This window comes from Macrotis lagotis, chromosome 3, assembly GCF_037893015.1.
Source record: "Macrotis lagotis isolate mMagLag1 chromosome 3, bilby.v1.9.chrom.fasta, whole genome shotgun sequence".
NCBI lineage: Eukaryota > Metazoa > Chordata > Mammalia > Peramelemorphia > Peramelidae > Macrotis > Macrotis lagotis.
The window spans coordinates 55,756,521-55,900,699 of record NC_133660.1 but is presented as its reverse complement, the minus strand read 5'-3'; the positions used below and the strand labels follow the sequence as shown (position 1 = coordinate 55,900,699).

General features: G+C 36.5%; 1 protein-coding gene across 4 annotated transcripts; it reads left to right on the top strand.

Moving 5' to 3' along the window:
- The first annotated feature begins 48,215 nt into the window (after positions 1 to 48,215).
- SEC24B (SEC24 homolog B, COPII coat complex component) lies at positions 48,216 to 136,461 on the top strand. 4 transcript variants are annotated; one of them, XM_074228730.1, is made up of 24 exons: positions 48,216 to 48,339; positions 66,244 to 67,005; positions 79,698 to 79,865; positions 85,318 to 85,422; positions 97,899 to 97,991; positions 102,256 to 102,437; positions 105,435 to 105,619; positions 108,872 to 108,974; positions 111,862 to 111,988; positions 112,683 to 112,792; positions 114,391 to 114,503; positions 115,880 to 115,998; positions 116,346 to 116,401; positions 116,703 to 116,909; positions 117,909 to 118,032; positions 125,195 to 125,353; positions 125,974 to 126,147; positions 126,711 to 126,821; positions 129,771 to 129,946; positions 130,191 to 130,328; positions 130,832 to 130,936; positions 133,174 to 133,266; positions 134,669 to 134,772; positions 135,569 to 136,461. In XM_074228730.1, the coding sequence occupies exons 1-24, from the start codon at positions 48,231 to 48,233 to the stop codon at positions 135,681 to 135,683; spliced, it is 3,738 nt and encodes a 1,245-aa protein (XP_074084831.1). In that variant the 5' UTR covers positions 48,216 to 48,230; the 3' UTR covers positions 135,684 to 136,461. The 4 variants fall into 4 exon arrangements, with proteins under 4 accessions (XP_074084831.1, XP_074084830.1, XP_074084833.1 ...); XM_074228729.1 differs by having other exon boundaries at positions 105,432 to 105,619; XM_074228732.1 differs by lacking the exon at positions 85,318 to 85,422.
- Positions 136,462 to 144,179: the final 7,718 nt, after the last annotated feature.

Below are 144,179 nucleotides of genomic sequence, written 5' to 3'. Positions count from 1 at the left end.
TAAGTAAATTCATATGGAGAGATAAAAAGTCAAGAATTTCCAAGAGCTTAATTTAAAAAAAAGTGCAAAAGAAGGTGGCTTAGCCCTACCTGATCTAAAATTATATTATAAGGCATCAATCATCAAAACTGTTTGGTATTGGCTAAGAAATAGAGTGGTGGACCAGTGGAATAGACTAGGTGTAAAAGCAGGAGATGATTATAGTAATCTGCTGTTTGATAAACCCAAAGAGTCCAGCCATTGGGATAAAAACTCCCTCTTTGATAAAAACTGCTGGAATAATTGGAAGTTAGTATGGAAGAAACTTAGATTAGACCAGCACCTAACACCCTTTACCAAGATAAGATCCAAATGGTTACAGGACTTAGACATAAAAAAACAATACTATAAGCAAATTAGAAGATCAAGGACTAGTTTACCTGTCAGGTCTATGGAAAGGGGAGCAGTTTATGACTAAGGAAGAGTTGGAGAACATCACCAAAAACCAATTAGATGATTTTGATTACATTAAATTAAAAAGCTTTTGCACAGATAAAACCACTGTAACCAAGATCAAAAGAAATGTCATAAATTGGGAAACAATCTTTACAACTAATGATTCTGACAAAGGACTCATTTCTAAAATATACAGAGAACTGAGTCATATTTTTAAAACAAAAAGCCATTCCCCAATTGACAAATGGTCAAAGGATATGCAAAGGCAATTTACAGATGAGGAAATCAAAGCAATCTGTAGCCATATGAAAAAATGCTCTAAATCATTAATTATTAGAGAAATGCAAATTAAAGCTTCTCTGAGGTACCACCTCTCAGATTGGCCAATATGACCAGGAAGGATAATGATCATTGTTGGAAGGGTTGTGGGAAATCTGGGACACTATTACACTGTTGGTGGAGCTGTGAACTCATCCAACCTTTCTGGAGAGCCATTTGGAACTATGCCCAAAGGGCAACAAAAATGTGCATACCCTTTGACCCAGCAATACCACTACTGGGTATATATCCTGAAGAGATGATGAAAAAAGGTAAAAACATTACTTGTGCAAAAATATTTATAGCAGCCCTGTTTGTGGTGGCAAAGAATTGGAAATCAAGTAAATGTCCTTCAATTGGGGAATGGCTTGGCAAACTGTGGTATATGTATGTCATGGAACACTATTGTTCTATTAGAAACCAGGAGGGATGGGATTTCAGGAAAGCCTGGAGGGATTTGCATGGACTGATGCTGAGTGAGATGAGCAGAACCAGAAAAACACTGTATACTCTATCAGCAACAAGGGAGTGATCAACCTTGAAGGACTCGCTCATTCCATCAGTGCAACAATTGGGAACAATTTTGGGCTGTCTGCAAAGGAGAGTGCCATCTGTATCCAGATAACGAGCTGTGGAGTTTGAACAAAGTTCATGGACTATTCCCTTTAATTTAGAAAAAACAGATATCTTATTGTCTGATTTTGTTACCTCTTAGACTTCTTGTCTCTTCTTTTAGGGTATTATTTCTCTCTCATCACACCCAATTTGGATCAAGGTACAACATGGAAACAAAGTAAAGACTGACAGATTGCTTTCCGTGGGGGTGGGGAGGGAAGTAAGATGGGGGGATTGTAAAACTCAAATAATATCTTTAATAAAAATAAATTTTAAAAAAAAGAAAAAAATTTTTGCAAGGCAATGGGGTTAAGTGACTTGCCCAACATCATATAGCTAGGTAATTAGTAAGTGTCTGAGTTCAAATTTGAACTCAGGATCTCCTGACTCTGTGGCCAGTGCTCTATTCACTGTGCCACCTAGCTGCCCCTGGACTTTACTTTTGATGAAATTAAATGCTGCCTTCTTAGAAATGGATGAACTACCCTGCTGGTAAACCCTGTAAAGTTCTTGGGTTTTTTTTTTTCATTTAGTAGTTTCTGTATTTCCGCATCATTTTCATCAAACCAGTCTTGAATTTTGTGAGTATTCTAGTCCAGATGAGCAAATGCAGTGCTGTACACCAGATATCTAAAAACTGCCCACTTCTTTTCTGCTCCACTGATACCAACTGTGTGTTGATTCAATTTTCCCTCCAAGTTAGCAACAAACCAATCCTGCTCAGAAAGACTGTCTCTTGATGTTAATTCTTCTAGTTTTCATTTTGCCTTGGGGCCACTGTTTTTGTTGAATATGAATATTTAGCTTAGAGAGGATGAGTCTGTGATCAGTCCAGCACTCTGCACCACACATTGCCTTTGTCACTCTCACATCCTCTGTCTCTTCTCCTTACAATTACATAGTCTAATAGATGCCAAAGTTTCCTATGAAACATTGGAAGTATTACATTTAGGTAAACAGAAGACAGTGTTTGTGATGAGGAGTTCATGAAATGCAAAAGTCTTCAGTAAAAGGTGACCACTGCTGTTGCTGTTTCCAACTCCATTCCTCCCAAGGACTCCCTGCCATGTCTAGTAGTCTGAGCCTACTCTAGCACTAAAGTCACCCAAAATTATGAGCTTATTCTCTTTTGGTACATTGATGTTAAGGGTCCCCAGGTCTTCATAAAATGTTTCTTTACCTTCATCAGTGTTCATCATGGTGGGAGCATAGGCACTGATGATGGTGTCTATCATTTTCCTGAAAGTGGCAATCTCAATGTCATGTGCCTGTTGTTCACTCCTTTTGGTAGACATTCAAGAATGTTGACTAGATTAGTTTTTATTGCAAACCTACCTCAGCTTCACTGCTACCACTCCAGAAAAATATGTATTGTTGATGATGAGTGAAATCTTCTTTAAAGAAGTTTTGTGGACTATTTTGTGACTTGACCACACTGAGATTCCCACCTGCCACAATAATCAGGCCAGGGTTAGGTAAGCAGATAATTTTAGGGCACCTTTTCTAGCCCCTTCCTCACATCAGGAAACAAGTAGTGTGATCCTTCAAAGGGCTGCTCAACCACCTATGCTGATTCCTACTGCTACTTTCAGTGGAGAAATGACCCAATGTCCTGGACAGCCTGAGTGCTGGATTGTGACTACAACTTCTACTGTATCTGCACTTCCTGCTTCACCACTTGCCTGTTACCACAGGACTTTGAGGAATGATAAAATATGAAGGATATCTTCTGGTGTGTGTGTAAATTGGATTTAAGTGAGGGAGAGCTGTATGTAGTCATCTGCCTCACTCTCTCTTCCAAAGTCATCATGATCCAGCTTGGCAATACACATGTCTTAATAATCTTCCCTACCCTTAAGAGGGTTGATTTCTGCTTCCAAGAGTTCCATGAAGCTGCTCCTTATTTGACAAATACATCATTTTCTCTATATTCTCATCTTCCCTGACTTCACTGTAATTTTTGTCATTGTTGATAACCCTCTTCCTTTGAAACTCTCTCTTCCCTTAGTTTCTGTTCATGTAAGTCACATCGTCTGCTGCTTCTTGAACCATTCCTTCTCTATTTTCTTTGGTTAATTCTTTGTCCTTCCCTATGTCCTTAATGTTGGTGCTCCTAGAAACATTGTTTTCCTCTCTTGTTATCTTTCTGGATGTTTCTCTGTCTCCCTCTTTGACATCATTCATTCTTTAATCATCATTTCTATTCAACTTGAATTTACCTTCAGTTATAATTTCAGATCTGCTACTTACTACCTGCTTAACCTCATGTAGGTGTCTTCACCTCTGTGAGCCACAGCTTACTCATGTGTAAAATGAAGAAATTGAACCAAAGACTTCCAGGGACTCTTTTAACTTTAAGTCTAATGAAAAATCTATATCTTTAACACCTCCCATTCTTAGATTGAACTTAAAGTCTTTTATCATCTGCTTCCACCTACTTTTCAATTCTTAGTCTATAATTCCTACTCCTTATGCTCTCTCCATTCTATTCAAATTGGACAGCTATTAGGCCTCCAGACATATCCTATTTCTCTGCCTTTGTGCATGTGGCACTCCCCTTCACCTTCAGTTCTTACAGTCTTTAACTTGCTTCAAAGCTCAACTGAGGTAGTACAGTTAGGTGAAGTGCTAAAGTACTATTAGAACAAAAAGCTAGACTCTGAATCAGAAAATGCCGAATTATTTCCATCCTGTCCCACTCTTCATGATCCCATTTGAGATTTTTTTGGCAAAGATGCTGGAAGCAGTTTGCCATTTCTTCTCCAGGTCTTTTTACATTTGAGGAAACTGAGGTTAACTGAGATTAAAGGTCACACAGCTAGTATCTAAGGTCAGATTTGAATTTAGGAAAATGAATCTTCCTGACTCCAGGACTAGTTCTCTAACCACTGCATCACCTAGAAGGAAGACCCATTTTCAAATCCAGTATCAGCTGTGTATAACCTTGGGCTAGTCACTAAACCTCAGTTTCCTCATCTGTAAATTGGAAATAACATTGTCTAATTCCCAGGGTCATTGTAAGGATCAAAATCAGATCACATTTATATTCAGTGTATAGTAGGTATTCAATTACTTTGTAACATTATTCAATTACTTTGTAACTTTTTATGTAAAACACATGGCCCAGTGCCCTCTCTAATACTCTGAGCCTGGGACATTATCCAAAGATGATCTTCTCTCTTTAGCTCAGTCACTAACTTGCTCTACTGAGTACCAACTGGATATCAGTACACCTAAACCTCACATGTTTAAGGCTTTACCATTGTCTTTCCCACCCACATCTTTCCATCCCCAACCAGTATCTACTACTGATTTCCCTTTAGCAGCTAATTCTATCCCTCCCTTCACTCAGATTTGAAAGCAGGTTGTTATCTCTGACTTCTCCTTCTCCTTCATTGCTCAACCACATGAAAAGTCCTTTTGATCATATCTTGGGAATATTTTTGGAATCAGACCCATCTATTCCCTCTCACTGACATCATACTAGTTCAGGCACTTATAAGCTCTCATCTGATCTATCATGGCAGTCTAGATACTGGTATCTCTAATTCTGTGAGCCTCTTCCTCTACTCAGCAGTAAGAATAAGTACTTCCCTGGCCCTAACTCCTAGTTGTACCCTAGGACTATGAAAAAAATCAAGGTTAGTTTTTTTTTTAATGTAATCATTGCAACAGTATTTTTATTTAATTTTTTTTATTTTATTATATTTAATTCCATAAATTAAAAATAACATTTTAAAAAAGAAAATAAAAAATTAAGCATTGCAATAATACTTAGAGCACATAATTCATAGGGCTGATATAAGGAACAAGTGATTTAGTATATATGAAAACACTTCACGGGGGCAGAGCCAAGATGGCAACAGGAGAAGAGCCTCTCTAGGTGTTCTTTCCATAATATTACAAAAATCATAAAATTATGACTCTAACTAAATTTTTGAGAGACAGAACCCACAGAGGGATCTAGTGAGGCAATTCTCCAGACCAAGGTAACCTGGAAAATAGTGGAAAGGCTCCTCTCCATGGGGTTAGAGGGGAAGCCCACCAGAGTGAAGGAATTGCAGCCTCCTGAAGGCAGTCCCAGGACACCTGGGAGCCACTGCCCATGGCAGCGGGAGGAGAGGGGGGCCTCTGCCAGAGCAAGCAGGTGAAGCGCAGCCCTCAGGGAACTCAGTGAGCAGCATGGCCACCACAGCCCAGATCCAGGAAATGGAAGCAGGTGGAGCCTGTAAGCAGGAGCTCCCAGTCAACTGAGCCTTGAGTGTTCAGTCTACCAAAGGTAGGGGAGTGAAGAGAGACTTCAGAGGTCTGTCCTCTGTACCTGGAATGGGACTCTGGGGCTCTGACCACATTGAGATCCTGATCACAGTCTAGGCCCCCAATAAAACAGCAGGACCCCCCCCCACCTCAGCCCCATGGCAGAGGGGTGCACTTCTGGTCATTCAGAGATGAGGAGGGAAGACAGAACTTCACATACTGAGATCCTTGTTGGGGAGGGGGTGTCCCAATAATACTCAAAAGCTCAGGAAGCACCCCCAAAACCAGGCACAGACTAGAGAAATTAGTAAACAGAGAAAAAAGAGGAACACCATTGAGAAATATATTGTCTATGATCCTGCGGGGGTCCAGCCTCCGCAGGGTCCTTGGAACCTGACAGGAGGGATAGAGTCGGAAAAATGAGTTGAGTCAACAAGTGGGTATAGGCAGGAGCAGGTTGACTGACTGTCAGCTGTTTAGATTTATTTTTATAGTCTTAGAATCATATGAAACAAACAAACTAAAATCATTTCCTTGGTTACAAAAGTATACAATTTTCATCATTAATCATATAGTTCATATGGTTACAAGTTTGATTATGTAGTGGTTACAAGTGTGATTATCAATCATGTAGTTAATTTTCTTGTCCCTGCTCAGACTATGATGACCTCAACCTGCCTGTTGCCTAGTTTGCTGCTGCATAGTAAAGTTACTGATTAAACATAACTTTCCTTATAATAATCTTTGATATAATTTGTTTAATGGAATGCTTCTATGTTTTTGTACCACATATATAATGTTTTTCGATATGCTCCCTTGACAACCTATAGTGAGGATAGTTAAGTTTGTCCACCTGTCCATTGACTCCTTCAAAAACTAATTTTCCTTTCAGCCCTTGTTGGTAGACGCTACGGTTTCTATGACTTTTTATTCTTTCCCAATAAACTAAGGCTGTTAGAGTTCACATATTGGTTACCTATACTAACTATTCTCTCACCATCTTTATCATATATTCCTGTGTATGGTTAAGGGGGGCAAAACTGTCAATTTCCCTGGAATTCTATCTGACCCATCTTGTATCTGGTTTCCCCGTATATATTCTGACATCTCCCTGGAACTCCCAGTGCTGTATCTTCCAAAGATTTCATAATGTTGAAGCCTTTTGTATGGCTCAGGGAGAGGCAGTCCTGTTAAATTTGGACAGAGTTCACACTCTGTTTTATTCAAGGAATTTCTCTGAAATCCTCCCTTTATAGTCATTCCACTATTAGTATGAGTAAGTTTTGCAATCAATTATAGACCTATAAATATGGGTATACATGGAATCCCTCTATATATTGAAGAAGGAAATGTTATTCCATCAGGCAGTGTGACTGCCTTGAGTCTTTTTTGCCACGACTGTGTCAAACAGCTTAGAGACCCTGGCTCCCAACATGATCCCAAAAAGGATCAAATACTCAATCTGAAAATGTGGAAGTACAAGCTTCTGCATCTAAAGACTCCAAGAAAAATGGAAATTGGGCTCAGCCTATGACAGAGCTCAAAAAAGATTTTGGAAATCAAGTAAGGGAGACAGAAGAAAAATTGGGAAAAGAAATGAGAGAGATGCAGGAAAAATATGAAAAAGAAGTCAGCAGCTTAGTCAAAGAGATCCAAAAAAATGCTGAAGAAAATAATATGTTAAAAACAGGCATAAGGGGTGGCTAGGTGGCGCAGTGGATGAAGTACCGGCCCTGGAGTCAGGAGTTCAAATCCGGTCTCAGACACTTAATAATTACCTAGCTGTGTGGCCTTGGGAAAGCCACTTAACCCCATTTGCCTTGCAAAAACCTAAAAAAAAAAAAAAACCAGCATAAGTCAAATGGATAAAACAGTTCAAAAAGTTATTGAGGAGAAGAATGCTTTAAAAAGCAGAATTAGTGGGGCAGCTAGGTGGCATAGTGGATAAAGCACTGGCCCTGGAGTCAGGAGTACCTGAGTTCAAATCCAGCCTCAGACACTTAATAATTACCTAGCTGTGTGGCCTTGGGCAAGCTACTTAACCTCATTTACCATAAAAAAAAAAAAAGAGCAGAATTGGCCAGATGGAAAAAGAGATAAGAAAGTTCTCTGAGGAAAACAAATGCTCCAGATGCAGAATGGAGCTAAAAGAAGCTGTTGAAGTCAAGACAATATTTCAACACCAAAAGAATGAAAAATTAGAAGAAAACGTGAAACATCTCATTGAAAAAACAACTGATCTGGAAAACAGATTCAGGAAAGATTTGGGAAAGATAATTTCAAAATTATTAGGATACCTGAAAGTCATAATCAGAATTCCTACAGGAAAATTGCACCAATATCCTAGAAGCAGAGGGCAAAATAGAAATTGAGAGAATCCACCAATCTCCCCCAGAAAGAGATCCAAAAAAAAAAAAAACCAACCCCCAGGAATATTATAGCCAAGTTCCAGAACTCCCAAGTCAAAGAGAAAATATTACAAGCAGCCAGAAGGACACAATTCAAATATTATGGAGCTGCAGTCAGGATCACACAGGACTTGGCAGCAACTACATAAAGGACTCATGGGGCTTGGAATATAATATTCCAGAAGGCAAAAGAGCTCAGAATACAACTAAGAATCAACTACCCAGCAAAACTGAACATCTTCCAGGGGAAAAGATGGATTTTCAATGAACCAGGGGAATTTCAATTGTTCCTGTTGAAACAACCAGAGCTGAACAGAAAGTTTGATCTTCAAATACAGAACTCAGGTGAAGCATAGAGCTTGGAGGAGAAGGGTAAAATATGAAGGACTTAATGATGATGAACTGCATGTATTCCTGCACAGAAAAATGATACTGATAATACTCATATGAAACTTCTCATTTAATAGAGCAGGTGGAAGGAGCTTTTATAGATGAAGCACAGGAGAGAGCTGAATTTGAAGATATAATATATTTTTGTTTTGTTTTGTTTAGTTTTTGCAAGGCAATGGGGTTAAGTGGCTTGCCCAAGGCCACACAGCTAGGTAATTATTATGTGTATGAGGCCGGATTTGAACTCATGTACTCCTGACTCCAGGGCCGGTGCTCTATCCACTGCGCCACCTAGCCGCCCCGATATAATATATTTTAAAAATGGAGTCAATGGCTAAAAGGGAAATGTAATGGGAGTAAGAGAAAGGAGAGGTGGAATAAGCTAAAATATTTCATATAATAATATTTTTTATTGCAATGATATGGAATGGGGAAAGTGAGGGAGAATGAGGGAAATTTCACTCTCATCAAAAGTGGCTTGGAGAAGAAACATCATATAAACTCAATGGGGTGTAGACATCTAGAATAAAAAAGAGAGAAGGGGGACAGGGGGAAGGGGGGGATATAAGTGATGGAGGAGAGGGTGGACCATGGGGGAGAGTGGTCAGATATAACACATTTTCTTTTTTACTTCCTGCAAGGGGCTGGGATTGGATGGCCTGTCCAGGAACACAGGGCCAGGTGATTGCTGGGCCTTAGGGGTGGTATGTAGGCTTGGGGCTTCTTGGCCCCAGGGCCAGGGATCTGTCTGCTGCGCCACTCAGCTACCCTATAGCAGAGACAGAGTGAAAGAAGGCAGAAAATATAGTACATGGTAGTGGAAAAGTATGAATGGAGGGAGTTGAGATCAGCAGTGGCAACAGTGGAAAAATATGGAAGTAGTTTTTGTGATGGACTTATCATAAAGAATGTGATCCACCTGCGACAGAGCTGGTGGTGTTAGAACACAGACTGAAGCACAATTTTTTTTATTTTTTTTCTTTCCTTTACTTTATTGCTCATGAGGGTCTATATGTTTACTCTTAAAAATATCATAATAATGTATTAAAAAAAGATTATTTGAGGGAGGCTGGGTGGTGCAGTGGATAGAGCACTGGCCCTGTAGTCAAGAGTACCTGAGTTCAAATAGAGCCTCAGACACTTAATAATTACCTAGCTGTGTGGCCTTGGGCAAGCCACTTAACCCCATTTTGCCTTGTGAAATCCTAAAAAAAAAAAAAAATAGAAAGTAAAGGAAAAAAATTTAAAAAATCATTTGTACAGAAATAAAAAAATAACTACAACAAAAAAGAAAACTTCACAACCACAAAACAATTTATAAAATATGCTGTTAATATTTTTACTACTAATAAACATAATTTTCTCTATCACTTTGAAAATATTAACTGGAAGTATTTTGGTATAATGGATAATATACTGAGTTTGGAGTAGGAAAGTCCTGCATTCAAATCTTGAATCTGTTAGTTACTAAATTTGAAGCACCCTGAAAATATCTCAGGCAACATGTTAAGTCTTATCTCTGCACAGGTAATTAATTAGTATTGTGGATGTAGAGCTGAAAGGAATCTCAGGAGCCACCTAGATCAACCCCTTCATTTTATAGATGAGTAAACTGAAGCCCAGGAAGGAGAAATAACTTGTATTAAGCATGAGAGAATCCATGTTTTCCATCTCCAGAGTCAAGTGCTCTTGTGATCTGTCTTGTCAGAAGAAGTTTCACACACACTCTGATTAAAGATCATTTGTATAAAGATGCACTACTTTTATCAGTGTGGCTTACATCTTTCTGTATTTTTCCTTTCAGGTTAGCTTTAGGGAGATAACACTCATTAAGATTTTCTAGGACCAGCCAAAGTAAAACTTCCAAAAAACCAATGTATAACTATCAAGAGGCCAGCAGATGGTGCTGAAATTCCATCCATGTTTTATTCCATCCCCATTTGGGGGAAGGAAAAAAACTGTTAAAACAGTTAAAGGCAGATTATAATCTATTGTTGAACCATGTTGTTGCATTGCAGGACCTAGGAAAAGTTTTCCTAGGTATAAAAAAGTAATATATCATTTTAACAATATTTACCTGAGCTGGATACCTTCCCTTCTCCCCGCCTCCTTCTCAACTTATTTTTGTGAATTGTATTCTCTCTTCATATTATTTTCTTGAGCGTAGGGATACTTTCTTCCTCATATTTGAATTGGTAGGTAGGCACTTAATTAAGGTGCATTGACTAATGATGCATCTTTCTTCCTATTCTAAGGGATACAAAGATATACTGCACAAAACTAGATGATTTTTTGCTCTGTCTCTTAGTGAAAAGTTCCAATTATCCAGGATTTTGAATGGGTGATGGATCCCCCAAGTCCCCCAATATATGCCTGAACATAGAAAATAAGAATACCTAATTGAAGTCAGCACTTTGGAGTTCTAGCTGGGGATATAGATTACCCTGGGAAAGGTCCCTTTCACCCACTCATATGCTCTAATTAGTGGGATAATTGAAAAATCTATGCCTCACCTTGAGGATGGATCTAAGACTTACATCTACTATATTATAGACACCAGGCTAACATGAATATTAAGGAAAGCAAAAAGAATTCCAGATCCTAAGGTGTTTACATTCTAATAGGAGGACAACATGCAAATGTCTTTGTACAAATAAGATATCTACAGAATAAACTAGAACTAATCAACAGAAGGCATTAAAATTAAACATGATCCCAAAAACATGATCTTTTTCCCTGTAGAAGGTGGGATTTTAGCTGGAAGAAAGCAAGGAAGTCAGGAGTCAGAGATGAGAAGGATTAACAGTTCAATGAAATTTGGAAGATGAAGTGTCAGTTGTGTGGAAGGAACAGCAACGAGGCCAGTGTCTCTGGATCAAAGAATCTATGGAGAGGTGTAAGAAGATTGGAAAGGTCTTTGAGGATAGGGTAGAGGAGGGAGATTAGGAAGGAAATAAAAGAATCTATATCTGATCATGGAAGTGATAATGAAATTTGTTGGTGGGAAGGGGGTGAGGCAGTCAGACCTATGATTTAAGATCATTTTTTTCTCAGAGGAACAAAATGATATCACTAATGTTGAAAGTCAAAGGTTAGTGGGTCTGACTGGTTTGGCTAATCAACCCGAAATGAGCTAGGAAGGCTCTACCACAAGTCAGGTACAAATAATTCATATGAACATTTGCAGTGGAGATGTCTCTAAATTTGCACATCTCACATTTCTTTTCAACTGCCGCAATTTTTCTTTGCTCACAAAACACAGCACCTTCTTTGTTGCAGGCAAGCAGGGCAATATTGTGACAGTGTATCATAATCACTTCCAAAGTTCTTCAAAGACACTTAAAGAGTGTTCTCGTATGAGGCGGCTGGGTGGCTAGAGCACCGGCCCTGAAGTACTTAATAATTACCTAGCTGTGTGACCTTAGGCAAGCCACTTAACCCCATTTGCCTTGCAAAAAAAAAAAAAAACTAAAAAAATTAAAAAGAATGTTGTTGTATCACTTCTAAACTCCATGTGGGGGTTTTGTTTTGTGTGAGTAAAATCGTCTATTAGTCAAAGGCACATTTGGCACTGAACAACATGGCCAGCCCATCACAATGGTAATATGAATTGAATATAGCAATTAGAGAAAGTGAAGAGGCCAAGATGGCTAGGTTGTGAGCCTGGGTGACTGGGAAGTTGGCCGAGCCCTCAAAAGGTTAATTAGAAAAAGGGGACAATTTGGGGGGGAAAATAATGAATTCTATTTTGAAAGTGTTGAGTTTAAGAAGTCTCCAGGACATCCATTTCAAATGTAAAACAAGCATTTGGAGAAAAGTCTTTTTGATTTATGTCTTAAATATAATGATTACTCTACTATTAAACATATTACATTTACTTTGTTGTAGGTTATCATTTGATTACAATACTATATACAAAAACAATAAAAACAATAAACACTGTAGGATCAATACAATTCCTTTATTATTTGTATGGCAAATGGTATATGTAGCATGGTCGCAGCTCAAAAGAATTTTTTATTGATATTTTATTTTTCCAAAAAATATAATGAAAGTTTTATAACATTCATCCATTTGCATATGTATATTTTTAAGTTACAAAATTTCCTTCCATCCTCCCTTCCCACCCTGCTTAATATTGTACATACACATTTGTGTTAAACATGTTTACACATTAGTTATCTTCAATTTGAAGAATTAGGATTAAGGGAAAGAAATACATAAGAGATACTTCTATTAAAAGTGAATAGAGTGTTCATCAGATTCTGAAGGGTTTTGTTTGGTTTTTCTTCCTCTGGAAGGGGATAATATTGTCCATAGTCAGTCTAATACAGTTGTCCTAGCTCTCTGAAATGCTGAGAGGAGCTGCTTCCATCAAGGTTGATTTTCTCACAGTATTGTGGTTAATGTGTACCTTGTTCTGCCCCCTTCACTCACCACCTCAAATTTTTTAAAAATTTATTTATTTTTGAATTTTACAATTTTTCCCCTAATCTCGCTTCCCTCCTCCCAACCCCAACAAAAGGCAGTCTGTTAGTCTTTACATTGTTTCCATGCTATACCTTGATCTAAATTGAATGTTGAGAGAAAAATCATATCCTTAAGGAAAATTTATATATAAGAGATAGCAAAAAATACAAAATAAAATAACAGGGTTTTTCCTAAATTAAAGGTAATAGTCTTTGGTCTTTGTTCAAACTCCACAATTCTTTCTCTGGATACAGATGCTATTCTCCATCGCAGATACCACAAAATTGTCCCTGATTATTGCACTGATGGAATGAGCAAGTCCATTAAGATTGATCATCAACCACATGTTGCTGTTAGGGTGTACAATGTTCTTCTGGTTCTGCTCATCTCACTCAGCATCAACTCGTGCAAATCCTTCCAAGCTTCTCTGAATTTCCATCCCTCCTAGTTTCTAATAGAACAAGAGTGTTCCATAACAAACATTCCCCAGTTGATGGACATTCACTCAATTTCCACCACAAACAGAACTGCTATGAATATTTTTGTACAAGTGATGTTTCTACCCTTTTGCATGATCTTTTCAGGGTATAAACCCAGTAGTGGTATTGCTGGATCAAAGGGTATGCACATTTTTATTGCCCTTTGGGCATAATTCCAGATTGCTCTTCAGAAAGGTTGGATGAGTTCACAGCTTCACCAACCATGTATTAGTGTCCGAGATTTACTACAACCTTACAACATTAATCATTGTCCTTTATGGTCATATTGGCCAGTTTGAGAGGTGTGAGGTGATACCTCAGAGATGCTTTAATTTGCATTTCTCTAATCAGTGTTGATTTAGAACAATTTTTCATATGACTATGGATCACTTTGATTTCCTCATCTGTAAATTGCCTCCACATATCCTTTTACCATTTGTCAATTGGAGAATGGCTTTTTTTTTTATAAATTTAACTCAGTTCTCTATATATTTTAGAAATGAGTCCTTTGTCAGAAATACTAGTTGTAAAAATTGTTTCCAAATTTATTACATTTCTTTTGATCTTGGTTATAATTTTGTTTGTGCAAAAGCTTTTTAATTAATGTAATCAAATTTATCTACTTTGTTTTTAATAATTTTTCCATCTCTTCCTTGGTCATAAACTGCTTCCCTTTCCATAGACTGACAGGTAAACTATCCCTTGATCTCCTAGCTTGCTTATAATATTGTCTTTTTTGTCTAAATCTTGTATCCATTTTTATCTTATATTGGTATAGGATGTGAGGTGTTGGTCTAATCTGAGCTTCTAACATACTAACTTCCAATTTTCCAAACAGTTTTTATTGAAGAGAGAGTTTTTATATCAATAGCTGGACTCTTTGGGTTTATCTAACAGTATTACTATAATCATTTCCTGCTATTGCACTGAGTCTATTCCACTGATCCACTACTCTATTTCTTAGCCAATACCAGACAGTTTTGATGACTGACGCTTTATAATATAATTTTAGATCAGGTAGGGCTAAGCCACCTTCTTTTGCACTTTTTTTCCATTAAATCCCTGGAAATTCTTGACTTTTTATTTCTCCATATGAATTTATTTACAATTTTTTCTAACTCATTAAAGTAATTTTTTGGAATTTGGGGCACTAAGCAGGTAGTTTAATTTAGGTAGAATTTAGGTAGAATTTGTCATTTTATTATATTAGCTTGGTCTATCTGTTTGCCCAGTTTTTTAAAATCTAATTTTATTTGTGAGAGAAGTGTTTTGTAGCTATTTTCATAGAGTTTCTGAATCTGCCTTGGCAGGTAGACTCCCAAGTATTTTATATTGTCTGAAGTTATTTTGATTTCTTTTTCTAGCTTTTGCTGCTCTTTGGCAAAGCAGGTGAGGACAGAACTCTGCCTAACTCTTTCTATGACACCAATATGGTGCTGATACCTAAAACAGAGTCAAAACAGAGAAAGAAAATTATAGACCTATCTCCCTAATGAATATAGATGCAAAAATCTTAAATAACATCTTAGCAAAGCGATTACAGCAAGTTATCACTTGATGTACACTATGACCAAGTATAATTCACTATGAACAAACAGGATTTATCCCAGGAATGCAGGGTTAGTTCAATCGTAGGAAAACTGTTAGTTTAATTAACTATATCAATAACAACCTATCAGAAATCAAATGATTGTATCAATAGATGCTGAAAAAGCCTTTGACAAAATACAACACCTATTCCTACTAAAAACACTAGAGAGCATAGGAATAAATGGATTGTTCTTTAGAAAAATAAGCATCAATGAAACCATCAACAAGCATTATATGCAATGGGGATAAGCTAGAGGCATTCCTAATAAGATCAGGGGTGAAACAAGGATGCCCATTATCACCACTACTATTCAATATCATATTAGAAATGTTAGCTTCAGCAATAAGAGAAGAAAAAGAAATTGAAGGAATTAGAATGGGGAAGGAAGAGACAAAACTCTCACTCTTTGCAGATGACATGATGGTATACCTAAAGAATCCAAAAAATCATTGCAAAAACTACTAGAAACAATTAGGAACTTTAGCAAAGTTGCAGGATATAAAATAAACCCTCCATGAGAAAAGTAGGGTGTTGGTCTTACCAGGGTGTGGAGGGGAGCCCTTAGGGAATCCATTACAAAAGGGGAATGGCCCAGCCAATCACAAGACTGGAAGAGTTTTCCTAATCCCATTCCAGGGATTCCAAACCCCAAAGTGGTTCTCTACAGGTCAAGAGTGACCTAAAATCTTGACCTAATGCTACTGAGTTTGCTCAATTAGATAATTGAATATTAACCCACACACCCCCGGTGAGGATGGGGGTTCTTTGGCATATCATGAATCCTATGATGTGGGGGGGGATCAAATTAGGGGCATGTCATGGAATGAGTGGAACTCTTAGATTGTAACTGAAACTGAGAGCCTATGAACATCCAAGAGGGAGGGGAAAGAGTTTCTGAAGACCATAAATTACCTAACTTTGAAGACTAAGGGCTGGGCTTCACGTGCTCTGCTCTGGCAGAGGTCCCCTGCTGTTCCCCCAATTTGTGCCTGGTGCTTCCCAGGGGCGTAGCTCAGGAGACTCCCCACACTGCTGTGAGCCATGGCTCCCAGAGCCCTGGGGCTGCCTCCAGGAGGCTGAAGTTCTTTCACTCTGGCGGGCCACCCTTCTGACCCCAGGGACCTTGTTGAGATTGATGAATTTACAAGAAATCAGGACTCAATACTTCAAAACCAAAAAAAAATGAAAAATCAGAAGAAAATGTGAAACATCTCATTGAAAAAACAACTGATATGGAAAATAGATTTAGGAAAAATAATTTAAAAATTATTGGAATGCCTAAAAGTCATGATCAGGAAAAGAGCCTTGACATCATTTTCAAAGAATTACTACAGGAAAATTGCCCTGATATCCTAGAAGCAGAGGGCAAAATAGAAATGGAAAGAATCCACCTATCCCCTGAGAAAGAGATCCCAAAAAACCAACCCCTAGGAACATTATAGCCAAGTTCCAGAACTCCCAAGTCAAAGAGAAAATATTACAGGCAGCCAGAAGGACACAATTCAAATATCGTGGAGCTGCAGTCAGTATCACACAGGACTTAGCAGCAACTACATTAAAAGCTCATAGGGCTTGGAATATAATATTCTGGAAGGCAAAAAAGCTTGGAATGCAACTGAGAATCGACTACCCAGCAAGACTGAATGTCCTCTTCCAGGGAAAAAGATGGACTTTCAATGAACCAGGGGAATTTCAAATGTTCCTGTTGGAATGGCCAGAGCCGAACAGAAGGTTTGATCTTCAGATACAGGACTCAGGTGAAGCACAGAGATTGGAGGAGAAGGGGAAAATATGAGGGACTTGATGATGATGAACTGCATGTATTCCTGTATAGAAAAATGACACTGATAATACTCATATGAACCTTCTCAATTAACAGAGCCGGTAGAAGGAGCTTTTATAGTTGAAGCACAGGAGAAAGCTGAATTTGAAGATAAAATATGGTGTAAAAATGGAGTCAACAGGAAAAAGGGAAATGTAATGGGAGAAAGAAAAAGGAGAGGGGGAGTAGGCCAAGATATTTCATATAATAAGATTTTTCTTTATTACAATGAGCTATTGCAATGATATGGAAGGGGGGAAGACAAGGGGGAATGAGGGAATCTTCGCTCTCATCAGAGGTGGCTAGGAGAGGAAAAAGCATATATACTCAATGGGGTATAGGCATCTGGAGTAAGAAGGAGAGGGGGGGACAGGAGGAAGGAATGGATGTGAATGAAGGAGGAGAGGATGGACCATGGGGGGAGAGTGGTCAGCTATAATGCATTTTTTACTTCTTGCAAGGGGCTGGGATTGGATGGCCTGTCCGGGACCATAGGGCCAGGTGGATGCTGGGCCTAAGGGGTGGTAGTGGGGCTTGGCCCCAGAGCCGGAGATCTGTCTGCTGCACCACTCAGCTACCCCACAGCAGAGTCAGTGTGAAAGGAGAGAAAATATAGTACATGGTAGTAGAGAAATATGAAAGTAGGGAGTTGCGATCAGCAATGGCAATGGTGGAAAAATATGGAAGTAACTTTTGTGATGGATTTATCATAAAGAATGTGATCCACCCACGACAGAGTTGTTGGTGTTGGAACAAAGACTCAAGCACATTTTTTATTATTATTTTTGGGGGGGGGGGGCTCCAGGGCAAATGGGGCTGGGTGGACTGCCTGGGGCCACACATAGCAGGGTGATTGTTGGGTGTCTGAGGCTGGATTTGGACCCGGGTGCTCCTGGCTCAAGGGCAAATGCTCTGTCTGCCACCCAGCCACCCCTACTATTATTACTATTTTATTTTATTTTTGGTCTTTTTTTCTTTTTTTGGTTTTTGCTGGGCAGTGGGGTTGGGGTGGCTTGCATGTCATATGGCTGGGTGATTGTTGGGTATATGAGACCGGATATGGGCTCGGGTGCTCCTGGCTCCAGGGCTAGTGCTCCATCCATTGCACCACCTGGCCATACCTACAATTATTACTATTATTTTTTTAATTTTAATTTTTTTCTCTCCCCTTTATTTTATCGCTCAAGCGAGTTTATATTTTTTGGGGGGAGGGGGTGTTTTGTTTAATCTTAAACAAGAATATTTTATTAATGTATAAAAAACATTATTTGTAGAAAATGAGAATAAATGAATATTAAATATAAAAAAGTTAGCTATAGAAGAAAAAAGAAAAAAGAATAGAGCTTCTTGCTCTTTTTGTAATGGCAAAGAATTGGAATTTGAGGGAATCCATCAATTGGGGAATGACTGAACAAGTTGAGGTACATGAAAGTGATGGAATACTATTGTTCTATAAGAAAAGCAAGGTTTACATAAACTTACATAAACTGATATTGAGTGAAGTGAGCAGAACCAAGAGAACACTGGATAGTTTAACAGAAACCTTGCACAATGATTAGACTTAGCTCTTCTCAGCAATATAGTGATCAAAAACAATTTTAAAAGAACTACAATAGAAAATGCTATCTATGAGGAATATGGGAGTGTTTGGATTCCACAAGAATGTGAAGGGAGAATTATTAGTCTACATTATAAAGCCTGTGTCTGCCTATATTGTTGCCTAGGAGCAGGTACTGAGTTAAAGTCAGAAGTCAATCTGAGCAAAAACTGAGATTAGGCATGTGTGTGCCCCACCTAGTTCTAAATCTATGGAGGGTCTTCAACCTTCTCCTTTGTGCCTGTTCCAGGAAGTAGCTGTTCTTACTCAGTAGTATAATGAGCAGGTCAGGAAAACGTATGGGGACCAATGTATCAATTAGATGACCCCAGTCAACAATTGGCATGAAGGGACAGGAACAAACCCTTTCAAAGTGTATAAAAGACCTTCCATTTCTGGGATTCCTCACCCCACTCCCACCTTGAGAGAGGTGTGCCATTTATTAGAATGTCTTAATAAAAAACCATTTTAATCACTCTGGACTGGTAATTATGAGCCATTTATAACACTATCCACATTCAGAGAAAGAACTATGGGATCTGAATGCATATCAAAGTATACTGTTTTCATTTATTTTAATTTGTCTTTTTCCTTCTTGTAGTTCCCTTTTGTTCTGATTCTTCTTTCATAGCATAACTAATAAGAAAATATATGCAATATGATTGTATGTGTATTGTCTATATCAGATTACTTACTATCCTAGGGTGAGAAAGGGAAGGATACGATGTTGAATATTGAAAATTATCTTTACATATAACTGGAAAATTAAATAATTAAAAATTATTTTAAAAACAAAACTGCTTGACCCTCCTGAATAGAGGAGACTAAATAATGTTCTATTTCCAGAAAGACATTGGGACTAGCCCACTGAATAAGGGTGGGAGAATTACATGGAGAATGGTGAATACCTGGTGTTTCTAGACAAGACCTCTAGAGAAAAGAGGAAAATTTCCAGATAGTGCTGGCCTATTACAAAGAAGAGCTGACCCCAGAGATGAAGAAGTAGGAAGAGAATAAGTTACAGTATAGAGAACTTCATTCTCATATACTACTAGTAGTTATTGGGATGGTGAAGGTATAATAACAAGAGGCTACAAGCACCAGGTTAGAAGCATTGCTCTTTTAAGAACTTTTTTGTCCAAGGCTGAGACCATCTCCATTGGGATTTGAGAAGACATGGTCACGGTGCTTTGACTTGGTCTGCTTCCTATCTCTCCCCCTGAGGGATCTTGGTGCTTCACTTAGGCTGACTTGCCTGCCCTGGGGTAGTTGGTGAGGATTGCTGGCCCCTTCCCCATAAGATCTGCTTTTGCAGATGACAAATGGGCTGGAAGGATGCACCTTCCTCCCATTAGGAGTATGCTCTCTGAGGGCAAGGACTGTTTTTTGACTTTTCCATTTTCACTGCCTGAGACATAATAAGAACGTAATAAATGTTTGTTGGTTGTTTGACTAGATGATTGGAACTCAAGGAAAAGAGAAATGCAATTGTGTAGAAAATGTATGGGTTTATCCATTTTTTATGTGGATTATTATGAGTCTTTCAAAACTGCTCTGCATTTTCTGTGAAGTGAAATTAAACTGTGCTAACTATAGAACTATAATTTCCTACAATAACATAACTGGATGAAACAGTCAGAAATACTATGATTTTAAAATATAAAGAAATTCAAGTTACCAAGGAAAACAGAGACAGAAATAGGAAAATAAAACCTGTTTAACAAATCAAGAAAGAGGGGGCAGCTAGGTGGTGCAGTGATTAGAGCACTGACCCGGGAGGCAGGAGGCTCTGAGTTCAAATACAGCCTCAGGCATTTTCTAATTCCCTAGCTGTGTGACCTTGGGCAAGTCACTTAACCCCATTGTGTTAAAAAAGAAAAAAGAAATCAAGAAAAGGACAGTAAGGTAACAGTTGGGGATATCAAGAGAAGGACAGCAAGGTAACAGAATGGGGATAAAGTGCTAGGCATGAGTCAGGATGATCTGAGTTCAAATCCAGCCTCAGACACTTACTAGTTGACAAATTACTTAACTTCTATTTGCCTCAATTTTTTCCACTGTAAAAAATAGATAATAGCACCTAAAAATAACAATAGTACCTACCTTCCAGGGTTGTTGAGAAAAATCAATGAGATATTACTAATAGAGTGTTTAGCACACAGTAGTAGCATATAGTATATCTGTTGTTTAGTCATTTCAGAGGTATTTAACTCCCTATGACCTCATCTGGGGTTTTCTTGGCAGTATACCATTTCCTCCTCCAGCTCATTTTAAAGACAAAGAAATTGAGACACATAGGGTGGAATGACTTGTCCAGGGTCACACAGCTAGTAAGTGTCTGAGGCTGACTTTGAACTTAGGTCTTCCTGACTATATGTCTCTCTATATGTCATTGTTCCCCCATGAAATTGTAAGCTTTGTGAAGACAGGAATTGTATCTTTTTTTTCATCTTCTGTCCTAGTATAATGTCTTGATGGTTAAAAATAAGTGTCTCTTGGACTGAACTGAATCCCAGAAGCCTTGCTTCTGTCTCAGTTGTAAGAAAGAATAAGATTCTGTTCCAATGAGAATTAGAGTCGCCAATTAAAGATAGAAATCGAGGGTTACTGAAAAAGAGAAGGAATTCACATACTCCCTGGGATTTTAAAACTGCTCAGGATTTATTACAAATTATTACAAATTAAAACTCCTAGAAAAGCAGTAAACTTTGAGGACAGGCTAGGTGAAGTCTGAGTGAGAGTGGGGGGAGGGGGAGAAAGGACAGACATCCATAAGGACTGGCTTAGTGTGGCCACATGACATGGGGCGGTGGGGTTCGGGCACATGGTTCTCCAGAGGCCTAAGTTTGGGAGCATGTGGCTTAAGAAAGACCATGAGAGGAAAGCCATGCTGCAGAGTGGAAGGGAGTGTCAAGAAGAAGCAAGAAAGGCTGTGCTTCCCTTAAATACTCTTCTATAGTAGGTTGGACAAAGGATGGTGCTTGAGCACCCGGGTCACGTATCTTCCAATGGCAAGCTGGTCCTTCCTGTCTCAAGGTGCATGACTTAGAAGTTCAAAACATCATTTCTTATCATGCCAGCGTCAATGAGAACCGGAAGCTGGGTGAAGGAGGAATGAGAAGGGGTACAAATTTTATACTAAACAATGAAACAATAGAAGTCAATTTATATCTCAGGAACAGAGAGCATTAACAAAATTTAACAACATCCTATATTCATAATTCTCAGCATCACTTTGACATCTTGGTAAGACTTAATCTGTAACTTAAGGCCAACTCACACACTAGAAGCTGCTTAAAACCCAGCCTAGGAATCTTTGCCTTCAAATGATGGTGACTAAGGTCAACATCTTTTCTCAATTGCTTTAGAAATAACTTTGGAAAATGTTGAAACCATTAGCTGTTCAAGAGAGCAATTCTCCGTTTAGATTTGGCATCAGTTTATTTTATAAAGAGAAACTGGGAGGGCTGTTCCCCCTTGGGTTCTGAGAAGAGGTTTCTCACCCCGAATTTGAAGGAACAAATCTAGCTAACATTGTTTGTGAAGGATATGGACATAGGTGAATAAAGTAACATTATTTGTAAGCAATAACCTAAAACCTTTTATAACTGTTGTATAACTTCCCTGGGGAATTCAGACTTCTCATCTTTCCAGAAATTTCTCATTTCCAGATGTTCTCCTGAACATAATATATAGATATACACATAAATGGGCAATTATCTTCCCAACAGAGAATTGTGGTTGAAGTGTCTGGATATTAGGACAGCCAATGAACCCTGTGGTTTTTTCTCATTTATGACATGATTATAACATAAGCCAGCACTCCTCAGTTTACCTGTGGAGACATAAAAGGATTATAGGATTGAGGGGGAGAGGGAAGGGGCAGCTAGGTGGTATAGTGAGTAGAGCACCAGTCCTGGAATCAGGAGGTCCTGAGTTCAAATCCTGCCTCAGACACTTACTAATTACTTAGTTTTGTGACCTTGGGCAAGTCACTTAACCCCATTGCCTTGCAAAAACCTTTTTAAAAAAAGAAGGGGAGGGGTGCAGGGGAAAGGAGGGCAGAGGGAGCAAGGGGAAGGGGATGGTAAAGTGTCTTGCCCAAGGTCACAGACATAGTCCAGTAGTAGAGTCACAACTTGAACTTGAACCCAAGCCCCCTAACTCTTTTTTCAATATATTTTCTACTGCAATCTTTGAAGTACAGAATAATCACTAATCATACTGAAAGTGAAAGGCTGAGTTTGAAATCACTCCATTTTGGTTCTGATTCCTTGGGGAGATAAGAACACATTTAAAAAAATTTGGGGGCAGGGGCAGCTAGGTGGCTCAGTGGATAAAGCACCGGCCCTGGAGTCAAGAGTACCTGGGTTCAAATCTGGTCTCAGACACTTAATAATTACCTAGCTGTGTGGCCTTGGGCAAGCCACTTAACTCCATTTGCCTTGCAAAAACCTAAAAAAAAATTTATTTATTTAAGGCAATGGGGTTAAGTGACTTGCCCAAGGTCACACAGCTAGGCAATTATTAAGCATCTGAGGCTAGATGTGAACCCAGGTCTTCTTGTCTCCAGGGCCAGTGCTCTATCCACTGCACCACCTAGCTACCCCAAGAACACATTTTGAATGAATCAATTTATAAGAAATGAAAAGTTATCACAGAATTAAAGTGAGTCCAGTCTCTAGAATCCAGATCCTCAAAATTTCTTCAGTTCTGTGAGAGAGCTTATTCATTTGAACCTCACTCTATTCTAATCAGTATCAGTCAATCTGATATGATTCCATAACAGTTGTAATTATAAACTCAGGTACATTAGGTCCCAAAGCTGAGAGCTGCAGATTCTAAGATCATGTGTATAATCATAGGAAGCTAGCCAGAGGTCCTCCCCCCCTTGTTTTTTCTTGTCTTGGAGACAAAGCCCAGTTTAGCAATGATAACTCAAGAGTATGAGTATGTAAAGTCCTCCAATTTATTTTTGTACCCCTCTTGTCCAACATAAGCAGGTGACCAACTTATGACCAGATGCATGTATAGCCTGTACCATCTCCTCCTGCCTAACTTAAGGAAAAGCCCATATATCTTGTGACTACCTAGTCAACAAAGAGAATCATTGGCTTACCCAACTCGTGACCCTGCTGACATTTGTTTTTGCCTGTTTTAGCCTATGCATCTTAAGTCAACTAATGGAATTATTCTGCATTTGAATAGCCTTTTTCAAAAAACAGATAACAACCCCTATAAAAGTAAGGCCCTGGAAGGAGAAGGAGTCTGAAATCCTGAGGAAGATCTGAAGTCCACTTCATTAGAGGAGACTATTGGCTCAGAGCTCTGCTTCAGTCTTTCATTGTAGGTAGGACAATTTTAATCCCTACATCTGAAATCTTTTTTCCATTTTTTCCCCTAAATTGTTTACTTTTATTACCCATTCTCTCAATAGCTCTGGTTCAAAGAGCTTAACCGTCCTTTGAATATGGTCCTCTTCAAATTCAATTCTGATTCTTGATTCAATCTAAACATGTTTTTACCTAGTTATCAGGGCTAAAATGCAGGTTGTTTCAACTCACTTTATGCTATTGGGTAACTAGGTAGTCCAGTGGCTTAGAATCAGGAAGAGTCATCTTCAGGAGTTCAAATCAGGTCTCAGACACCTATTAGCTATGTGGCCCTGGCCAAGTCACTTTCTCCAGCTTGCCTTGGTTTCCTCATGAACTGGAGAAGGAAAAGGTAAATCACTCCAGTACCTTTGCCAAGAAAATCCCAAATGGGGTATTGAAGAGTCAGACATGATTGAAAAACAACTGAACACTATTTAACTTTCCTAGGATTTCTTAACTGTAAAATGGAGGATCCACTGGATGACTTCCAACTTTGTCTCCAGATCTAAATCTATGATCCCACCAATCCAATTCTATGCGTACAGAAACTCTTCTCAGAGTAAAGTGACATTTCCATGAAGAGACAAGAAAGTTGTCATTTGAATTCAGGTAGTGTACAACTCTAAAACCAGTATATTTTCCACATCTCTTCTTAGAGATGAATAAAAACTGTCTGAAATTTTAGCTTCTTTCTTGAATGAACTAAACCACTTGGACCATTCAAATATTCAGGATTACCCTAGTCAAATTCAGGAAGCAGGTAAAGCTGTCTTCCAGATCTAGAATCTAAGAGCTGGAAAAGATCTCAGAAATAATCAATCAAATCCACATCTGAATAGAAAATTCCTTTATAGCATCTTTGACATGTGCTCATCCCATCTCAGGCTGACAACCTCCAATGATACTCCAAAGTATCCAATTCCATTTTGGTATAGTTCTAATCATTAAGAAATGTTTGTGGGAGGATCCAAGATGGCAGCCTGAAGGCAGGAATTCCTGGAAACCTGCTCCCCAAAAAACTCCAAAAGCCATCAAATTATGCCCCTAGTCAAAATTTAGAGAAGCAGAACCCACACAATTTCCCAATCCAAGACAATTTACAAGTTCTGCAGGAAAGGTCTGTTCCCACTAGGCTGGGAGGCGGGGGGAGGTAAGAGGGTTGGAAAAAAAACACACCACAGCCACAGCTGCAGTAAAGCACAGCTGGGCCCAGCACCTGGGTCCATGGCACAGGGGATGATTTCCAGGTTTTGATCGGGACAGCCAGAAGGGGTGGTGAGTGAGTGCAGAGCAGAGTGCTGACCTCAGAATAGCCCTGTGATGAGAACCTGCAGAGCCACCCAGCACGTCCAGAGCTCCCAGACCACAGACAGTAAGGGGGTCAGGGGAGACTGCTCTCCATGGGGCAGGACTTAGCTGTTTGCCCACACTCAAATCCAGGTTGCAGTTGGGGCCCCCATACTATCATAGCAGAGCAGGGACTCTCCTCACAACTCCAAGGCAGAAGGGAGGGCCTGTGATCATCCAGGCCAGAGCATAGGCAAGAAAGCAACCAGAGACTCTCATAAGACCTTAGAGGAATTAAGGTCCCTGTGGGTTGTCCCCCCAAAAAAAACCCAAAGCCTTGGAAGTGCAGTAAATCAGTAAATCAGTCATAGGCTGAGGAAATGAGCAAACAAAATAAAAAGAAGAATCTGTCCCTAGAAAATTACTTTTGTCGCATGGAGGACCATAAAATACATACTCGGATGATGACCAAATCAAAACTTCTGCACCTTAAACCTCCAAGAGAAATAGAAAATGGGCTCAGGATATGAATGAGCTCAAAAAAGACTTTGAAAAGCAATTAAGGGACAGCTAGGTGGCACAGTGGATAGAGCACTGGTCCTGGAGTCAGGAGTACCTGACTTCAAATCTGACCTCAGACACTTAATAATTACCTAGCTGTGTGGCCTTGGGCAAACCACTTAACCCCAATGTCTTGCAAAAAAAGAAAAAAAAAGCAATTAAGGGAGGTAGAGGAAAAATTGGGAGGAAAAACGAGAGTGATACAGAAAAATTATGAAAACCAAGTCAGCATCTTGGTGAAAGAAATACAAAAAAAAAATACTGAAGAAAATAACATATTAAAAACCAGTTTAGGGGGCGGGTAGGTGGCGAAGTGGATAAAGCACCGGCCCTGGAGTCAGGAGTACCTGGGTTCAAATCCAGTCTCAGACACTTAATAATTACCTAGCTGTGTGGCCTTGGGCAAGCTACTTAACCCCATTTGCCTTGCAAAAACCTAAAAAAAAAAACAGTTTAGGCAAAATGGAAAAAGCAACACAAAAGGCAAATGAGAAGAATGCCTTAAAAAGCAGAACTGGACAGCTGGAAAAGGAGATAAAAAAATCCCTCTGAAGAAAATAACTCCTTTAAATGAAGACTGGAGCTAAAAGAAGCTGATGACTTTGTAAAAACTCAGGAAGAAATAAAACTGTACCCAAAAAATAAAAATTAGAAAAAAAATGTGAAATATCTCATTGGAAAAACAACTGACCTTGAAAACAGATCCAGAAGAGATAATTTAAAAATTATTGATCTACCTGAAAGTCATGATGAGGAAAAGAGCCTAGAGTTTATTTTTCTAGAAATTATACAGCAAAATTGCCCTGAGATCCTAGAAGTAGAGGGTAAAATAAAAAATTGAGGGAATTCACCAGTCATCTCCTTTAAGAGATTCCCCCCAAAAAATTCCCAGGAATATTATAGTCAAATTCCAGAACTCCCAAGTCAAAGAGAAAATATTACAAGCAGCCAGAAAGAAACAATTCAACTACTATGGTTCCACAGTCATGATCACACAGGATTTAGCATCTACATTAAGGGCTTTCAGGGCTTGGAATATGATATTCTGGAAGGTAAAAGATCTTGGCTTACAGCTGAGAATCAATTACCCAGCAAAACTGAGCATCCTTTTTCAGGGGAAAAGATGAATTTTCAATGAAATAGGGGATTTTCAAACTTTCCTATTGAAACAACCAGAGCTGAACAGAAAGTTTGATCTCCAAGTACTGGACTCAGAGGAACCATATAGAGGGGGTGGATGAGAAGGACTAATTACGAGGAACTTAATGATATTCAACTGTGTATATTCCTGCATGGGAAGAAGATACTGATAACTCGTTGAGCCCCTTTCCTGGACTCTTATGTTGAATTCCAATACTGGACTCCTTCAATCTTCCTCAGGTGAGTATTGAAGAGCCAGGAGACAAGGATGACAAGGGAGACAAGGACTCCATCAAGATCTTCAGGTGCTCCATTTATTTACCAAAACACCAGTGCTTAAATACCTTTCCAGTCTCTAATCCTCCACTCTCACTCCCATGGCACTTAGTAAGATAAGACTTCCAGGGACTTCACTTAGGAAAACTATGGAACAAATCGGTGAAGGCATAGAGAAGAGATGACTGGAAAGCAGTGGATGGGTGGTGAATTCTCTGGCTATTACAATCCATAAACCTAGTGCAAAATGGTCCTCTGTCCCATTCTTCTTGTATCTAAAGCTCTGGTAGAATAGTGAAGGGAAAAAAACAGGAAAAGAGGATCCTAAAAATCTCAGAGTTTTTAGGACATCTTTATATATTTTTTAAAAATAATCCAACAACAAACATTTAAGCGCTTACAAGGTGCCGGGTATTACTTAGTGTAGGAGACATAAATAAAGACAAAAAGGATCCTTATCCTTATCAGCTTATATCTGAATGGAAAAGACAACATGTAAATAAAAAAGTATTAGGGCATCTACAAACATTAACCTAGATCCCTTTGTTCAGTGATGAAATACTGAAACAAAGGAATCAAATGAATCGTGACATTCCTGTTATAAATAAAACCAGAGAACAAAGGAAGCTGCAGCCAAATGGAAGGATGGTTCATAAAGATATTGGCCAGGATGAAAGCAATTCTTCAGCACCTCCTTGTGCCTATCACCCCACCCCCAGTCCTCAGGAATGATTGAAAGCTTTAATGGGATACTTTAATGGGCTTCTCTGAGGAGCTAGGTATCCCCTGATCCAAAGCCCTTCTGTTGTTTTGCAAGGCCTTAGAGCTAGACCATTTGGTTCTCATAAACTCAGACCCCATGAAATAGTAACAGGATGGCCAATGACAATTTACATGTGGGTGGAAAGCATAGTAGCTAAAGGTTCCCTCCTGCAGTACTGAATTGGGTTGGCACAGAAAATAGCAGACTTGCCAGCTTGACTCACAGTCTTGTTCTTTAGAAATCCCAGTTGAGATTCAGTCCCTGATCCTTCCTAGTGTTGGATCTGTAAAGGAGAACTCCAAGAATATTCATTGGATGGGGGCAGCTAGGTGGCTCAGTGGATAGAGCACTGACCCTGAGTTCAAATCTGGCCTCAGACATTTAATGATTACCTAGCTGTGTGGCCTTGGACAAGCCACTTAACTCCATTGCCTTGCAAAAACTAAAAAAAGGAAAAAAAATATTCATTGGAGCCAGTATGGAAATGCCTGCTGACAATCTCTGGGAAGCAGAGTCCTGGATGCACATAACACACCTTACAAAGGGCAGGATCACCCATCTGAATTGTGGAACCAACAATCAAATGAGGTCCAGAGCAGCTGTGACCCCCATAATGAGACGTCAACATCTGATATATTCCACAGACCCATGAAACTGGACATGGGCTAAGGTTTGCAATTACTCCATCTATGAACTAAGACTTTTATTCTTGTTATTGTTCCACTAGTTTCAGAGATCCATGGAAGAAGCAGTTTTCTTTCCCTAACTGTCTAAATATAATCAAGTTTTACATTGTAGTTAATGGTAAGTTTTTGCTACTTAAAGATAAAAATTCTGGGATTCTAATTTGTTTTGAGTTTTTGATTATTGGGATGTTGTCTGAATTGTTATAAAGCCAATAATAAAGAATGGCATGTGAAGCAGTCTGAGAACTCCCTGTTATGCTATTTTCTTCCTGGAAAAGGAAAAATCCCCACTGGTGAATCTTGAACCTTGCCTTAACACTTTATGAAAACATAATTGGCTATCAGATAAGAAGTGTGCCAGGAATCAAACAGAACTACAGGAGTTTTTTCACCTGTCATAATAGTCATATCCCTCTTTTTCTTTTTATAGAGAATTTCTATAATCAAGAAGTTTTATAAATCTATACCAACTCTATTAGGTAACTGATAAATCAAAATAAAAATCATCAGTCCGTAAGGGGCTCTGCCCTTATTGACCAAAAAATGAGGAAATGTCAAGAGTTATGATTTTTATATTTATTAATATATTAATAAATTTAACAATAATAATTTAGTTTCATTTTATGAAAAAATGAAATAAACCTTTTGTTAATTTGATTTAAAAAGAGGAAGAAAACCAAATTACCAGTATTAAAAATAAAAAGGATGAATTCACCACCAATGAAGAAGAAATTAAAATAGTAATAGTGGAGCTATCTTGCCTAACTGTATGCCAACAAATCTGACAATATAAGTGAAATGGATGAATATTTACAAAATATATAAATTGTCTAGATTAATAGAAGAAGAAATAAAATATTTTAAAAACCTATTTCAAAATTAAAAAAACCCATCAGCAGCATTACATGTAATGGGGATAAGTTGGAAGAATTCCCAATAAGATCACAGGTAAAACAAGAATGCCCATTATCACCACTATTATTAGAAATATTAGCTTTAGCAATAAGAAAAGAAAAGGAAATTGAAGGAATTATAATAGGCAATAAGGAAACAAAACTCTCAATCTTTATAGATATGATGGTATACTTAAAGAATCCCAGAAAATCAACTAAAAAAATATTTACAAAAATGAACAACTTCAGCAAAGTTCAGCAGTATATAAAATAAACCCACATTAATCACTAGCATTTCTATATATTACGAAGTCTAGCAGCAAGAGATAAAAAATTGAATTCTATTTAAAGTAATGGTAGACAACAAAAAATACTTGAGAGCCTACTTGCCAAAACTAAGCCAGAAACTATATAAACATAATTGTAAAACACTTTTCAAACAAATAAACTCAGATCTAAACAGATCTAAATGGGAAGATGTCAATTGCTCATGGGTAGGCTGAGCCAATATAATAAAAATGACAATTTTACCTAAATTTCTTATTCATTGCCATACCCATCAAACTACTAAAAAATTATTTTACAGAGTTGGGAAAAAGCTCAAGGAGGCAGCTAGGTGGCGCAGTGGATAAAGCACCAGCCCTGGAGTCAGGGTTCAAATCTGGTCTCAGACACTTAATAATTACCTAGCTATGTGGCCTTGGGCAAGCCACTTAACCCCATTTGCCTTGCAAAAAACAAACAAACAAAAAATAAATAAATAAATAAATGTTTTTGCACAGATAAAAGAAATGCAACCAAGATTAGAAGGAAATAGAAGGAAATTAGAAGGAAAGCTGGGAAATAATTTTCATAGCTAGTTTTTTGATAAAAAAAAAGAGAGAGAGAGAACTGAATCAAATTTATAAGAATATAAGTCATCATCAATTGATAAATGGTCAAAGGACATAAACAGGCAGTTTTCAGAAGAAATAAAATCTATCTATAGTCATATGAAAAAATGCTCCTTATTGATTAGAGAAATACAAATTAAAACAACTCTGAGGTACCACCTCAAACCTATCAGATTGGCTAAAATAATAAAAAAGGAAAATGGTGAATGTTGGAGAGGATATTAGAAAACTGGGACACTAATGGATTGTTGCTGAAGTTGTGAACTGATCCAAACATTCTGGAGAGCAATTTGAAGTTATGCCCAAAGGGCAATAAAACTATGCATAACCTTTATTCCAGCAAAACTACTACCAGGTCTGTATCCCAAAGAAATCACAAAAAAGGGGGAAAGACCCATATGTACAAAAAATATTCATAGCAGCTCTTTTTGTAGTGACAAAGAATTGGGAATTGAAGGGATGGATGCCCATCAATTGGGGAATGGCTAACAAGTTATGGAATATGAATGTGATGTTCTGTAAAACATCATGAGGGAATGAACTTCAGAAAAGCCTGGAAAGACTTATATGAACTGATAGGGAGTGACATGAACAGAACCAGGAGAACATTGTACAAATTAAGAACAACACTGTGAGATGATCAACTATGATGGACTCAGTTACTCTTTTTTTTTTTAAGATTTTGCAAGGCAATGGGGTTAAGTGGCTTGCCCAAGGCCACACAGCTAGGTAATTATTAAGTGTCTGAGACCGGATTTGAACTCAGGTACTCCTGACTCCAGGGTTGGTGCTCTATCCACTGCGCCACCTAGCCACCCCCAAACTCAGTTACTCTTAGCAGTCCAGTAATGAAGGACAATTTAAAGACTTGTGATGGAAAAAAATCAACATCCAGAGAAAAACTCTGGAATCTCAATGTAAAGCATACTATGTTCATTTTCAAATATTTCTTTTATTTTTTTCTTTCTAATGGTTTTCCCCCTTTAGTTCTATCATATCAAGACTAACATGGAATATGAAAAACACAATTGTACTTATGCAACCTATATCAGATTAGGCACTGCCATGAGAAAGGGAGGAGGAAAGGGAAGGTATTAGAAAAATGTGCAACTCAAAAAGCTTTTAAAAAGATGAAGGATGAAAACTCTCTTTGCATGTAATTAGAAAAAATAAAATAACATTTAAAAATAATCATTTAGTTTCTAGAGATTCTTTTCACAGGTAGACTCTGAGCTTTGAAAAACAGTAAAAATAAAGTAGAATATTTAATCCTTTTTTTGTTTTGTTTTGTTTTTTAGTTTTTGCAAAGCAATGGGGTTAAGAAAGTGGCTTGCCCAAGGCCACACAGCTAGGTAATTATTAAGTGTCTGAGACCAGATTTGAACTCAGGTACTGCTGACTCCAGGGTTGGTGCTCTAGCCACTCCACCACCTAGCCACCCCAGAATATTTAATCTTGACAAACCCTGCATTCTTTTGGCTTATGCTAAGTGAAGTAAATCAATATAAACTGTTCCATATTCAATCAATCATAATGTAGCCCCAAGACTATTCAAGCAACTTAGCCATTCCCATAGGACTTGAGGACACCATACTGACCTACTGGGATAATCACTAGTGATCTAATTGATGTATTGTCCTACATGGTAGGTTTGTCCTAGGAAGATCACTCTAACCCCAAATCTGATTGCTCTATGATCTGCCATCCTCTTCCCTTTCTCCTTATGAGTGATGATGGGGAAATGGATGGTGAAGCGAGAGAAGGAGCTTAAAGATCAGAGCTCAAGTAAGTGAAAGGTTGTAGAAACTCAGACTTGAATTCACAGGCCTTTCAAAGATCACATATATTATAGACCACAAACAGTTCACAGATCTGGAGAGGGAGTTACTTAAGGACGGGCTGAATAACAAAGATAGAGGCAAGAATACCTAAGAGAAAGAGGAAAAGGAATAGGAAAAATAGTCAGAAGAAATGATTGGGCTTATATCCTCAAGAATCCTGTATAGTGGGGATGTAGGTCAAACTTTTTTAGAGACTTACTCACTTTCTGTGCAGGGAGGGGTGAGGGAAAAGGTGACAAGCAATGACCTTCCTCTAGGTGACTTGGGTCAGGTAGCCACTTTGGAAATCAAGAAGCAGGAGAAGGGTAAAGGGATGGGCTTAGGTTGCTTTTATCTTGGAGAATTTACATTTAAGGATAGAATTACTTAGAATTTACATTTCAAAGGAGGTTTAAGCTGAAGAATTTGCATCATGGGCTCACATAAAGTATTAGGCAAACATAGACAATATTTCCTTAATATTAAAAATATAATTAATATCTCTCCTTCCACATGATCATATAAAATATAATATTTATAGTGATTCCACAAGAGCAAGATGGATTTCCAAGGTAGGAGTGATGATTTGCAAATCCTTTCCTTTCACTGCAAGTGATTAAACTGTGACTTGTTTATTGGCACTCTGTCTCAGACCAACTCAAGCTCTGTTCCTCCCAAATTAGAGACCAGCTCAGTAAAAATTCTGTCAACACTATCCATTAAGGAAAAGTCAATTACTGAAAAATACCCATTATCTAGGCATACAATTGAATGAACAAAACATAGTCAAAGTGAAGATCACTTCTAGGATAACATTTTCCAGATACTTTAGAAGCCAGGAATAAAATGCCTCTGTTCAGCTTTTAAATATTTTCACACCCTGACCCCCACCTACTTTTTCCTCCTCCCACACCACAACCTAGCCAAACTGGCCTTCTTTCAGTCCCTTATATACCACATTCCAGGCACTACTAGTAATCAGACATGCCTGGAATGCTCTTCCTCTGGCCTCAACCTCATAGAATCAGTTCAAGTTCCAGTGCCATTTCTCCAAGGAAGTCTGTTCTAATCCACTGTATGCTATTATGGTGTCCCCCACACACACACACACACACTGTAACCATTTATCTAGTAGACATTTAGGCAAGTTTAATGAATAGTTATTGTGAGTGACTGATTCCAAAGGTTGGGATCACCCTCCAGGTATGCTATTAAAAATGTCAAAATTGAGGCAGCTAGGTGGCGCAGTGGATAAAGCACCAGCCCTGGAGTCAGGAGTACCTGGGTTCAAATCCGGCCTCAGACACTTAATAATTACCTAGCTGTGTGGCCTTGGGCAAGCCACTTAACCCCATTTGCCTTGCAAAAACCTTAAAAAGATGTCAAAATTGTAAAACTTAGAAAACTTAAGAAACTGGCACTGACCTAAGTGACCAGAACCAGGGCACTTTGCAGAGACTGCATTTTAAACCCTGTTTATTATGTCTCCCAAATACTAACTGTGCATACACTTTAATTTGGGGTTTTAACTGTTTTTGTGTCAAGGACTCCTTTGGCAGACTGGTAAATCCCATGGACCCTTTCTCAGAATAACCAATCAATCAATAAGCATTTATTAAATGTGTACAGGACAACTAAGTGGAAAAATGGATAAAGTCCTGGGCCTGGAGTCAGAAAGACTTATCTTCCTGAGTTCAGATTTGACCTCAGATACTTAATTGCTATGTGATCCTGGGCAAGAACTTTACCCATTTTTCTTCAGTTTTTTCATCTGCAAAATGAACTGAGAAGGAAATGGCAAAGGATCTTTCCTGAAATCCTAAATGGGTTCACAAAGAGTTGTACAGGACAGAAATGACTGAACAACAATAAATGAATACAATGAACAACAACAATAAATTATATAGGTCATGCACTGTGGGTGTGTGGGATAAAAATCCACTTAAAAATATATAGAGACTCCTTTGAGCAAATGGAAAAGTTTATTTTGGCTTTTCTCAAGAAAAGGGCATACTCCAAGTCTCAGAAAGGTAGTGAGAATCAAGGAGCTGCCCCAAATTGACAGTCAAACAAGATTATATGGCCTAATGCAATCCCAATCTCCTCCTATCATCCCTCTCTGTCAACTCATTGGTTACATTCAGAGTTATATTCTACTTGTGAAAATCTACCCCAGCAACAAAGAAAAGAATGAAAGATTTTCATGAAATGTTACCTCACCATCCAGATGGTAAAAATAACCTTCAGGATTATAACTATCTTATTGAAATAATGTAACTTGTCTTGGAATGCAAGGTCTAGGAACAGTCTACTTATTATCAAACAAGAGGAGTCTTATGAGCTTCTTTGGAATGCAAGGGTTTTCTCATGGGAAAATGTCTACTATCCTTCTAGTAGTCAATAAAAGTAGTCTTATCAAAAGTTAGGAGAGTGAACCACCTATTTGGTGTATAAGGGGCTTTATTCTAGAAATAGTTTAAGAATAATAGTTTGTTCTTTTTTTTTAACATTTCTTAAACCTGAGAGGATATTAGGGATATTAAGAATATTAAACCTTGAAATGGTTTTATTGGGAATATTCCATTCAATCCCTCCTCTTTTTTTTCTTAATATAGATACATATACATTTTGCATCTGAAGTCCTCTCACACTATCCTTGATAACCCCCTTAGATCCTATTCTCTCTTTCTGTCCACTTGGAACTCATCTTCTTCTTGGAACCATGACCAAAGAACTCGACTGCTCTCTCTCTCTCTCTCTCTCTCTCTCTGAACCCAGGTACTCCTGACTCCAAGGCCAGTGCTTTATCCACTATTCCACCTAGCCAGACCTGCTAAAGGAAGTTCTTAACACAACATCTTATCAGTCCCATATTTTCATCACTAGACCATAAAATTCTAAAGCTATTAAAATTCACATTTTGTCTTACTCATTGTCACATTGATATACATACTTTAACAAGAAAACAACTTCCATAATTGTTCACTTCACAAGTGAATGTGTTGGGCTGCTAGGTGGCAATGGATAAAGCACCCGCCCTGGAGTCAGGAGTACCTGGGTGCAAATCTGGTCTCAGACACTTAATAATTACCTAGCTGTGTGGCCTTGGGCAAGCCACTTAACCCCATTTGCCTTGAAAAAAAAAAAAACTAAAAAAAATGTTTCTCACTAAACTACAGGTGATTCTTCTTCTGATTTACTCAGCTGACTTACATTCCCTTCTCAAAGTAGAACTTAAAACTGCTACTGCACAGAAGCATATCTTGAGATTATATAAACCTTTATTTTTCTTACCTAAATATCCTTTTTCCTAGCATAAAATAAAATAAAATCAAAGATTCTTAATTCTTCTCAAAACATATGACTAACAGCAGAAGTTAAAACTACATACTGGCCTATCTAGCTATTAAACTCCACTTGACCTAAAATTTCTATAGCAGATTGACCTTTAGCGACTTACTATAAAGATCCAGGACATCAAAGGAAAATTCCTTTATAGATATAATTCTGAGTGTCATTTTCCAGACAGAGGTCATGTGGATAGTCAAATGCCTTAAAGGAAAATTTTAGATTTATCTGGTGAGACATTATTCAAATGTCACATTTGGGGAAGTCAAGTCAAAAGCATCCAACCTCAGATTGCACTGAAAAGTTGGCCCTTCAGCTTTTTCTCCCAATATCCCTGTCACCTGTATAGTGTCCAAACCCCCTTTGGGCTTCCAGACTTCAAAAGAGCATTGACTCAACACTACCTTTGCTGATCATACCTGATGTCAGACACAAAACAAAAGCCAATTAAAAATCCCATGATCTAAAATAGTAATTCCATCTAATTAGATCCCCAAGTAAATCCACTTCACAAGGACTAAACGCTAATTCTAATCTGGATTGGGGGCGGGGGTCACAATCAATCAGCCCCCTTCCCTACACATATATTATATATATCTACTCTGAGTGTCCCTGTGAACAGAATACATTAAATAAGGTTACTTTTTAAACATTCAAAAAACAGTCAAATTCCCCCAGCATCTGGAATATTCCTTGACATACAGAAAAACCTTCTTCAAAATATGTTTCATAATTCAACTAGAAGGTCTATCCTCCTGGTGGCACTAACTTCTAATCTGCAGACCCACATTCCTTTGTCTGAAATCATATCTGTTTTATTTCTGGATAAAGATGGTATGTTAGAGGCCTTTTGGCTAGCCTGCTGTATTACAATAAATAAATACCTCCTTTGGCTAGGAGATTATTCTAAGAATTCTCACATAACAACCAGCCAGAGATTGTCACAGAAAAAAAAATCACAAATTATTATCATTATTATCTTTCCCATGTTGCTCAGGTGCTTTTACTTCAAAGCAAACAATCACAACTTTGAGATTATAAATATATATATATACATATACATATAACCACAAAATTACAATATATACATACATATATAATTGGCAAATTATTATGCAAATAATTATTAGCCATGTTTGAAATATAAATTATTACTTTTCAGAATTCATTCAATTCACTATAATATCTTAAGGGTCTCTAAATTTAACAAAACTGTAATAAGTGTAACACATTAAGAACTAGATTTCACAAAACAATCTTTCCATTATTACATTTATACTTGGACCTACAGATCTAGAGCAAGGTCCAACACATCATTTAAAAATTTCAGGGAACCCAGAGGGTCATGACCTTTGATAAGTTCCCTCATTATCCCTACAAAGCAATCAATCATTAATTCCAGGTTTGGAATTATTACAGTAAAATAGTGTACATTTCCACAAGCAGATCACATGTTTGATAACACTCTTCAACATCTTACTCAGACTACACAACTTACATTTCCCTTAAATATTCTGTTCCACTATTCTTTTTCACTAATTCTTTTTGACTATAGTTAATACTGCTCTGAACTAGATCCCCATAGCTTATATAGCTATATAAACCACAAACATGATTCCACTTTCCACAATACATTTTCCATTCAAAGGATTTAATATTAAACACTTCATGATTTTAACTGGTAAAACTTTTGAGAAGACAAACTACTCAAAAAAAATCTCAGCCTAATTGGAATATCATCTGCTCCCTTCTTCAGATAGAATAAATCACATATCTTTTCTCATAAGGAAGCAGGTCCCAAATCTTTCTTGGGGGCTCTTCTGTTCTCAGAGCCCCACTTGTTCTATTACTCTATGTGGTAACTAACATTACTAGAATCTATACTAATAAACTCCTGAAACTATCATATTACCATATCATTCTGGTAAAATATTAACTATTTAGTTTTCCTTCTCTGGCATTGCTGTGTAACCAAATTATATACTTTAGAAATAACCTGATTCTCTTCATTTTCTAGAATTTACTTCCCCAAAACTTTCTCAAATTAAAATAGTATTTCTTTCTATGTTTTCTTTATTTAACATATTTGGTAATATGTGAATACACTGTCTCTTTCCTGTTTCTTTAACTTCAAAATATGGTCTCTTTTAACACTTATTTTACTAAGTCTTCATGAAACAATTCTCTGTATTAGGAATTAGTCCTTTTTCTTAATAAATTCCCTTTTTTTTTGCTCCCATTTCCTTTCTCAAGATTGAGAGATAACAAACCAAAAAGTAAAACACCAGGCAAGCACCCTGGAGAAAAGAAGCAGGGAAGGGGAAGAGGGAGAGGAGGAGGAAGCATTCTGGCAACTCAGAATCACAGTGAAGAAGTGGGGAAGGGCTTAACAAACTGTGGTATATGTATGTCATGGAATTGTTCTATTAGAAACCAGGAGGGATGGAAATTCAGGGAAACCTGGAAGGATTTGCATGAACTGATGCTGAATGAGATGAGCAGAACCAGAAAAACATTGTACAACCTAAGAGCAACATGGGGGTGATGATCAACCTTGACGGACTTGCTCATTCCTTCAGTGCAACAATCAGGGACAATTTGGGGCTGTCTGTAATGGAGAATACCATCTGTATCCAGAGAAAGAATTGTGGAGTTTGAACAAAGACCAAAGACTATTACCTTCAATTTAGAAAAAAAAAAAATTATCTTATTATGTAATTTTGCTATCTCTTATGTTTTATTTTTCTTCCTTAGAGATAAGATTTCTCTCTCATCACATTCAACTGAGATCAATGTATACCATGGAAACAATGTAAAGAATAACAATGCCTTCTGTGGGGGGTAGGGGGAGGGAAGCAAGAATGGGGGGAAATTGTAAAACTCAAAATAAATAATATCTTTCTTTAAAAAAGGAAGCAGGAAAGAGGAAAAAGTCAACAGCATTTTATCATTTTCTGTACTTTTCCCTTTTTACTTTGGATTTCTTCTGGACCCTTCTGTCTTGTCCCTACAGCCTCTAACCACTTGGATTTCTTTGGAATCTCTCCCAGAAAATTGTATTAATTGCTTGGGAGTATTTCCACCCCACCCTTTTTTCTGCTCCCACAGGACTCAATTTGCAGATTTGATCTGCATGGGAGCAACAAGGGTCCCGTCACCCAGGGCTACACCTAGGTTGGTGTACACAAACTTATGAACTGTGGTGCCATCTCTGGGTCTTCTTCTGTGGTGGGGCATATCCCTTTTAGTGCTACTTCCAGAGGTCCTCTGGCTTTCAATTTTGTTCAAACTAAGTCTCTCTTCGGAATTCTTCCCTCACTCCTCAAGGAATCTGCCTGGGCACTAAATCACAAGCTGCTGACAATTTCTAGCATGGCACCCACTTGTGTGTGTGTCCAAGAGAGTCTTAAGGAAGGGGTTAATTTCTGGGTCAATGCACCAAACTGTATGGGATAAAAATCCACTTAAAACAAATATAGAGGGCAACTAGATGGTGCAGTGGATAGAGCACTGAGTCAGGAGTACCTGAGTTCAAATGTGGCCTCAGACACTTAATAATTACTTAGCTATGTGGCCTTGGGCAAGCTACTTAACCCTATTGCTCTGCAAAAAAAGAAAAAAAAGAAAAAAGACTCCTCTAATCAAAAAGAAAAGTTTATTTTGGCTTTTCTGGAGAAAAGGGCACAATCCAAGTCTCACAAAGGTAGTGAAGATGGGGGCAGCTAGGTGGCATAGTGAATAAAGCACTGGCCCTGGAGTCAGGAGTACCTGAGTTCAAATCCAGTCTCAGACACTTAATAATTACCTAGCTGTGTGGCCTTGGGCAAGCCACTTAACCCCATTTGACTTACAAAAAAAACCTAAAAAAAAAAAAAGTAGTGAAGATCAAGGAGCTGCCCCAAATTGACAGTCAGGTAAGATTATATGGCCTAATACAATCCTCCTCCTCCCTATCATCCCTCTCTGTCAACTCATTGGTTACATTGTTATATTTTACTTGTGAAAATCTACCCCAGCAACAAAAAAAAATGAAAAGTTTTCATAAAATATTACCTCACCATTCAGATGATGAGAATAACCTTCAGGATTATAACTATCTTATTGAAGTAATGTAACTTGTCTTAGAATGCAAGTTCTAGAACAGTCTACTTATTAAACCAGGAAACTTATGAGCTTATTTGGAATGTAAGGTTTTTCTCATGGAAAAAGTCTCCTATCCTTCCAGTAGTCAGTAAAAATAGTGTTATCAAAAGTTAAGGGAGTGAGTCACATGTCTGGAATACAAGGGGCTTTCTTAATAGTTTGTAATCTGGAACACTAATATATTGTTGGTTGAGCTGGTTGGTCCAAAGGTCATCCAACCTTTCTGGAGAGCAATTTGGAATTATGCCCCAAAAGCCATAAAAATGTGCATACTGTTTGATCTAGAAATATCACTACTGGGTCTATACCCTGAAGAGATTATGAAAAAGGGTAAAAACATCAGCTGTACATAGTAGCTCTGTTTGTGGTGGCAAAGAAATGGAAACTGAGGGAATGTCCATCAATTGGGGAATGACTTAAACTGGTATATGTAAGTGATGGAACACTATTGTTCTATTAGAAACCAGGAGGGATGGGATTTCAGGGAAGCCTGGAAGGATTTACATGATCTGATGCTGAGTAAGTTGAGCAGAACCAGAACATTGTACACCCTAACACCAACATGGGGGTGGATGATCAACCTTAATGGACTTGCTCATACCAACAGAGCAACAATCAGGCACAATTTTTGGATATCTTCAATGGAGAATGCCATTTGTATTCATCGAAAGAATTGTGGAGTTTGAACAAAGACTATTACCTTTAATTTTAAAATAAAGTTGTCTTATTATGTAATTCTGCTTTATCTCATACTATGTTTCTTCCTCTCATCACATTCAACTTAGATCAATGTATACTATGGGAATGATGTAAAGACTAACAAACTGCCTTCTATGGGGGGTGAGGGGAGGGAAGCAATTTTGGGGTGAATATTGTAAAACTCAAAATAAAATCTTTCTAAAATTTAAAAAAAGAAAGAAAAAATAAAATAGAAGATAATAAAAAAAAGACAAGCACTCATCTAAAAAAAGAGAATAATAGTTTGTTCTTTCTTTAATATTTCTTAACCCTGAGAGGACTTCACAAGGAATATTAACCCTGAAATGGTTTTATTGGAAATATTCCACTCATGGGGATAAAAATCAAGCCAAAAAACAATTCCTGCTTCAAGAAGCTTACAATCTCATGGGGGAAACAACCTGCAAACAGCTATATACAAAAAAGTTTGATACAGCATAAATAGGAAATAATTAAAGAGGGAAGGCACTGGAATTAAGAACAGTTAGGGAAGGTAGGAGGTAGGATTTTAGTTAAACTTAAAGGAAGTCAGAAGGTCAGTAGTTGGAGCAGAGGAGGAAGAGCATTCCATAATGGGAGGCAGTCAGAGAAAATACTTGGAATGAAGAGATGGACTGTCTTGCATGAGGGGAAACCATGGTGTTATGAGAACAAAGTGTACATGTTCAAGAGTATTTTAAGAAGACTGGGGGGCGGCTAGGTGGTGAAGTGGATAAAGCACCGGCCTTGGAGTCAGGAGTACCTCAGACACTTAATAATTACCTAGCTGTGTGGCCTTGGGCAAGCCACTTAACTCCATTTGCCTTGCAAAAACCTTTAAAAAAAAAAGAAGACTGGAAAGGTGGAGGAAGCTAGGTTAAGAAGGGCTTTAGGGGGTCGCTAGGTGGCGCAGTGGATAGAGCACTGGCCCTGGAGTCAGGAGTACCTGAGTTCAAATTTGGCAGCAGATACTTAATAATTACCTAGCTGTGTGGCCTTGGGCAAGCCACTTAACCCCATTTGCCTTGTAAAAAAACCTAAAAAATAAAGAAATAAAATAAAATAAAATAAAGAAATAAAGCAAAATAAAATAGGGCCAATAGCAGTCAAAAGCATAAAGCTTTCTTTATCCTGGTACATGTGCCAGGGCCTCCTCTAGAAGGAGACCAGTGTCAATGTAGGTCAATCCTAATATAATATATATATATGTATATATATATATATATATATATACATATATATATATATACACACATATATCTTAATGGTTACACAGGATGTTGTAATCCTGACAATGGAGGTAACATCAACAATGAGATAAATTTGATTCACAAAAGGACTTCTTGACTGAGACATGGGTCCTAAAGTCCTGCAGGTGTTTGTCTGAGCTCAGGGACCAGCTGGTGCTGGTATGAAACAATTCTGGGATTTAAGTGTTCATCCAGAGGATAATGAAGCAAAGGATTGTTGTTATGATAAGCTCAGGGCACAGTTTGCTTGATGAGCCTTAGCTCGCTAGAAAATAGAGTATTTCCTGTTAAACCCAAAACTGTAAAAATCTTAAAAATATAGGGTTAAAAAATGACAGAAAATATATTTTTAAGTTTCATTCTCTAAGATCTTACCTCTAACCTATAGGTGTTGGCCATTCATAATATGACTACTTGAACCAGCAAAGAGTTGAATTTTTATGCAAAAACAGAGAATAAGAAAAATCATTACACTGCTTTTGTGGCCTGAGCATGAAAGTTGCACAATATTAAGCTGCCCAAACTGCTCCTCAAAGACTACTATCCTTGTACAATACTATCTGAACTCTAATTGTCTCTTCCTGGCAGGACAAATCTCCCAGCTTCTTGATCACTGTCCTCTGGAGTGTATAATGAACACGGGAAGATACCTTGGAGTCTTAATTTCTTTTTTTTTTTTAGGTTTTTATTGCAAGGCAAATAGGGTTAAGTGGCTTGCCCAAGGTCACACAGCTAGGTAATTATTAAGTGTCTGAGACTGGATTTGAACCCAGGTACTCTTGACTCCAAGGCCGGTGCTTTATCCACTGTGCCACCTCTAGCCGCCCCCGGAGTCTTCATTTCTTACAAAGTTGGCAAAAGGTGACTGATATTAAGGCTGAGTATTCTCTAAAGAAACCAATCTTTTTTTTACCAGGATATAGTTTTGAGAATCTTATTATGCTTCTTACTCCTAATATGAAAAAAAGTACTGGTCTTGGCATGAGGATCCTAATAACTCCTAGATTGTGAGCCTGAAGTATGGAAGGATGATGATGCTCTTCGCAGTAATAGACTTGGTGTGTGGGAGGTAGAAGAGGACTTAGGAGAAAAGATAAGGAGTTCTGTTTTGGACATATTAAGTTTACAATATCTACTGTACAACCAGTTCCAGAAGTCTAAATGATACTAGGAGATACTGTTGGGTAGGTTCCGGTGTTTTCCAGTGAAGAATCACTGCTTGATTCAGGAATGTAGGTGTAAAAAAAAAAGAAATTTATTGAAAAGTTACAATATAGAAGCTGTAATGTAGCTGCTGACTACTTGGGTTCCATTTTGCCTATGAGGAATCATTATTCAGACTCGGGAAAGCATGAGTGGAAATAAAACAGAAGGGGTGGGCTAGGTGACTCAGTGCATAAAGCACTGGCCCTGAGGTCAGGAGTACCTGGGTTCAAGTCCAGTCTCAAACACTTAATAATAATTACCTAGCTGTGTGGCCTTGGGCAAACCACTTAACCCCATTTGCCTTGCAAAAAAATTAATAAAAAGATTACAAGACATAGGATGAGCTGGGGGGGGGGGGGGGATAAAAGAACAGCCAATCAGCCTTGGCTGGTCCATGGTGAGAGAGGACTAAGCTAGCCCTGAACAAGGGTCCAACCCAGGTTTTTATGTCTTTCCTCTCATCCAGAGGGTAAAAGGTGAACTCCCTTCCCCTATACTAGACCAGGAATTAGGTAGAAGGTAAAGTCCAAGGAGATCAGGGTACAAATTTTACTTTAAGAATGAGGTCTCCAGGCAAGATTATAACTGCTTGTTACAATCATAATTCTCTACTTCAAGTCAATTTACATCTCAAGAGTCAATTTACATCTCCACCCAAATTCTTTGTTACATTCAAATTCTCTTCATCTTCTCTTGCATCATTAATAAAGAAGTTAAGGAGAGATTAAAGAAAACCACATGGATTGCTAATTAATTTTGACAATCCAGCTCCAAGATCAAGCAGAAATCTGAAAGCAAAAGGAGGCCTTGCCAGAAATCTCCTTAAATCCCCTCCTCAGGGACCATGGGAAGAGAGTTTGGGGAGGGGTTGAGGGTCTCTCATTCCAACCTGGGTGGTCTCAAAATGATGTTTCAGTGTATGGATAATCTAATTTGTTTTACCAATGTCATTAGAAAGTGGCCAAGATCATACTAGAGGTCAAGTTGGAGCATTTTAACAGAGTGATAGAGAAAGGGTGAAGATTATTAACATTGAAAACAAAAAATTTACAAAGTTTTTTTTTCCAATTAAGTTCAATATTCCCTATGCCCATGATTCTCTGCATCAATATGATACTGGAGATCATTATAGAGTTTCAGGCAAGATAAATAGATTTGAGAATCATCAGCATGAATATGGTCTTTAAATCCATAGGAATGGGTGATGGCAATATTAAGGGTGTGGCTGAGGCTAGATGGAGGAATAGTTCATTGAGGTTGAAGAACAATTTATTCAATTTTTTTTCAGTCATGTCTCTTCATTTGGAATTTTCTTAGCAAAAATGCTGCATGGTTTGCCATTCTTTACAGATGAGGAAACTGAGACAAATAGAGAGAAGTGACTTACTCAGGGTCATATAGCTAGCAAGAGACTTGAGGCTGGATCTAAACTCAGAAAAATTAGTCTTCCTGACTCTAGCCCTCCACTTTTGAAGAACAGTAATGAGGGATAATGTTCTTAAGTGCATGGAATTCATCTAATTATAATGTGAAAGCATATTAAAGATCTTTTAAAATTAAACTTGAAATATATTAGCTTAAAACTTTTCCAAACTTCTCTAGAAAAGTGGTTAGAACAAAAGCTAAGGCTATCCATATAAATGGGTTAAGGTATTGACCAAATTAATCTCATTATCTTATTAAAATTTATCATGCTCATTCCCTAAAGTTCTTACCTACTAGGCAAGGTACTAAACTCTTCTCCTTTGAGAAGAAATTAAGATATGGATCCCAGTAAAGAAGACTACTTAAATAGTAAAGGAAGACAAAGAATACTCATTGACTATTAGTAGAAATTATCCCCCTTTGACCCTCAGCTCCTTGAGGGTAAGAATTGTCTGCTCCTTCTTTGTTGTTGTTGCCCTGGGTCACCTAAGAACTAGATGTCAAAAGAATGAAGGCATAACTACCACATTATATTTATTATAATGAAGGGAATGTTATGCAAACCTGTTTCTCTAAATCCTCAAAGTGTGAAATGAAGATCCCAGGAATCTAGAGTGCAGAGAGCAGGAAAGGTTTTTTTTTATTTCTTCACATGAGGAAAAATAAGAAAAGATTCCTTTACCCCTGCCTTGCTCAAAGAGCATCAGCACAGGCTTCTTTTATTTCAAAACTAATTCTACTTCTAAATACTGTCTTATCCTACCACTGGCTGGTAAAACAAATTCATAATCTTTTTACTAATACTACCCAACCAGCACAAGCAAATTCAATCCTCATTATCCTAATTATTCATAACTAATCTCTATCCTATTAGAAAGTTATGGTTTTCTTTTCTTTCTTTCTTTCTTTTTTTGAGTTTTTTGCAAGGTAATGGGGTTAAGTGGCTTGCCCAAGGCCACACAGGTAATTTGAAGTGTGTCTGAGGCTGGATTTAAACTCAGGTAATCCCGAGTCCAGGATTGGTGCTCTATCCACTGTGCAACCTAGCCACCCTATCTATACCTTATTAAAAGTGATGTTTTACAATACTATAAGCAAATTAGAAGATCAAGGACTAGTTTACCTGTCAGATCTATGGAAAGGGGAGCAGTTTATGACTAAGGAAGAGATGAAGAACATCATCAAAAACAAACTAGATGATTTCGATTACATTAAATTAAAAAAGCTTTTGCACAGATAAAACCACTGTAACCAAGATCAAAAGAAATGCAGTAAATTGGGAAACAATGTTTACAACTAATGATTGTGACAAAGGACTCATTTCTAAAATATACAGAGAACTGAGTCATATTCTTAAAAAAAAAAAGCCATTCCCCAATTGACAAATGGTCAAAGGATATGCAAAGGCAATTTACAGATGAGGAGATCAAAGCAATCCATAGTCATATGAAAAATTGCTCTAAATCATTAATTATTAGAGAAATGCAATCAAAGCTTCTGTGAGGTACTACCTCACACCTCTCAGACTGGCCAATATGACCAGAAAGGATAATGATCATTTTTGGAAGGGCTGTGGGAAATCTGGGACACTATTACACTGTTGGTGGAGCTGTGAACTCATCCAACCTTTCTGGAGAGAAATTTGGAACTATGCGCAAAGGGCAACAAAAATGAGCATACCCTTTGATCCAGCAATACCACTACGGGGTCTATACCCTGAAGAGATGATGAAAAAGGATAAAAACATCACTTGTACAAAAATGTTCATAACAGCCTTTTTTGTGGTGGCAAAGAATTGGAAATTGAGTAAATGTCCTTCAATCGGGGAATGGCTTAGCAAACTGTGGTCTATGTATGTCATGGAACACTGTTGTTTTATTAGAAACCAGGAGGGACTGGAATTCAGGGAGGCCTGGAGGGATTTTCATGAACTGATGCTGAGTGAGATGAGCAGATAGATGCAGGAAAAACACTGTACACCCTAACAGCAACATGGGGGGTGATGTTCACCTTGATGGACTTGCTTGTTCCATCAGTGCAACAACCAGGGACAATTTGGGGCTCTCTGCTGTGGAGAATACCATATATATCTAGATAGGGAGCCATGGAGTTTGAACAAATTTCAATGACTATTCCCTTTAATGAAAAAAACACATATTGTCTGATCTTGTTATCTCTTACACTTTTTGTTTCTTCCTTAAGGATATGATTTCTCTCTCATCACACTCAATTTGGATCAATGTACAACATGGAAACAAAATAAAGACTGACAGATTGATTTCCATGGGGGGGGAGGGAAGAAAAATTGGGAGAAAAATTGTAAAACTAAAAACTCAAAATCTTAAAAAAGTGATGTTTTACAAAATCATTATGCATTTCCTTTGATCAAGTTCTGAGGCATCCAATCAGAAAGTTAGTCCAGTTCCTCTTGAAATTACCTAATTTCTGAGAAATGATAGGTAACTAGGGAAACAAGACTGACCTTGCTTACAAAGTGAAAAACAAAGATAAGAATGTATTATGAGGAAACTTAACTGAAGGCAATCCCTCACACTCAGCATGGTCTTTTCCTCACAGACTGCAACCATACTACCCCCAGAACTTAAATACTTTGGTTTCCCCCAAGCTGTCCCTGCATCCCAGAAATAACTGGATGGCTAGCGGCAATGATGGTCGGAACTATGATTGTATCCAATTGGCTTCAAACCTCTGACTTTCCTTCCTGATGAAAACATTCTTGGCAGATGCTTTCACTTTGGTCCATCTTGCACAAGTCCAAGAATTTCAACTCCAGCAGCACAATGCGAATGTCCCTGGCTGTCCCTCTTAATCATGGCCCTACTTCTGGAAGCCAACGAAAAATAGAACCTGTTGGCACAGTTGCTGATACATGGTAAATGTGTTGGTGATATCTGCCTTCATTCTTGAAGACCGTGATGTCAGGGAGGTGATGCCGGGAATCGGATTTGGGTGAGGGTGCCTGTGCTAAGTCAGCGCCTCACTTTCTCCGCCAGGGCCATTTGGGTCCATTGGCCGTTTATGAAGCAGGACAAGTGGAGATAGCCCTGCATTCGAGGCAATCAGGGTTAAATGGCTGGCCCAAGGTCTCATAGCTAGTGTCACATGTCTGAGTCTGCATTTGAACTTCAGAGCCTCCTGACTGCAGGGCTGGTGCATTGCACCCTGTGTCTGGCCCTGGATTCACTAGGCAGAGGAGATAGATTTAGATGGCTGGAGGATGAGAAGCCTTTCCTAAGCATTCAGCACATATCAAACACAGTGCTAAGCATTGGGGAATTTAAAAAAACTCTAAATGTGTAACTTTAAAAAAACACTTTATAAATGCTGGGCTGTATCAAAATTAATGACTTTTTTTTTTTTTTGTTTTTGCAGGGCAGTGGGGTTAAGCGGCTTGCCCAAGGCCCCCCAGCTAGGTGATTATGAAGTGTGTGAGGCCGCCTTTGAACCCAGGTCCTGCGGAGTCCAGGGCCGGCGCTGGCTGCCCGCATCGGCTAAGGAGTCCTAGGGAAGCCTAGGCGCAGGGGCCGTGTGCAGAGCGCATGCGTGCGGAGGTCCCCGGCCCGGCCTGCGCGGTACCGAGGCTGGGAAGGGCGCGGCGCGCTGCGGGGGCCCGCCCCGGAAGCCTCCGTGCCTGCGGCAGCCCCCGGGCTGCCGGGCCCCGCTCCCTTCCGGGGTCTGGAACTTGGCGCCCCCCCCCCCCCCCCCCCCGCAGGCCCCGGGCTCCATTCCTCGGGGCCCGCCCGCCGGGGGGCGTGGGCCCGGCGCGGCTCTCTGCGCTCCCGGGCGCCCGCGCCAGGGGGCGCTGCGCCGGCCGCCGCGGGGGCGGGGGCGGAAGGCGCGGGCCGGGCCCAGGCCGGGCACTGGCGCGGAGGCTCCCTGGAACGTCGGCGCGCCCCCTAGCTCCGGGTTCCGGTTCGATCCCTTTGGTGACGCCCGGCGCGTTCCTTCCTCTTCCTCCCGCCTCCCCTCCCCCTCCCTTCCCGGTCCCTCCTTCCCTCCCTCCCGGACCAGGCGCCCGAGCCGCCGCCGCCGCCGCCGCCGGTCATGTCCGCCCCCGCCGGCGCCCCGCACCCCCACGCCGCCGCCAGCGCCCGGATCCCGCCGCGGCTCGGAGCGCCGGCCCCCGCCGGCCCGGGCCCGCGCTACCAGAACGGTGAGCCGGCCGCGAGAGGGGAGGCGCGCGGGGCCTAGGGCGCGGGTGGGCCCGGAGCGCGGCGCGGGGGAGCCCAAGTTTGCAGCCCGGGCCGCGCCGCCTCCCCTCCACCGCGGCTTTCTCGGGGCCTTCTCCCTCCCCGTTCCCGCCTCCCCCGCCGCAAGCGGCCCTCGCAGCGAGGCTTGGCCTTTCAGCTCCCTCGTGAAAACAGGCAAGCCGACTCCAGAGGAGGCTATCGGAGGCTGGGCTCTTCTACCCTGCCCGCGTAATCGCCTGGCTGTCTTCTTGTTTCCTTACCGAAAGGGTTTTCGAGAACACAGCAAACTTAAATGGTACAAGTAGCGCTTAGCACAGGAGCCATCCAGTGTTTTGTAATTGATACTTTTCAAAAAGGGAAGTAGGCTCTTGTTTTAGTCAGTAAGTCATTTTAGTCACGTTCATTGATTGATCCATGCGAAATCATTTCTGTGACCAGGGATAGGACATGTTTGACTTCACGACAAGGTAGAAATAATATTTTTGTAACATACAGTGTTACTCTTTTGTCTTTTGCGTAAAAGAAGTCCAAACTTGTCGTATAAAATGAACCAAATGTTTTAGAGCAACTTAAATTCATGTTTAACTTGGAGCCAAGCATATTATGCCTTCGATGGTTAACTGTTCATTTTCTGTGTTGTGCGCTGTTGACATTGTGAATTATCTCTGGTACCTTTGTATCATAACTCTACCATCTGTTGATGATGCTTAAGGAGTGTAATTGTTACCTTGACTAAAGCAAAACAATTTGGAAAAATACTTGGTAAAGAGGAAGTTATATAACTATTGGCTCCCATTAGCATCCGTTTGTGACCTCCAGGATTGGTGATTGCACTTTTTTATTTTTATTTTTTTATTTTTAGGTTTTTTGCAAAACAATGGGGTTAAATGGCTTGCCCAAGGCCACACAGTTAGGTAATTATTAAGTGAGGTCACATTTGAACTCAGGTCTTCCAGACTCCATCCACGGACTGCTCACTTTCAAGAAACATAACAACAGTTCTGTAGTCACCTATTCAGCACTCATTTTGATTTCTAGGCCCATTTAGTATCTCACTGAAACTTAATATTTTACATTATTGTATTCTTCAGATTTAAATTATTCCTTTTTATCTCCCACTCCCACTTTTAAAAATTTGAAAGAAAAAACTATTGTAACAAAATAGTCAAGCAAAACAAGCCCCTACTCTTCCAATGTTCTTCATCTTGAATCCATAATATTGTTATCAAAAATACAAAGCACATTGTCATTTGAACTTTTTTTTAACAATTGGGGAAAAAAAGCTGGAAATCCAAATAAAGAGTGATAGCTATATTGAGTTTTCTAGATTTTTTTCCTTTAAAAAGTTTTTCATAAGTTATTTACATAAAAGAATAACCCTTTTTGTACTCAGTTGGAAACTAGTAGTTGTGTTGCTTTAAATTTTTTTTAACCATTCTCTTCATTTATGGCTTTTTGGAAACATATATTAACTTTTTTGAGGGTGAACTTTTAGAAATGATTTATATATATATATTTTTTGTTTCCCTGTTGTAATTCCTATTAAGGTGGAAACAATCTTCACAAGAATTGCATGGCAAGTTATTTAAACTAGTAGTTCAAGGGGCGGCTAGGTGGCATAGTGGATAAAGCACCAGCCCTGGAGTCAGGAGTACCTGGGTTCAAATCCAGTCTCAGACACTTAATAATTACCTAGCTGTGCGGCCTTGGGCAAGCCACATAACCCCATTTGCCTTACAAAAACCTAAAAAAAAAATAAATAAACTAGTAGTTCAACTGGAGCTTCCCTCTCTTGCAGGTACAATTGTCTATTGAAACTAACAATGGTTTCAGAATGTTTCTTTAAGCCACCACTTGGTTTTATCTGTAAAAGATTTAACAGAATTGCTTTTGAGGTGTTAGCTGTTGGATATATAGAAATTAATTTGCTTTCCCAAATATGTTCTCCAGGGAGACAGTTATATCATTTTTAGGAGTCAATAAGGCACCAAAAATGATGTGTTAAATTACAAGAGTTTGATATAATGAGTGATAGAAATAAAACTAGATCACCAATTGACCTAGTATTATCTTGTCAGTTATGGGAAGACCTTCAAAGCTGAAAACATAAAATTTAAAATAAAACAAGTACTCCCTAGTATGCCTGAAGTCTCTTCTCATAGAGCATCTGTCTCAAGTTTCTGTTCTTCATTTATAGCTAACTAAAAGCATCAGGTCGACTTATGAAGACATCACCATGGTGATAATATGCCTTTCTGGATGTTTAATTTCCATCTATGCATATTGATGGAGATCTCTATGATATTCAGGAGAATAATCCTTTCTCTGGGTGATTATCTCTAGTGCCTATTATCTAAGATTTTTATTATTATTTTTCTCATTTTATCTGTCTTTCAGTATATCTTTACCCCATATTAGATACCTGTTGCATTTACTCCAACAACCACTTATTCTATTCAAGGCTAGCAACTGGTAATTCAAAAACAGAATTATATATGAAACATTAGATTATAAATTCCTTGAGAGCTAGTATATGTAGAACTTTGCATATTACCTCACACCACACATACTTGAAGGATTCAGTTATTTCCATGATATGGATCTCTTCATTGGGACATCTTCTTTACCTTGATAATAGTGATTCTTGAGTTGTTATGATTAAAAATTTCTTAACCATGAGGTCAATGTAGGGATGTTTCTGTTAATTTGTTAGTCTGGGATTTGAATGACAGATATACCTGGCCAGGATCAGTAGAAAAGCTTTTCTAGTTCAGTAGAGCTGAACAAGCTCTGCCAGAGCTTGAACTTCACTGGAAAAGTCTTTAAGAAGCAGGCCACTTTGACACCAAGATGCAAGACTCAGAGTAGATTTTTTTCCCCCACCAACAAAGTAAATGTAATAGGTCATAGTACAGTGGAGAGAGTCCTAGATTTGTCGTTTGAGAACTTGGATTCAGATCCAGCTATTTGCTATATGTGTGATCTTGGGCCAGTAATCTCATCTGTAAAATAAAGGGGTTGAACTTCTAAGATCCCTTCTCTGGTTTTATAATCAGTCCTATGCTAAGAAAAAAAAAAGGAATGTGACCAACATATTCTAGATTATGCTTTCCTTGTAACAGTTTACTTGTTCAGTACAGCTCTGTTGTACAGTATAGAAACTGGTTTTTGATTCACTTTTTTAATGGTGCAACCAAACATTTTGACTCGACTGAACTGTTGTGATTAAACTTCTACAAAAAAAGTACTTTGTGGACATTAACTTAAGAATATGTTACAGGTTTCACATGTTGAACTGAAATTTAATCAGAGTCTTAGATCTACTAAATTCCTCAGGCTGAAGCCATTGAGCCAAACCTTGAGTATCTTCATTTTGTATTAAAAAGAATTCTACACTATTTGAGTTTCCTAGGAGAGAGCATTTACAAACTAACAACCCAGAATTCTTGGTCTTGCTTCTGTCAAGGTGGTTGACAGACACGTCAGTTAACCTATTTGCTTCAGTTTCTCCATCTGTAAAATGGTAGGATAATAGCACCCATCTTCCAAGGTTGTTGGAAGGATAAATGATACATGTAAAATGCTTTGCAAACTAAGTGCTATTATTAACTTTGGAAATGTGGTCTCCTCCAGTAGGACTTGGCAGTTTTCTAGTTGTCCAGGCAGATTACTGGTGATTAATAATTTAATTTTCTCTTATGGAGTTTATAGAGACATGCCACCAGAAGATTTGGGCTTTCCTCAGCTCTAAGAAGTAAAAAATTATTTCTATGCCTAAAATGCTTTTCTTCTAATTTAGATTTTTATGGAAATTTATCTATTTCTTAATGTTTCCCACATTTTTAAATCAGAAAATTCCTGAATCCAATTTTGGAGCCTTTCTCATAAACATATTTTTTTACATCATCCAACATACTTGTCCAAAATTGTTTTCTAATCTGTTTGGAAGGATAACTTGAACATACCCTTCAGTTTTATGGTTGAAAATTGGAGGGGAGAGGGTGGCTAGGTTGTGCAGTGGATAGAGCACTGGCCCTGGAGTACCTGAGTTTAAATCCAGCCTCAGACACTTAAATAATTACCTAGCCCTGTGGCCTTAGGCAAGCCACTTAACCCCATTTGCCTGGCAAAAAAAAACTTAGGAAAGAAAATTGGGTGGGGGAATGATGAATTTTGGAGACCTAGAGGTTTAGGGTTTTTCTCCAGTGACATCACTGTAAGGAACCTCAGCAGTCATCTGGTCCAACTCCCTGGTTTGTTTTTACATGTGCAGTGGATGAAGAAAATGAATTTTAGGGGCGGTTAGGTGGTGCAGTGGATAAAGCACCAGCCCTGAAGTCAGGAGTACCTGGGTTCAAATCCGGTCTCAGACACATCATAATTACCTAGCCGTGTGGCCTTGGGCAAGCCACTGAACCCTTGCTAAAAAAAAAGAAAATGAATTTTAGATTTGTTAAGTAGTTTACCCAGTTTTACATAGTTAAGTAAGTAGTCATCAGAATCAAGATCTGAACCCAGGTCTTTAGACTTCATTCAGCACAAGCTTACAATTTCCACTTCTTTCCACTGCATCCAGTAGCCGGAGCTGCTGACAAGTAGCAAAATGGACTATCTTCAGTGCCAAATTCTTTCTAATCTCAGGTGGGGGGGTTGTTTATTTTTAAAACTCTTTTCAAGAAATGGTTGAGAAGGGAATCCTGACATTTAAAATTTTGTAGGAATTCAGGGCTGGAGTTTCAGTGTTTTTTCCTTCAAATTCTTCCCTGGAAGCTTTTAAGAGCTTTTGCACAGTTAATAGTAGACAACATGGGGGGGGGGGGTAGGGGAGAATTGTAGGACTTATAACAGGGACTTACAAAACATAACTAGACTCATAATTATACTGGACTCTGGGTCAGAGCAATCTGTTTTTCTATGTATTCTTACCAAAAATGCAGTTCAAACATTTACCAGTAAAGGAGGATATTGTGCTAGGTAGGCCCTGGGAATGCAAAGATGAAAAAAAACATGAAAAATACCCTGTTTTCAACCCTCATAGATTTAGAGCCGGTAAGGATCTTTGAGATCACATAGTTCAATACACTTTTCTCATTTGAAGCAATCTCCCCATTATAGTGAAATGATCTTCTCAAGGTCATATTGCTAGTAAGCTGTATAGACAGCATTTGAACCAAGATACTCTGTTACTTTAATTACTCTCCACTTTCTCCTCTGGTGCATTCAGCATTATACTGTTATAACAATTTGAAAAGAAGTTGTCTGCAACACCTACTAAGACTCACCCCACCCCCACCCCTTGATTTTGTCCTTCAGATTTTTCCAACATCCTTTCCAAGCTCCAACTTGGACTCTAATTCCCTGGAGAAGTGATATAGAAAAAGGAGCATCCTACAAACAATTCAATTCAGCACACACTATTAAATATTTATTTCACTTGACTAGAGAATATTTCTTCTGGAAAAGATAGGGACATTTTGTCATATATTGATGATTTTTAAAAAAAGATAAAAAACCAAAAGATCCTTGCCCTCTAGCATCTTTTACTCTTAAGAGAAAGGCTAATACATTCACACAAATAAGTATGTTGCAAGATGCATGTAGTAGAAGCAAAAACTCAATTTGAAGACCTGGGAAATTTCCCAAGCCTGAGTGTTTAATTTCTTTTTTGAGGATTTCTAGAGGAAACACCAGTCATTAGACACAAAATTATTAAGTGCCAGGCAGTGTACACTAGGCACTTGGTTTACAAAGACAAAATGAAACAAACCCTGCTTACATGGAGCTCAAGTTGAACAGAGATGACAATTTGCATATAAGTATATAGGACAGTAGAAAAGAAAATGGCCTTTCATTAACAGTGAGGAACCCGAAAACACCTGAAGAAGAGTGTGGAAAGGTGGGTCTTGAGCTGAGTCTTCAAGAAAAGAGGGATTCTTATGGGGCTGAGGTAAGAATAAGATTCCAAGCCCAGGGTACAGTGCTAAGGTAGTCAGGACTAGAAAGGTAGGGAGAAAGATCAGGTTATGGAGAGCACTGACTTTTTTATTTTTAGATTTTTGCAAGGCAAATAGGGTTAAGTGGCTTGCCCAAGGCCACACGGCTAGGTAATTATTAAGTGTCTGAGACCGGATTTGAACCCAGGTACTCCTGACTCCAGGGCCGCCGCTTTATCCACTATGCCACCAGCTGCCCTGAGCATTGACTTTCAAGCATACTAGTTTATATTTGAACTTTTACGTAATTGGCTTTTATTAAATAGGTAATTTTGTCAGTTTTGTGCTGTAGGAAAATCACTAGTGGCTCCATGAAGAATAAGTCCTTTGAAATCATTCAAAGAATCTTAGATTGCAGGGTGAAAGGGACCTGAGAAATTACATGTCTCCAAGTCTTCATTTTATAGATGAGAAATGTGCCCCAGAAAGGAGGATGAGTGAGAGGACTTGTCTACCATGACACACAAAAGTGTCTTCTGACCTAATATTTTTGGTTTTTCCTGCTCCATGAAAATGTAGGCTCTCATGATCCTAATTTTGGAGGGACTGGAAACATGATGCTCACTGCTTTCTTTTCTTTTTTCTTTCTTTGAAAGCTGAAAAAGTCATCCACCTCTTAAAATTTTTGGATCAGTTCCTAAAAAATTCAAAATCATGTTTAGCCTAGACTTTTAAAGACCTCCACAATTTTCTGTAGTACTATTTTTTTCTCAGGCTAAAAGACTCATTGCAGAGGCCCTGCTTTTTCCTTTTGAACAACAAGCCCCAAGACATAGAGTAGATTCACAAAAAGCTTGGGAAATCTACAAATGATGACTAGTTACTGACTCCTTAGAGATGCTGACTCTTGTTGCCAGTTCACTCTGATTTCCACATCAGCCTATTTAAAGTCTGAAAAAAGACAGTGTGTACTTAATAAAATTCCTAAGATTCCTCCATTCTCTATGAATTATTATGTCAATATAGAAGGCAGATTTCCTTCTGAGTTTATAACTATGTTCATATTGACTATGTAAAACCATCAACATATTCTAGCATATGTTCTTGGTATCTTATTGATAATTAATCATTGTGCAGTAGAAAAATACTGAAAGATTTAAATTCATATCCTATCTCTAAGTACTTAGTAAATGTGTGACAGAATACCTCTGAGTATCCATTTCCTTATTTGTAAAATGGGGGTAATAATACATCATACAGAGTTGTTCCTACAGTATTAATTGAGACAATGTATTTGCAAACCTTAGAGCACTATATAAATGTTATCTCCTTGAAAAGAAGAATTCCACTTGGAGAGGTCTTCTGCCTAACTGATTTGATTCTTTTTGGGTTTTTTTTTTTAAGCAAAAGCATATTTGTGGTTGACCTTGATATTCCTTTTAAGATTACAGAAGAATTCCTTTTCCAGAACTTTGAGGCTGACATCTTTCACAGCCACTGAAATGTAACCCAGGAGAAAACTAATAAAACAAAGAGTATTTACAGTTTTGGTGATCGGTGGTCCTGTGTTATTTGGAGGACTGACTGGTCCAGGTCATGTCACTGATTGTAGGAGTTGGGAAATGAAAGGCAAATAGCAACTTTCTCATTTTATTCATTAACCTCTTAAGTAGAAGTTGGAAAAAATGACTAGACGGCATTTCTCCTGGAAAAGATAGGGGCATTTCACTGGACTGTAAACTTGAGTATGGTACAGCTGCCAAAAAACTAGTATGTTATGCTAAGAATGAATACTCTTGTACTACTTCTGTCAGATCATTTCTGGAATGTAGTGTTCAGTTCTAGAGACATCATGTTTAAAATTTTGGAAAGCAAAGGCTTTTTGATTACAGGTTGTTTAGAAAGTGGAAGGGTTGGTGAAGGGCCTCAAAAATTGGAGGTGGAGGAAGGAAGCTATCTTCAAGTATTTGAAACAGGCAGATTTGACCAATGTTTCTGGATTACACACAGAGGTAATCACACAAGCAAAGGCAAGGGGCCATGAGAACAAATAAGATGTGTACGATTAAATAGCAGGTTGTACTAATTAACATTGTTCTAATTGAACATTTGTTAGGAGGGCTTTGTTTTTCTTTTTCAGTGGGAAAGTAGGACAGAAGACAGATTTTTGTGGTTAATTGAAAAAATAAATTTAATATATCAGTTTAAAATAAGGAATAGATACTCACCTCAAAATATCAAAATTCAAAGCTAAACATGTAAATCTTTGAAGCTCTAAATTGAATCTTCCTACTTTGAGGATTTGTTGATATAGACTATTTGAAATGAGTATGGGAGGGCTATTGAATCAGAAGCCTGGAAAGTAGAGCAACCTTCCATTAATGTATAAAATTGACTATCCTCCAGATGTATTTACCAAACCATTCCATTCTTTTCCTCTGGCCTTTCTCAACCTTTCCTTGATATGAGTATTAAACTCTTTACTACTTAAATTTCAGAATTGTTATAAGTCCAGTGAAAGACTGAATGAGATCACATACAGGATATTCATTTTCTTCCCCTCTAGGTTCAACAGAGCCTAATTAATAACTAGAATTCTTAATCATTAGTTAATTGATTTGGAAATCATTTATTACATGCATATTATGCACAATGAATTCTTTAGACTAAGAAGAAAGTTTCTAACATATTGGGTTATTTTTCTTTAGAAAATTTATGAGAGGACATGACTTCATCGGATGTGAAGACTCTGAGGAATCCTAAGTCCTCAGATTTAAAGCTTGAGGACTGCAATAGACTTTAGAAACTAGTCTAACTCACATGCACTCAGAGGACTCATAAGTACAATACAGTTTACATCTTCTGAGAGTTGTACCTTACTGATACGGCTTTAATTTATAGAACATCATCATTCGAAAATGAAAGAATTGACTCATGAATCTCAGAGGACCTGGGTTGAAATTTTTCCTCTTAAAACTACCTGTGTGAGGGGCAGCTAGGTGGTGCAGTGGATAGAGCACCAGCCCTGGAATCAGGAGTACCTGGGTTCGAATCCGGCCTCAGACACTTAATAATTAACCTAGCTGTGTGGCCTTGGGCAAGCCACTTAACCTCATAGACCTAGTTTCATCTAAAAAAATTAGGGAATTAGACTAGAGGACCTCAGAGGTGCCTTTCATCTCTAAATCTATTCTCTTGTGAATTATAATACAGATTAGGCTGGAAGTGTAAAGAAGAAGTGCTAAGAGGTAGGATGGCATAGTCAACAAAGAGCTTTGGAACCAGGAGGATGGGTTCAAACCTTGCCTGTGACAACATAAGAGGTGATTCTAGACTAGTCATTTCACATTCAGGAAATTAAAACTATAGCTAGGAAAGAATGCTTGCCTGCATTGGTAGGAGTTTCATTACTCAGGAGCTCTCTGTATCATTGAAATCACAGGTCTGATTCTTATCCTTAAAAAACAAGAAAATAGTACAGCCAAATGCTATGAATTTGAATTTTTCTTCCTTTATAAAATAATCAAATTAGGCAGATTGATATAGATAGCAATTTTATTTCATATATAATATATTTATTAATGTTTAGATTAATCAGGAAACACTTCTTGATGAAATTGGCATTTTACTTAGTCCTTGAGTGATTTCACCTAGTGGAAAAGGGGGATGGGGTGCAGTTCATACTTGAGTCATAAGAACTGAAAACAGACAACTTGTTATTATTGTTTTTAATCACATGCATATCAGTTTGGCAGATTGAGAATCGATTGTTCTCTACTCCCTGTGTAACTGGTAGTGGCATAGGAGAGAGGGGCAGTTCTTTAAAAAAAAAATGAGATTTTCCTGCTCCCAAGGAGTTTAAATTCTTTTTTTTTTACTTTTTTTTTTTTTACTTTTTAGGTTTTTGCAAGGCAAATGGGGTTAAGTGGCTTGCCCAAGGCCACACAGCTAGGTAATTATTAAGTGTCTGAGGCCGGATTCGAACTCAGGTACTCCTGACTCCAGGGCCGGTGCTCTATCCACTGCACCACCTAGCCACCCCAAGGAGTTTAAATTCTAGCAATACGTGTGCATGTATTGAGTAGAAAGTGCTTTTATATGGCCTTATCTTATGATCCTTAAAAGAATTATGTACAGAGCAGACATTTACAGATGAGGAAACTGAGCTTCATAGAGTAGAAATAAGTTTCTCAAGGTCACTGTTACTCTGATAAAGATTAGCAGAGTCAGGATCAGAAACTGTATGCTTTTTTCCATGTATATCATGCTACATCATTTTATCCTCTATTGGTTGTATAGCCTAGCAACTTAGACACCTACAATTAAAGGATTTTTAATGATTCCTAATGGCACCTGATGTTATAATAGACAGAGAACCAGGTCTGGAGTCAGAAAGACTCATCTTCCTAAGTTCAAATCTGACCTCTGACACTTGCTAGTTGTGTGACCCTGCTAGCTATGTCACTTTACCTTGTTTGTGTCAGTTTCCTCATCTGTAAAAGGAATTTGAGAAGAAAATGATAAACCGCTTGTCAAGAAAGCCCTGAGATCACAGAGTTGGACATAATTAAGCAATAGAATAGTTCTGGTTTACTTTTTTTTAATTTATTTTTATTAAAGATATTATTTGAGTTTTACAATTTCCCCCCAATCTTGCTTCCCTCCCCCCACCCCCCACCCCCAGGGAAAGCACTCTGTCAGTCTTTACTTTGTTTCCATGTTGTACCTTGATCCAAATTGGGTGTGATGAGAGAGAAATCATATCCTTAAAGAAGAGAAGTCTAAGAAGTAACAAGACTAGACAATAAGATATCTTGGGGTGGGGGTTAGGTTTTTGCAAGGCATTGGGGTTAAGTGGCTTGCCTGAGGCCACACGGCTAGGTAATTATTAAGTGTCTGAGACCAGATTTGAACCTAGGTACTCCTGATTCCAGGACCGGTGCTTTATCCACTATGCCACCTAGCTGCCCCTGTTATTTTTCCTAAATTAAAGGGAATAGTCCTTGCACTTAGTTCAAACTCCACAGCTCCTTATCTGGATACAGATGGCACTCTCCTTTGCAGACAGCCCAAAATTGTTCCTGATTGTTGCACTGATGGAATGAGCAAGTCCTTCAAGGTTGAACATCACTCCCATGTTGCTGTTAGGGTGTACAGTGTTTTTCTGTTTCTGCTCATCTCACTCAGCATCAAGTTCATGCAAATCCCTCCAGGCCTCCCTGAATTCCAGTCCCTCCTGGTTTCTAATAGAACAATAGTGTTCCATGACATATATATACCACAATTTGTTAAGCCATTCCCCAATTGAAGGACATTTACTTGATTTCCAATTCTTTGCCACCACAAATAGAGCTACTATAAATATTTTTGTACAAGTAATGTTTTTACCCCTTTTCATCATCTTTTCAGGCTATTGACCCAGTAGTAGTATTGTTGGGTCAAAGGGTATGCACATTTTTGTTGCCCTTTGGGCATAGTTTCAAATAGCTCTCCAGAAGGGTTGGATGAGTTTCTGGTTTACTTCTAAAATGTATTTATAACGGGCAGCTAGGTGGCACAGTAGATAGAGTACCATCTCTGGAGTTAGGAGAACCTGAGTTCAAATCTGACCTCAAACACTTCATTCAAGTCACTGAGTGACTTTGGGTAGGTCACTTAACCCCATTGCCTTGCAAAAACCAAAAAAAATTTTTTTAAATAAAAAAATGTTTTGGACAAACATGGATAAAAAGAAGAGGCACCTTATCTTTCAAAATACTTTGGTAAATGCTTTATACTTTTAACATAACATTCACTTCTAAATATCACACTGGAGTTTGATATCCAGTAAAATGTTCCCTTATAACAAAGATTTTTTTCAAAGGTTTAGAAAAATCATGTAATGTATCAATGCTATCATATAGCATAAGATACATTTTACAGTCATAGACTTCTTTTTTGTTGTTGTTTTTAGGTTTTTGCAAGGCAAATGGGGTTAAGTGACTTGCCCAAGGCCACACAACTAGGTAATTATTGAGTGTCTAAGACTGGATTTGAACCCAGGTACTCCTGACTCCAGGGCCAGTGTTTTATCCACTGCGCCACCCAGCCGCCCTGAGTCATAGACTTCTGTCAAAAATAGGAAAGTCCAATTTCTCATTTCTTCTCTGCGGCTAACCTTGGCAATTTGACAAAATTCATTTTTTTTGGCATTGTTTTCACTTTCTTTGCCACAATTATTTTGCACATTCTTTTTTCTGATTTTGCCTACTTTAAGTGGATTCATAGAAGTCAGGAACAATAATGTTGATGATTTTTTTTAAGGTTAAAATATCGAGTTAAAAAGTGAAATTTTAAGTGGCAAAACAAAGGGGGCTTTTGGGGGGCTAAATTTTCCATAATGTACTTGATTTTCTTTTAATATTGCCTTGCAAAAACCTATAAAAAAAGCAATGAGGTTAAGTGGTTAAGTGACTTGCCCAAGGCCGCACACAGCTAGATATTAAGTGTCAGAGGTTGGATTTGAACTCAGGACCAGGGCTCTATTCACTGCCTCACCTAGCTGCCCCTTAAGATTGCTTTTCAAAGAACAATGGAAGAATATAAAATGACAGCCTTTCTTGTGGTTGCCTTGAGTCATTTGTCTTGAACGATTTATCACCTTATGTTTTATTTTTTTGTTGTTTATTGGGGGGGTAGTTTGTAAGTCAATGGCTTAAGTGACTTGTCTAAGGTCACAGTTAAGTAATTATTAAGTATCTGAGGTTAGATTTGAACTCAGGTCTTCCTGACTCCAGGACCAGTGCTCTATCCACTATACCACCTAGCTGCCCCTCACCTTCTGTTTTATTTTTTTTAGAATGATTTTATTTATTTTGAATTTTATAATTTTTCCCTCTACCCCCCCCCAGTGCATTCTGTTAGTCTTTACATTGTTTCCATGGTATACATTGATGTTAAGTTGAATGTGATGAGAGAGAAATCATATCCTTTAAGGAAGAAAAATAAAGTTTAAGAGATAGAAAAATTACATAATAAGATAAGGGTTTTTTTTTAATTAAAGATAATAGTCTTTGGTCTTTGTTCAAACTCCACAATTCATTCTCTGAACACAGATGGTATTCTCCATTGCAGATAGTCCAAAATTGTGCCTGATTGTTGCACTGATGGAATGAGCAAGTCCGTTAAGGTTGATCATCACCCCCATGTTGCTGTTAGGGTGTACAATGTTCTTCTGGTTCTGCTCATCTCACTCAGCATCAGTTCGTGCAAATCCTTCCAGGCTTCCCTGAATTCCCATCCCTCCTGGTTTTAGTGTTCCATTGCATACATATACCACAATTTGTTAGGCCATTCCCCAGTTGAAGGACATTCACTTAATTTCCATTTCTTTGCCACCACAAACAGGACTGCTATGAATATTTTTGTACAAGTGATGTTTTAACCCTTTTCCATAATCTCTATTTTTTAATTTAATATTTATTTATTCTCATTTTGAACAATTTTTTTATATATTAATAAAATATTCTTGTTTAAGAGTAAACAAAATAGCCCCTCCCCCCCAAAAAATATAGACTCACTTGAGCAATAAGTAAAAGGGGAGAGAAAAAAATTAAAATTAAAAAAATAATAGTAATAATTTTAGGTATGGCCAGGTGGTATGGTGGATGGAGCACCAGCCCTGGAGCCAGGAGCACCCAAGCCCATATCTGGCCCCATACACCCAACAATCACCCAGCTGTGTGACATGTAAGCCACCCCAACCCCACTGCCCTGCATAAACCAAAAAAAAAAGAAGAAAAAAGACATAAAATAATAGTAGGGGCAGCTGGGTGGCAGACACAGCACTGGCCCTTGAGCCAGGAGCACCCAGGTCTAAATCTGTCCTCAGACACCCAACGATCACCCTGCTATGCAGCCCCAGGCAGGCCACCCAGCCCCATTTGCCCTGCACCCCCCAAAAAACAATAATAAAAAATGTGCTTTAGTCTGTGTTCCAACACTACCAACTCTGTCACAGGTGGATCACATTCTTTATGATAAATCCATCACAAAAGTTACTTCCTTATTTTTCCACCACTGCCATTGCTGGTCACAACTCCCTCCTTTCGTATTTCTCCACTACCATGTACTATATTTTCTTTCTCCTTTCACTCTGACTCTGCTGTAGGGTAGCTGAGTGGTGCAGCAAACAGATCCATGGCCCTGGGGCCAAGAGGCCCTGAGCCCCCCCCTACCACCCCTTAGGCCCAGCATCCACCTGGCCCTATGGTCCTGGACAGGCCATCTAATCCCAGCCCCTTGCAAGAAGTAAAAAAGAAAATGCATTATATCTGACCACTCTCCCCCTATGGTCTATCCTCTCCTCCTTCATTCACATCCCCACCCCTTCTCCCGCCTCCCCCCACCTTCTTACTCCAGATTGTCTATACCCCATTGTGTATATATATATATATATATATATATACTGTTTCCTCTCCTAACCACCTCTGATGAGAGTGAAGATTCCCTCATTCCCCCTTGTCTTTCCCCCTTCCATATCATTGCAATAGCTCATTGTAATAAAGAAAAATCTTATTATATGAAATAATCTTGGCCTATTCCCCCTCTCCTTTTTCTTTCTCCCATTACATTTCCCTTTTTTCTGTTGACTCCATTTTTACACCATATTTTATATTCAAATTCAGCTTTCTCCTGTGCTTCATCTATAAAAGCTCCTTCTACCAGCTCTGTTAATTGAGAAGGTTCATATGAGTATTATCAGTGTCATTTTTCTATACAGGAATACATGCAGTTCATCATCATCAAGTCCCTCATATTTTCCCCTTCTCCTCCAATCTCTGTGCTTCACCTGAGTCCTATATTTGAAGATCAAACCTTCTGTTCAGCTCTGGCCATTCCAACAGGAACATTTGAAATTCCCCTGGTTCATTGAAAGTCCATTTTTTTCCCTCGAAGAGGACATTCAGTTTTGCTGGGTAGTTGACTCTCGGTTGTATTCTGAGCTCTTTTGCCTTACGGTATATTATATTCCAAGCCCTATGAGCTTTTAATGTAGTTGCTGCTAAGTGCTGTGAGATCCTAATTGCAGCTCCACGATATTTGAATTGTGTCCTTCTGGCTACTTGTAATATTTTCTCTTTGACTTGGGAGTTCTTTAACTTGGCTATAATATTCCTAGGGGTTTGTTTTTTGGGATCTCTTTCTCAGGGTGGGGGGTATCTGTGGTTTCTCTCCATTTCTATTTTGCCCTCTGCTTCTAGGATATCAGGGCAATTTTCCTGCTTTGAAAATGATGTCAAGGGCTCTTTACCTGATCATGATTTTCAGGTATTCCAATAATTTTTAAATTATGTTTCCTAAATCTGTTTTCATATCATTTGTTTTTTCAGTGAGATGTTTCACATTTTCTTCTAATTTTTCATTCTTTTGGTTTTGAAGTAATGAGTCCTGATTTCTTGTAAATTCAGCAATCTCCCTGAGGTCTATTCTTTGTCTGAAGGATTTGTTTTCCTCAGAGAGCTTTCTTATCTCTTTTTCCATCTGGCCAGTTCTGCTTTTTAAAGCATTCTTCTCCTCAATAACTTTTTGAACTGTTTTATCCATCTGACCTATGCTGGTTTTTAGCATGCTATTTTCTTCAGCATTTTTTTGGATTTCCTTTGACTAAACTGCTTACTTCATTTTCATGTTTTTCCTGCATCTTTCTCATTTCTTTTCCCAGTTTTTCTTCTAACTCCCTCATTTGATTTTTTCAAAGTCTTTTTTTGAACTCTTTCATAGCCTGAGCCCAATTTCTGTTTTTCTTGGAGTCTTTAGATGCAGGAGATTGTGCTTCCTTATCTTCAGACTGAGTGTTTTGATACTTCTTGGGCTCACAGGCAAAATGTTTCTCAATGGTGTTCCTCTTGTTTCTCTGCTTGCTCATTTTCCCAATCTTTAGCCTGTTTTAGGGGTGCTTCCTGAGCTTTAGGGACACTCCCACAAGGGTCTCGATTGGTGAGGCCCTGTCCTCCCTCCTGGTCTGTGAATGACCATATGTGCCCCCCCTGCCACGGGGCTGAGGTGGGGGGGACCCTGCTGTTCTTTGGGGGGGCCTAGACTGGGATCAGGATCTGAATGTAGTCAGAACTCCAGAGTCCTGTTCCAGGAGCTCTGTAGTCTCTCTCTCTTCACTCCCCTACCTAGGTTCAATGGGCTCATGCCCTGGGGGCTCCTGCTTACTGGCTCTGCCTGCTTCTGTTTTCTGGATCTGGATTTCTGTGGCATGCTTCACAGGCTGGCTCTGGCAGAGGTTCCCCCCTTCCCCCAAGTTTTGCCCAGTGTTCCCAGGGGCATAGGTCAGGAACCCCCCCCCCCCCCCCCAGTGCCCTGTGGCTGCCTCTGGGAGGCTGAAGTTCTTTTGCTCTGGCGGGCCACCTCTCTGATGGGTCCCTCTCTGGGTTCTGTGTCTCGAAAATTTAGTTAGATTCCTTAGTTTAGAAGTTTTATGAGAGAGCCCCTAAGAGAGAATCCTCTCTTGTCTCCATCTTGGCTCCACCCTTTTCCATAATCTCTTCAAGGTATGGGCGCAGTAGCCCTCACCCTCTGTTTTAATCAGTTTAAGAATTTAATTTAAATTAGCAGATAATGAATATTTTTGAAATGTGCAGTTATAAAAACATAGACTTTAAAATGACATAAGTTTCTGTTGTGTTCATAACAATAAAATAGATTCAATCTGATATTTAGTTAAATGCTGGTAAACTTTCAGCAGATAAAACATTCTTGTTATTTTTAGAAGATTGAGCTATGGGGACATGATAATGTTCATTTACCTATGTCTATATCTTGTAACATGAATAAATCAAGTCATTAGGAAATGAGTAGTCATTAAATAGATTTGGTTAAAAAATTGTTACTCTCATGATTTATAAATTTATAGCATTTTAGATTCTACCAATTTTTATATTAATTGCATGGGCAAGAGCATTAACTTTTTACCCCAATTGATATTTATTTTTCCAATTACATGTTATGAAAGTTATGAAAGTTTTTCAAACATTCATTCACTTGCATATGAATATTTATAAGTTACATAATCTCCTACCCTCCCTTCCCACTCCCCACCCCCTTGCCCTCAGTGATGAACAGTCTGTACATATACCTTTATGTTTCCTTATTTACAGTTTAGTTGTTTTCTGTATGCTGAATTAGGACTAAGAGAAAAGAAAAACATAAGAGAAATTTTTAAAATGAACATAGTCATTCAGATTCTATTGTTTTATTATGTTTTTCTTCCTCTGGGTATGGATAACTCTGTCCATAACAGGTCTGGGTTTCTGAGCTGCTGAGAGATCAACCATCAAGGTTGATCAACTCACAGTGTTGTTTGCATTAACTTTTTTTTAAAAAGGAATACCATTTGGTTCATTTTTTTAAAAAACTCATAAAAGAGAACTTTGAATGTATATATAATGTTTCCCATCATCCTGCAAGATAATTTAAAGCACTTTGAAATTAAGGTGTTATATGAACATATGTTCTATATTATTCTCAGTATAATTTTAAGAAAAGCATAAATAGTATTCCTTACCATCACCTCTCAGTTTCACCTTTAATTCTGTGGTGAAATCATCATCATGACTGCCATAGAGATATGATTGAAATTCACTTCTGAATGTGGTCAGAACCTCAGAGTCCTGTTTAATTCTATGTTTAATTCTACTCAATGAGACTTTAGTTTTTAATTTCTTGTTAAAGAGATGGAAAAGGTGGTATAGACTTCAGTTTTACTGGGAAAAACAGTTGAACTATAGAAAAATTGACTTTTACCCTAAAGTTCATGGAAAAAGTAGTCTCAAAACTAAGAGTAGAATTAGATTGAAAAGGAAATGTGAGTTAGGTCACTCTTTCATATTCTTGGACCTTATTTGCTTATTTCAGTGATTTATATCAGTATTTTCTTCCTCTTAGGTCCAGCACAAAATCAGATGCAGTTTCCACCTGGATATGGATTACATCCTCAAGGCTATGGTGTTCCCTCAGGACTCTACTCCCAAGGACCTGGGAAAAGTACTCCTCTGCCATTGGAAAGCCAGTATGGTACTGATTATTATTCTGGTCACTATACAGTACCAACACAAAATGTGACTCTTGCCCCAGGTCCTAGTACAATGAACATGCAGCTTGGATCACAGCAGGTTTATGGCAGGGGTCCTCTTGCTCCTCAGACTGTTGGATCCACTCCTGGATCATTCCCAGGCAGTGTTGCATCTTCAGCATCCCATTTACACACAGGTAGACCCCAGCCATACTCCTCCTTTGATAATCACTACAACAGTCCAGTCATTCCCTCTGCCAATTCTTCCATTGCTTCTCAGGGATTTCCCCTTACTTCTGGCCATTATGCTATGTCTACTGCTTCGGGTGCTGTGTACCCTAGTGTTTCATATCCTTCAGTGCCTGCTGGTGATCCATATGGGCAAGTGTTTACTTCACAGAGTACTTCAGTCATCACACAGTTTAAAGAGAATTCCTTTCCTGGTCAAAACACAGCCATCAGCCATCCACAGCAGCAGCAACAGCAGCAGCAGCAGCAGCAGCAGCAGCAGCAGCAGAGTCCTATGGGGTATAATACTTCATCATGGGCAACTCCAGGCCTTCAGTCAACCCAAGACAACCTTACCCAAAATCACATTGGATCCCTGGCTACAGTAGGCAATCCATCCAGTGCAGGTATGTTACTCAACTAAAATCTTCAAAAGTTTATAGATGAGATTCACTTATGTTTCCTTATTGGATCATTATCTTTCTGAAGGTTAAAAAATGTATTGTCTTATGGAGATGTGGGAAATGCAGTTCACCTTTTAATTTTCACTTTATTTTCCTTCTGTCCCCTCCCAGAAAAAAGTACTTTTTAAGACATATAATTGCCCACCTTTCTGATTTTGTTCTAGCACAGTCCCTTAAATATAGTGAATACCCCATGATATTTGTGACTTGATGTCCGGTGTACTCTTGAAAACCACTAAATCTAAACTGAAGTTATAGAGCTTAGTTGGTGAAACACAGGAAAGAGGAACCTCTCTGAGGTCATGCTTCAGCCAGTTCATTAAACATTCACTTAGTAGCCATAATATACAAGTATTCTAGTGGTACTGAGATAGGTCATGAGGAAGAGATGAACAGAGGCACATTTTCAGCTGGATGGATCAGGGATGGTGGTGTGGGGAGAAGTGGCACTTGAAACAGCGTGAAGAAAGGGATTCCTATTCGAAGTAGATTCCTCTAATTACCTTGAGCAGAGGCATATTCACTCTGTATGAAAGCTATGTTAGTGATGGTGAGAGTAGGCTGTTATTGGGATAAATATAAAAATGATGAAGGTAAATATACTAGAGTGCCAGGCCTTAAGGTTTTTATTTGGTAGACAAGAGGGATCTATTGAAGAAGTTTTAGCAGAAGAATGACATGATCAGATCTACTTATATGAATGATTACAGTGAGAGAATGGTGTTTTCATATAGCTCAGGAGAGATTAGGACAAGAAATTTAAATTTGAAGTTATCTAATTAGAAATATAATAGTTAAAATTATAGGAATAAGTGAGCTTTCCAAGAAAGAATATATATTGGAGAAAATATACTTTAGGAGGGAAGGAAAAGTGAGAGAAACCAGAAAAGGAATGTGTAAAGAAAAATCAGGAAATTATGAAAAAAAATCAGGGAAATCAAGAGAGGACAATATCAAGAAAGCTGAAAATTGTCAAGAAAGTTAGATATCACAGGGAAAAGATGAAAACCAACTTCATCTCTCCAAGGTTGGAAACTTTATAGGATCAATTATCTTCCATTAGGGAAAACCAGGGTACTCCTTGACCTCCCAGAGCAAAGTTTGGTGAACTGCCTGCCACAACTGGCTGTTGCAAAGATTTTTATCCTATTCTCTCAGGTTGGTAAAGTAGAAAGCGAAATAGGAAGAAATGAGGAAAATGTGGAACTTAACAGCTTTTAATTCATTATTTCCTTTTCTTTTTTCTCCCTTAAATGTTTGATGTTTGCTTTTGACTCTTTTGACCCAGATAAAATTAAATTGATTAGATTGAAAATCAGATAGTTAAGATGTATGCTTTGATTGCTTTCATATTTGTAGTTGACTGTACCATTTTCATTCCTTTTGCAAAATTGGTTCTATAGAAACTTCCTTGAACTCAGTATTGAAATATTTGCATATATAATTGAGAATTAAAGTAATATCTTTAGAGAATATTTTAAAGATTGGATGACAGTGTGATGGCAGTGCTTTCAGAAGAATTGTGTGACAGATATGCCAAAGATTCTTACAAACTTTTATGATGTTTGTGTATGTATAAGAATGGAAGAAGATAATGCAGTTCTTCCCGTTTTTCTTTCTCTAGTGTAGGAGTTAAAGTAACTGAATGGAAATGTAATAGGGGATGCTTATCTACTATCAAGGTGTAGATAATTTATTGATATTGAATATTCATGGAAGAAAAAATAGATTATTAGAAAATTTGCTGCTGTTGACATAGGTTAGAGTATATTTCTTCTGTAAATGTGACATTGCACAATACTAGCAATGTCAAGAGTGCTATCAAGTTAGGAAGTTGATCCAAAGTAATTTAGCTTACAATAGATATTAAGTCAAGTGGGCTATAAGAAGATTAGGAACACAGATCTATTGTGAAGGACTGGAAGACTATATTTTTACTTTGCACTTTTTGGACTAGTAAAAATGTTTTTGCCCAAAGCAGAATTAATAACATTTTAAGACCAAAATAAATCTTAAAAAGGTTTGGTATAATTTGACATTTTAAATGCCCCAGGAATGTCATGCATCACTAAGCCAATATGTAAGTCATTTTTCAAATTTACCCACCATCACCATGAAGGGAAAAAAAAGATTAAATTTGAGCACTTGAATTTAAAAGGTAAGGTAAGTGTTTATTTTTCCTAGTATACCTTCTTTTATAACATTTAATATGTATCTCATTTCTGTGTTAAATAAGAGATTAAAGATATAAACTATTATGTATACATATTTAATTTTTACTGTGAACCATTTAACCTTTGAGTAATTTTGGCATGATTATCAATTATAATATTGAATATTTTTTCTACTCCATTAACAGTTTTCTAATTTCACTGGCTGAAATGTTAAAAAATGCAGTAAGATAATTAATTTTGCATATTTAAGCACTGACCTACAATTTAGCAAATATAAATGGAGAGAAGAATGAGTATAGTAAGTTTAATTCAGGCAGTTAATGAATTGATTACATAAAGAAGCAGAGAATAAGAAAAAGACCTTGTTACTTAGTCTGGTTGAGAAAATGCATAAGTATGTGAAGATTCAGAACTAGATTTAGAACTGCTAGTTAGTCTATTATTAGGTTTAATGGTGTGTGGTATATATTTGTTTAGTTAACATCACGGTTCATTTCACAGTTCATTTAAGTTGTTGTGCTTAACATAGATTTGTAGCTACTCTTCAGCCAATCCCTTAAATCATTCCGTTTTGATGATATAGTAAAAAAGTCCACATTTCATTGTCACCATACTGTGGATCTACCTGTCAGAAAGGGGGCATTTTTTTTTTAAAAAAAGTTTTAGGGGTTTTTTTCCCAAGGCAGTGCCACACAGCTAGGTAATCATTAAGTGTCTGAGGTCAGATTTGAACTCAGGTCCTCCTGACTCCAGGGCCTGTGCTCTATCTACTTCGCCACCTAGCCGCCCCTGGGGGGTATTTTTTTTAAAACTATGTCAAGGAATTGGAGATACCAGGTACCAGTAATATAAATACTAGCTTATTTTTTTTTAAATAATTAATGGTTACAAAATTATATATGCTGTCACATTTAATCTTTATAATAGTCCTGTGAGGTAGATACATGTACATCATTTTTCCTATTTTACAAATAAAAAAATCAAGTGACTTGAGGTTAAATTGTTATCATATAGCAAGTAAGGCATAATGAGTCAGAGCTATAATCCAGTCAGACTTTTGATTTTACCCTGCCACTACATGGTTTTAACTACCAGAATACTAACCTAACATGGTGAACCAGCTGATGGAAAGAATAGATGTAAGGGGCGGCTAGGTGGCTGAGTGGATAGAGCACTGGCCCTGGAGTCAGGAGGACCTGAGTTCAAATCCGGCCTCAGACACTTAATGATTACCTAGTTGCCTTGGGCAAGCCACTTAACCCCATTGCCTTGCAAAAACTAAAAGAAAAAAAAAGAAAGAATAGATGTAAACAAAATATTCAGATTTTAAGTTTAAAAGAAGCTTCATGTTTATGCCAAAACATTGGTTAGATATTAAAATAAAAATAAAGGACACTGGGGTGGCTAGGGGGCATAGTGGATAGAGCACCAGCCCTGGTGTCAGGAGTACCTGAGTTCAAATTCGGCCTCAGACACTTAATGATTACCTAGTTGTGTGACCTTGGGTAAGCAGCCATTTAATCCCATTGCTTTGCAAAAACCTAAAAAGAAAAAAAGTATCAAAATAAAGGACACAGGCCATAATAAATTATTTTCTCCTTTTTTATAATAAAAAATTGATAATTGATAATTATATGCAAATCATATGTTGCTGTAGCACTAAATTATCAGATTACCTGAATATAATTTCCTAATTAATAAAAACAAAATAAAAAAACAAAAGAATTTAGTACCATTAATTGGTCTTGATATATTCTACAAATTTATGAAGTTCTTTATAATTATTAATTAATGTAAGCTATTAGTAATTATAGCTTTTGTGTCTAAATTTTCATTCAGCCAGAATTGTTTAGATTATATAATGATCCTGTTTGGGGGAAAGTACAAGGCAGCCCAGCATCATTATATTATTCTCTAGGTCAGCTTTGAGTGACAAAATTTGTTAAGCTAATGGCATGGGTTGACTAAGGGAGATATTTTGGTAAGTTTTATTTTATGCTTGATTGCTGTATCTTAAATTACATGAGTAAATAAATAATTTCACCTTGTCAACAGCAGAGAAAAATAAACTGACTGTGAGAATAAAGCTAAATTGAGTTTATTTGTTTTGTTTTTAGGATTTTGCAAAGCAAATGGGGTTAAGTGGCTTGCCCAAGGCCACACAGCTAGGTAATTATTAAGTGTCTGAGGCCGGATTTGAACTCAGGTACTCTTGACTCCAGGGCCGGTGCTCTATCCACTTCACTTCACCACCTAGCCGCCCCTAAATTGAGTTTAAAATAAGTTGATCTGGCCGCAGACACTTAATTAACTTGCTGTGTGGCCTTGGGCAAGCCACTTAACCCCATTTGCCTTGCAAAAAAAAATAAAATAAAATAAGTTGATCTTTTGAAGGAATCAAACCATTCTCCAGTTGGAAAAAGTACAGTTATAAATGTCTTGCTTTTATTATGTGAAAAATAGTCATTTGCAATTTTAAAGTAGGTCCAGTGTACTTATTGACACATAAAGAATGACTTAATGTTCTCTTGACCTCTTTATTTTCTTGTTTGCTCATTGATTTCTCTGACTGTTGGAAACTGAGAGGCTTGAAGTACAGTGGTCACTTACTTTTGCTTGACATGGGAGTTTTGTCCTGCACTGTTTCTTATCTGAACTGGTTATTCCTCCTTAGGCAGCCTTTAATCACTTTTTCTGTTTACAGGGGCGTATCATATTGGTGTCAGTTCTCAAGTGTGGACTCCTAACCAATCTTAACCCTATTCTAGCTCAGAATTTCCAGGTTCAAGCAGCCTACCAGCTCTGTACCATCCAATATGGTTTTCCAGAGAAATTGTGAATGCACTATTGAAGTGAATAGCTAATATATGCAATGAATTAATGCCTTAACTTTATCATATTTACATTGAATCTTGGTGTCCTTCCAAAAGATCTCAGCTCTGCAGTCTCAACAGTTAGCTGAGATGGTTCATCTACTCTTTTGGTTTCTGCCAATCATTTCTAGACAATTAAATCTTTTGCAGTTAATGAGTGAATTTGGATCTTTAACCTTTATTTGCTCCATGCCTACATCTACTTCCACACTACCAACTCAAAGTCAAAACTGCTCTTTTATTATCCCAACTAGTCTCCTTTTTCAGAAGCCATTCATTCAATTAACATTTCACACCAACTTTGTCCTGGCTAATAGGAGAGATTTAAAGATGCTTTTGCCTAATTTTTTTCAGTGTTAACACCATTTCTCTAGCCTTTCGCTCTTAAAATTTTTGAGTCTTTGTTATACTCTTTGTCCAATCTGTTGCTACATCCTATCGATCCTTTCAGTGTAAACGGGGAAAAAGGAAGGTAGAACAGAGGCATATCCTAATTTTAATTTCTGTTTTGTGTGAGGAAAATCTGTTTGTTAACCTTAAGAGGAAGTTTATTACCTGGTTTAGAATTGTTAGGAAGAGGAGAAATTGTGAGACATTATGTAGCATAAGTTTTCAGAGAAGAGGTTAACAGCAGCAAGAGGTGGTAGCAGTAGGTTTTGGCAAAGAATTCTGTGCAGCCATACCCACCACCATCCCTCATCTCACTCTTAAACCTGATGTCTTCATCTCTTCATCTGCAGTTTCCATTTCTCACTTCAGAGACCTCTTGGGGGGGGGGGGGGAGTGGGGTTAAGTGACTTGCCAAAGCTAGGTACACAGCTAGGTAATTATCAAGTGTCTGAGCTCAGATTTGAATTCAGGTCCTTTCAACTTCAGGACCAGTGCTCTATCCACTGCACCACCTAGCTGCCCCCCACCTTTCTCTTAAGTTCCCTCTCTAGTCTCCTAGACATCCTTCTCTCCCCATCCTGTCACTTTGTACTTAGCCATCACTCCACTGGACTTCTTGTCCCAGATCACAAGACTCATAACTGGCGAGGTAAGGAGGCACTAGACTGCATGTAAATGGAATTCTGAATTTGAGCCTATCCTCTCTAACCTTTGGACCTGCAGCTCTGATTGCCTGCTGGACTATCTCCTCCTGGATTCCCTGGTGGTATGTCGAATGCAACAGTTCTAGAATTGAACTTACTTTTAATTAAATTAATATTTATAACAACCTGTTCTATGCAAGGCAATATGCTGGGGCACTGGGGATATAATGTTAAAATAGTTATTGCCAAAAAGGAGACATAAGTATCATAGGATTGTGGATTCAGAGCCAGAATGGATATTGTTGCAAACTTATTTTAACTGTTGATGAAACTGAGACCCCAGATGGATTAAGTAGCTACTTATGCTCATACATTATAAGCAGTGGCCCCAGGATTTGGTCCTCTGAATTTTTCTATCTGAACACATTTTATTTTTAATGGACACAGAAATAAGTATCATAAAAAGTGGTGTCAAGGGGCTGTGCAGTAAATATTTAATAACCCACTTTGAGGGGTAGGGTAAAACATGCACATGACACACTTTTCAGTTTAATCTCCATTGCTATCTTCTCCATCATTTAATAGGAATAAACATTTTTATCACACATAATATCTGTTAAGCATTGTGTTAAATACTTTATGATTATCTCATTTGATCCTCACAGCAATCCTAGGAAGTATGTGTTATTATTATCTCCATTTTACAGATGACAAAACTGAGGCAGACAGGTTAGATGACTGGGCCGTACAGCTAGACCACATTTGAACCCAAGTCTTTTGGACTTCAGGCCCAGGACTCTACCCACTGTGTAACCTTACGTCTCTAACTCCATCAATAAAACAATCAAGCCCTGATTTGTAGCACTTACTGATTTCCAAGGTGTAAATGCACACATTGAAATTTAGCAATATTCTGTCTTCAGTACTCCCATAGATATAGGTATGAAAGTGAGAGCCACACAAAGGGTTCTAAGATTCTCTGAGGATCCAAAGATAATTTAAGATGACAACATACACAAGTATGCTTCATTGAAGGTATCACCTGAGCTGAACCTTGAATGAAAATTATTCTAAAGGATGATGCATTCTATGTATGTTCAGTTTTTGAGGTATAGCTAGCAGTGTTATTTTAGCAAGCACTTAGAGGAAGGAAAATAATGTAAAACAACCCTAGATAGGTTAGAATCAAATTGTAAAAAGACTTAAATGCCAGCCTAAAATGTTTGAACTTTTTCCTATAAAGCTTCTGAAAGTGGGATATAATAAGTGCAGCCTATGACCAGAAAGCATTACTTTTGATAGTTTTGTAAGGGAAAAAAATATGAGAGAGGGAGAACACTGGAGGAAAGCACAAGGATCAGTAATCCACCACAGTAGTCTGAGAGGGCAGATAACAAAACATGAAAGGTTTTGTGGAAATAGAAGTGGTAGGATTTGACAACTGATAGGACATGGAGAATGAGGAACATGGAAGACTCAAAAATAACTGGTTTGAAACTAGGTGATTTAGAGCTATCCTTGTCCTCTAGACAGAAATTGAAAAGTTTTGAAGAAAGGAAGTGTTAGAAGGGAAGATAGAAGTTAACTTATGGACATAGTTCGAATTGTTGGGACATCTAGGCAGAGAGTTAGGGGTGAAGGATTTGGAATTCAAATGAGAGACTGGGCTTTTTTATGTAGATCTGAGAGTCTTTTTTCTAGAGGTAACAAAGGCATAGTTAAGAATTGTACTCAGAATTCTGGACTTAAGCCTTGGATTCTACATTGCCATCTGTTTCTCTTGCCAGTCCTTCATGAGCATTTCAGAATAGGACATCCCTAGCACCTTCCTCCCAACCCCCACAAGCTTCAAAGCCACTGCTACTACCTTGTTCTTTTCTCTTCCTCACCTCCATCATTTTTTTTTGTTGTTCCCAAAGTGCTCCTTAATCTCCCCCCTTGGGGTTTGTCTACCAGGCTAAGACTTATTTTGGAGTGAGGGTTTTTGTTTGTTAGGTCTTTTTCTATAATCATCCTCAATTATTTAAAGCCCCTAAATACAATTTTTAAATATTTTTTTTATTTAAGGCAATGGGGTCATTTTATTTAAGGCAACTAAGTAATTATCTTCTTTTCCTTTGCCCCAATTAGGAAATGAGACAGTATGTAAAAGGAAATTTTGATCAGGTTCATCAAAAAAGGGAATAAAATATATTTTTGGAAGAGCCTTTTATAGTAGTACTTAGTAAATAGCTTTTGAGTAAATAAAAAAGGCATTTTCCCACTCCACTCCCAAAAAATGTTATAAATAATGATTAAGTTCTATGATGTTACTAAATGCAGTATTGGACTTCTAATCTGTTCTGAAATACATTTTTTTGTAGGTTGGCTTTGGAACCATATAATATATCAAAGGACAATAATTCCAGTATGCTGGGGAGAGGGAGGGTTTTCTTTGTGTCTCTAGCACACATACATAGTAGGCACTTAACAAATGCTAGTTAACTACTTTATCAGTAAGCTGTTTATATTATCCAAGGGTTTGAAGTTTTGATGTGCACTTGGTTTGTGTTCAAAAATGCCAGAAGTTCTGGAATATAGTGATAAATTTACAGTGTATGCTAATTATAAATCTATATTGAAGAATAAATCTTTTGCCTTGTACCCCTTTATTAACCATTTTGGCTCAATGCCTTAGTAGCTTAAGAACTCTGGTCCTTCCTGAAATAACTTAATAATTTTTGAGGAGAGATAAAAGAAGTAATGTTGGTAAGTGAATTTCTCCTGAAATTTATATTTATGACTGCAGTAAACCTCAAACTTTTTTTGAATCTTGAATCCCTACTAGGAAAAAAAACACTAGTCAGGTTACCCAAAATAATTACTATTTGATCCTCAATTCCATAGGGATTCTACTTCCATCAAAGTGTGACTTTATTAGCTTTGCACTTTGTAAAAGTGGTGTATTGGAAAGGAAAGAGACTTTTAAGAAGGGTCATTCAGGAAGGAAGCTATATCAATAGCCTCGGTAATGAGCCCGAACGATGATGTATGAGTTGAGAGGACAGATTTTTTAAATTGGTTTCTACCTCACTAGGAAGTTTTATCAACTGATTGAATATGTGGGTGAAGGAGAATGAGGATTGGGGACGATACAGAACTTGTGAGTCTGGGTGACTGAAAAGATATGGTGTTCTCCGTTATTTGGAGAAGGGGTTTGAGCAAAAGTCATGAATAGAATGACATAAACAATGAAATTTTCGGCATCCTTAGCAATTACCTAATTTCTTAATGCTTCATTTATAGATAGAGAACTTGAAGTCCACAGACATTCCCAAGGACACGGGGGTGGGGGTGGGGGGCAGAATTGATAAGTAGAGAATGAAAGAGAGCCTGAGAGCAAAGCCATCATTCAAATCTAGAAACATGTAACAGGTTAAACAATTAAGATAAGAATTTGCTGTTGGGGCAGCTATGTGGTGTAGTGGAAAGAGCATTGGCCCAGGAGCCAGGAGGAGCTGAATTCAAATCCAGTCACAAGACATTTAATATTAGTTGTGTTACCTTAGACAAATCACTTAACCTCATTGACTTGCCAAAACATATGCTATTGTCTTACTCTGTATGTTTTATGCACAGAATTGAATATTGATAACTAAAATTAATTAGACAAGTAGAGCCCACCTTTATCCATCTGAGGAAATTTTTCATTCATATAACCTGTAGTGATAAGACATTAAGCTCTTATAGTTAAGTTTGTGAATTTAATAGATGAACCAGTGACATTTGGTTTTATTTACAGCATTTAACCCTCAAAAGCAAAATAAACCCGTCTATTTCGTTTGATGAAATGCTTCATTCAATGTTAGATTCATTCTTTGTGAGTTTGGGAAGGAATTCTTTATTCAGGAAACAGAAGTAGGATATTGAGTTCTCCATTCTTCAGGATCCCTGCTGACAGTCACAGTAAATCCAATAGAATATCTATCTTAAAAGATTTTCTTGTTATCTGTGACATGCCACACAAAATATAGAGTGCTGAGCCATAAAAGTGGGAATTCCATGTTTCCTGTCCTTTCTTTGTGTTTTTTCAATCTTTTTCAGTCTTTCTTGCTTTTAATGTGAGAGAGTGAAATAGACACAAGGACACCAAAGAGGATTTAAATTCCAGTACTTATTCTATAAGTTTTATTCACAAAATTGAATATTGGTGACTAAAAGTAGTTTATTTGAGAAAGTTTTTCATTCACATAACCTGTAGTGATAATAGCTCTTATAGTTTATGAATATAATAGATGAACTAGTGACATTTGGTTTTATTTACAGCATTTAACCTCAGTGCTAGTAAATTAAAAATCTCATTAACTTGGATAATCAGGAAAATCTTAGATTTTTAAAAAGTTAAACGTGGTGGTCATATAACTCAGACAAACAAGTAAGTACCTATTGGTTTTAACCTTCTTTGGAAAAACTTGTATGAAAAATCTACTTTTCCCTTAAAATGCCATTGTGTAGAGTTGACTGTAAGAACTTTGAAAGAAATATCATTTTAAACATTGGTGAGTGTGGGAGATGTCTGTGGGTATGTGTATGAGTGGTACTTAAAACTGCACTAAGATTTTTAGAGACTCACATGTTAAAATTAGAAGTACTGATATAAATATATCAGTTAATACTATTCATACTGGTATGAATATATGTAACTGATCTTTGTAAATCTGTCAGATTTTCCAAATACTTAGATTTGCAGATGATAATCTCTTAATTTTATCAAATTCTGGAATATTACAGCTTCCTCAGAGAAATCTAAAGAAATGCAAAAGAAATTCACCCTACTATCTACTCTTTTTTAAAAAGCAGATTAAGAAAGTTAAACTATAATATACTGCTGATGCCTTTGAGAAGACTCCTTAGTGGAGTAGAAAGCATTCTAGGGAATCTGAGTTTCTATCCAGCCTTTTTTTGTGCAATTTAGCCACTCAGGAACTTAAGTTTCTTTATCTGTTAAATGAGGCCATTAAACTGGATGCTGTCAAAGGTTCCTTCAGTTCTAGACACATAGCTTAGATACACAGGTATCATGGATGCAAAATTATCTTGACTGAGAATTGAAAACAAGAAGAAAATCCATCCAACCCACATTTGAGATGACTGGCAGCACTTTGGGTCATTTTAAGTGTTCTTTTGATGCTATAGGATTACAATTTATGAAACATCATGATCTTAGAATAAAAATTAACTCAAAGAGCAATTGGAAAGATGTCAGAAATGAATGAGGCTGCAGTGTATTTTGGGTAAAAGATACTTATCAAAGCTTGTAATGATTAGGTGGTGGGGAAAGCCGCTTGAGAGGATAGTTTGGATGGGTAGTAAAAGAAAAGCAGGGTTCCAGAATGTTGTGTGGATCACTTTATTTTTTAACATTTCGTTAAGTCATTTTATCAAATTTAGCATTAAGTCATTATCATTTCATTAAATCAGACAGCCTATACAAATTACTCAAATGCTTCCTGTAGCTATTGATTTTTTTTTTTTAGTTTTAGTTTTTTGCAAGGCAAATGGGGTTAAGTGGCTTGCCCAAGGCCACACAGCTAGGTAATTATTAAGTGTCTGAGGTCGGATTTGAACTCAGGTACTCCTGACTCCAGGGCTGGTGCTCCTATCCACTGCGCCACCTAGCCACCCCTATTGATTTTCTTTGAGAAAATTTTAACCAACTTGAAGTTTGGAAAAGAAGATATAAGAGAAATCAGTTTCTTTTTAGCTTAAAAACTTAAGTGGTTTTGTTTGTGACCTTCCTGGTAGTTAATTTTTAAAAAACCAAACAAATCAAGACACCTAATTTAACTACTTTACATTTTTGTTCTCTGTCTCAGAGCCTAAGTGCTTGACTTCAGAAGTATGGTTGTCACCTGAGACAGTAATCAAAAAATGTTTAGGGATTTTTTTTTAGGTTTTTTGGTTTTTTGTTTTTTGTTTTTTTTGCAAGGCAAATGGGGTTAAGTGGCTTGCCCAAGGCCACACAGCTAGGTAATTATTAAGTGTCTGAGACCGGATTTGAACCCAGGTACTCCTGACTCCACTACGCCACCTAGCCGCCCCTGTTTAGGGATATTTAGTGAGTAGTCAAATAATTATATTCCATTTGTTTCTAAAGTATCAAGACATGACACCATAATTTTGGTTCACATTGATTACTTGAGTTAGCAGTAAAAGACTAAATGGTCTCTTATTTTATTTCTAAAGGTAAGGAAGTTTGTAAATGCTTCCTGAAGGGCAGGAACTGTCTTCTGCCTCTTTTTGTATCCCCAGCCTTTAGCATAGTGCCTTGCACATGGTAGGTGACTAATTGGATTGATTGATTGATTAAACATAATAGATTTTAATTTAAAAGAGAATTATATTAGTACTTAGGGGTTTTAACTTTTATTTATTCTGGAAAATATACCTATGTAAAGATGCTTGCTAGGTGAATTATCTCTTATTAATACAGTACTGATCAAACTAAACAAAATTTACTAAGTCTATTATAATATGGTGTTCTAAGTAAAATATTTTGCCTTCTTCAATTACAGATTCTTCATCCTGTCCTGGAAAGCAAAACATTCAGCTTCCCAAGACAAGTTCCGCACCACCCACAGTTTCATCAGGGAGTGTTTCTGCAAGGAAACAGCCTACTACAGACCAGGCAACCAACCCTGTGGTCTCAGGGATACAGCCTCCAGAACTCTTACTACAGGAAGGTATTGGAGAAAATGAATAGACATGTTCAAATCTGGGAGAGAGTTTCCTTTTTTTTCCCCTCTAAAAAATGTAACTTTTTTGTCAACCATAATTTTCTCCAGTATTTCTTTCCCATTCCTTCCCAGAGGACCATTCCATTTAAAGTATTTTTAATGGCACATCAAGTCTTAAAATATTTACATTGTATAGACCTTCTACCTCTGCAAAATTAAACTCATTGCCTTTATGTTTAGGTATAGAGTGACCGAAATTTCCTTGTCTGTCTGAAATTCTTTAAAACCTAGATAGAAATAGAAATCACTGATTATTTTTTCACAAGAGTTTTTAAAATCATTGCTCATATATGAAATTATAACTAGTAGGGAAAAAATATTAAATAACCTTTTTTTTTTTAATTTTTTCAAATCCAAAGTTGTTATTCCACAAAATGACTGGCACTTACCTAGACACTATGTTTTGGTATCCACATTTTGTCAGGGGAAATAACAACTAACTGCAAAATACTTTTCACCCCAAATTACACCCACTTTGACAGATTTCCCCATCTTCTTTTGAGGCTAAAACTTCAGAATCATCAAGGATTTAAGCCATTAGAGTATTTTTCATTTTGACTGACTTGTTTAAAACTCCTTTTCCTACTTATTGTTTTTTCAGCATAGATAATGGCAGATTTTTCTATTTGGTATCAGTTGCCAAGCTTCAAAATGACTACTTGCTTTTATCAAAAAACTCTATGCTCTGAATTAGGCCATCAGTAATTTTGTGACTAATCTTGCTACTCTCCCATCTCTTTTTTTCCTTTTATGATCAGCAAAAGCATTTTTTTCCCTCTTAAAGATTACTAGTTTCTTCATTTCATTTTACTGATAAGTCATTTGGATAACAGTGTCCAGTTACCCATTAAATCACTGGATATTCTTGGAATGGAATTTAAAATTCCATTCATGGGTTTCTACTACTCACTGGAGCAGTGTCATAGATAACTCCTCATAGACAGTTACAAGTTAGAGTTTTACAGCAGTTCTTAAATGATGCTTTTATTTAATGTTTTTTGCCATATTTCTGTGTATCTTTGATGTCCTATTATTTAGAAGCTCTCCGTATTTTTAACTGCATCTTAACCAACTCCTTTTCCACATCTTCCCTTGTTGATCCCAGTTTTGTTTATAATAGCCTCCCTCCCCTTCTCTACTTGACAGAATCCTTGCTTTCCTTCAGACTCAGATCAGATATTTCCCATCAAGCTATTCATGCTAAGAGCATTCTGATTTTCCTTGTACTTTTCATGTTTTCTTGCCTATGTAAGCTTCTTAACAGGAGAGACTGGTGTTATTGGTCTTTGTGTCCCTAGAATCTTGCACATATTAGGTGCTTAATAAATATTTGTTGAATTGACTTTCTCCTACAACACTCACTGTTTTTCTTCCTATTATAAGAAATTTTGAAAGAGAGAAGGAACTTAAAAGCTACTGGAAAACTTTTCTGATTTCACTTGATTAATCTACTTGTATCAGTTATTTAGAGAGAGAAAAGATAATTTTTAAGACCTTTAGATTCCTACTTATCTTGTTTCTTAAATAAAGGCTTCCTTAGGATATAGCTGCAGCTGCTTGGCTTCACAAAGCTAACCAGACTTAAGGACATTTAAAGGTCTAATAGAGCAAGATTTGTTGTCCTATTTAGTAGAAATCCTAAATGGTTTTTTGGTAGCAAATTTTACCTTAGACTTGGTTGTACTTCAGGGCCCAGCAGTTCTTATTGTATTAGAGGGATTCCAAGAGAAATCTCTGAACCATAGGAAAGATAACCTAAGAACTTTGAATTCTTGGTTTAAAAAAAAAAATTCAACCCTTTCTGACCATAGTTTTTTCTATGATTTAGATGCATTAAATGTCAGCCTAACAGTGTTGAGACCTAAAATATGTATTTCATTCATTGAAGCAATTAATCATTCCCACTGAAATTCTTAAAATGTTACATATTCTTGCATCTTTAACAATCCTGTGCATTTAAAATAGCCTTCCTAGATGAGCAAAAGTGGATTAATATGAAGTCAGTCTCCTTTTCAGTCAAAAAAAAGAAAGGAAATCTTTCAATCAACCTTTTGATCTCCAAAGCATTTAATAGACAAGATGCTTATCTCTCTGTTTATAAAAGGGAAAAACAGTTGGTGTTACCTAACACAGGGAGACTGAGCTCTTTTAAAATACAGTAAATTGTCAACCATATTATTATCCAATGTAAGAATAACTAAGGTGAAATCTTAAACATACTATGTACTTGTGTCTTTGATATTTTCAACCATTGATAAATACAAATAAATGGACATTTTATACCTCTGGGGAAATACTATAGGCTATGTTTTCTGTACTCCCTGACACTTTTTATTCCCTGTTTATTTTGTCAACATATTTGTAGAAGTATGAATATGCCATTTTACTACCATTTCTTTGGGTTTACTAAAGGGAAAGGGACTTAATGTTCTAAACGTATAAATAGTGCCAACAGTTAAATAACAGTTTTGTTCATGACCAGTCTTGTTGGAGAATAGTTTTCACTATTTGGCCTTCTTAATGCATTTTTTCTGTACTTTAACTTAAGACAATATTTATGCAATTCTCTTACATAGTGATTTAATTCCCTGATTGTCAGTGAGAAAAAAGACTATGTTAAGTGTGAATTGGGTATTTTAAATTTATTGAAAAAGTCTCTAGTTCAGCATTTCTTCCAGTAGTAATTTATTATTAGGTTTCATGAGATTTGTTTAGCCAAAGAAGGAAACTGTACATATCTTTCAGCTTTCTTTATATTCTTTTTACAAGATTTTTGACTACACTAGAGACAACCCCTTTCACTCAATACTTTTATCTTTTAAATTGCCTCTACAATCAACTAGATTATCTACTTTGTGAATTATTTAAGGCTAATTTGCCATCCTAGTTTGGGTTCCCTTTGCAATCCAACACATAACAAAGCTACCACCTACTGTGTTTAGGAAAGGTTAACTCAATTAAATTATTTATTAAGTTGACTGAAAAAAGGCATGATACTATGTATTCCAGTATCGAATAGATATACTATTTGTATTGTCTACAAACACTGCTTCTGCATGATTAGCAAGGTAAATTGCTAAATATAAATAAATGTAAGATGCTAAATAGCACCTTAAAGGAACATAATGAAATATATGTATCAGTTAAATTACAAATAAAACTCACTGTATAAAAATCCCACAAATAAAACTAGTTCCAGAATGATTTTTTTTGCATTACAAAAGTATTTTTCTGTATTTATGTTAACTTATCAAAATTTTATTACCCTAGAACTTTTCTTAGAATGATTCTTTACATAAGTTTATGTAATATGTATCATAATTGCTTTATTTTAAAAAAAATTCTACCCATTTATTTGCTTTTCTATCATATCCATCTCTCTGTAGCCCAGTGATACTGATAGAATTCTTCATACATGTATCATCTAGTGTGGCTAGTTACCTTTTTTCCCTAAAGACTACTGGATGATAATAAAGGAGCAGGGCCACATGCATTTCTGCTTGGGGGAAAAAAATAGCTTCCTTCCTCTACCCTGTCCCAACTATCTCTAGTTAAGCAAAGTTACATAGATTTTTTTGGGCATTGTGATACCTGTCTTTAACAGTGGTAGACATGAATTGGACCTACAGCTACCAGCAACCTATTCAGAAATGAAAAATAATTACATTTCTCTTCTGAGTCTGTTGTTAACTTACGATAACTTAAAACAACATATGCTTTAACTTGTTTCTCATTTTCCTTAATTGAGAATTATTGCTTTTATGTAGGTGATACATACAGTCACATCTATTTTACTATTTAAAGTACCCATTTCCTAGAGAAAATGCTGCTTCTTTTATTTCCAGAAACTCTAGATCTAGAATCAAATGCTATGAATATTTGTGTTATAACCTAAAAAGTACATTTTTTAATCATGGCATTCTTAATTGTATATAGGGTAATATATATTTTTTATTTCAAGTACGCGTTTAGTTGGACTTTTATTAGAAAATCAGATCAATTTGAATCCAGTCTTGTTGAGGCCAATTTTTTATTATGTATTGACTGGATTTCATTTATATTATGGGGTAGTTTTTTTTCCTTTCCAGTCTTATCAAAGTGGATCTTACTTTTACATTAACATTTAAATATTTCAAGAAAGGTAGATTTTTTTTTGTATTGCTTCTTGAGACTTAATGGATAAGTCAAAAATGATTTTAGAAGTGACTACTACTCCAAAAACCAAAAATATCTTCATTTGAAGAGATGAGGAAAGGATTCAAATACTACCTGGGATCATTGTTCCCCCATCTGAATACTTCAAGGCAGACTTAATCAGATTTCTCTTCAAATTAATTTTTTTTTAAATGTTTGCTGGTTCATCTTGAAATTTAACATTTCAAATTTTTCCTTCTGAGAAGAATTTGGGTTTAGCATATACTGAATGTTTGAAGCAGTTTATTCTAATTTTATGTAATTAATGAAATATAGAAAGACTAACCGCTTTTCAGCCTCATTTGCTGGGAATTATCATTCGTTGTATTTGCTACAGAATTATTCCTGTGTTGGATTTCATAGGGAATCAGTTTCATCATTCTCTTTCTCAGCCTCACACACAGGCAGAGTAACTTGTAATGATTGTGCATGTGTCATGCCTTCAGTTTCTTCCCTTTTTGGTATGTCATGTTGTCAGTCTATCATTTTTATTAAGCACCTACTATGTGTAGGACATAGTTCCAAGTATTAGACTTTATTTTGTTCTTTCTGTATCTCTTCCCTTTCAATTGTGATTTCCCTCTTCTTCCTGTCCCCTACTTTCATTATAGAAACTGGGTTGCTACCAAGACAAGGAGGGGAAATGGGGCTAAGTACTATACAAGCTGGATTAGAGTCTTTGCTAGAAAAGAGCTCAGGTAATCTCATCCCACACCCTCATTTTTACATCCAGAAAGAAGTATGTGACTTGTTCATAAATAGTCACAAATAGCAAAGCTAGAATTTCAAGCTGAGTTCTCTTACTCTAAATCTCTACTCTTTCTGTTGTACTATGCTCCCTACATGAAGAAGCTTATAGTCTAAAAAAGAAATAAATCTCAGGTACTCACTGATGAAGCTGTATAGGCATTAAGAAAACTTCCAAGAAAGAATGGTTGCTTCTTTGAAATATATGTGTTAGTACTGTGTACTTTTATGTACTGTGGATGCTTAACCAAATTAGTCCATATAAAAGCTGCTTCTCCTAAACTGCTTATCACATATAACCTAGCTGTTCCAGATTGAGTAACACATTTGGTGATGTGCATGTTGAGTTGTCCTTTGGAATGCCAGAATTTTCTCACTTTAAAAATGCAATGACATGATTTTATTTCTCATCTTTCCTGTCGGTTTGACTCTTGTGTTTGTGCTTTCCACTTCACAGGCATGCAGTATGGTGGATATGTTAATAATCAAGCTAGCTCTGCACCAACTCCCTCGTCATCAACTTCAGATGATGAGGAAGAGGAGGAGGAGGATGAGGAAGCAGGTCTGCTTTAGCTTTACACCGGTTCTTGAAACTTTTCCTATTCTAGTTTTCTTTTATTTCCACCACATTAGATTTTAGGTTCTTTTTAAAACCTGGAAAATTAGTATTTCTGGATTTGGTACCATGAAGTACATAGTTGAAAGTGAAATTTAGATTGGGTGGAAAAGGTTATGATACTTGAAATGACATTTTTTCTCCAGTTTGTAAACTTCACAGCTACTCTCATTTGTAGATGGCAGTGCAAATCTTCCATGTTGAGAGAAGGGATTCTGATTCAGTTTACATTTTTTTCCATCTTCTTGAGCAAAAAAGATTTTTTATTGGCTCTGAAGCTTTTAGCTGAATATTACTCTGGCACATTTGTATAATGCTTTGTGAGATCTACCTTTCATGCTTCTTCAGTGTTATATTCAAATCTAAAGAGTTGGGTTTGATTTATCTTAATGACATAGGGATTGGAGGAAATTACTTTCTTGAAGTCACCTGCCCATCTTAACAGGTATCTAGCAAACTCAGATACTGCTTCAGGCAAGTATATAACCACCTCGTGTATTACTGGTTAAAAGAATATATACATGTGGTTTTCTATGCAGATGTCACTTAGTGGCTAGAATTCTGCAGAAGATTAAGAAGTTCATTCAAGGGCTGTTTCTCACTGGTTTAAGATTGGACCAATAGTATCCATAGTTGTTCTACTGGACCATCATTCTTCCTTCTGTCATACTCTAACCTAGTGAGATTTGCTTTTTTTAGAAATCTTGCAATATAAGGCATCGTATCTCTTTCCTATTTAAACTACATGGTATTTTTTCACTGTTAAAAAAAAATGATGGGGTGGCTAGGTAGCACAGTGGATAGAGCACTGGTCCTGAAGTCAGGAGTACTTGAGTTCAAATCTGGCCTCAGACACTTAATAATTACCTAATTGTGTGGCCCTAGGCAAGCCACTTAACCCCATTGCCTTGCAAAAACTAAAAGAAAAAAAAAGTATTTGAGAGGGAGGGCAGGGGATTAATTCCACTTTTACTATAAATATAAAAAATGCATTATATTTTGGGGGATTTTAATAAATTTATTTAATTTCTAAAATCTTAGTTATGTTTCAACTTTTCTCATTGTTATGTTTTTGTTTTGGATAGTATTGTTTAATCTGTTACCTTTTGTTAGTTTGCTAGAACATAGAGATTGTTATTGAAAACTTCACTTGCTCTGTTTAATAAAAGATTTGAGAGAATATTATAATAGTTGAGGCTTCTTTAATATCATCCTTTGCTTGAGCTAGATTTTTTTCTTGTGTCTTTATTGAATCTTTGATAGTTGGTTAGTATGTCACATTTACATTGTAACTTTTAATAGTTGAGTTTAAATATTTTTGTTCAAGATAAAGGGATAAGACTCCCTTTGCTAAGAAGAATATGCAAATAAGAAGGTCAGAGGTCTTTAAGATTTGAAAGAATACATTTTCTTCATTTGTATTTATTATGTATATGTGCTGAATTTTGTGCAGAAAAGTGCTTTTTTTTTTTGTTTTGGTTTTATATACCAAGGTTCTCCGAAATCAAGTGATTTGTAATTTCCTGGCCACATGTAAGCATTTTGTGGAGATAGATTGTCTCATGTTTGCTTTTTTGTCACTAGCACTAGCTCCAGCTCAGTAAGCTTTTTTTAAAGCCAATGTAAGATCCATGAGCATAGCCAGCTTTGTGCTCAAGGATTAAGTGCCATTATGCTAGCAAAGAGGAACACCATATTACACTCAATAGGAATTAAATTAATTGTAGTGTGGTAAGAAAATTTTTGGAATTATTTCATTTCATAGGATCCTAAATGGAGAAGGATCTCAGTCCACATGGTCTACCTTCTTCCTTTTATAAATGAGGAAACCAAGCCCATTTAGGTGGTATGACTTGCTTAGGAAGCAGCAGATCTAGAATGGTAACCTGGGTTTTCTGGTGTAGAATCCTGAACACTTTCTACTGAACTATATATTGTCTTCCAGTTTGTAAAATGAAGCCTTATAAAGTATTATACTTGATCTTAATAACTTTAGATTACTTTGGTTTTAAATTCTAGATTGTAGGACTTAATTCCTGCAGAGAATATGTTCACCTTTGTGATTTTTTTTCCCCCTTAGAAAAGAATAAGGTAATAAGAAGCCAACCAAACACTTATTAAGCTTTACTTTGTGCAAGTACTAGGTGTTCTTCAAGGGCATGAGATTAAAAAAAAAAACAACCAATGCTTGAGGGGGGCAGGCAGCTAGGTGTCACGGTGGATAAAGCATCAGCTCTGGAGTCAGGAGGACCTAAGTTCAAATCCGGCCTCAGACATTTAATAATTACCTAGCCATGTGATCTTGGGCAAACTACTTAACCCTTTTGCCTTGCAAAAACTAAAAAAACTAATGCTTAGAAAGAAAGATCTACCCTGAATAATGAGATTCTATTTATTTACATAGTAAATACATACTTAATGTTCACTTATATCAGTTTAACCTCACCTGTTTTGATAATGAAGCTTTTGGAGTATTTCATAATAGAGAAAACTAATTTTTAATTTTAAAAATGTTGAGATTTTGAATTCTAATTAGAGGTATCAATCAGTTCTCTCCTAAAATGTCAAAGACTTGATCATGTGCTTAATAATTACCTACCTGTGTGACCTTGGGCAAATCACTTGAACCCCATTGCCTTGCCAAAACAAAACAAAAGACTTATGTTGCACATGTTATGTTTTAGACTTTTCACATGACTACAAAAGTAATATTAGGAAGTACAACAGTTGCTAAAGCAAAAAACTTTTTAAAGTTTATTCATGGACTTTTTCCCTTAAAATTCCCTACTTTCTAATGCATCTCAACATGTTCAAAACTTTGGACTTCAAATTGAGCCTCTGCCATGATTGCTGATTTGAAGATTCAGAATATCTGTTACCTCTTGTTGTATCTTGCAAAAGTACACAATTTAATTTCCCTATAGAATGAAGACAGTTATCTAACTTAATGTGCAAATCTGAAACATGAGACCCCTTGAATCCCCTGTCAAAGGCCACTTCAATGTTAGACTGGAGCATTTAATTGTTTTTTTTTCTTTTTTATTCCTACTTATTCCTGGCAAAGTTCATCTTGAGTCATTTCCTCCCCTTATCCCATCTGAAAGATATTTTAAAGCTTACTGATCTCAAGGCAATATAACTTGATGTTTCTGCATTTTACATTGAAGTAAAGCTGTTCAAGTGGAAAAGACCAGGATGCTGGTTAGCAGCCATTATTGCTAAATATCTTGCTTTAGAAATTCCATAGTTGAATCTAACATTGACTGTGAAGTGAAGAGTGCCATTAACACTTTCATCAGTTGGTGAAGAGGAGGGAAGAAGAGAGCTCGTGGCACTATGACAAATGATATCCTCACAAAATAGTGTCATTTTAGCATTAAGGCCATTTTGGCTAAGAACTCTACTACTGACACATTTCCTAGAAAGGATATATTTTTTCTTTTTTTTTTTAAACTTCTTTACATCTTTTTTGTTTGTTGTGAACTATAACTTATTCTGCACAATAGAAAAAAAACAACAGCAGGGGGAAATAAGTTTTAAAATTAGTTTAAAACTCCTTTGGATATGGCTTATAAGAACTAGAAAGAAGGAAAACATTTTTCTAGAACTTTGCAATACCAAAAGTAGTCAACTAGCTTATTTCCTATGTTCTGCAGCGCTAGGCACTCTGTTAAACCTTGGGACTACAAACAAAAACAAAAGCCAACCACAACAGCCCTTTATCTGAAGCTAGCTTTGTTTTATTCGCGAGCTTGATTTTTTTTTTACTTACTTTCAATTTGACAATTATGAAAAATATACTAGAAAAAAAAGAAATATCTACTATTTCATATTGGTCTGAATTGAAGGAAAGGGAAGAGTATATTTCACTGATGTCTTGATTTGCAGCATTAGCTTCATAATGTGATGATAATTATTTGCACTGTAAAATAGCTCAGACCATCAACTAAGTTATCAAGAAGAGGATAAATTGATAAAATTTATAAATGCATGTGTGTATATATATATACATGTATATATGTATAAACAAATGTGAATGAGTATAAAAATATTTTAAAGAGACTGCTAAGTGACTTAGTAGATAGAACACTGGGTCTGCAGTCAGGAAGACCCGAGTTCAAATCATTTAACCCTGTTTGCCTCAGTTTCCTCATCTGTAAAATGAGCTGGAAAAGGAAATGGCAAACCACAAAAATATCTTTGCTAAGAAAACCTTAGGTGGGGTCATAGAGAGGCAACATTCTATACTAAACCACCAAAATGTTTTCTATTTTAAATATATTTTAATATGTTAAAATAAGAAAAATATGATTTTGAGGAGTTTATTTAACTTTTCTAATTTTAAAAATTGTTAATTTGTATTTTATTAGATTAATAAAATCATCTTGTGCCAGGGATAGTTGTCAGAGACAGACTTTTTATGTTTCATGGAATGTTACTATCTGTACCAAGTTGTTAGAGAATAAGTTTAAGGGCACCTAGGTGGCACAGTAGTTAAGAGTACTAGCCTTAAAGTTAGGAGGACCTAAGTTCAAATTTAGCCTCAGATACTTGATACTTAGCAGCTATGTGACCTTGGGCAAGTCATTTAAAAAACTTTACTGCCTTGCCCTGCCAGAAAAATTAGAGATAAATTTAAACCACTCTTGAACAAATATAAATCCTTCACATTACCAGAGCTGACAGAAATCTCTTGTTCTAAATCTTTTTGTTCACTGCATTCATTCCTGTTTATATTAATTTCTGTTATGCTTATAACCTTTCTTAAAATGTTCCTTTAATTTTTTTAAATCTATAACATATAATGTCTTAAAATTGAAAATGAGAACTAGAAAAGTAAATGCTAATAAGAATGTCTGGTCAGTGTTCCTTTTTTCTTTCATTTTGAAATAATCTTATATAATATAATAATCTTGAGTATAGTCTTATACAGTTATCCCTTCCACATCATGACTTTCCCCATTGTAATTTTGATATATCATCTGTTAGCAAAAGAAATTAAATGGTAGGTTTTTTTTTTGTGGGAGTGGGTTTGCAGAATCTGCAGACACACAAAAGCTAGCGTATGGCACAAATATTTATGACCAAACACTTAACCTAAATTTTACAATAAGGTACTGTAAACATCCCATAAAAGAAAAACCTCAGACTTCTCTAGTTTGAAGGGAGGGCCAAAAATTTTACATGGAGAGGCTTTTCTAGAGCAATCCTTACACCTGTGATATGGAATGGATATCAGTTTTGCAAAACTGCTTAGGATGAATTAGAGAGAAGCATGGAAACCAGTTAGAAGGCAATTGTGGTTCTGTTGAAAAGTAATGAGAAAAAAAAGTAATGAGAGTCTATACTAAGTTCATAGTATGTCATAGAAGTTCTGACAGAAGAGAAAACAATACACATGCATTTCCAGACAGTAAATATCATCTGACCATTGTGGCAATTAGGAAGGGGAAAAACCTTTCTGCTCCATAGAATTTAGAGCATTTGAGCTGGTGGATAGAATACCTGAAGATAGTTGGACAGAGGTTTGCAATATGACATAAGTGACAACAACAAAAGAATTCGAAAATAAAGAAGACCAGAAAAGCAAAATGGTTGTCTGATGAGACTTTAAAAATATCTGAAGAAAAAGAAGGAAAGGGAAAGATACCCAATTTAATACAGAATTCCAGAAAAAAGCAAGGAAGAAAAGACTTTCTTAAATGAGCATTGTAAAGAAATAGAAGAAAACAATAAAATGGGAAAGACCATCAGGAAAATTGAAGATATCAAGGGAATGTTTCATGCAAAAATGGGCATGATAAGGGAAGAAATGGTAGGGAATAACAGAAGAAGAAGAGATTAAGAAAAAGTAACAAGAATACATAAAAGAACTATACAAGAAAGAGCTGAAGATCAGTTATAACCATGATGGTGTGGTTATTGATCTAGAGCCAGATATCCTGGAGAATATCATGTGAGTCTTAGAAAGTCTTCCTAACACTAAGGCTAGTGGAAGTGACAGAATTCCAACTAAGCTATTGTTTAAATGTTGCACTCAATATATCAGCAAATTTAGAAAACATAACAGTGACTACTAGTTTGGAAAAGAATCAATTTATTTACTAATCCTCAAGAAAAACAATATTAAGGAATGTTCAGATTATCAAACAATTGCACTCATTTCACACCCCAGCAACGTTATTCCTAAGATTCTGCAAACTAGGCTTTAGCAATATATGAACTGAATATTACAACCCCCCCCCCAAAAAAAAAGACTGATTTTCAGAGACGAAATTGCCAACATTTGCTGAATTATGGAAGTGACAAGGGAATTCTAGAAAAACTTCTGCTTCATTGACTACTAATCTTTTTGACCACATAGAACACAACAAAATGTGGCAAGTCCTCAGATATGCAAAGTATATGATGTGAAATGCAAAGCTAGATGACTTTTAATTTGAAATTAGGATTGCTGGGAGAAATATCAGTTTCAGTACAGGGCGGGATGTGGGCTTGGGTGCTCATGACTCCAGGGCTGGTGTTCCGTCCACTGCGCCACCTGGCCATACCTACAGTTATTACTATTTTTTTATTTTAATTTTTTTCTCTCCCCTTTACTTTATCACTCAAGTGAATCTATATTTTTTTGGGGGGAGGGGGTATTTTGTTTACTCTTAAACAAGAATATTTTATTAATGTATAAAAAATCTACAAAATGATAATAAATATTAAATATTGAAAAAAATAGCACTTTCAGATATTTAGAAGATTCCACGCTGATGGCAAAAAATGAAGACAATTATGAACCCTCTTGATGTGGGTAGAAAAGCTGACTTGAAGGTTAACATTAAAAAGAAAAACATCATGCAAATAGAGGGAGAAAATGGAAGCAGTGTCAGATTTAATATTCTTAGGCTTAACAATGACTGCAGATAATGATTATAGGCACAAAATTAAAAGATGTTTGTTCCTTGGAAGTAAAGGTATGACAAATCTGGATAGCATACTTAAAAACAGTAAATATATCGCCATGCTAACAAAGTTCATTATCATTTGGGTAAGGGCTTAGAACTGAATAAATAAGGAGAGACCCTCAACCCCTAACATTAGGAAAATTCTGAAGAGTCATGATTTATCCTTTTCAGTGAAAAGAAATCCAATTTTTAACCTGAAAATAGAACTCTTTGTTTTCTGATATCTTTCTCTGTGCTACTGGGAATTTTTCTCCTGCTTTTTGAGTGGGCTCAGTCATTTAATCATAGATGCACAGAGTGCCAAATGTATTAACTCATGAAGTTTTTTTATTTGCTATCGTATATGACTTTCTCTCCTAAAATGAAGAAAATGCTAATGTGGGATTTGTTCAAGGACACTATTTACCTGAACTACTTAGTTCCCTGTACTTTAAAGAAATTTACACAAAAGAGCCATAGTCCCTAAGAGAGCCCACAACTACCTCCTCCTTAGCATTAATATATTCCAAGGAAACTTTGATCTGGCCAGTGGGATAGCTCAACCAAAGATGATCAGTATCCAGAGATACCCTAACCTGTCTCCCATTGGTACATACTACATTGAGAAGTATATCTAGAGACTAATGAGATAAATACCTCTGGGCAAACTCCCTATTTTCTCTTCCTCAAAGAATGATGGTATTTGAAATGAAAAAAATTCCAATTGTATTTAATATTACGTTCTCGTTTCAAAACCATAGCATTCTTTTATGATTTTTTTTTTTGGTCATACCAAATTTATCCTGGTTACTCACTTCAATTAAGAAATCTGTTGAGAGTGAAAAAACATAGTGACCTGAAGCTTATCATAAAAAAAAAGCAACTAGGGGTGGCTAGGTGGTGCAGTGGGTAGAGCACCGGCCCTGGAATCAGGAGTTTCTGAATTCAAATCCAGCCTCAGACACTTAATAATTACCTACCGGTGTGACTTTGGTCAAGCTATTTAATCCCATTGCCTTGCAAAAAGAAAAAAAAAACTAAAAAAAAATACCACTAAGATCTTGACAACTGGTTCCATCATTTCCTGGTAAATTAGTGAACATGAACTTGGAAAGACTCAGTCATAGTGGAGTATAAAAATGGTGACAGAGTTGATTGTGAATGAATGTGTAAACAGACTCCTCTACAGGAAAACATAAGGTCTCTTATTTTTCTTTTTTAGGTTTTTGCAAGACATATGGGGTTAAGTGGCTTGCCCAAGGCCACACAGCTAGGTAATTAATAAGTGTCTGAATTCAGATTTGAACTCAGTCACTCCTCATTCCAGGGCCAGTACTCTATCCACTGCACCACCTAGCTGGTCCCCATAAGGGCTCTTAATTGTATTTTCTGTAATTAATATTTTATAAAATACAAAATTAAAACCTTTTGAATCTGGATGAGACCTAATATTTTTGTGAATTAATCTTCTCATTTTACGAGTTCTAAAATTTGCTTTAATTTTTCTTTTTCTGAGACCAGTTTTTCTAATAGGGTTATTTAACCAACTGAATTGGTTCTTTAAAACAATCTGGCAAACCTACAAAATAGAAGTTTATCTAAATTAGTCTATAAGGATAAGTTGAATTATATCATACAATTTAATCTTTAACACAAGTTCTGAGAAAAATTTATCTTTAAAGTTTTTAGATATATATATCTGGTGCTTATTTACTTTAAAAACCTATACATGCTGATTCCTGAGTGGAAGGAATCTTCCCTCTGACTTGCAGGTCTCCCCTCTAACTGTGATCCCATCTCAGTCTTTCTCCCTGGACTTAATCATGAAGAGTTTTTGCCTTTTAGTCTTAATCATTGAAAGGAGGATAGTTTAAGTGCTGGAGAGTAGAGTGCTTCACCTCCTCCCAGTAAGTAGTTGCAGCATTAACTCCAAAACTTAACCATTTGACTAGTGCTTTGTCACAGTAGTGCTATTAAGAGAATTTTCTGTTTCTGTGGAAGTATTCACCTCTATGATGTCAGAGACTTTTCAAAAAAATGGGATGTTTAATTTTTAACTTCCTTGTACATTGTCTTTTCAGGGGACATGATAAAGTCATAGCCCTCACCATCTGTTAAATTGGTACTCAATTTAACAGATATAGGTTTCATCTCCCATTCATATTTTCTGACAAATTTCGTTTCCTTTGACACAAGAAAAGCTTTTGAAAAACTATTATATTTTCTTCCAAATTAGAAGATTGGTAGAAGATTAGGAGGAAATTGTAAATCTCAGCAGTAGATTTTTTTTTTACTAAAATAAGAATACAAAAGTATAAAATAAAATACTTGGGTGTGGATATTTAACTTGGATTATGTCCAGCTATATTACCGTGCCATATCAGTACTTTTTTCCTTCATCATTTCAGATGTCCTCTTTTCTCCATCCTATAACTTTGTCTCTAAAAAATACCCCCATAACCTAACCCTCTCCTTTAGCAATGTAGCCCTGTTTAGAAGGAAATGTAGAATGTGTTCCTTAAGTTCAGCTTTTTCAACCTCTGTGCTACCTCCACTTCCACATCATCTTTCCTATTTAATCACCTGCCATTTTGTCTTCTTCCTTCACCCGTTTTACTGCTTTATTTTTGATTGTCAAGCCTTTATTTTTCCTCTCTCCCCATCTCTCTTCCAAAGAAGAAAAGCAAAACTCTTGTAATGTGTATAGTCAAGCAATATAAGTACCCATATTGGCCATATGTTTCATTCTACACATTAGTCATTACCTCTTGGCCAGAAACTGTAAATACCTTCTTTATTATTGGTTCTCAGGAGTGATGATTGATCAGAGTTAAGTCTTTCAGAATTATTCTTTTTTACATTGTTCTTGTTAAAATTATAATTATGCATTTGTTCATATAAATCTACCCAGATTTCTCTAACATCATCTCTTTAATCATTTCAACATAATATTTCATTACTTTAACCATTTTATACTATTTATCAAAATAAAGTCAAAAATACTGTAGAAATAAGGGGTGATATAAGTAAATTAAGGGAGCATGGAATCAAGAGATAGAGAAAATTATGGGATATAAAATGAATAATTTTGATTACCTTAAATTTAAAAACTTTTACAAATAGGCAGTTTTTAGGAGAAGAAATCAAAGCTCAATCACTAATGATTAGAGAAATACAAATTAAAACAACTCTGGTACTACTTCATATCTATTACATTGGCTAATAGGAAAGAAAAGAAAAACAACAAATATTGAAGGGGAAATAGAAAAATTGGGACACTAAGGCACTGTTGATGAAGTTGTGAATTGATCCCACCATTTGAAGAGTAATTTGGAACTATGCCCAAAGGGTTACATCAGCAGTAACACTCATCAGTCTATACCTAAGAGATCAAAAACAAAGGTAAAGGTACTGTAGCAGCTCTTTTTGTGGAAATAAAGAATTGGAAATCAAAGGGATGCCCAATGCTTGGGGAATGGCTGATCAAGTTGGTGTACATTTTTTTTACTTTATTTTTCTTGGGGTTTTTTGTTTGGTTTTTGTTTTTTTGGTCTGATTCCCAAAAGTAAAAGAGACTTCTTAAATCTGACCTTCCTGCTTCAGTCTCCATTGATTTCAGGAGAGTTAAAAGAAGTGATTTCTCAGATAATTTTGTTCTTTATAAACATCACCAGCTTTCCTTTTTAAAATGTTACTTTTTTTAAATTTCTAATCTTGTACAATTTAGGTTCTAAGAAACCCATAAATATAAGAATCATAGAGGCATAACTAGAGACTTTGATAGTTTAATGGCACTATGTGAAGTGATTTTGTCAGTATATTTTGTTTCAATTGTTTCATAAAATATTTTGGTTGCTTTTTTAAAATTTTAAACATTTTGTGTTTATAAGGAGCTCAGTTGTGTTTTATAGGCATCAATGCCATTGCAATAAGAATTATTTTTCTTGTTTTTAGTTTAGTACTTCACTAATTAAATGATTCTGTTAATGTTCAAGCAAGAACTCAATGTATCCAGGTAATTAACATGAAGTAAATGTTCTCCTTTAGTTCAACTAGCTCCCAGAAGAGTTAATGTGTGAGTAGTTATCTCTAGAGATTTTTTTCTCATCCATACTATCAAACTTCTTGTTTGAGTCTCTTAGGGAAAATGTGAAATGTTTTTTAGCTGGTGGGAGTTGGGAGGATTGAGAATAGAATATTGAGGTAAAAGCTGAAGAATTGATTTTGTAAGATTTTAGAGAGTTGTTATTAGCTGTTATATCTAACCCTCTGTTGCTCTAACTATGGAGTTAGTTTTGTCATTAGCACTAAAATTATGGAACAAAAAAAATATTTTTTGTTTTTGGTGAGGCAGTCAGGGTTAAGTGACTTGCCCGGGGTTACACAATAACTGTCAAAGTGTCTGAGGCTAAATTTGAACTTTTATCCTCCTGATTACAGGGCTGGTGTTCCATCCATTGAGCCACCTAGTTGCCCAAACATAAAATCTTTTACATTTTTATTTATTTACTATTTCATTTTTTCCCCAATTACATGAAAAATAATTTTTAATATTAATTTTTTAAAATTTTGAGTTTCAAGTTCTCTTTCCCCTCCTACTGTCATTGAAAAGGCCAATAATTTGATATAGTTATATATGTGCAGTTATGAAAAACATGTTTCCAACAAAGATAATTTTAAATGAACTTAAAATTCAAGGGTTGGAACAGTCCCTGTGTAATAATTGCTGTCAGGGAATAAGGATAGCATCATTATTTGTGGTGTTTATGTTCAGAGAGTATATGCTATGCAGTTGACCATATCCCCTTCCTAAATCTCTAGTTAACCTTACTAATAAAAATTGTACTGTATAAATTAACCCATATAATGCTACCTAAATGTGAACACTAAGCTTACACTTGTACATCATTTTCTCATATATTTGTTCATAATATCTTCCCAGAAACCTATAAAGTAAATAGAATGGAGGGTATAATCCCCACTTTACAGATGGAGAAGCTTCTTCAGTACAGGGAGATAGATAGTAGGAGAACCAAGCAGGACGAAGGTTGCATCTTATCTTTATAGAAGTAGAATAGCCTTGTTGTTATAGGCAGCTCTTTTCTTAGCCTTGAAGGAGACATTTAATGACTGTATTAGTTTTAGTTTGAGGGGGGAATTTTGTAACATTTGGTTCCCTTTTTAAAACTAATATTCATTTGTCCTTTGGCTACTTATATATCAGTTTTATATCTTCTCATTTGCTCTAGATGGCTATGTCCTCACGCTTATTTATTTATTTATATGTTATCCCTACCCCATGCATTTCTTTTTAACAAAAATCCATGTTAACTTAAACAATCTCTAACCATTAGTTTTTTTTATTGATTTCTCTAAGGCAAGACTCTTAGTCTAGTCTGCAAAAAACATCTTTATCAAACTGCCAACAACCTCCTATATAGATTTGCAGTTTTTCCTAATGTTATTTTGGTTTTCTTTTCTTCCTAGCCATTGACAGCTCCTCTACAACTAGCAGTGCTTCTCCTGTGCCCAACAGTTTTGATGTCCTAGAAGGTGGGACCTATCCAGGTGAAACAATGGGTATGTTAGCTTAACAATTCTTATAAAAAATCAGGACCTTCCAGGGAAGACCTTGTATTAGATAAAAATAAATGGATCTACCTATTGACCCTGTGCCTAATGTTTTGTTTATCTTTTTTACTTCTAGTAAGTTAAAAACTCACTTTAGGCAGCTAGGTGGCGTAGTGGATAAAGCACCAGCCTTGGAGTCAGGAGTACCTGGGTTCAAATCCGGTCTCAGACACTTAATTATTACCTAGCTGTGTGGCCTTGGGCAAGCCACTTAACCCCATTTGCCTTGCAAAAACCTAAAAAAAAAAAAAACTCACTTTATATTTATAAAAATTAAATAAAAGTTTAAAAAACCATTCTTAGCTCTTAGCCTGTACAAAAACAGTCTATAGCTATAGTTTTCCAACTCCTGGAATAAAGCATTTTCTAGGTAATAGCATCAAAAAAGCAGTGGTTCCAAACATGGCACTAAAAATTTTTATTTTCAATAGAAGGAAATTTTAGTAATGTTTATCATAGCTTTAACTTATGATTTTAAGCAACACCTAAGTGATATTTCTAAGAGCTCTAAAGCAATTTCATATTATTACTTTGGAAAAGATATGGTGCTAATTTTTTTTAAACTGATATCTTTACCCCTCCACAAGATAACTTAAAAAAAAAAAACAAATCTCATAGTAATCCTCCTCATCTTCCCCTTTTCCTTGGCCCTTGTTTTCCTTCAGTGATTTATCTAATGTAAATCAACTTGGTCCTTTCTCTCTTCCACCTCTTTACATAGGATATCATGTCATCATCTCATGGGTTTAATCTTGTAGGCATAACTATACCAACTATGTTGGTTTTTAGATCCATGAATTTTCTTGTTTGTTTTTTGCAAGGCAATGGGATTAAGTAACCTGTCCAAGGTCACACCGCTAAGTAAGTAGTGAGTGTCTGAGGTTAAATTTGAACTCAGGTCCCCCTGACTCCAGGGCCAGTGCTCTCACCACCTAGCTGCCCCAATCCATGAATTTTAATGAGACCTTCCAACAATTTCAGTCAAATCATTAGAAAGATGTGTTGGTTTTTCAGAAACATTTTCCCTAAAAATTTCACCTTTATCACAAAAGAGTGAGATGAATGCATTAACTAAGTACCAAGTAGCTATTATCTTTTTCCTGTTTTCCTTTTAGACCAATGTCACTTTAAGGTTGATCAGAAGATACAGAAAATAGGGGGAAAGTTACATATATTTATTTCTTAATATTATGGGAGACAATAGGTAAATTTATGCAAGTAAACAATTTTTTTTTTAGAACTCAAATTTTTTTGAGACACTTAAAAGAATGTGTCATGGGAGGGAACTCATTATTAACAAAGATTCATTCCTTTATATATAAAGTAAGGGATCCTTCCTCTAAATTTTTACTTCACTTTCATTATGCCCTCATTTTTCCTAGCTTCCATCCAGCTCTCTCCTGCAGACATAGTCCCCCTGGGCCACCTTTTTCAGCATTCATCGTCGTCTCAGTCATTCCCTCTTCTCCACTAACCTCCCTACCCCCCAGGTGGATGTTTGCTCCCCCATTGTCTCTTCTATGTCCTCCCTCTGCCTCTGTTAGATAGGAGCCTCTCTATCTCTCTCTCCTCCTTAGAAATTGACCCAGTCTTTCTACTACTCAATCAAAATTCTGTTTTCTACTGACCACCAGGACACTTTCCTTCTCTTTAATGAATTTAGAGCCTAGCTCACAGTCTTTTTCTTCTCCCAACTCCTGCCCCCATACTTCATTATACATATTGATACCCCTCAAAATGCCCTTAGCTCCCAGTTCCTCCTATTGATTTCACATTATCTAGTCCACCCTATCTCAATGATATACAGAGATAGATGGTCATAGTCTTGATCTTAGTCATCTTTAAAGTGATGAGATTGGATTAGATGGCTCCTTGTGGTCCCTAATAACATTCAGGCAATCATCATGTGCTTTCATAAAACTTTACTGGCAGGGTCCACTAATCTCAACTGGACTTTTACTGCAGTTTTCTAATTGACTGACTATATCACCACAATAACTTCTCTAATCTTTTTGTTCCCCCCATCTTCTCAGCTAAGAACACTGATTTATATTCTTAAAATGAAGCATTTGTTACAGCTCTCTCTTCTCCTCCTCTACTCTTCAACTCACATTGTTAAGATTCATTCTGCCCCTATTGCCTTTGTACTCATCTCCTACAATGAGATGAGCTTCATTGCTAAGGCAAACCCTTCTACAAGCACAAATGATCCCATTCTATCCTTCCTTTTTCAGAAAATTTTTCCCTTTGTGATCTTTCCTTTCTCATTTAAGTTTCTCCTTTTCTCCTACACCCTATTGCCTACAAACATTCCCACATCTCTTCCATATTTTTTTTTTAAAAAAAAGACCATCCTACCAGCTATCCTTCATATTTCTCTTCCTTTTGGTCTGAATTCCTTGAAAATGTTATTTCCCCTTTTTTTTTCATCTCACACAGTCTGACCTTCAAACCAGACCTCATAATTCAACTGACATAACTTTCCCCAAAGTTAGCAATGATATCTTTTTTTTTAAATAAGTCATACAAAATGTATTTCCATATTAACTGTAGTATGTTCTTCACCTCCCTCTTTCCCCCAAAAAGCAAGAAGAATAAAGGGAGAAAAAAATATGCTTTGATCTGTACTCAGAATCCACCAGTTCTCTCTCTGGAGGGTAGATAGCAGTTTTCATCATTAGTTCTTTGTAATTTTCATAGATCATTGTATTAAGAGTTGGTAAGCCTTTCACATTTGATAATCATTACAGTAATGCCATTACTATACACATATAGTATTCTTCTGATTCTGTTCACTCTGTATCAGTTCTACCTTCCCTGGTTTTTCTGAAACCATCTCCATCATCACTTCTTCCAGCAAAATGGTATTCCATCACAATCATATATACCATAACTTATTTTACCATTCCTCAATTAATGGACATCCCTTCAGTTTACAGGTTTTTACCACAACAAAAAAAAAAAACGGCTATAAATATTTTTGTACCTTTTCTTTCTTTGAAATCTTTTAGCTATAGATCTAGTAGTGATACCTAGTCAAAAGTATACTTTAAGTTTGGTCCTGGCTCCAAATTGCTTTCCAAAAATAGCTGAACTACAATTCCTGAAAGAATATATTAGGGGTGGCTAGGTGGTGTAGTGGATAAAGCACTGGCCCTGGAGTCAGGAGTACCTGGGCTCAAATCCGGTCTCAGACACTTAATAATTACCTAGCTGTGTGGCCTTGGGCAAGCCACTTAACCCCGAAAACCTAAAAAAAAAAGAATATATTAGAATGCATGCTTTGCTGTAATACCTCCAACATTTGTCATTTTCTGATTGGGTGTTTTTGTCTTTAGTTTTTGTTTTTTGTTGTTGTTGTTGCCAATTTTGCTAGTCTGATGAGTGTGAGATAGATCCTCAGAATTACCTTAATTTGCATTTTTTGCATTTTCTTTAGAGAAATGTCTGGTCATATCATTTGATTATCTATCTATTTAGCGAAATAGATTTAGAATTAGAAGGAAACTCATATCCCTTATTTTCAGATGAAGAAATTGAGGTGAGAGAGATCATGAGTACAGAATCAAGATTCTACCTTAGCATGATTGCAGATTATATATCAGATTACTCACTCTCTTGAGGAAGGGAGGAAGATAGAAAAATGTGGAATTCCAATGCTTACAAAAAGTTGAATGTTGAAAACTATCTTTGCATGTAATTGGAAAAAATAAACTAAAATAACATTCAAAAGAAAGAAGATTCTAATTTCGACCCCAATTCTAAATCTGGTACTCCTTATACTTGCCTTCTACTATACCATGTTGTCCTATATGTTACAACTCCATTTTTAGGGAAGTGTCACAGAGCAGGCAGAGGTCAACAGTTTTAGTAGAAAGAGAAGAAAATTTTTTTTTCCTCTGCTATCTACCCTTCAAACAATTCCTGGTATAGTTTTTTTTGTTTGTTTTTAGGTTTTTGCAAGGCAAACGGGGTTAAGTGGCTTGCCCAAGGCCACACAGCTAGGTAATTATTAAGTGTCTGAGACCGGATTTGAACCCAGGTACTCCTGACTCCAGGGCCGTTGCTTTATCTACTATGCCACCTAGCTGGCCCCCTGGTATAGTTGTAAAAAAAAATCAGAAGCTAAGAGGGATGAATCTTTAGACTTGGGCATAGCTACGTTTTCAGTTTGTTTTCCAAGGTGCTAAATTTGTATTTATCTCTTTGTTAGATACACTTTCTTCATCAACCAGCAGTCCAGCTCCTGCTCTCTCTGTTCCTCAGGCAACAAAACCTGCTAAGCCTTTTGGCTATGGGTATCCAACTCTTCAGCCTGGTTATCAGAATGTAGGGTTGGGTTCTGGAACACAACCCAGTAACCCAGCATATTCGGGATTCCAGCAGTATGCCCAGGTATGTTAAACAGTGGCATTCTTTAGTCTGAACAGATTAAGAAATCTCATCTTCATAGAGGTCCATGTCCAAACATAGGTAGGCTATCATGATTGAACTTGACCTGCCCAAGGGGAAAATGTTAATTGTTTTATTTCTTACATCTCCTAGTAATGGGGAGTTTGTTTTACTTTTACTTTCCCATTTGACAACTTTATTAGTCTTCCCAAACTATTTTACTAAAGTCTGCTTAATAAAAGAGTAATATAGTACTGTTAAGATATATATATGGTATTGATATCACCGATTGCTTGAGCTGTGTGATCCTTGTGACTTTTTGTTACTCTGAGATAGCCACTCCTTCTCCATCTCCCCGGTTGTAATTAACTATTGCCTCATTTAGCAAAGTCTAATCTGACACCATTTCAATTTAGCAATACAGAAAAGTGAGCATTTTTGATTAGTGTTAACTGGTAATAATGGTTTACATTATTACTGTAAATTAAAGCATTTTCCTCAGCAACCATGTGAGGAAGTTATTGTGAGTATTATTTTTTGTATTTCACAGATAAGACACTAAGGTGCAAAGAATTTGTGACTTGTCCAGGGTCACACAACTAGTAAGTGTCAGTGCTGGATTATTTATTTGTTTGTTTGTTTTTTAGGGGGGGTTTTTTGCAAGGTAATGGGGTTAAGTGACTTAGTGCTGGAGTTTAATTAAACTTAGTCTTCTAACTTTCAAGTGTATCTGTTGCACTGGGGAAAATAACTTGAAGAAGAAAATTTCCTCAAGATTGAAAGAAAAGTTTTCTACTTGAAATCAGAGACTCCAGGGGCGGCTAGGTGGCGAAGTGGATAAAGTACCGGCCTTGGAGTCAGGAGTACCTGGGTTCAAATCTGGTCTCAGACACTTAATAATTACCTAGCTGTGTGGCCTTGGGCAAGCCACTTAACCCCATTTGCCTTGCAAAAACCTAAAAAAAAAAAGAGACTCCTGCTGAGCCTAATTTACAGAAGGTTTTTAGCCCTCGGAGTGGTTAAGGATGAAAGGTAAAAGTTAATTTGCATCTTGTTGAAGACTTTAGTTAACTCATAAAAAATTAAAGCCTTCTGAGTATAAAGAGCACAACAAGGAACAGGAAAGAAAGAGAACTACTAAAATAGCCATAATGTTAATGCTAGCAAAAACAACTATAATGATGATGATACTGGTGATTATAAGGTTTGAAAACATTATTCATTGAACCCTCACAGTCCTGTGAGATAGACACTATAGGTGTGAATATCACTGTTTTACAGTGAAATTTAGACTTAAATTAATCTCCATAATCACCCAGGAATAAGATTTGAACCGAAATATTCTGCCTCCAAGTCTAGTACTCTTAATATACTCTTCTTGCCTCTCTGTAGGCAAAAAGATTTTCCTGACCTTCACCTGAGTAAATTTCTTTTGTTTGTCAGTTCACTGTTTAACTTGGTAAATTGGTTTTGTTTAGTTGTTTTTGTGTTAAAACCAGTACTTTCTACTTTTGATTGTATATAATTTCTGTGTCTAATAAGGAAATACTGAACAGGAGTGGATTCTGTGGCCTAAAAGTTGGTGGGGGGGCCACAGGAGGGGCAGCAGTTAGTTAGAAACCAAACTATTTTTATTGTTATGTTTGGAAGAGACTATAAGTAATGTATTAGATTTAAGGAATTAAACAGTGGAAGATACAGATGGAATCCTTCCCCAGCAAAACATATGATGAGTACAAATGGAAATAAATTTTCTGTACTGCATTCCTTAGTGACTCAAGTTTTTTCAGATTAGGAATAGAACAGGGTGTGGAGAATTAGGTCAAAAACAATTGGGCAGATTTCTATTATAGCATAAGGTAATGGTATTCTGCTGGATGACAAGTATAAAAGTATTTGGTCCTATTAACCCAAGGTACCTTCTGTTAACAACCCTATATAGTACTAGATTCTCTATTTTCTATCTTTTAAACCTTGCAGAGTTTTATGTCTGAGATGCATGTGTTTGTTAGAAAGATGGCAAAATCTCTGCCTGGCTTTGGGTTTTTTTTTTGTTTTTTTTTTTTTGACTACTTCAAAAATCCTGTCCAGAAATCATGTTCATCCAGTTTCAAATCATTATATTTTGCCAGCCCTGTTAATCATTCCAAAAGATTAGAACTTCAATAGCTATCCTAGTTTTTATTGGAGCCATTGCTTTTCTTACCATAAGTTGCTTAACTTCAGGCTTCATGAGAAAAATTAAAATGCCTTTAAATATTAAAATTTGTTGTAAAACCCAGATAAAATTTTTTTTTTTGCAAGGCAAATGGGGTTAAGTGGCTTGCTCAAGGCCACACAGCTAGGTAATTATTAAGTGTCTGAGACCGGATTTGAACCCAAGTACTCCTGACTCCAGGGCCGGTGCTTTATCCACTGTGCCACCTAGCCGCCCCTATAAAGATTATTTTTTAATGAATTTTTATTCATATCTTTTATACTCCCATTGTTTAAATTTCTCCCATCTTCTCAGCCATCCAAAAAAAATGAATTTTTTTAAAGAAAAGAAAATGTAAAAGATTTAAAAAAATCAACAAAATGTTTCATTATGTCAAAAAATCTGGAAATAAATGCAACTGCATATTTGTTATCCCTTCAATAGGGTGGGATAAAGTATCTGCTAATATCTCTACTTTGGGGTAATTATGAAGATTTAATTCCTTCTTGTTGATCATTAATTGGACACAAGCTTCTGAAAGTAATATGACTGCCAAAAAAAACCCCAGAATCATTAAGCTTAATAATCATCAGTTTGTTGTTTGTTTTTTTAACCTTTGAAATGGTGGGAAGGCAAGAATAGACAAGACAACATAGGGTTGTTTACTCATTAGTATAAGAGATCTTAAATTTTCTGCATCTTGTATAGACAGAAGGTAATAGTCTAAGAGCACATCTGAAATAATGATTTGATTTTGGTTTTTGGTAGTTTATTTTTTAAATAATGCTTTTATTTTTCAGCAGTATCCTGGTATGAATCAATTGTCATCTAGTCTAAGTGGATTAAGTCTCCAACATTCTTCACAACAACCAGAAAGTCTGAGACCAGTGAACCTCACTCAGGATAGAAATATTCTGCCTGTGACTCCTGTTCTGGCTCCTGTGCCTAACTTGAGTTCAGACCTTAAAAAATTAAATTGTAATCCTCAGTAGGTATAAGTTTTGTAATCTTTTTTAATGTTATTGCTTGATACAAGCCTTATTTGATATTGGCATGAAAAGTAGTAAAAAAAGGGAATGTAATGGAATTTGTTGATTTGGAGACAGTCCTAAGCAAGGTGTTTTGGGGGGGGGGTTGTTTTGTTTTGTTTTTTCACTTTAAATTACCATTAAAAATTAGAGGAGGGAAGTACACAATGTATTCCTTCTATTCCAGAACCACTTTATTTTCAGAAACTTCAGTGTATCTTTTTTCATTTGGGGAATAATTTTTGTTTTATTCAGAGATTGTTTCTGCCACTTTCTTGGTAAGGAAAATTTTCCTAATACCCTAATAAGATAATAATAATTTTTTTTCTCCTTTTCATCCTTTTTTTTTCCCCAATGGAAAGAGCACAGGACTTGGAGTCAGCAGACTTGGCTCTAATACTTGTTAACTGTGTGACTTTGGAAAGTCACTTAAGCTCCCTGAGCCTCAATTTCCTTGTCTATAAAATGGGGATGATAATACTTGCACTACCTACCTCCCAGGGCTGTTGCGGAAAAAGCGCTTTGTAAACCTTAAAGCACTATATAAATGTGAGTTGTTATTATCAATAGTTATAGTAAAAAATAATTTTGTAAACAGTTCCTCTCTACTTCTAATATTTTGTGCCCCCCTCTTTTTAGTTATTGCTTAACTTAGATACATCTATTTATTAAGTAGGTTTTTATGTAAGCCCAAGGAGAGGTTTCAGGCAGAGGGTTTTCCCCTTGGTACTCATGTTCATCAGGGGATAAGGAGACAACAAACCCCAATATAATTGCTCCATCTTGAATCTTAATTTCAGTTTCCTTTCTGCTGCATTTTTTTCAGTTAGGGACCTAACTATCTGCCTTCATCTGGCCTACTATTAAGACCTCATTGCACCTCCTTAGTTAAAACAATAATAATGATAGCTGACGTTATATAGCGCTCTGCAAAGTGCTTTCACCTACCTTGTCTTATTTAAGCCTCACAACATTTAATTTGCTTTATTATATCCCTTATATTTGAGGAAATTGAGGCTCAGAGAGGCCCGGGGTCATGCAGCTTAATAAGTTGTAGAGTCAAAATTCAAACCTAGGTCTCTCATTTTAAATCTATTCCTTACATTACACCATATGAACCTGTTATTAATTAGACTTGGTACCTGTCTCTCAGGACCTTCTAAATAGAATATCCTCTTTGCTTTCCAGTTTCCCTGTCCTTATAATAAGATGGCCCTCCTATTCCCTAGGTATTCTTCAGGAGAGTTCCATTTATTCCTGAAACATCCATTCTACCTAAAAGTAAACTCAGGAGTCTCTAAATAGGAAAAGTCTTCTATTATATAGGTCTAGTACTATTCTCCTTAAGAATCAGTAAGTACCTTTAATATATTTCTCAGAAACCATAGCTTTTGAACTTTCCTCATTTCTAATTCTTTTCATTTGTTATAGTAACTGCCATTTGTCTTCACCAGAAATTGCTTGTCTTTAGGTCACCTCCTCTTTTGCCTAGTTGGATCAACTGATGTATCTTTTCAACCCTAATCACTCTTCCTTTCTGTTTTTCCTAAGCCCTTAGCAGTAAATTAAATGGAGTTGACTTATCACAATGGGCCTTTCACAGAGCCTCAATCAGGCTGAAGAGGCAGTGAAGCCCAAATGTCTAAGTATCCATTAATCTCAAAATCAGAGCTTTTAAGAGAGATCTTAAAATAATTTATTAATCTATTAAATTGCTCCCTAATTTGCCTTCCCTCTTCCCCCTACTCCCAAGTCCCCCATCTTGTCCTCTCCATCATCCCTCCCATGAACCCAGAACATACTCTGGAATGCCATTCTTAGTGTCACCGTATTCCCTTTCCAAGCCTAGTCCTATCCTTACCCTCTTCCTTTGTTCCCCTAGGGATTTGAGTTAAGACTTGAAAGATGACTTTTGTTATGTGATTCTTCTTTTTGGTCAAAAAAGTACATACTAGTGAGTGCTAGCAAAACCATCTGCCAACCCCTACATCACATTTGAATGGGCCCTACCAGAGGTGGGTTTTCCCTGTTAGGAACTGAAGTAGGCTTCTGTGTTATGAGCAGGATTGGACTTTCTCAAAATTTTGAAGTAGGTGAAAATTGTCTTTGGGTCCTTTCTACCCCTACTAGGAAAATGTTTATTAAAATTTCATTAAGACTTGGGACATCCTGTATAAACTCTTGGGACTAGAATGGATGTTAGAATTTGTCATTGATTTATATTTATTTTATTTAAATGTAAAAATTCTTCATAGTAGTCGCTTAATGTATATGAGAAACAGGAGGGAGGTGGGGACACATGAATTACCAAGCATTTGTTCAGCTCATTTTTGCTGCAAAAGTTTTTTCATTGTCTGTCATTGTATATTGTAGTTTTTGATATCTTATTATTGCTATATAAAGTCAGAAAATTATTGATATGTTCTCTTGTTGATTTTATGATGTAATTGTTGGGTCATTAGGAATTGTTATAAAAAAGTGGTTAGCATAAGAAAATTAAGTCTCTGAGAGAGAAATATTATGGGAAATTAGCAAGGCTTTAGCTTTAATATATGCAATAGAAGGAATTCTGTTAAGGTAGTGTAGGCCTAGGATGTTATTCATGAACATTTTGTAACTCCAACTAGAACAGAGCTGAGGCCTGGGGAAAAAAATTTTTTCTTAAAGATCTAAATGTACTAGAAATACTATTCATCCTTTGATTAGGCAACTTTTTCTGGTTGTTACAAGAGATGAAGCTACATATATAAGAAGTCATGTGTGAATCTTAATCAACAAGCAACTTTGGGAAGTGGAATTGAGATCACTCATCCTATGACAAGAATAGGAATAGGGAATAGTTTTTTTGTTTTGTTTTGTTTTGTTTGGGTTTTTTTGCAAGGTAAATGGGATTTAGTGGTTTGCCCAAGGCCACACAGCTAGGTAATTATTTAGTGTCTGAGGCCAGATTTGAAGTCAGGTACTCCTGACTCCAGGGCCGGTGCTCTATCCACTGCGCCACCTAGCCGCCCCTGTGAATGGTTCTTAATATACTAATTTCCATCATGAGAGCTACTGAGGCCTCCATTTTAGAGCTTTGAAGTATGTTTTTGTATTTAAAGAGATCAAGAAATATCTTATGGTTTTTCTAAAATCTGCTGAAATTTTCTTAACAACTGTGGTATATTTTATCCTGATAACTAAACATAATACTCTTTTCATTTGCCTTTCAGTTCATTTCGATGCACTCTGACAAATATTCCGCAGACTCAGGCTTTATTGAATAAAGCTAAGCTTCCTTTAGGGTTGTTGTTGCATCCCTTTAGAGATCTCACGGTAAAATACCATTTCTATATTTTGTTCTTAGATGGAAAAATGCATGGTTATGTATTGTACATCAATTGAATGTTTTTTTTTTAAGATTTTTGCAAGGCAATGGGGTTAAGTGGCTTGCCCAAGGCCACATGGCTAGGTAGGTATTAAGTGTCTGAGACCGGATTTGAACCCAGGTACTCCTGACTCCAGGGCCGGTGCTTTGTCCACTGTGCTACCTAGCCGCCCCGAATATTTTTTCCTCTTCTGTTTTGGTTGTTTCTGATTTATTAGAGAAAAATACTTTAGTATGTTAGAATAAAGTTCAGTAAATACTACTATCTACTAAGTGCAGCAAATTGGTGCAGAGATATAGAAGATATACATAGTTTCATTCCTGATGTTATAGAGCCTTATTAAACAGTAGTCTAATAGTGGGATATGACATGCAGATAGTGTGGATAAGAGCACCGGCCCTGGAGTCAGGAGTACCTGGGTTCAAATCCGGCCTCAGACACTTAATAATTACCTACCTATGTGGCATTGGGCAAGCCACTTAACCCCATTGCCATGCAAAAGACCTAAAAATTATATATATGTATGTGTATATATATATATATATATATATATATATATATATATATATATATATATATATCTCCAAATTAAATTAGAGTTCATTTTAACATTATGTTTATGTATGTATTGTATATATAATGTATACATAATGTATATGTATAATATATATTGTACTATATATAACATGTATATATAATGAAAGTGTGTGTATAAAATAGTGAATTTTTGTAGATTCTGATTAGTAGTGAGTTACATCTAGAAAGAGCTTTAAAGAAGATTTAGTGGAAAGAGCAAAAGTCTGGAATCCAAGGACATCTATGAGCTTGGGGGGGTGGGGGTGGGGAGATTTTTCAGATTTTCTTAACCTCAGTTTTCTGATTGGTAAAATTGAGGTGGTTAATTATATGGCAGCTGAGGTTTCTTCCTGTTCTGGATCTGGGACTCTGTGGTTTATGGTTTCCCCATTCACACAGCAACTCTGGGAAAGAGGGGATCAGTTTCTTCACCACTTTCTTTTTTTTATTGATTTATTTTTATTAAAGATATTATTTGAGTTTTACAATTTTCCCCCCAATCTTACTTCCCTCCCCCCACTGAAAGCAATCTGTCAGTCTTTACTTTGTTTTCATTTTGTACATTGATCCAAATTGAGTGCTTTGCTTCACCACTTTCTTGAGCCACATCTTAAGAGATGAGACAGCTGTGGCCTACAGTTCACAGTTTTGCCCTAGGTCTTAAAACTAGTAAGTAACATGATCTTGGGATATAAATTCATTTACTCTGTACTCCATATCCAAAGTATTCAAATAGTCCCTGTGCTAAGAAAACTTAAGATCTAGCCAGGGATAGGGGAAAAGAAAGGCATAGAATTTAATATAGACATATAAATACAATAGAAACCAAAGTACAGGAGTGTATAGAATAAACACCAGATTCTGAAAGAGTTGACAGGAGAGAGATAATATATGCACTCAATTGGTCCTCAACACCTTTGGAAGTGGGCTATGATTATTACAGATGAGAAAATTCAGATAAAGGTCATACAGCTGAAAATGTCCCATGGGCTCAGTCATATCAAATAAATCATTTCTAATAGTAAGGGGAGAAAACTCAGGGAGACTGTAACTAGAGCATAAGATTAAAGAAAAACTATTCTCTTTAGGCAGAGTATTACAAATGTTTAGCATTTCCTATTCTATTATTTCTTGTTTGCTCTCCTCTTTCATACAAAACCTATTATGCCTGTTAGACTTTTCATTAATTCACTTTTAACCCAGTTACATGTGCCCACTACAGTTTTACCATGTTTTTTTCAGTGCTGCCTATTGCTCTTCAGTTTAACTCCTCCAAGAATCAGATTCTATTTCTTTATTTCTGTCTTTTTTTTTTAAGATATCCATTTCAAAAAAAACAAAGAAAGCCCCAAAAGAATGGATAGCGCATGCTGATTTTGCTCAGGGCACAACTAGCTCAAAGTTATAAAGATTAGTTAAAGGAAGTGGGAATATTTGCCCCAAGGACGAAAAAGGTTCTATTATATATGATAACTTAAGGTAAATTATATATGGTTTTTGAAGGACTGTTATCATAGGGAAGAGATATGAGACGTCTCCTGAGCTCCCAAAGTGAAGAACTAGAAGCCATAGGTGAAAATTGAAAAGTGATATATTTATACACCTGTTGATAATTAAAACTTCTTAACAATTGAAAAACTATTCACAAGCAAAATGATCTGCAGATGATAGGGGGCTCCACCTTAGGAGACTTAATAGCAGCTTGGGAGAGGTCTTGAAGCAAAGACTGTTACTGTCTCTGAAGTCCCTTGCAGTACTTAGATTTTTGTATTTATAGTTTATTTTGAGGCCTGATTATATAAACTAAACCTTGTTAACCATGAACATTAGCAAAGATATTCATACCTCTCTCCTACCCAAGGAAATCCATAAAAATGCCACCCCCGGCATAATCACTCAGTGAGGATGCAAAAGTATCATTTTACTGGACTCTGTGCATCCATCAGGATTATGTTTTGGGTGCAACTGATGAGCTCTGAATTTTGTTATTTTCTTGGTCACTCATGGCACTTGTCAGCCAGTTTCTACACCTTGTGGTACCATTTTATTGTAGTGATGTTGCTTAGTAGTTCGTAAGAGGAGAGACAGCTTGATAGCTGCTTATTTTGCTCAAGGTACTATAAGGTATTACTACTGTTTCAAGCCATACACATAAGCATTTATTTATGAGTTCTAACCTTTATACTGAGCAGAACAATAGCAGAATAACATTTACTTAGGATAATGAGTTCTTTGACTTCTTCATTTTATTTTCCTAGCAATTACCAGTGATAACATCAAGCACCATTGTGAGGTGCCGGTCTTGCAGGACATATATCAATCCTTTTGTGTCTTTCATTGATCAGAGGAGATGGAAATGCAATCTGTGCTACAGAGTTAATGATGGTGAGTTTCATATTTGGGGGCAAGACTTGATAATTTGATTTTTTTTTATGCTGTATATTTTGAGTGTACTTTATCAACTGGTCATCAAGTGATTTCTGTCCCTGATTCTATGAAAGGATCACTAGGCTAATAATACCTTATTTTGTCCCTAGTCTAGTGAGCCATGAGATTCAGAGCAAGTACCTATGTGTAAATTGATGGCAAAAAATATATATTCACAAAGCAAGCAAAGAAAGATATCTAAATAAGACATGTCTTTAGTTATATTTACTCATAGAAGACAACAGACAACTTCAATCCCAAGAGTATCATAGAAGTCAAATTATGTGTCATTATTCCTTAGGGTATTTCACAGGGACCTTGTTCTCCTTGTTTTCAAGTGTGTCTCTGTATGTCTCTCTCATAGCAGCTGTGTGGTCTGATGGATAGGATGCTGCTAGTTTTGGAAGCAATGTTCTAGCCCCTGTTCTTGATTTCAAAAAAAAACCCTTCATATTTTTGCACCTATTTTTTAAATGGAATTATTTTTCATAATTCGATTATTATTACACTCTTTGGAATCCTCAAGTAAAAAACATATAAAGATTGAAAGTGAGTTATATAAAATTTCTGTGGCATAACTGTTGTGAGTTTAAAAGCCATGTGGTTTTATCTGTCAGTGATGATTTGCATTGGATTCCCAATTATTGTCTAGTTCCTGAGGAATTTATGTATAACCCCCTTATCCGTTCCTATGGAGAGCCTCACAAACGGCCCGAGGTTCAGAATTCAACCGTGGAATTCATTGCATCTTCAGACTACATGGTAACTATTAAGTGTTTTGTTATAATTATCTGGTCATGTGGTTGCAGTGTTTCTTTTTATTTCTGAATTCTGTGAATCTTCACTGTTGTTGTGAAACTTTTACAGAATCGGTTTTGGGAGTTTGGGGATTTGTTTATGTTTTAGTTTTGATTTAAAATTTGAAAATGGCCAGTGAAAAGATGATTTTTTATAAAAAGACAATTAGTAATATATACATTTCTTTATCACATTAAACATTAAAAGTAATAGCTACCATCATGTAAACTCTAAAAGTTTCTAAAGCAATTTCTATAACTTCATTCCTTTTAATCTAGGTTAGGTATAGGTTTATTATTCCCGTTTTTGTCACATGGAGTTGATTGAACTGGGGCCTTCTTAATTTAAAATTCTAACCTTTTTCCACTGTAGCATTCTCTATAATCACCAGCACCACCACTGACAGTTGTTGCCTTTTCATTGCATGGCCATCATATTAACTTAGGTCTGCTGTCACTATTTCAGACTCCTGTCCAAATGGAATTTTCCTATCTTCCCAAAGCTACATCCATTTACAGTTTATTGAAGATGGTACTTCATTCCTAGTTCACCAGATATCCAGCTTCTTTGTTATTGGCCTTTATTCTCTTTTCATCCATCACCCCTCTCTTCATTTCTTTCATCTTCAGAATGATATTCTTTGGGTGGGTGCTGTTCTTACCAAGGCAATCTTCTTTCTCTTATTTACTAAAAGTCTCTTACCTCAGAGACTTTCCCATCTCCAGTCTTTACTGTATCCAGACAGTTCACAAGCTTATATCTGGATACGGTGTGCAGTCTGTGCTGTGTATGTGACTGGATAATGGGTGTCAAGATAGTTTAGTTACTTCCTTTCCCTGGTTTTCCATATCCATTTTTGTCTATAAGCCACTTAAAATTGCAGGATCCTTCCTCATGTACACCACTCTCTTCTACAGTTCTTCTTTTGTGCTAATGAGGCATACCATCTTACTGTTTCTTGTCTCCCACTCTCAGTTCTGCTTTCTTCATGACATTTTAAAGCCAATTCTGTCTTACAAGTTACTTGTCTACCATTATGAGTTCTGACTCCCCAATGTGTCCTTCTCTAATTGAAGGTGAGAAGAAGTTAGTTGTAGTTGTTCCTTTTCACATATGAAATGCCACCTCACCTCTCTGAAAGGCTTGCCAGGAGGTTTTGATGTCCTGACTTTAATCTGCATAATATCATTAAGGAAACCACCTAGTGGCCATCAGGGGGAGAGGGCCAGAGGTAAAGATGGATGATTTTCAGGCTTATCTACTCACTTCTATCTTTGCTGGCACAGTATTTCATAAATGTAAGAGACCTGGCCAATTTTGTTTCATTATGATTTCCTGAATAGCAGCCCATTCCCACATTACTCATATCAACTCAGTTTAATGGATAGAAAGAAAACAGAACAGTATTGCTTTGATAGTCATTTCAGTAGTCTGTAAGGGTAGAGGGTAGCTAAATAAACTATTTCTGTCAGGTTTTTTGTTTATTTTAGAGTCTTCTTAGTATGATGTGAAAGAGTGAACTATGGCTGAAAAATAAATTGCATTATTTCTATTCCCTCCAGCTTCGTCCTCCTCAGCCTGCAGTATACTTGTTTGTTTTAGATGTGTCTCATAATGCAGTGGAAGCTGGGTATTTGACAATTGTCTGCCAGTCACTATTGGAAAATCTAGACAAGTAAGGATATTTAGATTTATTCATTTTTCTGTGCAATTGAGCTAGGTTCAGAGTTTTAGTATTATTGGAAAACATTTTAAGTTTGCTTTTATTATAATAAATTGTTATGGTTGTTGTTCAGTTGTATCTGACTCTTCATGACCCTTGGACCCTCTATCCATGGGGTTTTCTTGGCAAAGATATTGGAGTGGTTGGCTATTTCCTTCTTTAGTTCATTTTACAGTTGAGGAAACTGAGAAAAACAGGGTTAAATGACTTGCCAAGGTCACACAAGCTAGGATATTTCTGAAGTTAGATTTGAACTTAGGTCATCCAGACTCCAAGCGCAGCACTCTTACCCACTGTTCAAGTAACAGTAATTTTCACTGTTCAGTTTTGTGTCTTTCTGTTTGGTTTAAATTATATATTATACCTTAATATCTGCTTAGCTATTTGGTAGAAATAGATCTCTATATCATATCAAGGAAATTTATAAGTTAACTTTAATTAAGTTAATGTTTGGGCATTGTTTATCAGGAACCTGATAAATACCTATAAAATTTGCTAGTTGGAAGGAAATTCATCCCATATATAAAAAGAAGCCCCTTAATAAAGTATCCAAAAAGTTAATATCCAGCTTCTGATGGAAGCTAGCCTTTGATGATTGATGGGTTCCCAGTCCTGTCACCATTACTTATATGGCAGAGAATAAAACCCAGAGCAAAAATAACTTAGAAAGAAGTCATCTATGAGAGGGAAGAGCTGAAAAAGGACTGGCCTTCTCCCTTTGAATGTCTATTATATACACATTATATAGCTAATTGACCAGCACGAAGATAGTTTTCAAATAAGACACATGGGTTGCTTGAAATAAATAGCAGGAGAAAATTCCTTTCATGACAGGTATTCTGGACAGCACAACTGAGTTAAGCATTAAACAAATCTGGTCTCTAAGTAACAGATCTGGTTTCTCACAATGCAAGGCTAGGCAAACAATGCATTTAAGTTTTCCCACAAGTTCCCTCCCTTTTAAATCAGCAAAAAACATTTGGTTCATCCTTTAGTTCTGAGTTATTTTTTTTTTTTTTTTTGCTCTTAGCATTTGGGTGGTAAAATAGATATTTTTCTTATTCATGTATAAATTCCTAATATGCCTAACATTTTAAAAAGGTTTTTATCATTTCTTTTTTGCATTGCATGTTAGATTTCAGTACTTCTCCCACATGAACTGTTCATGATGGTTTCAATAAGGATTGTTTTGTTTTTCTTCTGGTCTTTTAATAAAAGAATGAGCTTAGCCAAACCCTATATTAACCCATTTTAGTTGTTATTTTGTCATTGTAAAAAACCTGGGATAAGAAGCATTTAGTATTGAAAGTTGTTTTCTTTGTGTTTAGACTGCCTGGAGATTCAAGAACAAGAATCGGGTTCATAACCTTTGACAGTACAGTTCATTTCTATAACTTACAAGAAGGATTATCACAGCCTCAGATGTTGATTGTCTCAGACATAGATGGTAAATACTTAATAAAAGAAATCACTTCAAGATTGGTACAGAATTGTAAAATAAAATATGCTTAGAATTTCACGTCATTTGAGAGTGAATGGTGACAAACTAGAGATAAAATTACTGGGCACACATACCCTGTTATGTAAACCTTTAATATTTTTCTAGAAAAATACTTTAATTTTTTTATTCTGTTACATTAATAATAATTAGTTGTTACATTTAAGTCAGACTGTATGCACACATTCTCCATCCCTATTTTGTGTGACATAATTTAACCAAGACTCATAACGTTTTCCTTTATTATACTTCTTTGTGTCTTGATTTGTTTATTAGAACATCTATTTTACCCACAGATATCTTCTTACCTACACCTGATAGTTTACTTGTAAATCTACATGAAAGCAAAGAGGTAAGTGGCTATTTTTTTATATAACATTGCTGTGATTTCAATAACTTAACAGTTAAACATTTAGTGTTTAGTTTCTTTGTGTAATACTGCATTTAAATGCATTGCTTCAGGTGGATTTTTTGGAAATAATAAATTGAAAGTAGCCATTGACTTTAGGTTTTAGAAAGATTGGTATTTTAGTTACAAATAATCTTGAACCTATAAAGAAGTGAACTGAATTTTAACACAAATGTTCCAGAATGCTTTAGATAAGTCATTTCTTTTTCCTTTTTGGTAACTATTTGTAATCTTTGTTTTCCAGCTGATAAAAGACTTGTTGAATGCTTTACCAAATATGTTCACCTATACAAGAGAAACCCATAGTGCTCTTGGTCCTGCACTTCAGGCTGCCTTTAAATTAATGTCTCCAACAGGTGGCCGTGTGTCTGTATTCCAGACACAGTTACCTTCCTTGGGTGCAGGACTCCTGCAGTCCAGAGAAGATCCTAATCAGAGATCCAGTACTAAGGTATAAGGTTTTATTTTGGTGTCACATTCAACAGCATGCTTTTCATTCCCTGTCCTTTCATCATAGGGTTCAGTCATTTTCTGTGATCTTGAATTATTACTTAATATTCAAACATTAAAAAATCCATGTGAGGAATTATTTAAGGATTGTTCTTACAAATGCAAACTTAATGTTAAGCAGTGAGTATCAGTTAAGCAGTCAAACATGCGAAGTCAATTTGAAATAGTTTTGGGATCGAGGGGACTAGCAGTTGGGGTTGGGAAAGATTTTATGGAGGTAGCTAGTCTATAAGAGATCTTTTACTCCAGGTTTTTTGCCTTGTTTAAGACAAATTTAAACACTTTTTTTTTAAACTTAGCTAAAATTAAATGCTCATGACATCTTTTTAAATAGCCACTCACCTAAGGGGAATAAAAATTTATGCCAGGATGAAAGCAAAACCTGGTGATTTAAACATTTATGCTGTATCCCCATCAGAGGCAAAGTTGATTTTAAACTGGTAAATTCTGTTTTAAGAAGAAACAAAAAAAAGAGAAAGGGCATTCTTTACTAGTAAGTACAGCAAATAAATTTTCATTTCCAGTTCAGCTTTCCATTGGCCTACAAAGATAGAAATCCTCCAACGTTCTAGAAATTCCTAGTTGTTGAGCTAGCACAGTTTTTTGCAGTTACTTGGGTTAAACAAATGTTTCATTTTAAGTATCTGATATGTTCTCTACCTACCAATTATATTTCTTTATTCATTAGTCAAATTTTTTTCCCCTTGGGTCTAGTATCTATAAAATCTTGTGTGGTTTTGTATAAATATTTTCCTTTTTAGCTCTTATCTTAGGCAATTAGTTAGCTAATATTTTGATTAATTCCAGCATATGATACTTTTGGACCAATATCTCCCACCCTATCTGTATTTAAATATATGAAATAAATACATGTGTGTGCTCCATCAACTCCTATGTGCATAAAATTTATCTTTTTAACTTTTAAAATTTTTTGTTAAAGGTTGTACAACATCTTGGTCCTGCGACTGATTTTTATAAGAAATTGGCATTAGACTGTTCAGGACAACAGACAGCAGTGGATCTGTTCCTTTTAAGTTCACAGTATTCTGATCTGGCCTCTCTAGGTAAGGTGATATTTCAAATTAACTGTTTAATTAATCAATTATCCAATGCCGATTTTAATATATAATTGAATCTGTTTTTTAGGTTTTTAAAAAGTTCTGCTTTTAGGGAGAGTTTGGCATGCTTATGGTGAAAGTAATTACTATATGTGACAAAATTAAGTTCAACATACTTTTAAGTATCCACTGTGTGCCAGGGATTATGTTCTAGGTGCTTGTGATTGCCAAGACAAGACCAAAACAGCCCTTTGAGGTGCATAAGCACAAAAGTAAATAGAAAATAATTTTAGGAACAGAGCACTTAGTGACTTTTTCAAAAACCTGGACTCTTAGGTACTCTGAGAAGCAGAGGTAAACAAAAGAAAGGTAGAAAGGACCAAGTCATAAAGAGTTTTCAAAGCCAAATAGAGGACTTTATATTTGATCCTGTACCAGGTTCAATAAGGAACCACTTCAGGGGTTTGAATAGAGAAATGTTTATAGAGAGTTGTTTAATTAAGGAAGATCAGTTTGCTAGCTGAATGAAGGACTGGCTGGAGTGGGGAGAGACTTAAGGCAGATTGACCAACCAGAAGATTTTAGAATAGTCCAAGCATGAGGTAATTGAGGGCCTGCTATCAGACAGTTGCAGGGTCAGAAGGGATAAAGCAGCATATGGAAGAAACACAGGAATAAGGGTAAGAAAGTCAGATTTTGAGAATGACACCTACATAGCCTGAATAACTGTGGAATGATACTGCCCTCTGCAGTTATTGGGAAGTTTAGAAGAGAAGGTTTTTGGGAGAAAAGATGATGAATTCAGTTTTGAATATGCCAAGTTCAAGAAGTCTATGAGACATCCATTTTGAAATGCATAGTAGGTGTTAGGGACGGAATAAAGTCAAGAGAAGGATCAGAGCTGGACGAATAAATCTGAGAATCACTTTCATAGAAACAATAGTTGAAACTAGGAGTTAATGAGATGACTTAATGAAATCATTTAAAGAGTGAAGAGAACCTTGGGGAAAATAAAATTAATGGGTCTGTGACCTGGGCAAAGATTAACCATCATAAAATAGTCTGAATAACGTTCAATGAGAGAATAGTGTCACATAACCACATAGAAGTAAGGAACATAGGAGCATAGTCAACAGCATTAGGAGCCACAAAAGAAGTCAAGTAGAATTAAAAAACCAATAAAAGGCCTGTATTTAGCAGTCAGTGTTGTTTGTTACATTAAAGATCCGCTGCTTCAGTTCTGTAGGGTCAGTTGTGTAAAAGTTGGCCTTGACAAGAAAGAACATCTCTTCCCAAGACTGGAGCAAAGAGGAAAAAAAATAGAGCATAATGAAAAAAGATTTTGAAGTTTGATAATGGAGAGGAGAGAGCTTGCAGAATGAATTCCCCCCACCAATATTTTTTTCCAACTAATAAAAAGAACCCCACTAAAATATCCTCAGTAAACACTTTTCCTTCTATTAGAAGACCTACATTAATGATAGTCAAGTAATAGTAATGGCTCACATTTATATGGTGCTTGAAGGTTTACCCCTGTCTTATAGGTGAGGAAATTAAATCACATAGAGGTTAAATGACTTGGTCAGGATCTCCCAGTTGTCCCAAGCTACAAGGCAGCCTTTTCCCTTTATCAATAGCTCTGATTATTTGGATTTTTTTTTTAATTAAAATCAAGCCTAAATTTATGTCTTAGCAAAGTTTTTGTCTATTATTCCTAGGTCTGTCGTCAGTGGTCAAATGGAATGAGTCTGTTTGCCTTTCCATGTAGAATCAAATTCATAAAACCATTGATCATGTGTGCCTCCCCCCATACGTCTCATTTTCATGCTAACCATGCCATCCATGTTCCTTCTACCAGTCTTCATATGCAGTGCATTCAAGGTCCTTCACCTTCATCCTGGAAGCTTTTTAGTTCATGCATCCACAGCTATCCCAAACTGTATGAAGACCAAATGGCAGCCATTGTCTGCTCAGGAAAGCTATTGCCCTGTTATCTCCAACAGCTCTGTCTCTTTTGAGGCAGACAAACAGTCTTATTGGCTTCTCTGACTGTCCTGGCAGATGGGGAGGTTGAACAGCATCAGAAACCCTTTGATCTCTTTTCACACAATCTATCTAATCACACCTCTCTAATTTTGTTATAATGTTGTGTAATACTTTATATTTATCCTTAATACCATTCATCTTATTAGATTCATTTGGTTTACCATCCCATCAGAACCTTTTTGGACATTTAGTTCAAAGTCATTTAGTACCTTCTTTATATGCCAGTTTTATGCCATCATCTATAGATCTGATGAGCTTGCTGCCTAAGCCTGGATCCAGATTAAACTACATGGAGCAAAATGCACACTTTCAGAACCCTTTTAATTTGATAGTGAGTCACTATTAACTGTTCCATTAAAGACTACTCCAGTTCCCCAATTTCATCTCATATTATTATATGCCCTACTTCTCATCATAGCTGACACAAAAATGGCATGAAAGATTTCCTACATTTGTTAAAGTGTAGGTAAAATAAATTGACCAGGATTTCCTTAAAAAGTATTATTTTGTGGATGAATATTTACAAAAATATAAGTTGCCCAGCTTAAATGAAGAGGAGATTAAATACCTAAACAACCCTATCTCAGAAAAAGAAATTCAACAAGCCATCATTGAACTCCCTAAGAAAAAAAAAATCTCCAGGGCCTGATGGATTCACAAGTGAATTCTACCAAACATTTAAGGAACAATTGGTTCCAATTCTATATAAACTCTTTGGAAGAATAGGGAAAGATGGAACTCTGCCTAACTCTTTCTATGAAACCAATATGGTGCTGTTAACCTAAACCAGGAAGAGTTAAAAGAGAAAAAGAAAATTATAGACCTATCTCCCTGATGAATATAGATGCAAAAATCTTAAATCTTAGCAAAATGATTACAACAAGTTATCACTAGGATAATACATTATGATCAAGTAGGATTTATCTCAGGAATGCAGGGTTGGTTCAATATTAGGAAAATGTTAGTATACTCAATTATATCAACAATAAACCTATCAGAAATTATATGATCATATCAATAGATGCTGAAAAAGCTTTTGACAAAATACAGCATCCATTCCTATTAAAAACACTATAGAGTGTAGGAATAAATGGACTGTTCCTTAGAATAATTAGCAGTATCTATCTGAAACCATCAACAAGCATTATATTCAATGGGGAGAGGCTAGAGGCATTCCCAGTAAGTTCAGGGGTGAAACAAGGGTGCCCATTATCACCACTACTATTCAATATTGTATTAGAAATGTTAGCTTCAGCAATTAGAGAAGAAAAAGAAATTGAAGGAATTAGAATTGGGAAGGAAGAGACAAAACTCTCACTCTTTGCAGATGACATGATGGTCTACCTAGAGAATCCCAAGAAATCATCCAAAAAACTACTGGAAACAATTAGCAATTTTAGCAAAGTTGCAGGTTATAAAATAAACCCTCAACTTTTCTATACATGTCTAGCAAGATACAGCAGGAAGAGCTAGAAAGAGAAATCCCATTCAAAGTAACCTCAGACAGTATAAAATATTTGGGAGTCTATTTGCCAAGACAGACTCAGAATCTTTTTGAAAACAATTACAAAACACTTCTCACACAAATTAAATCAGATTTAAATAACTGGGCAAATATCAACTGCTCATGGATAGGTAGAGCTAATATAATAAAAATGACAATTCTACCAAAACTAAACTATCTGTTTAGTGCCCTACCAATCAAAATTCCAAAAAAAAATTACTTTAATGAGTTAGAAAAAATTGTAAGTAAATTCATATGGAGAGATAAAAAGTCAAGAATTTCCAGGAGCTTAATGAAAAAAAAGTGCAAAAGAAGGTGGCTTAGCCCTACCTGATCTAAAATTATAAGGCATCAGTCATCAAAACTGTTTGGTATTGGCTAAGAGTGGTGGACCAGTGGAATAGACTAGGTGTAAAAGCAGGAGATGATTATAGTAATCTGCTGTTTGATAAACCCAAAGAGTGCAGCTATTAGGATAAAAACTCCCTCTTTGATAAAAACTGCTGGGAAAATTGGAAGTTAGTATGGAAGAAACTTAGATTAGACCAACACCTAACACTCTTTACCAAGATAAGATCCAAATGGTTACAGGATTTAGACATATAAAAAAATACAATACTATAAGCAAATTAGAAAATCAAGGACTAGTTTACCTGTCAGATCTATGGAAAGGGGAGCAGTTTATGACTAAGGAAGACTTGGAGAACATCACCAAAAACCAACTACATATTTTCGATTACATTAAATTAAAAGGCTTTTGCACAGATAAAATCACTGTAACCAAGATCAAAAGGAAATGTAGTAAATTGGGGAACAATCTTTACAACTAATGATTCTGACAGAGGACTCATTTCTAAAATATACAGAGAACTGAGTCATATTTTTAAAACAAAAAGCCATTTCCCCAATTGACAAATGGTCAAAGGATATGCAAAGGCAATTTACAGATGAGGAGATCAAAGCAATCCATAGCCACATGAAAAAATGCTCTAAATCATTAATTATTAGAGAAATGCAAATTAAAGCTTCTCTGAGGTACCAACTCACACCTCTCAGATTGGCCAATATGACCAGAAAGGATAATGATCATTTCATTGTTGGAAGGGTTGTGGGAAATCTGGGACACTATTACACTGTTGGTGGAGCTGTGAACTCATCCAACCTTTCTGGAGAGAAATTTGAAACTACACCCAAAGGGCAACAAAAGTGAGCATACCTTTTGACCCAGAAATACCGCTACTGGGTGTATACCCTGAAGAGATGAGGGAAAAGGGTAAAAATATCACTTGTACAAAAATATGTAGCAGCCCTGTTTGTGGTGGCAAAAATTGGAAATCAAGTAAATGTCCTTCAATTGGGGAATGGCTTAGCAAACTGTGGTATATGTATGTCATGGAACATTATTGTTCTATTAGAAATCAGGAGGGATGGGATTTCAGGGAAGCCTGGAGGGATTTGCATGAACTGATGCTGAATTAGATGAGCAGAACCAGGAAAATACTGTACATCCTAACAGCAACATGGGGGTGACATTCATCCTTGAAGAACTCACTCATTCCATCAGTGCAACAATAGGGAACAATTTGGGGCTGTCTGCAAAGGAGAGTGCCATCTGTATCCAGATAAAGAGCCGTGGAGTTTGAGAAAGTTCAAGCACTATCCCCTTTAATTTAGGGGGGGAAAAAACATATCTTATTGTCTGATCTTGTTACCTCTTAGACTTCTCTCTTCCTTATGGATATGATTCCTCTCTTATCATACTCAATTTGGATCAGTGTACAACATGGAAACAAAGTAAAGACTGTCCGATTGCTTTTCTTGGGGGGACCTAAAAAAGGGGGGCGGCTAGGGGGCACAGTGGATAAAGCACTGGCCCTGGAGTCAGGAATAACTGGGTTCATATCTGGTCTCAGACACTTAACAGTTACTAGCTGTGTGGCCTTGAGCAAGCCACTTAACCCCATTTGCCTTGCAAAAACCTAAAAAAAAAAAAAAAGATTGGAGGGAAATTGTAAAACTCAAATAATATCTTTTATTAAAAAAAACGTTTTATTTTGGGTCAGCTACGTGGCGCAGTATATAGAGCGTCTGCCCTGGAGTCAGGACAACCTGAGTTTAAATCTGGCCTCAGACACTTGATAATTGCCTAGCTATGTGACCTTGGGAAGTCATTTAATCCCATTGCCTTAAATAAAAAAAAAATTTAAGTTTTAGAAAAATATGTCATACATTTCCCAGTATAGCCCTACCTACCCAGACAATTTTACCCCATTATATTCATTCAATTATTTTCTTAAGCCAATTAATTCAGGTTGACAAGCATTTTTAAGTGACTACTATTTTCCAGATAGATACTGTTCTAAGTGCTAGGGTTATGTAATAAAAGGCAGCAAACAATCTTGATTTCAGGGAGCTCAAAGTATTAAAGGGGGGGGAAGTACAGCAGCTAATTGTATAAGCAAGGTAGAGAAATAATAAATTGGAGATAACAATAGAAAGGTACTAGAATTAAGGAGGATAGAAAAAGGTTTTAATAAAAGTGGAGACTTTAGTGACAGTACGCATACCATGGGCTCCTGAAGCAACATACTCTTACTTTTGTTGGTTGGGGGTAAAGGAGAGGAATCACCTTTCCATTTCTTTGGCTGCAAGATAGAAGAGAAATGGCAAAAAGCAAGTCCTCAGGAGTTTCAGAGTAGGCCCAACTGATTTTGTTTGTTTCCTATGCTTTGGATGTTTGAAGCCAGGGTTTTGCTCAGGATATTTTGTTGAATTTTGTCTTCAGTGATCTAGGTATTTCATTTTCCATTGCTTTATTGTTACTGCTCTCTGTGGAACCAAGCTTGGTTGAACATGCTTGGCTCCCTTCTCCTTCCCTTTTGGTGATTTATTAGATTTTCACAATAGCAGACAAATTACATGCTTATCAGTTTTTATAATATGTATTCTCTCTCTCTCTCTCTCTCTCTCTCTCTCTCTCTCTCTCTCTCTCTCTCTCTCTCTCTCTCTCTCTCCCTCTCGTTCCTGAAAAGAAACAATCTTTTTTGCTAGTTGTTTATCTCAAAACAGCTTTTCTTTGATTTTTGCTCAAGACTATAATTGTACTGTACTTAATGTCTGGTAATATAGAGACAAAAATTAAATGAATTTTTGCCTTCAATAGTTTATATTCTATTACAGTATTATTTATGTCCATATGAATCATAAGTGGAATGGTAGCCACTTATTTAGACAGGTTTTGAAACATTCTCCGTTCAGTTATGTATGCCCTCCAAAAGTTTGAAGAACTCTTTTTAATTTCAGATCAACAACATAGGTGTCTTGCTAAAGAGCAAATTAGAGAAGAATAGAAAGATTAGAGCACACACAGCAATTTTCTCCCTAGGTTGTTTTGGGAATGACTTTGATAGTTTCATTGAGAAATAAAATGTACATTGTGATCTTTTATTTTATTCTAACTTTATTCTACCCAATTATCTTATTTTATCTTATCTATACTAACCGTTTCACTTTAAAATTATTTTAAATGCTAAAAATGTAGCATACTATCAAGTTATGAACCAAAAAAAAGTGTTTGGTTTCTGCATCTAGAAATATTTTATCTTTTTCTTTTCCAAGCTTGCATGTCCAAGTATTCTGCAGGTTGCATCTATTATTACCCATCTTTTCATCATACCCACAATCCTTCACAAGCAGAAAAATTGCAAAAAGACCTGAAACGTTATCTTACGAGAAAAATTGGATTTGAAGCAGTCATGAGAATAAGGTGTACAAAAGGTAAAAAGAATTGACCTTGAATTAATGCTTGTTCTAATTTTCGTTAAAGTGGCTTAATTTGTGAATGTTGTTAGCCAGCAAATGATTATGTAACCCATAAACTTTCAAATTGTACAGTTTGCTGATTTGTGCAATGTCTTATTCTCTAATTGCTGATGAATACTTGTTAAAACTTGAAAAATAAGTAAAATTAATGTTGTTTTTTTAAAAGAAAAAAATTAAAACATAACTCAAGTGGGATGAGGGTAGAAACAAGGAATAAATGAAGTTGTGTTAAGAATATTATGATAAATTATCCCTAGTTTATATTATCTTCCTTGGTTTTAGGGGGATTTTAATGAATGCAGTCTATACCACATTTCATTTATTAAATGGACAAAGACCTTATTTGCATGGAAATTATATATATTTAGTCCCAGTAACACAAGATAAATACCACTGAGACTATGTGTAAAATGAACCAAATTTATAGTATTTGTCTTATACAAAAGCTTAAATGATATATTTTAGCCATTGTTTAAGATTCCTTTCTTTCCCCCACCTCACTCCATCACAAAAAAATTTACAAAAATTAAAAAAAAATAGTCTCTTTGACTTTAATCTAAATTTCTTTTTCTTAGGTCTTTCAATACACACTTTCCATGGAAATTTTTTTGTTCGATCTACTGATTTGCTTTCCCTTGCCAACATCAATCCTGATGCTGGATTTGCAGTACAGATGTCTATTGAAGAAAATTTAACTGATACTTCTCTGGTGTGTTTTCAGACTGCCCTATTATATACCTCAAGCAAAGGTAATTTAAATAGATCTTCAGTAAAGCTTTTCTTACTTGAGAGAGAAATTTTAATGTTAAATAATGATGCTAACTCCTATTGAGTATATTAATTACTTAGAAATTTTAATTTACTTTTTTCGAAGCCTTTTCAGGTAGTAGAAATTGTGCTGCCTCAAAGAAGAGTATTTAGATTAGTCAGAACAGCTGATTTTGGTAGGCTACTTGTACAGAATCTCATTGATGGCAATATCTTTGGCATTAACTCTACTTGATAAGAATACAGAACTCCCTCATGCAAATCTATGTACAATATTGGGATATTCTTATTCTTGTGCCACTTTACCAAATATGACTTATTTCAACATAATTCAAATCACCTGTATTTTAGCATGATTGTCACTAAAAATTTAATTCACATTTTCAATCGTGATTTATAATTTAAATGTATTATAGTTTGTTTTTATAAAGTTTGATAATGTTTTTCTTTCAAACTTTTTAATTTTGAATCTTTCTTGGGTAACTCTAAAATTTTCTCTTTTTCTCTTTTATTCTAATGTATACTTATTCATAACTTTGTTTAGGTGAGCGGAGGATTAGAGTACACACTCTTTGTTTGCCAGTAGTAAGTTCCCTGGCAGATGTTTATGCAGGAGTAGATGTCCAAGCTGCCATCTGCCTTCTAGCAAACATGGGTGAGTACAAGAATGAAGCAACAGTTGTGAGATGTATTTTCTGTCCCATAATACATAATTTGGGGATCTTTTTATACCGGGCTTGCTTTTTCCGTTGTTTCCTATACTATCAATTAGCTCTCTTACATGTATTTTTTGCTGATTCTTTAGTTTGAAAATTCTTTGAAAAATATAAGATCCCAGTCCAGTTTTTTTGTTTGTTTTTTTGGGTTTGCAAGACAAATGGGGTTAAGTGGATTGCCCAAGGCCACACAGCTAGGTAATTATTAAGTGTCTAAGACCGGATTTGAACCCAGGTACTCCTGACTCCCAAGGCCAGTGCTTTATACACTATGCCACCTACCAGTCCAGTTTTTAGGAATAAGTTTACTACATTCCATCCAATAAAAGTTTTCGGCTATCACAATGAATATTGTCTCAGAAGTCCAATAAGAGAAAAATTAGTCTGTGTTAATTATAACTGAAGAAATAAATATTTACTATTATTTAAGAGAATGCCAATTCTGTCATAGCTGATTTCAAATTAAGTATACAACTGCTCATTTTTCCAGTTTCAGAACTCCTGATATTTATAGTTCAGCTGTTGTTTGTCCATTGTATTTGCTATTTTAAAACAAAGCTATTTGCTATTTTAAAACAAAGCATATGCTCAGAACAAACATCTGCAATTGCAAGTTATTATGGGGTAAATGGGGAGGCCTGAATACATGGCAGCTCTAAAGGGTTTAAAGAACTGAAAGCCCTATGAATCAGCAATGTGATAATGGCTTGCAAAAACACTAATGAGACCTTGAATTGTATTAATGAAAGTCTTGGTTTCTGAGAATAAGGAGTTGGACATCCCACTCTTAGTTATAACATTATGTTCAGTTATAAGTACCACATTTTTAAGAAGGAAATTGATAAACGTCAGATTGTTCAAAGGAGAGTAATGTGAATGATGAAGACCCTTTAAGCCCCTATCGTGAAAATTGGGGATATTTGGCCTACAGAGAAGAATGGAAGAGGAAAGAGAGATATGAATAGCTGACTCCAGTTTTAGTTATAACTTCAACTAACCTTAGCTGCCATTGGAAATATACTGCTTCTATCCCTTGCCCCAAAATGTGTCCTGGCTATGCCCTTAAGGCAGGCTCTGGACTTAAAATAGAGTCAGAGGCATGCTTCTTTTGGTGGGATGAAAGGATTACAAAGGATTGTGATTTGGATAAGATGGTTGATACCCTTGCATTATTTTTCCTTATTACGCCCCCAACTATCTTCCAAATTTTTCATGAAGCAAAAAGGCTAAGAATTTCTAACCCAACCTGTCTTTCTGTTTACCCTCTTAATACTTTAACAGCCCCACCCAATTTCATTTTTTTGTCCTTCACTAAACATCTCATCTTTTTTTTTGACAGTGTGTTACTTGATGTTACTTCATCCTATCAACTAACTGCTTTCTCCTTCATCTTTTCTCTTCCAATGGGTTCTCATTTCTGTCACTTACTCTTCCTATTTTTATTTCCTCAGAACCTTCTTCATATTGAGTCTTCCTTTAGCTCAAACTCTTTCCATAGCTTTCTCTTTAGAATATTTTTTAACTTATGTTTGAGTCCTGTTCATCTTTTTGCATTGGTTATTCTCATTAACTCCTCTACTCTTCCCAACTCTTTCTTCCCTAAATCCAATTTCTGGTCTTCTTTTCCAAGGTACTTTTATAATTTCTTGCTACTCAACACAATTCCTTTTCCTTCTCTTCCTAGTTTTGCCTTAAGTGCTCAGAAGAAAAATGTGATCTCAAATAATGTTAAAGAATAGACTAGTGGGGCGGCGGCTAGGTGTCGTAGTGGATAAAGCACCGGCCTTGGAGTCAGGAGTACCTGGGTTCAAATCCAGTCTCAGAAACTTAATAATTACCTAGCAGTGTGGCCTTGGGCAAGCCACTTAACCCCATTTGCCTTGCAAAAAGAAAACCTAAAAAAAAAAAGAATAGACTGATAATCATTGACAGAAGGACCACGAACTTGACCAGTGATTGAGTATAAGATCTATCTAGCTCATTTACATAATGGGAAATTACTTACTGAATTCACTAAGTCTAGTAGACTGCTCATTGCCACAGAAACCAAATGTTCTTATGGCAGCACTATAAATGAAATTCAGTAACTTCTTAGGAAGCATCCTTAGTGCAAAGGACAGAGTAGAGGATTTGGAGCTAAAGGACCTTAGTTCAGTTCCAACTCTGATGTATTCTACCTCTGTGACACTGCATAAGTCAATGAACCTCTCTCTTGACCTCAGTTTCCTTATATGTATAATAAGGAGGTTGGTCTATTTGACCCCTGATATCCCTTTCAAACCCAATTGCTATGAATCTGTGATTTTACCACTTAGGAGTATCCTAAGTGCTACATTGATACCCTGGAGATAGGTAAGGGAAGCAGAGGGAAGAAGACGAGAGAGTTGAACAAGAATAACACAACTTGCAATTTGTAGTGGTGAAGGTAATACCCACTGTAATGAGATTACTAAATAGCTAAAACCAGAATCTAAGCTTCAACCCCTTTTCTGCAAATTTTGAATAATGCTTATGTATCTCTACAGGTGCTTTTGAGAAGAATGGAAATAATCTTTGTGAAGCTCTTTGTAAATTTAAAGTATGTTATGTTGACTAGAAATAGTGGTATGAAAGACATTCATGTTGCATCCATTTAAGTACTGGAAAAACCTTCAAGCATTTCCTGGGAAGTAGCTGCTTTCTTGAATAAAATCATTACGTGTTTTTAGAATTGAGAAGAATTCATAGAGAGCCCATTCTTGGATTTGAGAATAATTTTTGTTCTATGTCCATTTTTAGTTAAGATCTAGTTCTCTTGCACCTTTTACCAAGCTCTCAGGAATCCCCTCACAGTCCTTTGAGTCCCTGGGGCTGCTCTCACACTTCATGTCATGTCTCTGCCTTTGCAGCTGTGGACCGCTCAATTTCATCAAGCTTATCAGATGCAAGAGATGCCTTAGTAAATGCCGTGGTGGACTCCCTCTCTGCGTACAGTCAGACTTCATCTAATTCACAGCAGTCTGCACTGATAGCTCCCACCTCCCTCAAGCTGTTTCCTCTGTATGTTTTGGCACTTCTCAAGCAGGTACATCTTCTGGCCTTGTGGGACCTGACTAAGGGGTAGTTTTTTTTCTTTCCAGAAGTACAGACAAGCTCTAGAGGACAATAATACAGGGTATTGGATACTTCAGCCTTTTAGGAGTTTGGTGGCCAGGTCAATGATTCCCTGAGATGCAGAACTCATATTATTTTTAAAGCATTCCTAAATATGAAATGGAATCTGTAGTTGTTTAAGTAACCTTTTAATTTACCTAATTTTTTCCTCATAGAAAGCATTTAGAACTGGTACTAGTACCCGCCTTGATGATCGTGTGTTTGCCATGTGCCAGATGAAGTGTCAGCCACTTATTCATTTGATGAAAATCATTCATCCCAACCTGTATAGAATAGACAAACTGACCGATGAGGTATGAATTCTTCTGATGCATATAGAAATCCTTCTGCAGCCAAGAACGTGGCAACAGTTTTGTTGTTGACATTCTTTTTTTCTGGGGACAGCTGTCAAGTTTATAAGATGCCCTGCCCTAGAGAATTGCATTAGGCACTTGTTTAACATAAATTGAATCTGATTGTAGCATCGAAGCAAAACAGCTTTGAAACTAGTTGAAAGAATTAAGTTTGTATAATTTGCAGAATTTACCACATACCATAGACTGTTTTGTTATACATTTCCAACTGTGATGTCTAATCCTACAATTATTGTTTCAAAAATTGTCATCTCAAATATTCTCTATTAGTAAAAGAATCTGGCTGAAAAGGTAGAGCCCAAAAAGTTACATATGATACTTTGTGAGAAAAATTTAGTTTAAAAAATTTTTTTTAATATTTTAACAACTTCATTGGCTTTTGATTTTGGTAATATTAATATTACCATAAGCTTATTGGTGCTATCTCTATATTTTGCTTAAAGGGTGCAATACATGTTAATGACAGAATAGTGCCTCAGCCGCCTCTTCAAAAATTGTCTGCAGAAAAGCTGACAAGAGAGGGTGCTTTCCTTATGGATGCTGGTTCGGTAAGTCCTTAATTTTGACTCGATGTTAAATTCACTTTGAATTAACAAAAATTTTTGATTGATACCTATCATTAAAGGATATTTTTTCCTTGAATAGACCTGAGTAGTTTTTTAAAATAATGAATAAGCTGCACAGCTAGTTCTACATATCTAGTTTAAAAGGTTTGTTTTTTTAGTCTGACAAGGTTTTTTATTTGTTTTATTATTCTGTAGATTTCAATTTGATTAAGGTTTTATATAAAGTTTATAAATATTTAGTGTGGTGTTATATGTAAGATATCCTCATAAACTTGGCTACTAGCTAGCAAACATTTTCCCTGATGATGATTACTTAATTTTTCTTGGTCTTTTTCCTATCACGTAGCATAGCTGTAGCCATATTTTAACTCTCAGTAATCATATTTGAATTTGTAATTTAATGTCCAATATTGGTGCTGATTATTTTGAATAATTTAAGAGAAGGTTCTAATACAGTTCATAAAAACAAAAGAAGGAAAGCATCCAAGTAAATAAACTTTTCTAAAATATTTATGATACTTTTGTCATTATGGCATGTTTTTATTGTGAGGTGGTTTTGTTTTGTTGGGGATTTTTTTTTGGTTTTGGTTTTGGTTTTGTTTTTGTTTTTCAAGGCAATGGGGCTTAAGTGACTTGCCCAAGGCCACACAGCTAGGTAATTATTAAGTGTTTGGTGTCAGGTTTGAATTCGGGTCCTCCTGACTCCAGGGCCGGTACTCTATCCACTGTGCCACCTAGCTGCTCCTGTTGGGTTTTTTTTTAAAACAACTGTATTGTTTGGCATGTTAAAAATAACCTTTATGTACTTGATGCTGAACAATTATATACCTATAGGTGGTGCTGCTTTATCAAAAATAAGACCATATAAAACCCTGCCTTATAAAAATGTTTTCCTAAAACATTGCTGTATCTGACCACATTTAGACTTACTGCCTAAAAATATGACTTTATTAATAAATATAAGAAATGTCAGAAAGTTTCATCTCAGACCTATGAATTGGCAAAGATGTCAGTAACCAATATTCCTAGGGTTATGAGAAGAGCATTTGTACATTGTGGAGTTGTGAATCAGCATAAACCTGTTTGGGAAAGCAAATAAAAAATGTCCTTACCCTTTCATCCAGAGATTTTATTTCTGGGTGTACATACCAAAGAGGTAATTGATGAGAAAGTCCCTATAATTCACCAAAATATTTCTTGCTATTAAAAATTTATGCCTATGCAGAGTGAAATGAGTAAAGCCAGGAAAATAATATATACTATAATTACAACAATATTAATGGAAAGAACCACCACCCCCCAAAAAAATGAATTTTGCAAAATTTTTTAAGGATAAGCCTGGCTCAGAAGAAGAGATTTAGGAAGACATGTCCACCCCTTTCCCTTTGCTGAACTTTCCATAGTAGGACCATAGGGTTGCACATTGCACATATATTTAGACTTCAGGATTTTGATTAGTTGTGCTCTTTTTTTCTTTAAAAAAATAAGAGTATGTTATAGATCCCTAGGAGAAACTATAATGAGGTAAAAAGTAAATACATTAATAAAACTATGTTTTTAGAAAAGGAAATTAATCATAGTATGATAGATTTGAAACTGGAAAAGATCTTAGACACTGTTCAGTCCTATGCACTCATTTTAACAGATAATGAAACAGACCATAGTGGTTATAAGTGACTTGCTCTGGTCATAGAAATAGTAAGTATTAGAGCCTAGATTTTCAAACTGTGTTGCACAACTCCTAATCTAGTATTCTTTCCATTTCCACTGTATTCTTAGTGCAGTCTTGTTATTTAAACATGGTTGGTTTTGCCACTTTCAAGAATCCCATTGCCTTGCTCCTTTTAGAGCTAGGTTACAGTGGATACAGCCCTGGGCCTAGAGTCAGGAAGCTCTGAGTTCAGATTTTTCCTCAGATACTTACTAGCTATGTGGTCCTGGGCAAGTCACTCAACCTCTTCTCCTACCTCAGTTCCTTCCTCTCTAAAATGGATCTAATAATAGCTCCCACCTCACAAAGTTGTTGTGAGGCTCAAATGAGACCGCATACATGCTAGCTATTCTTAAATGTAGAGTTCCAGATTATTAATCATTATGGAACTGACAGTTCAATGGTACAGACTGCAGCTATTTCAGTGTTCGGTTTTCCTTTGTGTTAAGTTGCCTGATAGGATCACCTTTATGTCTGCTAATCTGTAAAAAATTTGTTGTTATTTTAGGTTATTTACATCTGGATTGGGAAAAGCTGTGATAATAACTTCATAAAAGATGTGCTCGGTTACCCAGACTATGCATCAGTACCACCGAAACTGGTCAGCAGATTTTATGTATTTCTTAAATTGGCTAGTTTTAGGCAGTAATAAATAGAGCATTTAAATGTAACAATGGGAGGCACATAAACTTGAAAGTTTGTAACATTTGCCAAACAAGTAAACACCAGTTATTTTATGGTTAAAATGAATGTATTTTCATTTTATAAACTAGGTACTGTATACTTAAAATCACTCCATACATAAGTTAATTTTGGGAAACAATTTGCCTTTATTTTCTTTTTTTAAACCAAAAAATTCTTAAACTTTTACTGTAACCCTGAGGGGCATTATGTATGTTTAAAATAAAATACTCAATGGCATACTTTGGAATCATAATTATAGAGCCATTGATCTAGATTAGATCCTTTTTTTTTTCTTTTTGGTTTTTGCAAGGCAGTGGTGGTTAAGTAACTTGCCCAAGGTCACACAGTAAGGTGTCAGCTTGGATTTGAACTCAGGTCCTCCTGACTCAGGGGCCAGTATTCTTTCCACTGTGCCACCTAGCTGCCCCTCATTAAGAGCCTTTCTTGACGGTATCATCACCTGAAAGAGAGAGTGAGAGCATTCCCAATGCTAACTATTAGCCTTCTCCCAAGCAACTTCTGGATGGCTAAAATGTTCCCTCTTCAAGTCCATTCAGCCAGTAATTAGTGAAGGAATATTGAATATGCTTTTTTGCACATGAACACCTCTTCATTTTTAAGGTTGAATCCTTTTCAGTGTATTTCTTTGATTTTGAAAATATAACAACATGTAATAGATGAGTCCTTAAGTCATTTAAGTTATTTGTAAAGTTACAGACTTTTAATGGAAATAAAATCATTTCCTGTTTTAATCTCTTTTTGAATCAGCATTATAAGGCTTGTTTTTGTTGTTTTGTTTTTGAGGGAAAAGGGCAAAAATCTTTTTGTTCCTAAGGATTAATCTTGTTTGGCACTTTGTCATATTGCTGCTGAAAAGCGATGGCATCAGTATTGCTAACTAGTTAATTTCAATAGCATCAAGGACAAAAATGGAAAATCCAAGGGTGTAATAAAAATCAGACAAAAGTTCAATATTTCTGCTTCTTTGATTTCTAAAGTGTCCTTTTTAAAAATGTAAGGGTTAAGGACACACGATTCTTACATGTTTAGAATAGTGATAAATGGGGCCAATTGTTCAGGAATGGCCTCTTCCATTGGCAACTCATATATCAAGATTTATTCCTATTTAGAAAGAAAAATGATCCAACAGAATTTCAGTGGCATACTAATTGTTGGTCATGTTTTACTAATTTCAATAATAGATTGGTAAATTAAACTTTCATTTTCTCATGCTTTTCTTTTAATAGGTTTACATTCTTACAATTCTCTTAAAGTCCTTATGAAAGAAAGTAACATTCTTAATTCATCTTTTGACCTAGACACATCTTCCAGAGTTAGATACACTTTACTCAGAAAGAACCAGGTCCTTTCTTTCCTGGCTTATAGACAACAGGCCATTGAGTCCAGTTCTCCATGTGATAAAGTAAGTATTTTCATAATTTTATTGTGGAATTCATCTTTCTTTAATACATCTGTATGAAAGAGATTTTTTTTCCTTAAAAGACTGAATAATTTTAAATTAAAAGAGTAATTATTCATATAACTGTCAGAATATCCTCTGTAGTTCATATATAGGGGATATATTCCTTTTTTAATATAGAATGCCTTTTCTTAATTTCTTATTTTAAATTATAGCAAGTGTTTTTAGTTTCAGTTCAACTTACAGTCAACATCCTTAATCCAAATGCTTTCCTTGTCTCTACTGGAAGAAACCAACACTAGCATTTAATGTTTACCTTCCCAAACAGAAATTTTGTTGCAGTCCCCCAGCTCTTTAAAGATTGGGCCAACAGAGGGGCAGCTAGGTGGTGCAGTGGATAGAGCACTGGCCCTGGAGTCAGGAGTATCTGAGTTCAAATCTAGTCTCAGACACTTAATAATTACCTAGCTGTGTGACCTTGAGCAAGTCACTTAACCCCACTGTCTTGCAAAAAAAATGAATTTAAAAAAAAATTGGGCCAATAGGCATCCTGCCTAAATGGAAAGGCTTTGCATAATGAGCCCAGTGAAGGGCTCTTAGCTATAATACTTGGAAGAATATTTGAAAGAAAAGATTAGAAAAGGTGGACATTGACTTAGCCACCAAATGAATCTTTTGGTGATGCCATTGTTCAGTAAGGAGGGGTTGTAATCCAACTTGATGATGGGGATAACTTTGTTTGAAACCGTTTTAATAGCTGCAATTAGATGTTTTGATGCTTTTTCCTTTCCCTTTTCAGAGATGAGAGTCCGGCCAAGACAGACTTTTTCCAGCACTTAGTCGAAGACCGGACAGAGGCTGCATTCTCATACTATGAATTTTTGCTTCATGTTCAGCAGCAGATTTGTAAATGAAATGGAACCAAAGAAGAAAAAACATCCATGACTTTTGAGACAAGCAAGCAAAAGGTGTTAGAGAAGCACATGGGAAATTTGAAAAGAAAGCATTTGCAATGCACCCCACCCTTTCTGAAGCTTTGACAGTTAAAGGTGAAGAATTATCATCAAAAAGAACTTGATGAGTTTATTTCAGCCTAAATTAAAAGGTAGTAATGATGATGCTATTTCACTAACTACATTTTGAATTGGTTTATACACATTTCAAATAGTGCAGCAGTACAGTCCTATTAATTGCAAGCTGGGAAATTTATGTAGCTATGTGGAATGATATTTCATAATGTAAAAATTAGAACAATCCCTTTTCTTACATTTAATAGAATATTCCTGAACTTAAACTCTGTCGAGAGATGCCAAAGGGCAATGGTACCAGGTTATTTGTTTATATGAATTACTTTTTAACAAGGAATGATTCATATTCATTAAATGGATTCACCATTTTCCCAGTGAAGAAAATAGAATTTCAATACATGAACTGTAGAAATAAAATATATAATGTACATAAATGTTACATTTGTAAAGAAATGTAAAAATGTAACTACAGAATATGAATTGCTTAAAATGTGCTACATTGTTGGATGTTTGATGACAGATCTTTTTGTCCCAGTTAGAGAATGAGGTTGACTAATGCATATTAAGAATGGAGTCCACATAAGAAACACTCTTTGTAATTCTGTTAAATCTTTTATGTGGAATTATTTATGATCACCTTACTAATTAAAGATATTTTGCTTGATTGTGTGTGCATTTTTTGTAATTGATATTTTTACATGTCTGAGATGCAGGATTTGGTAACTTGTGGGAAATAATACATTCAATTTAATATTATGTATGTATGTCAGTATCATTTCACTGATCTGTGAATATCACTGTATTTAGTTTCTAAAACCAAATAACTTCCACACAAGGCTAATTATTGTTAGCGTCATCACTTGTCTCACGCTGGCAAGAAATGTTCTCCACTGTCACATTGCTTTAATTTGGGTTTTTAGAAATGACGTGACCAATCATTTAACTGACTTAATAGAAGTACTATCTTGAATTTTTATAGTGCCTTCATTCATTTTGAAAGAAATGCTTCAACAGTTTAGTTAATCATTAAAAATTAATAACCTATTACAAGTAAATTGAAATTAGAGATGTTACCACTATATGTAAATCATAGACTGGATTATATAGCAGGGTAAGGGTGCTCAGTGTGTATGTATTTTTTTTTTTAATATAAAATCAGTGATCTCACTGTTTTCAAACTTTGGCTTATTTCATTTTTTATTTTTTTTGGTTGAAAATGTGCTCTTTTATCATTTGGTTGTGATAGAATTTTATAGACTCAGAAGACATCAATGATGGTATTCTACAAAGGAAATTGACTTAGGCTCCCAGAATGTTGTTAGAAGAAATTTAAAAGATAACTTTTTCCAAATCCCTCATTTTATAGGTAAGAAATCTGATCCAGAAAAATAAATCATCCCCTGCCCTAAACATTTTTTTTCCTGAAAAGTTGAACAGTAGAAGTAACTATTAAATTCCCAGAAGTGCACACTCATTTTTTCAAAATTTAATCTCATGGAGGAGTCAGGTGGTGCAGTGGATAGAGCACTGGTCCTGGAGTCAGGAGGACCTGAGTTCAAATCTAGCTTCAGACACTTAATATTTACCTAGCTTTGTGACTTTGGGCAAGTCACTTAACCCCACTGCCTTGCAAAAAAACCCCAAAAAATAGTTAGAATATTTAATCTCATATACGGTATAGGAAATAGAAATACAGAAAGAAAGAACACAGATGAAATCATAGTTCTCAAAATTACATATTTACCTTTTGCCTGGAAGGTTGCTACATGAATATTCCCAGCTCAAAATACTTTAATATCTTTCACCCTTCATATAAGAATTATGTTGTTAAGTATCAAATTTGCCCAGTGATCCCTGTTAGACTAGATTGCAGTTGAGTAATGATTCATAAAATAAAATTCTACATTAGCATACAGCATTTTAGAATAGACAAGTGATAGTTATGTATGAGAAGGCTCCACATATCCAAAAAATAAGGAAAAATAAAAAAGACCCCAGTTTTTACCTTTAGGGAGTGTCTGCCAAGAAGTGTAATTCACAATTTGCCTTTAATGAGCTAACAATCTTGTGGGACAGACCAGACTCTTCACATGATTCAGTTTGCTTTTCTATTGGCCCTATTTTAATATATTGGAAAAAGCTGGATGGACCTGGAGTCAGGATGCAGGATCAAATATCACCTCTGGGACTTAGTAACTCAACATTTAGCCTCTCTAAGTCTCAGTTTCCTTTTCAGTAAAATGGGGATAGCAATACCCAGAGTACTCAATGCACAGAGCTGCTATATAACATAATAATAATGAAAGCAAACATTAGCTGGGTTGAATAGTAGATAGAGATTCAGCCTTAATAAATATCTTGTTTTTTTCCTTCACAACAGCTCTAGGAAATAAATGCAGTTATCTCAATTTGGATAAATGTGGAAACTGAAATAGGTAGGAATTCACTGAATTGCCCATGTTCAAGCAGCTAATAAGTGTCTGAGGCCAGATTTGAGTCTGTCTGCCTGACTTTCTGGGTTGGAGCTCTATCTCCTCAATCTAGCTGCTCCCAGATATTCTAAGGAATATATTAATATTGTAAGGAATTACACTTGTAGAATTGCTTACAAGAATCATCCTAAAATAGAATAGGCTTCCTTGTTGGACAGAGTATCCCTCCTCATTTGGGGTCTTCAAACAAAAGCTGACTCACAATTGGTTGGAACTGCTAAGAAGATTCTTCTTTGGGTACAAGTTGAGCTTGGTGTCCCACAGTTGGAGGTCAGGCTGGTTTAATCCTTCAGGTTCAGAAATAAAACAAAATGAAACCTGTATAGGCCATCTAGCAATTAACTAATAAGAGATTAACTTTCAGCAGAATTCCCACATTGATTCAGTTGAGTTACTTTCCCTGACTTGGCCATTGTGATCTACCACCCCTTAGCTAATACCTGTTTCTTTCATCATGTATTCTATTTGATGACCCTCATTTGAAACCTAGTAAGATATCTGAGACTCTCCTAACCAATTACAAATGTCCTAGGAGATACTTCCATTTGAAGCCGGGGGGGGAGGAATTATTGACTCATGTGCTGCGTTTTGTATTGAGGTCACCAGGATCTCATTAATTTGAACCTAATGTCTCCTGGTTCAATTAGGGCTCAAAAAATGACTTCAAGATCTTTTAAGGAAAAAGTAACCCAACCTTCCTTGTAGTATGACCTTAGGATATTTCTCCTCACAACCACTGAGGTCCCTTCCAACTCTGAGATCCTGAGGCTGATGTGTAACATGCTTTGTAAATTGTGGTGTCTATTATAATGATATTGCCCATATCTGCCTTCTCTTTGGGCTCCTTTTTGAGGTAGTATCTCCTTGGATTAGGGCAACTTTCTCCCTTTTCTAAAGAGGCCAGTGTATATTTTGCATTATCATATCTAATTCCTGCCTTTCCTCATCATTTAAAGGTCTCTGCTATTTGAGGACTGCATGAATGGGAGAAGTGAGATCCTTTCATAATTTATAAAAGGAAAGGCTTTAGGACAAGGAAAAGAAACAAAGAGTGGGCTAGAATAGTGATTGAACATTTATTAAAGACATTTAGGTAAGAGAAAAATGCCATTTGGTCATGAAAAGTGAAACAAGTACTGAAAAATAAAAAAAAACAACTCTGAAAAAGAGTGACTCATGCCCTAGATTTGGAGAGTGCATTTTAAAAGGTTTAGAAAAATAAGATTCCCATGATCTGATGTTCTATAGGAGACGCCATCCTAGGAACAATAAAGAGCCTTCCAGAATGGCATTCTCCAGTTGGATCTGGGATTTCAGTGAAGGAGACCACAGCCCTTTCATACCTATCAATTATGTGCAATTCTTGTCTATATTCTACCAAGAGTTATAACAATGGATCCACATAATGTACTGAGATCCTTCTTTGAATTTTTTTAACTTGGTTATCCCTTTTTTCTTAACCATATAACTAGCCCAACATCTTTTCTTGATGATATATTTTTGCTGTTTGTTAGTTTTCAGTTATGTCCAATTCTGTGTTCCTCTTTCTCTGCTTGGCTATTAAAGTCCTTCACATCCTAGCCCTAAACGACCTTCCTCCCCATGTAAACATGACTCCCCTTCCACATTCGGTGATACAACCAAACTGATTTTGTTCCCCATCTCATATTGGCCCTTTGCCTTGTCCATCCCCCCAAGTCTAAAATGTACTCCCACCTCGCCTCTGCCTCTTAGACATTATTTCCTTCAAAGCTCTGTTCAACACGACCTTCCTAGATGAAGCTTTTCCTGACCCCTCCACCTGCTATGCTCTTACACCATATATTAGTCCTGAGAATTCCCATATACCTTTTAAGTTGTTGCCCATTTTGGATTTGGACAATTTTATTTGTGGGGAGAAGCAAAAATATATGGAGAGTTCTGAGGGAAAACAGAATCAGGCCCTTGAAAAATACTTGGGGAGAAACAGTTCTGAGAGAGCCTTAGAGAAGGCAGCTCTCAGAGAAGAGCTCCTACTGAAGGCAAAAATGATGGAGATACCATCTCACAACAGCTTATTAACATTTAAGGACTTTTGAGGCTGACACCTAGGAAACTGGACAGCTAGATAAAGTGCTGGGGCTAGAACCAAGAAGCCTCTTCCTAAATCTGATATCTGATGTCAGACCCTTACTATGACCTGTGCAAGTCACTGAATTCTGTTTGCCTCAGTTTCCTCATCTGCAAAATGAGAAAGAAAGGGCAAAGCATTCCAGTATCCTTGCTAAGAAGACTAAATGGGGCCACAAATACCCAGACGTGACAGAAAAATGGTTCAATAACAGGAAATACTGATAACTTCAGCTTTTTAGTGGCTATGAGACAATTGCAAATGGCCTTTGCTGGAAATTTTGTTGTTTTTCTCCCTAAGATAAAGAAGAGTGACTTTATTCTAGGAGCTAGTCTGAAAATAGAGTAGAAAAGGAGCCAGGGAAGACTGAGAAGGAAGCAGAGGATGAAAAGCTATACTGAGAGCTGAAAGAAGGAAGAGGTTAAAGCTGCCTTGTCTGTCCTCCCCACACCAATCTGCCTGGAGGAAGATGGTTTTGCATCTGCAGCTGAGAACTAAGATAAGAAAAAGCATTACTTCAACCCCCATATAGTTGAAAGAAGAATTCTCTATCTTTAAATGAAGGCCAGGAGGGAAGTGGGACAGGAGAGGTTTGTCTGCTCTTTAGGATAGTTGGGGACTGAGGGGGATGAAACCCCTTTGCCTTATACTGTCATAGGGTATTTTAAATGAGGTCCCAGTTAAGAGAACAGACCTCAATAGCTGCAGATCTCAGGCTTGGGGGGGACTTCTTTTATTAAAAGAGTTATCAAAGCATGCTGCAAATAAGACAGAATTTACTATTATTGCCTGAATTAGATCAAAATTAATCTAGGTGGTATATAGACAGAGTCCTGGGCCTGGAGTCAGGAAGACCCAAGTTCAAATCCTGTATCAGCAAGTACTAGGGGAATCTGGACAAGTTGATCAGTCTGTTTTTTCATCTATCAAGTAGCAGCATTTATTAACCCCTGAATCTGTGATAGGCATCATGTGAAGCAGGGAAAAACAGGAATAATAAAAATATCCACAGGTTTGTTGAAGGGTCAAATAAGATAAAAAGTGCTTCATAAAATTTAAAGCTCTATATAAAGCCTTCTTTTCTTCCTTCTCTTCCTCCTTGTTCTCTTCTTGTTCCTCCTCCTCTTCTTATTCCTTCCTTCTCTTATTCCTTCCTCTTCCTTCTCCTCTTCCTCTTCTTATTCCTTCCTCCTCTTCCTCTTCTTACTCCTTCCACCTCTTCCTCGTCTTATTTCTTCCTCCTCTTCTTTTATTTTATTTTATTTATTTTGAGTTTTACAATTTTTCCCCATAATCTTCCTAACCTCCCCCTCTCCACAGAAGACTGTTAGTCTTCACAAACTTTCCATGGTATACACTGATCTCAGTTGAATGTGATAAGAGAGAAACCATATCCTTAAGGAAGAAAAATAAAGTATAACAGAAAACAATTATATAGTAAGATAGTGGGGTTTTTCCCCCTAAATTAAAGGTAATAGACTTTGGTCTTTTTTTCAAGCTCCATGATTCTTTCTCTGTATCCAGATGATATTCTCCATTGCAGATACCCCAAAATTGTCCCTGATTGTTGCACTGATAGAATGAATGAGTCCGTCAAGGTTGGTCGTCACCCCCATGTTGCTGTTAGTATGTACAACGTTTTTCTGGTTCTACTCGTCTTGCTCAGAATCAGTCCTTGCAAATCCTTCCAGGCTTCCCTGAATTCCCATCACTCTTGGGTTTTTTTTTATAAGTGAGCTTTAATTTATTATTTACTATTACAATAATTTTGTTATAAGAGTAAATAAACAAACTCCCCAAGAAAATGAGAAACCTCAAGAATAGTGAGAGAAAGAGAAAAAAAAAATATACTTCAGTCTGTGTTCAGATTCCAATGGCTCTGTCTCTGGGGTGAGTTGCTTTAATATTTTTCCCACAGTTGCTATTACTAGCTGTATCTCTATTCCTCCCCACTCTCATTTATTTTATTCTCTCTCCTTTCATCCTGACCCTGCCCAAAAGTGTACTGTATCTGAGTACCCTCTCCCTCAATCTTCCCTCTCTTCTATCACCTATTCCCCCCTTCCCTCCCCCCCCATTTCCCCTTATCCCATCCCTTTCTTCTCATTTTTCTCTAGGGTAAGATAGATTTCCTTGCCTTATTGTGTATGTTATTTCCTCTCTGAGCCATTTCTGATGAGAATGAAGGCTCATTCATCCCCCCTTTCTGCTCCCCTGAAAAAGCTTTTTCTTGCCTCTTATGTGAAATCTCTCAGCTTCTTCTTCATCTCCTTTCCCCTTCCTCCCAGTACTTTCCCCCATCACCCATTGACTCCATCTTTTTACTATATTATACCATTATATTCTGCTCCTTCCTGTGTCTTGTCTATATATGCTCCTTCTAACAGCTCTTATAATTGAGAAAGTTCATATGAGTTATCAATATCTTCTTCCTGTGCAGGAATACAAACAGTTCAATATCATTAAATACCTCATAGTTAGTCCTTCTCTTCCACTCCCTCCTGGTTCACCAGAGGCCTGTACTTGGAGATCAAACTTTCTGTTTACCTCTGGTTGTTTCAATAGGAAAGTTTGAAAGTCCCCAGTTTCATTGAAAGTCCATCTTTTTCCCTGAAAGAGGATGTTCAGTTTTGCTGGGTGGTTGATTCTCAGTTGTAATACAAGTTCTTTTACCTTCCAGAATATCATATTCCAATCCCTATGGGCCCTTAATGTAGATTCTGCCAGATTCTGTGTAATCCTGACTATGGAGCCTTGGTAGTTGAGTTCTTTGTCTCTGGCAGCTTTTAGAATTTTTTCTTTGATTTGGAAGTTTTGAAATTTGGTTATAATATTCCTGGAAGTTTTTCTTTTGGGATCTCTTTCAGGAGATGATTGGTGAATTCTCTTGATTTCTAGTTTACCCTCAGCTTCTAGGATCTCAGGGCAATTTTGCTGTATTATTTATTGAAAAATGAAGCCTAGGTTCTTCTCCTGGTCGTGGCTTTCAGATAGCCCAATAATTTTTAAATTATTTCTTCTGAATTTGTTTTCAAAGTCAGCTGTTTTTCCAATGAGATATTTCACATTTTCTTCTAATTTTTGGCTTTTTTGGAAGAGTTTTATTTCTTCCTGATTTCTTGCAAAGTCATCAACTTCCTGTAGTTGCATTCTGCATTTGAAGGAGTTACTTTCTTCAGAGAGCTTTTTTATCTCCTTTTCCAGCTGGCCAATTCTGCTTTTTAAGTCATTCTTCTCATTTGCCTTTTCTTTTGCTTTTACTTCTTTTTTTTTTAGATTTTTTGCAAGGCAATGGGGTTAAGTGGCTTGCCCAAGGCCACATGGCTAGATAATTATTAAGTGTCTGAAGCTGGATTTGAACTCAGATACTCCTGACTCCAAGGCCAGTTCTCTATCCACTACGCCACCTAGCCACCCCTGTTTTGCTTTTTCCATTAGGTCTAAACTGGTTTTATTTTTAAACTGGTTTGTAACATGTTATTTTCTTTAGTATTTTTTTGTATTTCTTTCACCAAGCTGTTGATTTGGTTTTCATGATTTTTCTGCATTACTTTCATTTCTCCTCCCAATTTTTCCTCCACCTCCCTTAATTGCTTTTCAAACTCCTTTTTGAACTCATCCATAGTCTGAATCCGTTTTCTGTTTTTCTTGGAGGTTTTGGATATGGAAACTTTGATTTTGTCATCATTTGAGTATGTGTTTTGATCTTCCATGGGCCTAAAGTAATTGTCTATGGTCAGATTCTTTTTTTTCTGTTGTTTATTCATTTCCTCAGCCCAA

What these genes read in the sequence shown, in the direction of transcription:
- SEC24B (XM_074228729.1), top strand. Translation starts at nt 48,231, where the DNA reads ATGTCCGCCCCCGCCGGCGCCCCGCACCCCCACGCCGCCGCCAGCGCC. An exon ending in GAGAATAAGGTGTACAAAAG is followed by an intron (nt 125,354 to 125,973) that starts GTAAAAAGAATT and finishes TCTTTTTCTTAG; the next exon opens with GTCTTTCAATACACACTTTC. An exon ending in TAGACAAACTGACCGATGAG is followed by an intron (nt 130,329 to 130,831) that starts GTATGAATTCTT and finishes TTTTGCTTAAAG; the next exon opens with GGTGCAATACATGTTAATGA.